The sequence below is a fragment of the Capricornis sumatraensis genome, chromosome 5 (genome assembly GCF_032405125.1).
Source record: "Capricornis sumatraensis isolate serow.1 chromosome 5, serow.2, whole genome shotgun sequence".
Classification (NCBI taxonomy): Eukaryota; Metazoa; Chordata; class Mammalia; order Artiodactyla; family Bovidae; genus Capricornis; species Capricornis sumatraensis.
In genome coordinates, this window is record NC_091073.1 from 5857463 (window position 1) to 6001641 (window position 144179).

Consider the following 144179-nt stretch of genomic DNA (forward strand, 5'->3'; position numbering starts at 1 on the left):
AAATTCTAGAGAACATCTCAGGATGGCATCAAACATTATTTATTAATAGTTCAAATCTTTTTAGTTTCTGTGTAAGAGGAAGTTAGTGTTAAGTACTGAATGTTTCAGGATCTTATTTTATTTGTCAATAAACTTCCATCACTTAGTTTAGCACACCAGAAATTCAGGTTACCAAGACCTAGAGAGACTGTTTTAGACAGATATTTCTAAAGTATAATTGTTCTTAATAGAGTTTATCTAAAAGCTCATATCTCATTTACATTTTTTGAATTTCTTCACTTGAGATAATTTTCTTGCTGATAAACTTGTAACAGATATAAAAATATAACAATGCTTAGCTTATAATAAACCTAGGCACAATGAAATACTATGCTTAATGACTCTTAGACATGTCTATATTAGATTAACAAGTAAACATTCATACTATATATTTAATATTGAATATTTCCCAGTCCACATGAATTTGAAATTCATTTAGGTTGATATTTTGTATGTAGAATTGTCTGATTTGTAAGTGCTCACTTTTCTTTAGGCCAATTAAATTAGAATTCATTTACAACTTCAGCAATATTATAAAAAAAAAAAAAAAGGCACACACTGAGGCATATATAAATCCGACAGACAGCCAGAAAAAAAAAAAAAAAAAAAGAATCTCATAGTTTTAATCTCATAGATTTAAAATGTCTCTTTGACACCCCACCCAACCTTTTTTTTTTTTTTTTGAAGTTCTAATTTGCCCAAAGGTGAGGTCTCAGGCAAATTGGGCTGTGGATTTCAAGGATATGAAAAGGGTTAACTTCAAGCTTTTCCCTAGGCAGGTCTTTTAACAAGCTAGTTGTTTTTAATTGCGTATGCAAAAATAACTGGTTTTGTAGTTTCAAAAAAAAAAATCATTTTAACCACTTTTCTCCCCAGAGTCTAAAGAATATCTTGGCTATCTTGTGTCAAAAAGTCATCTTTCCATCTGTAGTCATACTTTCATAGCTAAATATAGACCAAATAGTGCTCAAGTTGACTATGATATCAGGGGCAGATCAGCTGATAAAAATCTTGGATTGTCCTTCTGGTGGGAAGTGAGGTCTTTGTCCCATCAGAAGAATCTGAAGGGTTAAGGGGACTTTCAGGAGTGGGGGAAGCTTGGTCCTTTCCCACCCTGAGAAACAAGAGTAGTTATAGTGGATTCTTTAGAAGAATGTTAGGGGAGTTTTTGATCCTTCAGGCTTTTGAATATAGGAGAAAGACCTGGACCAAAGGGAACCTCAGAATCCTTTCCTAGAAATCACGTGGATATGAAAGGTCAAGTAGGGGTCCTCTACAAAATCTGATGGAGAGAGACAGAGTGAGACAGGTAATATGGAGGCAACAGAAAGACAGATGTGGCATGAGTCCCTCAAATGCAGATTCTGATTGAGGGCCCTGAAGGACTGAATGTAATGAAATTATGGCTCAGAGGCAACACACAGGCTCCTGTAAGTCAATCTGTACCAAAAGGGAAAGAAGTCAAAGTGACAGGGAAGAAGGCTGAAGAATCTGCCTTACAGTCCTATCAGGGAAGTGGTGGACAGGGGACAATTGTCTCTGTTTTGCTTCAATCACTATGTGCCTGATATGGTGCACAGAGGTTGTCTTTCTGGGGGTGGGTGCCCTTGTGGCCTGATCCATTCCATATCCCATTATCCTTATATGGGAATCTTCATGTTGCAGATGTGCTAATGGCTTTTAAGTGCCTTACCCATGCCTACACAATATTAGTTGGCCTAGTCCTCAGTTGGAAAGAAGACAAAGGAGAGACTGTCACCCGTTTGGGCAACGTCTACTGGGGCTCAGTGGGCAGTGGGGCCTTTGGAACACACCAGAGGGTAACCCTGGCCAGAATTCCCCAATTGCCTCCACAGCACTTGCCTCTTGGCAGAGGGTTCTTTTGAAAAAGGAGAAGAACGGAGGTGGGCCACCTAAGTTCTCTGTATGGGCCACCAAAAACGTCTTGGTCTGCACATGGGTTGGAAAAGAATTTCCAGATGTGAAACAGAATGAAAGAGAAATAAAGTTTATTAGAGTGGGAGATGCTGTTAGAACAGCAGGTCCCCTAAAGGGAGAACCGAGATTGAACAGGTGTCCTTAGTCCACTTTTATACCCAGGGTACAAGGAGTGGGATAGGGATCTTTTGGAGGTCATTTGCTTATTGGAAGAGGCACATATACTGGTGGAGGGGTTGGGAGAATAAGGCAAATATTTTCTCTCTGTGGTAAGATATAGAGGAGGACCTGAAATCCATTAATAGTTACAACATAGGGGAGGGAAGGGTGATAAGGGTCTAGTTTTTCTGTTCCTGCATTCCAAGACTCTCCTGGGTTTTATCTGCTTTTTTGTCCTTGGGTCACCACACTCTGTTATTTCACATCTCTTAAATATTTTTTTATGAGTTTTATTTTATTTTTTAAAGTTTCCACAATACATAGCAATATACAGGACAGTTTCAGTTCTTTATTGCTGCATTTCACCCACCCAGAAACACAAAGGCTGAAGGTAGGTGGTATCTCTCCTCCCTTTAGTGTTGGCTAAAGCTGCCATCATATGGAGGCTTGACTGGGTGGACATGTTTCAGGTGGCTCAGTTACATTGCTGGGAGTAGTTGCTGGCTTTCAGTTAAGAGCTCAGCTAGGCTTATTACCTGGGATACATCTGTTCTCCTGCATGTGGCATCTCCTGGCGGATTATCTTGTTGCAGAAATCAGTATTTGAAAATCCAAGCAGCACAATCAGAGAGTTGGAAAACTTAGATTTACTATGCTGGTGAGTCAAGAGGAGTTAATACTCCAAGCTCTGAGCCCCGAACAAAGGGCTTACAGAGTTTTTATAGACACACTGTAGTGGGCAACACTAACTGTTAATAGGCTGGTTTAAACTAAGGGGTTTTGCACATGTGGGAACAGTGGTCAAGGTGGGCAGAGGGATGCCTGACTTAGACAGTCATGATTAAGCAGGTTTGCGGGGACTGGGTGATTGCAAACAGCAGGACAAGGATGAATAGGATAAGCTCCAGTTACTAGTATTGCAAGTCCCCACTTTCTGAGACTATGTGACCTGTGTGATCCAGAGTTTGCAAGGGGCAAGGTGAGTTACAGAGACAGAAGGAGGTAAAATTTTAACTTTTCCTCTTCAACCTCAGCCCAGTCACTAGGTTCAGACTGAGCATTCCTAGTACCACAGGCAGATGTCACAGAAGATAAGCAGGGTCACCTGTGCCTCATGAAATGAAAGTTGCTCAGTTGTGTCTGGCTCTTTGTGACCCTACGGAATTCTCCAGGCCAGAATACTGGAGTGGGTAGACTTTCCCTTCTCCAGGGGATCTTCCCAACCCAGGGATTGAACTCAGGTCTCCCACATTGCAGGCAAGTTCTTTACCAGCTGAGCCACAAGGGAAGCTTGGTATGGGCTCTGCCTCATGGTATGGGCCAAAACAACTGTAGGGCCAGCCAAGATGAAGGGGAGTGGAAATAGACTCTATCTCTCAATAGGAGGAGTGGCAAAGCATTTATAGCAACTTTAATCCCCAGGTTAGTAATGTAAATTACTTACATTCCTCCTGCCTGCTTCCCTAGTGGTTCAGATAGTAAAGAATCTGCCTTACAATGTAGGAGACCCAGGTTCAACATCTGAGTTGGGAAGATCCCCTGGAGAAAAGAATGGCAACCCACTCCAGTATTCTTGCCTGGAGAAGTCCATGGACAATAGATCCTGGCAGATTATAGTCCATAGACTTACCAAGAGTTGGACATGACTGAGCAACTAACACTACATTACTACTCTTGAATGTGAAGTACAGGCACCCCTCTTAAAACTTCTCAATTCATCCTGTATGGATGAATTCTCATCACGCTTGGGCTTAAGGTACAGGATTTCATCTTCTACATCAGGTTCAATTGTAGATGAGGTTTTCTGCATGCATGTTTTTTTCAGGTGTGGGGATCTACCTGCCTTATCACAGCAGATATGAAATGGCCTGAAAGAAACAAAGTAACTGTAATAGACACTCCTGTGCAGAAAAGCAGGTGTTATGGTCTGAATTGTGTCCCAACCTCAATTCATATGTTGACTGTATTTGGAGATAAGTCTTTTAAAAAGAGATTGAGGTAAATTTGGGCCATCTGCCTGGGCCCTGATCCACCTATTAGTACAAAAGTAAAAGACAGGAGCCATATGATAGTCACTGTATTACAGTCTTCTGAATCAAGCCAAGCCCATGCTGCCCTCTCCCTCTGCTCCTGGAACAGAGAGTGGTCCTTGGTCAGGTATCAGTTCTGTTTAACAGGGATGCTTCCTCAGGGATTTTGGATCCACCATTTTGATCCTGTATTCCTGTTCCATAAGAAATTAGTAATTTTCTAAGCTTGCTTACTGAGCAAAGTAGTCTGGGGGCTCAAAGTCATCTTTGCATGTTGAACTGTTTCTGCCACTTTCAGTGCAAGTAAGATACCTCCTTTTAATAATGTGGATTAAATTATAGATCATGTCTGATGAGCTGAGGTGGATCTGATATAGTAATAATAGAAATAAAGTGTATAATAAATGCCATGTGCTTGAATCATCCTGAAACCATCCCCTCATTCCTGGTCCATGGAAAAAATGTCTTCTACAAAACTGCCCTGGTGCCAAAAATGTTGGGGACCACTGCCTGTGATTATCTATATTTGTACATTCTTACAGATGAGTCCCCCTCAACTTTGCGAAGTCCTCCATGGTGTTGTAGAACATTGTCCTCAGTATCTTAGAAGCCCTTTTTTAAGGGAAGGACTGTGGGGGGACATCCTAAAGCTTTCTGAGATTTTAATAAAGGGTCTGATAAGCCACATGCATGCTCAGTTGCTCAGTCATGTCTTACTCTTTGCAACCCCATGGCCTGCCAAGCTCTTCTGTCCGTGAAATTTTCCAGGCAAGAATTCTGGAGTGGGTTGCCATTTCCTCTTCCAGGGATCCTTGCAATCAATAAATTGTACTGAAGTCTTCTGAAAGTCTCCTACATTGCAGGTGGGATTCTTTACTGCTGAGCCACTGGGACCTAACTTAATCTTTACACTGGGTGCTCCCTGAACTTGGTTTTCATCCTAGAGTCATTTCCTACTTGGCCAAAATTTGGATCCTTGGAGAAACTAGAGGAATTGTTTTCTTTTTCAAGTGCAATGTTGGAAATTCCCTAAATTACCAGTTTTACAGACAGTTGCTTTAATTTCTTTAAGTCCCATAGTTTTATACAGTCAGTGAAAGGAAACCAGTTGGTATTTATTCTTCCTGGAAATTTATTTTAGATTCACACATTCATTTTATACATTTTCTTTCTTACGTCTTATTACATGGAACATTCAGCTAGCAACTATACTGTTTATACAATAGGATCCCTTTTCTGAAGTCTTGAATAGTAATTTTGTGAACAAATTTCTCACTCCCTTTCCAGACTTCACAAATAGCCTGCTTTAAACTTGAGGTTCTGCCTGGATCCAAAGCCAGACTCACAAATACCAACGTTTGATTCTGTGATATATTGATTCATAACAAAAGCCCCCAAAGTTAATTGTTTAAAGCATTTAATTTCTTTCACAATTCTCGAGTTGACTCACTGTAGGTTATTTACATTCTTCCCATGTAAAAGTGCACACAGCTGTTCTGACTTTCCCAGGTTGTCATCTCACTAAGCATTGGGTACAGGCTGTAGTTTATGTTTGGGACTGTTAACTCCTAAGGGTTGACTCACACTGCAGACAGGTGGTGCTTCTCTCCACTGGGGGCTCATGAAGGCCAGGGCACCTAGATTTCCATCCACATGCATAAGCTCTGCTGCTTGGTCTTCATTCTCATTTCATGACTGTTCCAAAAGGCAGCCATCTGAGAAATGAAGAAAGGACTTGTAGATCTAAATAAACAGACTTGGAAGCTACATAGCATCACTCTCATTGCTTTTTCCCTTCCAAAATAAGTCTCTGGACTGGCCCAGATTCAAGGGAAATGAAAGTAGTTTCTACCTATTGATTAAAGTAGCAGTAAAATTTATTTGCTACAAAATCTACAAAATTGGGTCTTGACTTAGTGTGTATTAAATAAATATTCTTTGAAAGAATGAAAGAATGTAAGACTGAATGTTCTCATCTAAGCTAATAGCACGTTTCATTCACACTCTGTCAGTTGAAAGGGCACTAATATTTCAAGATGTATTTTAATTATTCATTCTCTGTGACACCTTTTAAATTCATCTGATAATGGCTTTCTTTTCATTTTAGCTAAATCATAATGCTCTTCATGCTCAGCATAGCACTTACATAATATATTCACTTCTATCTTCACTAGCATGCAGACAAGTTGAAAGTTTGTGTGTTATTGATATATTTTCACCAAGCACCTATCAGTGTGTCTTTTATATTAGTCCTTAATAAATAATTTTGAATATTTGCTGTTTTACATTAATAACCTTTAACTATAACTTTACCACAGGCTTACAAAATTTTGTGAAAGAAATTCTATAAATAAGAATATATATTTTAAAATTTTTTATTGAAATCTACTTGATTTACAATATTGTGTTAGGACTACATATTTTTCAAACAAACATTTTATTTTAACATAATTTAAGATTTATATAAAAATGAAGATGATGCAGAGAATTCCAATATAACCCACACACATTTCACTTAATATTAACACCTTATATTAATATGGTACATATGTTGTAAGTATGAATCAATATTGATGCTTTGTTAATTAAAGTCTATACATTATTCAGATTATCCTAATTTTCACCCAAAGTGTTTTTTCTTTTTTTTCTGTTCCAGGATCCCAACCAAATTTCCATATTATATGAAGTGATGGAATGGGAAGTGATGGAATACAATGCGATGATGTTAGTTTCTTGAACGTTGAGTTAGTTTCTTAAATCTTGAATGTTTTAAGCTAGGTTTTTGACTCTCCTCTTTCACCTTCATCAAAAGGCTATTTAGTCCCTCTTCCATTTCTGCCATTAGGGTGGTGTCATCTGTACATCTGAGGTTATTGATATTTCTTTCCCAGCAATCTTGATTCCAGATTGTGCTTCATCCAGCCCAGCATTTCCCATGATGTACTTTGGATAAAAGTTTAAAGAACAGGGTAACAATCTACAGCCTTGATGTACTTCATTTCCAATTTTGAATCAGTCCCTTGTTCCATGCCCAGTTTTAGCCATTGCTTCTTGACCTGCATACAGATTTCTCAGAAGGCAAGTAAGGTAGTCTGATATTTCCATCTCTTTAAGAATTTTCCATAATTTGTTGTGATCCACACAGTCAAAGTCTTTAGCATAGTCAATGAAGCATAAGTAGAAGCTTTTTCTGGAATTCTCTTGCTTTTTCTATGATCCACTTGAGGTTGGGAATTTGATCACTGGTTCCTCTGCCTTTTCTAAATCCAGCTTGTACATCTGGAAGTTCTCAGTTCACATACTGTTGAAGCCTAGCTTGAAGGATTTTCAGTATTACCTTGCTATCATGTAAAATGAGTGCAATTGTGTGGTAGCTTGAACATTCTTTGGCATTGCCCTTCTTTGGAATAGGGATTAAAACTGACCTTTTCCTGTTTGTTACAAACTTGTATATAGCCTGACTTCCTCTCTTGCCTCCCTGGAGTTGTCACTAAGAACTAACTGAGGTGCTGTATCCTGGGCTGTAGTCCTCAGTTTGCTCAAATAAAAAACTTAACTTGCAACTCTCAAATTGGGCATATTTTTTTAGTCAACATAGACTATCAAGAGAATACAAAATTTAAATAAATCAGATAAATGGAAAGAAGAAAACATAGTTATCCATAACCCATCATTAGAGATATTTATGCAAAAAATTTATAAGATGTTCTTTTTACGTACATGCTTAGCTTTTTCTAAAAGTAACACACATGACATTTTTGCACTGCAAATCTTGTGTTGAGTCACATAACTCTAAATGCTTTTCACTAATAACAGGAAAACAACCACAAATCCCACTGTTACTGAGTTTAAGCTCACTGTGCTTGCTGCACAAGAGGCCAATAAATCCAAGGGATGGGGTGTTGAGATAAGGAATATAACTTTATTTGAAAAGCCAGTTGACAGACACCAACTCCCGGAGTCCACCTAAACCCATGTCCATTGAGTTGGTGATGCCATCCAACCATCTCACCCTCTGTCACCCCCTTCTCCTCCTGCCCTCAATCTTTCTCAGCATAAGGGTCTTTTCCAATGAGTCACCTCTTCGCATCAGGTGGCCAAAGTATTGGAGTTTCAGCTTTAACATCAGTCTTTCCAATGAACGCCCATGATTGATTTCCTTTAGGATAGACTGGTTGGATCCCCTTGTTTTCCAAGGGACTCTCAAGAGTCTTCTCCAACACTATGTTGTTGGAAGGTGGACCCCTTCCAGGGCCCGAAACTGGGCTCTTATCTAACAGTCGGAAATGAATTGTCTGAGGGGACACATGTGATGACAAAGCAAGAGATTTTATTGGGAAAGGGCACCAGGGTGGAGAGCAGTAGGGTAAGGAAACCCAGGAAAACTGCTCTGCCGAGTGGCTCACAATGTCAGGTTTTATGGTGATAGGATTAGTTTCTGGGTGGTCTTTTACCAATCATTGTGATTCAGTCTTTCCTGGTGGCACACGCATCACTCAGCCAAAATGGATGCTAGGGAGAGGGATTCTGGGAAGTGGAGGGGCATGCAGTGTCTCCTTTAGACCTTTGTCCAGTTGGCGGTGGCTTATTAGTTCTGTATTCCTTATCAGGATCTCCTGTCATAAAACAACTCATGCAAATAGTTACTATGGTACCTGTCCAGGGTGGGTGGTTTCAATCAGTGTATTTCCCCTAACAACTACAGTTCAAAAGCATCAATTCTTCTATGCTCAGCTTTCTCTATAGTCCAACTCTCACATCCATACATGACCACTGGAAAAACCATAGCCTTGACTAGATGGACCTTTGTTGGCAAAGTAATGCCTGTGCTTTTTAATATGCTGTCTAGGTTGGTCATAACTTTCCTTCCAAGGAGTAAGATGGCAGAGCAATGTCTCAAAATAACCATCTTGTCTGGGTCTGGATGCCAGGTTCTTTTACGTATCAGAGATGGGGTGGGAGGGGTGGGGGTGCGAGAGGGGGAGTGTGGAAATGAAGTAAAATGACCATTTGTTTCAAATATCTCCTAGAATGGCAAGCCTTAGGCAGGGGAATGTGGTAATTTATTATCATTCACAGGTGGCAATATCAGATATCAAATTGTCTCCCTGTGAGGTAAACAAAGGCACTTTGGTTTAAGGGTCAGGTAGAGGGGGTAGGTTCTCTGAGGTATGTCGTTATGTATGATTATAATAACAAAAGAGGCCAAAGACACAAGTCTAGAACACAGGAGTTAATATCGATTTCTCTGGGTTACATAAGTAATATCTGAGGGTTTGAGTCTCTCTTCAATTTAATCTGTATTACTCAGTCAGTTCTTAGAAAATGATTAGGTTTTTGTGTTTTGAGCTCTTGATGAAATGTGTGGTATGGTAACATTTTAGAATTTCCACTTATAAAATTATATCAAGATTGTGTTAAATTATAAATGTAAAATTTCCTCAAATTCCCCCCAAAATTGAATTATCTTTTCTGACATAATTTTAATAGGATTTAAATTTTCCAGTATTAGAATTTTTACATCAACACTGATCTTTTAAAATTATTCTTAATACTGGATTGCATAACATTTAGTTACAACAATGTGTACATTGTAGATTTTTTGGATACATTATAAGCAGTGGGATGGCTGAGAAAAACAAAGACTACATTAATAGTACATGAAAAAACTTAGAGTGTTACCTGTATGATACTCTTTAATGACTTCCTTCTAATAGTCAATTTTATGTAACATATTTCTAAATGTTGTTTGCTTTGGTGTATTTATGTCAATGTGCATATGTTGCTATTCTTAATTTCTTATAATTTGCTTCTTAATATACAAGCAAGATTTATTTTAACTTCTTTTTTTCGAAGAAAAACAAGCCAACAGTATTTGTGAAAGTTGAAGTAGTTAGAAATAATTTCAACTGAATAATGTTGTAGCTAGGCATTCCGGAAAACAAACTCACTCAGAAGGACAATGCAGATAGTGGAGTGCAGTTTATTATACCAGCGGGCCCAAGGCAGAGTCTCCTCTTAGCCAAAGACCCCAACCAGCATTTGTGAAAATCTTTTATACCCTATGTGTACATGTCTGAACCCACCACTCCAAATTCCTTGAGACTTACATAAACCAACGAAATACAATCCCAATAACCCCATCATTCACGTGCTATGTGCTCATGTGCTCAAACAAATAATTAGCAAATAATCAATAAACCCAAAGTTACACTCCGATTGATACAGAAAAATTTATGGCCTGTCTAGAGGAAGGAGTGATCAGGGTATATTTTCTCTTAGGCGATGAGTAACCTAGATACAATCTTCAAGGTTCCCCTGTCTGGAGGGGGTATTATCCTTCTGTTGTTGTTTTCATAGGGACTAAACACAGAGTTCAGAGTCCATTGGAAAGGTGGCCGAGCATGATCATCATGAACACGCCTAAGATGGAGTCCAGGCCCTATGAATTCCTTCTTCAATAACACTAAAGCTATCATTAAAGCAATAGAATGGCAAAAATTGATAATCTCATATTATCTTAGTTCAGTTAATTCATAGTTAACTTGGACCATAACCCTATGTAATCTTGTGTAGTTTATTTAGTCAGAGAAAGGAGCACTATATGAGAGAAAATAATAACTTCAAAATACTCTAACTTCCTTATCTTAAAATGATTGGATGGTGATACTGCAAAATAAAAAAGCAGTTCCAATTAAACACTGTAAGAAGACAAAGTTCCTTGTAAAATATAATTAAACAAATATGTCTATCCAAAATAAATAATTTGAATATAAGGCAATGAGATATATTAAAAAATCCAAATTTTCAAAGCTATTATATATTTTATACTTTAAATATTCTAAATATTCCTGGTGCCAATATGTTGAGAATTATTAACAAATTCAAATAATACTGTGTTTGTCTTCCCTGTTAGCTCAGTTGGTAAAGAATCCTCCTACAATACGGGAGACCTGGGTTCGATCCCTGAGTTGGGAAGATTCCCTGGAGAAGGGAAAGACTACCCATTCAAGTATTCTGGCCTGGAGAATTCCATAGTTAGTCCATGGGGTCACAAAGAGTTGGACACGACTTGTCTTATGACTTAAAAATATTGTTAATGCCAAGAGAAATGTATTGGTTGTACTTTGGAAATGACATATTTTATAATCTTCATTATCTTTATTAAAAATGTTCAATTCCATGAAAAGAATTTGATAACAGTGATAATATCTATTGAGTGAAGGAAAAGTTTAGAGTTGTTTGTAACACATCTGAATCACTGCTGAGTAGGCAAAGTTTGTATGCATTTCCTTTTAACATCCCTTTAGTATTATGATTCGTTTTCACTTAAAGCAATGTTTTAAAGTCATGATCTTTAGAGCAAATATCAGAATCATCTAATTCACTGGCAAAACATGCATTATACAAGACCAGTTACATCAAAAATGCAATGCATATATATGAGGGTTGTGTGAATCAAGTTACATTACTAAATCTGAATCTTTGGAAGATATGAGTGTTATTATTTTTAATCAGCTTATCTAAATCTTCTTTTTAAATATAAATTCCAACATTTTCTAAAGAGTTTATTTTTTCACTTATGTTAGAAAATAAGGTAATAAAATGTGACATATTAATAGTCAAATATCACACCCACACTCATATCACATGTTTACTTTGAAAATCTAAAAGTTAATCTCTACCATGGAAATCGGGACCCTCTGAAGAAGCTGTAAGAAATGCCAGGCAGGTCAGATCCCATAATGTGACAATCATCTGCTTGTTGGTGACATTTTCATTCTTCAATTTCAATAACAGTTGTAAGACTTTCTCCATGGAAAGATATCTTGTGCTTTTAACACAAGAGTCATAATAGAAGATGACTATGATTGTTATGAAGATGTAAAGAAGCTCCTTAAACTCATCAGAAAGAAGGTAAAGGGTGGAAATAATGATAAAAAGGAAGAACTTAATATAATGAAAAATAAACAGAATTAACAAAGTGAAATTTTAATTCTCTGAAATTATTTCCTTTTTTTTTTTACAAACCCTTTGTGAAAAAATGGGGCAAAATGTAAGTATAACTATATGATTGCCTTTGTTGATAAGCAGAACAATGAGAATTTATGAGCCAATCATTTGATCACATGGAAAATAAAGTAGCAAGAGGGAAGTCTGGTGTTTCAGCTGTTTTTCCCTTTTAAAAGGGTTTTCCAGGTAAGAATACTGGAGTGGGCTGTCATTTCCTTCTCCAGGGGATCTTCTCAACCCAGAGTTTGAATCTGTGTCTCCTGAGTCTCCAGCGCTGGCAGGTGGATTCTTTACCAGCTGAGCCACCAGGGAAGCCCTTTTAAAGGGATTACTGGTCCCCAAAGTTTAAATGGCATTTGAAATGATGAGGTAAATGGAACATTTTAGTAAGCTTATGGGGTTAGGATTCAAGACCTGCTGAAAATGAGAGACCCAATGAACCTCCCAGGTTTTCACTTGGGAACCCCAAGGGCTATTCAAAGAGCCAACCTGAGCAACCCACATCAGAATCACATCAGTCTCTGGATTATTAGGGTGATTCAATCCCAGACTATCTCCCCACTATTAGCAAAAATACATCATTTCTGAAATAGGATAGCATATAGGAAACTACATACCAGAACTACAAAAATTAACTGCTTAAAAATTAATCCAGTAAAATACTTTATAGAAGAAATAATAAAACATTATTAAAAGGAATATTTAAATTCCAAATAATTGGAAGGATATAACATGCTTATTAAGTGTAAACATCCATATTTTAAATATTCCAAATATTTTCTAAAATTTAGTGTAATCACCATGAAAATGTTTTACATGTTGCTTTGTGGAAATTCACAACCTGCTTTAAAAAAAAAAAAAAAACTGATTCATTTTAATTGGAGGCTAATTACTTTATAATATTGTGTTGGTTTTTGCCATACATTGGCATGAATCAGTCATGGGTGTACATGTGTCGCCCTGTCTGAACCCCTTTCCTACCTCCCTCCCATCACTCTGGGTTGTCCCAGTGTGAAATAGATGACCAGTCCAAGAGTGATGGATGAAGCAAGACATACAAACTGCTTTTAAAATAAGAATAATGAAGACAGTCATGAAAAGGATGAGAGGGAGGACTTTCATTACTATAAAATCAACACTCGGTATAAAATTAGCACTCACTATTTAGCTACAGTAATTAAACAGTGTTGCATTGACACCAAAATAGATATTCAACCAAAGAAACTGATGAAGAATCCAGAAATGAATCCAAAGTTTTATTGGGCAGAAAGAGTTTTGGTAGGAATGACTTCAGTTCAAGGAATTTAGAAGATCAGAAACATCTATAATGTATGCCCCAAACCTGAAGCACTTGTAAAAGCCCAAAGGGCATGTGTCTTTTAATTCTCACTTTCACAGATATGCATGTGAAGGAGTGGAAAAAATCTTCCTCCTTTTGAATCTCCACAAGGTGTTAAATGACTACACATATCTTACACTGTACACAAACATCTCTCCAGGGCTGGCTGAGGACATAAAGGTGGAAGGTAAAGCTTAGAAGAGATAACGTAATTGATCATACTGACTGTGGGGTAGGAGGAGATTTCTTCAAAGGATACAAAAGTCATTAAGCGTAAAGAGAAAGGCTGACAAACTGTATCACATTCAAACAAAGATCTTAAGATTTCATTATCAAGAAATTCAGAATTAAGCCACAGAGTGGGATAGATTATTTGTTATACATGTACCCAAAAAAGAAGTCATATACAGAATATACAGAGAAGAACAGCAACACGCAGATAATCATAAAGAAATGAATGTAAATTACTTACACAGTCACTTCATAAAAATGATAAAAATTCATTACTTTTCATCAGCAAAATACAAATTAAATCCTCAATAACATGTATATGACAAAATGGATAACTAATGATAACACCAGGGTTAGTGAGAATATGGAACATTGGAATGTCATAGATGGCTTGGATTTTTAGGTAAGGTAAAATTATTCAGAACTGTTCCTTCTCTTGTACTGTAAGTTGACTTTTTCATGATCATCTTACAAATCATTTTACCTAAGATTTTTACATATTTTGTGACTAAGCATATTAATTTAAATGTATCTAACATTTTTATATATTTAATAAGTTTTCTGGCTGCTGACCTCTAAGTTATGATCCAATGTGCTTGATGACACTATATTAAGGTAGATTTTGATTATTAGAAGCCAATTATAAGCAACCATGAAAAGCAACGTATGTGCATTGACATAAATGCACCACAAAACATAGATGTATCACAGAAAATCAACTGGTAGAATGAAGTGTGAGAAAATAACTATTTATAAATACAAATTAACGTCCCTCTCCCTTTTAATTCACATACTATTAATACAGACTCTATTTTTCTCAGTTATTCTATTTCACAAAACTTATCCAAAGAAATAAAACAACCTTTGTTGAATAGGAATTTTTAACAAAACAGTATTATTCACATTATATAAAACAGTAAACACTTTTATATGATGCAAATATTTTATAAATATGATACAAAAATATATGATAATTTTAACCAATTTTATAATTAAATAAAATTGTGCTATATGAGATTCCTTTTTGTAATTTTCTAATGGAAAAATTTTCATAATATATGGAAAAAAAATTAAATTTCCTTTTGGAAAGAGAGAGACATCAAAATTTAATCACTTTCCAGTCCCAAAGAAAGGCAGTGCCAAAGGATGATCAAACTACCACACGATTGCATTCATCTCACAAGCTAGCAAAGTAATGCTCAAAATTTTCCAAGCCAGGCTTCAACAATACGTGAATTGTGAAATTCCGGATGTTCAAGCTGGTTTTAGAAAAGACAGAGGAACCAGAGGTCAAATTGCCAACATCCGTTGGATCATTGAAAAAGGAAGAGAGTTACAGAAAATATATATATTTCTCCTTTATTAACTATACCAAAGCCTTTGACTGTGTGGATCACAACAAATTGTGGAAAATTATTCAAAAGATGAGAAAATCAGACCACTTTACCTGCCTCCTGAGAAATCTATATGCAGGTCAAGAAGCAAGTTAGAACTGGACATGGAAAAGCAGACTGGTTCCAAATCGGGGAAGGAGTATGTCAAGACTGTATATTGTCACCCTTCTTATTTAACAATATGCAGAGTACATCATGAGACGTGCTTGGCTGGATGAAGCACAAGCTCTAATCAAGATTTTCAGAAGAAATATCAATAACCTCAGATATGCAGATGACACCATCCTTACGGAAGAAAGCAAACAACTAAAGACCCTCTTGATGAAAATGAAAAAGGAGAGTGACAAAGTTGGCTTAAAACTCAGCATTCAGAAAACTAGGATCATGGCATCTGGTTCCATTACTTCATAGCAAATAGATGGAGAAACAATGGAAACTGTGTCTAAATTTATTTTTGGGGAACTCCAAAATCACTGCAGATGGTGATTGCAGCCATGAAACTGAAAGACGTTTGCTCCTTGGAGGAAAAGCTATGACCAACCTAGACAGCATATTAAAAAGGAAAGACATGACTTTGCAACAAAAGTCTGTCTAGTCAAAGATATGGTTTTTCCAGTAGTCATGTGTGAATGTGAGAGTTGGACTATAAAGAATGCTGAGCGCTGAAGAATGATGATGCTTTTGAACTGCGATGTTGGAGAAGACTCTTGAGAGTCTCTTGGAAAGCAAGGAAATCCAACCAGTCAATACTAAAGAAACTCAGTCCTGAATGTTCATTGGAAAGACTGATATTTAAGCTGAAACTTCAATACTTTGGCCACCTGACGAGAAGAGCTGACTTTTTTGAAATGATCCTGATGCTGGGAAAGATTGAAGGCAGGAGGAGAAGGGGATGTAAGAGGATGGGATGGTTGGATGGCATCACCGACTCAATGGACATGAGCTTGAGCAAGCTCGGGAAGTTGGTGATGGTCAGGGAGGCCTGGCAGGCTGCAGTCCATGGAGTCGTACACAACGGAGGGGCTGAACTGACTAACTGAATCACAGAATGAGCATCAGAGAAGAAAGTAAAAAGCCACTCTGGCCACAAAATATTAGTTATGCTAGTTTTTTTTTTTTATTTTCTCAGTTGTCATTGGTAAAACATTTTAAAGTTCTATTTGTTACTTTCAAATATGAGAAGAAATAACAAAATTCAGAATGCAGATATGTCATGTGTGTTCTTTAAAAAAAGAAAATGTTGGTAAAAATAAAGACTACAAGTAATCCATAAAAAATTAACTGTGATTATCTAAATGAAAAGACAGACATTTTTTTTCTTCTTTTTTCATTTGCAATTTCCAAATTTTCCACAATGAGTAGTTAAAAAAAACAAAACAAAACAATGATCCATGCTGTTAAAATAAATATTAAACTTAATTCTACTCACCAAAACTCTTCTTTTGTTAAATTTTAATCCCATATTTAATTTGTGTTGTAATTTAACATCATCAAGTATTCAACAATTATTTATTGAGAGTTAACAGATAGGGTTATAGTCACTTAGTAACACTTATGAATGAAATACTGTTCTTTTCTAAACTTGCTTAGTATGTCATGAAGAACTGAATACAAATCTCAAGTATGATTCCAGCATAAAAAATGAAAATACAATTAATATGAAATGAAAGTCATGATTTCTAACATGGGAATTAAAAAAAAAAAAATGTGTTCCTGAAGACTGTGCTGGACCTAACAGAAGCAGAAGATTAAGAAGAGGTGGCAAGAATACATGGAATAACTATACAAAAAAGATCTTTATGACCCAGATAATCATGATGATGTGATCACTAATCTAGAGCCAGACATCCTGGAATGTGAAGTCAAGTGGGACTTAGAAAGCATCACTACACACAAAACTAGTGGAAGTGATGGAATTCCAGTTGAGCTGTTTCAAATCCTGAAAGATGATGCTGTGAAAGTGCTGCATTCAATATGCCAGCAAGTTTGGAAAACTCAGCAGTGGCCACAGGACTGGAAAAGATCAGTTTGCATTCCAGTTCCAAAGAAAGGCAATGCCAAAGAATGCTCAAACTACCAGGCAGTTGCACTCATCTCACATGCTAGTAAAATAATGCTCAAAATTCTCCAAGCCAGACTTCAGCAATACGTGAACTGTGAACTCCCTGATGTTCAAGCTGGTTTTAGAAAAGGCAGAGGAACCAGAGATCAAATTGCCAACATCCGCTGGATCATGGAAAAAGCAAGAGAGTTCCAGAAAAACATGTATTTCTGCTTTATTGACTATGCCTAAGCCTTTGACTGTGTGGATCACAATAAACTGTGGAAAATTCTGAAAGAGATGAGAATACCAGACCACCTGACCACCTCTTGAGAAATCTGTATGCAGGTCAGGAAGCAACAGTTAGAACTGGACATAGAACAACAGACTGGTTCCAAATAGGAAAAGGAGTATGTCAAGGCTGTACATTGTCACCCTGCTTATTTAACTTATATGCAGAGTACATGATGAGAAACGCTGGACTGGAAAAAACACAAGCTGGAATCAAGATTGCCTGGAGAAATATCAATAACCTCAGATATGCAGATGACACCACCCTTATGGCAGAAAGTGAAGAGAAGCTAAAAAGCCTCTTAATGAAAGTGAAAGAGGAGAGTGAAAAAGTGGGCTTAAAGCTCAACAATCAGAAAACGAAGATCATGGCATCTGGTCCCATCACTTCATGGGAAATAGATGGAAAACAGTAGAAACAGTGTCAGACTTTATTTTCGGGGGCTCCCAAATCACTGCAGATGGTGACTGCAGCCATGAAATTAAAAGACGCTTACTCCTTGGAAGAAAACTTATGACCAATCTAGATAGTATATTCAAAAGCAGAGACATTACTTTGCCAACTAAGGTCTGTCTAGTCAAGGCTATGGTTTTTCCTGTGGTCATGTATGGATGTGAGAGTTGGACTGTGAAGAAGGCTGGGCGCCGAAGAATTGATGCTTTTGAACTGTGGTGTTGGAGAAGACTGTTGAGAGTCCCTTGGACTGTAAGGGGATCCAACCAGTCCTTTCTGAAGGAAATAAACCCTGGGATTTCTTTGGAAGGAAAGATGCTAAAGCTGAAGCTCCAGTACTTTGGCCACCTCATGCAAAGAGTTGACTCATTGGAAAAGACTCTGATGCTGGGAGGGATTGGGGTCAGGAGGAGAATGGGACGACCGAGGATGAGATTGCTGGATGGCATCACGGACTCGATGGACATGAGTTTGAGTGAACTCCGGGAGATGGTGATGGACAGGGAGGCCTGGCGTGCTGAAATTCATGGGGTCGCAAAGAGTCGGACACAACTGAGCGACTGAACTGAACTGAACTGAACTGAAGACTGTGCAGTAAACTAGAGCTTGAAATATGATTACGTTTTCCCTGACAGAGTGTAGATAAAAATGTATCTAGGCTGATATAAATGTGTTTTTTTTTTTCTCATTAATACAAATATTTTTTAAAAGATCTATTTAATGCACATTGTTGTTCAGTTGCTACCTCATGTCTGACATATCAATCCATCCCAGTTACATGGTCTTTGTGATAAAATAAAATTATAAAAATTAGGTAAAGTCTGGTGACATGCCCTCCCCTCGCCAAGTCCCCCCATCCTCCGGCTCCATTTTCACCAATAAAATGCAGCTGATGCCAGCTCGGAGCCTCTGTGAGATCTCAGGACCTGTATTCACTATTTGCAACTGATTCTTTGGCAATCTAGCTGCCTTATGATGAGCTAAGGCACATCAAAAGTCATGAGTAGTGACTTCCCTAGTGGACCAGTGGCTACAACTTCATGCTCCCAAAGCAGGAGGCCCAGGTATGATCCATGGTTAGGAAACTAGATCCCACATGCTGCAACTAAGTGTTTGTATAATGCAACCAAAACATCCTGTATGCCACAACTAAGAGAGAAACTAATGATTACTTACAATGTTGTATTCATGATGTCTGAAGAAGGGGACTTAGCTTCAGGATCAAGGAGCAGACTTGATCCCTCAGAGTCTTCCTGTGGCCGAAGTTTTATGGCAGAGAACGCTTCTGACATAGACATCAGAGGGGGATGGAAAGTGACCTCTCACTAGTCTTAGCAAGGGAGCTATATACTTTTTCAATTGTTTATTAACAACAGATCAAAAGAAAGTCTCAAGGTTGTAAAAATCTTACTAGACCCATTCCCACAATTTACATTTTAAGATGACTGGATTAGTCAGAATGTTCTTAAGGAGAAACATGTCCTTGAACAGGATACACTGTTGTTATGTAATCCTTGGTATAGAGTTCATGATGAGTTGTTTTGTCACGTAATCATTAGCTCTGGGCTTAAAGGAAAAAAAAAAAATATTGTATGTGACTAAGATGAAGGAATATAGAAAAAATAAGTTTGTCCTTTTCTCCTCCAGAGCCCCAGACTCCTTTTTCCTTCCTCCTTTTCTTCCTTCTCCTCCTCCTCCTCCTCTTCCTCCTACTCCTTCTCCTCCAGGACCCTGGACTTCTTATCAACCTAAGAACTAACTCTCTCAGTTATTAACATTGAAAGTATGTGGTATATTTGGGCATTTTACTTCAAACAATAGATATGACATTTTGTTTATTTTTTGTGTGTGTGATTATTTTCAAAGTTCCTTCAAGCCTAAGTCAGCTTATTGTGATAAATTATGAGATTTGCACAAACAGTGTTTCATACTTTGGTGGTAGAATTGTGAGCCCAAAGATGGGTGATGGTTAATTACAATGGGAGTGGAAGAGGTGAAGGAAAAGTGAGGCCAGGGCAGAATGGGATGTGCGTGTGTGTGGTGAGGTCACAGTACAGTTGTATGGAGTTGGACTGTGATAAAAGTGCACCAAAGCCAAGATTCACAACAAGAGTAAAACAATGACTTGATGGTTGAATGAGAAAATGCTACAGTATTTTTATTTTTATTTTATTTTAATTTTATTTTATTATTACTTTATTTTACTTTACATACTGTATTGGTTTTGGCATACACTGACATGAATCCGCCATGGGTGTACATGAGCTCCCAAACATGAATCCCCCTCCTACCTCCCACCCAACATCATCCCTCCGGATCATCCCTGGGCACCAGCCCCAAGCATCCTATATCCTGCATCAAACATAGACTGGCGATTCGTTCCGTACATGATAGTATACATGTTTCAATGCCATTCTCCCAAATCATCCCACCCTCTCCCACAGAGTCCAAAAGTCCACTCTACACAGCTGTGTCTCTTTTGCTGTCTCGTATACAGGGCCATCATTACCATCTTTCTAAATTCCATATACATGTGTTAGTATACTGTATTGGTGTTTTTCTTTTTGGCTTACTTCACTCGGTATAGTCGGCTCCAGTTTCATCCATCTCATTAGAACTGATTCAAATGTATTCTTTTTAATGGCTGAGAAATGCTCCATTATGTATATGTACCACAGCTTTCTTATCCATTCATCTGCTGATGGACATCTAGGTTGTTTCCATGTCCTGGCTATTATAAACAGTGCTGTGATGAACATTTGGGTACACGTGTTTCTTTCTATTCTAGTTTCCTCGGTGTCTATGCCCAGCAGTGGGATTGCCGGGTCATAAGGCAGTTCTATTTGCAATTGTTTAAGGAATCTCCACACTGGTTTCCATAGTGGCTGTACTAGTTTGCATTCCCACCAACAGTGCAAGAGGGTTCCCTTTTCTCCACACCCTCTCCAGCGTCTATTGCTTGCAGATTTTTGGATCGCTGCCATTCTGGCTGGTGTGAAGTGGTGCCTCGTTGTGGTCTTGATTTGCATTTCTCTAATAATGAGTGATGTTGAACATCTTTTCATGTGTTTGTTAGCCATCCGTATTTCTTCTTTGGAGAAATCTATTTAGTTCTTTGGCCATTTTTTGATTGGGTCGTTTATTTTTCTGGAATTGAGCTGCATAAGTTGCTTGTATATTTTTAAGATTTGTTGTTTGTCAGTTGCTTCATTTGCTATTATTTTCTCCCATTCTGAAGGCTGTCTTTTCACCTTGCTTATAGTTTCCTTTGTTGTGCAGAAGCTTTTAATTTTAATTAGATCCCATTTGTTTATTTTTGCTTTGATTTCCAGAAATCTGGGAGGTGGATCATAGAGGATCCTACTGTGATTTATGTTGGAGAGTGTTTTGCCTACGTTCTCCTCTAGGAGTTTTATGGTTTCTGGTCTTATGTTTAGATCTTTAACCCATTTTGAGTTTATTTTTGTGTGTGGTGTTAGAAAGTGATCTACTTTCATTCTTTTACAAGTGGCTGACCAGTTTTCCCAGCACCACTTGTTAAATAAATTCTTGGAAAAGTACAACTTTCCAAAACAGGGCCAGGAAGAAATAGAAAAATCTTAACAGACCCATCACAAACATGGAAATTGAAACTGTAATCAGAAATCTTCCAGCAAACAAAAGCCCAGGTCCAGATAGCTTCACAGCTAAATTCTACCAAAAATTTTGAGGAGAGCTAACACCTATCCTACTGAAAACTCTTCCAGAAAATTGCGGAGGAAGGTAAACTTCCAAACTCATTCTATGAGGCCATGCAGTATTTTTAAAATAACACAGTTTTTTGCCTTTTCTCACTTCTGAGGACTCTGTCTTCTCTTGTTACATCTCTCATTTATAACCACTAAGTCTTGTTCTCCTTCGTGGTTACTAGAAAGCCCACTCCTCTGTGACAGAGCTTTCCGTGGCACTGAGTTCCCTTTTTACCCCGTGCATTTGCATGTATGATGCACCTTGATCCATTCCCTACAAGTCAAACGTTGCCTCAAAGTAATAGTCGTGCTACTACCAAATAAATAAAACAACAGTGAATTACTTCTATAGAGAGAATGATTTAAAGGTTTTGAAACATGTTTATCATTCAAGACAATAGATTGCTTGCTTTTCACATAGAGTTTAGAAAGTAGAAAAAATGTTTTCATGATCATTATACACTGTTGGAAGATAAGAATGGATACAACCACCAAACTAAGCATTTTTGGGTATTTTAATAAGAAAGGAAGATATTATCAAACTGTTAAGAAAGCCAGAATCGAGTAAATAAAAACCTGAAGATTGAAAATGGGTGGGTGGCTGTACAAACAGTATTTTCTCCTCCATGAGACTCAGAGACATTAAAAATGCCTAGTAGACAGCAACAGGGATCGGCAGTTGGCCTTGGAAAAGCATCATGAATTTAGTGAAATGATTATCTGTGGAGCATCTGGGCCAATATGCCCCACATCTCTACTTGCTTAAAAGGATATACTGCCTACAGTTACTCGACCTCAGTAAAAAGTTAAGCATGTTGATTTGAAAATAAATTAAGCAAATGCTTGCAGCAAGTTTCTAATATGGGAGTGGTGTCTTTAGAGAAGAATAGAGCCTGGGACAAATCCAGAGATTATCAAAATCATGAAAAAGCAAAAAAACAAACAAACAAAAAAAGATATAACTGAGCTATTCTCAGAATTACTGTTCATGATTTAAAATATATTGATGGATGGGTGAAGACTTTCTGCATCTTTCCAATAAATAAATATGCTTGGGGCATCTGTGGGGTCTACAATTCCAGATGTCCCACCTGAAAAGAAAGCTTGGCTCCTTCACTGTTAGATAGGCTCAGATGAATAAAAATACTGGACCCAAGAGCTTTTTTGTTTATTTGTTTGTTGTGTTTTTTAGGAGACCAAATAAAGTCAGTGCAAATAATTTATAAAAAGGATAAAAGAAAACCTAAGCAGGTCAGATGGAGATACAAACTTCAAACCTTGAAGTCTTCATCAGAGGATAATCAGTAATGGATGATATTTTGAACAAGGTTCACATTTGAATTTCAGGATATTCCACTGTGTCCTTCTGGGAACAGCCTCACAGCCCTTGACTGGACCCATTTTGTAAATATGTTTGTCCTAAGATGTATTGATGGCTATTTCATGTGGCTCAGGTCAGGCCTGAACTTGGACCATTGGAGACAGTAGCTGTCTACAGGTACCTGTATTTGTCTACTACAGGTATATTGAATCACACAAAGAAGAAAACAGAGCATTTATTAACCCTCATCCTCTCCTGATAGAGTTAATTTTGTTATTATTTATGTTCTGAGCACCAGAATGGCAGGATGTGTTAAATGACCCTGACAGACCTAGGGATCTTCTAACCAGCCTTTAGACCAGTGAGAGAACTGATCCTGTAGCCTGCAGGACAAGGGAAAGATGGAGAACTGACCACACTATAGATTCAATCACTGATTTGAAACCTGGAATCAGTAGGTGGCAAGAAACTCTGAACCTTGAAAGATAAAATACAAATGAATGAACAGGAAAACTAACCTCGTAAGAAATAAATAATTCAGGAAACAAGCAATTGAAACAGTTTTCTACTCAGTACTATCAGATTCTGAAATATTATGTATCCCTATCAAAAGAATACAGAGTAATAAAATCAAAATAGAGAACTAGAAAAATATTTTTTGTAAATTAGAAGTATTTATACCAATATGTTTTTAAAGAAATTAAATGGGTTAAATAGGAGGAGTGATTTAAACAATGCTATTGTCAGAGAGGGGCTTCAGTTGTGGCTCAGGTGGTAGAAGAATCCACCTGCAATGAAGGAGACCTGGGTTCGATCCCTGGGCTGGGAAGATACCCTGTAAAACGGACCAGCTATGCTCTCCACTATTCTGGCCTGGAGAATTCCACAGACTGTACAGTCCATGGGGTGGCAAAGAGTCAGACAAGACTGAGCAACTTTCACTTTCATTGTCAGGGAGGAAGAAATTTTTTCTCTGCCTTTCTAGGTTCTTCTGGCTGGTCTAAGAATTAAATTGGCATGAGGTAGATTAATGGGGAAAATCAAACAGAAGTTTAATAACATAAATACATTAATACATGAGAGAGAAAGACAGAAAAATTGAGTAAAGTCACAATGGCTAAAACCCTCATCTTAAATAACATATTCAAGTAAAAACAGCAACAAAAAAGGATGTTGTGGGAAGTGGTTTGGTACTTCAAGGGGGAGAAAGGTAAGTTGTATGCTTATCTATGCTGACAGCTGCCTTTCTGGACCATGTCCACTACCTACATTCTTTAGGCAGTTTAGAGGTGAGGTCAAAGATGCTTCTTGAGTCTTTTGGGGCTTGATTGTTTTCCACTTCAAATAACCCACATGCATAAGAGATATTTTGGAGTGGCAAATTTTGTCCCTACTGCCCTTGGGAACACAGAATAAATTAATCAGGAGATGGGGATATGAACGCATATAATGAAGTGTAGAAGCTAGAAAATAAAATATTTGTCCACAGGAAGTCCAGAGAAGGAAAAAAAAAAAAAGAATAATGGAAACCATAATAATAATAATGATCTCAGGATACTACTGAGAGGGACAGTGAGCTTTCAAAATGAAAGGCCAAGGCAGGCAGAGCATAAAGAATGAAAAATAGTCCACAGGTACTGGTAAAATTTCAAATTTATAAGATTAGAAAGAGGGAGATGTAATTTTACTCAAAGACAGGGAAAGAAGAGTTTAAATAAATGAGAATCAAGTAAAAAGCCCAGAAAGACACACATATCATATTTGATACTGATTCACATCAGAGACAATGAAGAAAGGGAGAGTGGGGAATTTAAAATACATCCCATCCATGTGACAAGTACTCTGGAGCTTGTGCAAATCTATCTCCACCCTCAGAGTTCCCCAAAGCCTCCAGGTGTTAAGTTTCAAACCTCTGGCTTCTCTGGGGGTGCATGTTTATTATTATGCTTGATTATTTGATCTAATATTCATAAAATCTGTCTTAATTGCCTGGAAGACAGCATAAAGAATGGGTTGTTTGAATATCTGAAAGAAAATTAAAAATTGTTAGGTAAAGTGGCATAAAGCTGGTAAAGAAATGAGATTTTTTAAAAAATGAAGAAAAAGAGAAATCCAAAAACAGTAAAAGTAAGAAAAATTACAAAGATATGAAGAATGAGGAAGTGATTGTATTTTCAGTTACAAAGCAAGTGCTTTAAGCAAAACTGAGATGGAACAAGTCATCAAATGACAAACTATGAAAAGTATAGACATGTCTGGGATGGCAAAACATGACTGTCTCTTTTCCATAATGATTAATGTTTCTCTTGAGATTCTTGAAATTCTTGGAACATTAAGCTGTGAGCTGACAACCACAGCAAGTGAGTACTTCCTTGAAGATGGCACTGATATTAACACTTTTATCTGCTTTCTTGGTTAGGTGTTCTGGGAAGTAAATTTGTCAGGTGTAATAGTTGACATCATGGATTAATGGAATTGAGTTGGTATGCAAATATATTGTGCTCTAAGTATGTCCACATTTAAAAATGTCCTGTTAGCTTCAAAGCATTCAACAACCAATATATATATAATTCCTCAATGTGTCTGAACTGTCATTCCTGGTAACACTTACCCTTTGGACAGTTTAGTCAGTCAGTCGTGTCACACTGTTTGTGACCCCATGGACTACAGCCAAAGCCTGTCAGGCCTCCCTGGAGCTTGCTCAGACTCATGTCCATTGAGTCGGTGATGCCATCCCAACTATCTCATCCACTGTCGTCCCCTTCTCCTCCTGCCTTCAATCTTCCCCAGCACCAGGGTCTTTCCCAATAAGTCAGTTCTTTGCATCAGATGGCCAAAGGACTGGAGCTTCACTTTCAGATCAGTCTGTCCAACGAATATTCAGTGCTGATTTCCTTTAGGATTGACTGGTCTGATCTCCTTGCAGTCCCAGGGATTCTCAAGAGTTTTCTCCAACACCACACAGATTAAAAGCATCAGTTCTTCAGCTCTCAGCTTTCTTTTATTAAGGTCCAACTGTCACATCTATACATGACTACAGGAAAAACCAAAGCTTTGACTAGATGGACCTTTATCAGTAAAGTAATGTTTCTCTGCTTTTTAATATGCTGTCTATGTGGTCATAGCTTTTCATCTAATGAGCAAGCATATTTTAATTTCATGGCTGCAGTCACCATCTGCAGTGGTTTTTGGAGCCCAAGAAAGTAAAACCTGTCACTGGTTCCATTGTTTCACCATCTATTTGTCATGAAGTGATGGGATTAGATACCATGATATTAATTTTCTTTTTTTTTTAATTTTTATTTTTACTTTATTTTACTTTACAATACTGTATTGGTTTTGCCATACATTGACATGAATCCACCACGGGTGTACATGAGTTCCCAAACATGAACTCCCCTCCCACCTCCCACCCCATATCATCTCTCTGGATCATCCCCGTGCACCAGCCCCAAGCATCCTATATCCTGCATCAAACATAGACTGGCGATTCGTTCCGTACATGATAGTATACATGTTTCAATGTCATTCTCCCAAATCATCCCACCCTCTCCCACAGAGTCCAAAAGTCCGCTCTACACAGCTGTGTCTCTTTTGCTGTCTCGTATACAGGGCCATCATTACCATCTTTCTAAATTCCATATACATGTGTTAGTATACTGTATTGGTGTTTTTCTTTTTGGCTTACTTCACTCGGTATAATCGGCTCCAGTTTCATCCATCTCATTAGAACTGATTCAAATGTATTCTTTTTAATGGCTGAGAAATGCTCCATTATGTATATGTACCACAGCTTCCTTATCCATTCATCTGCTGATGGACATCTAGGTTGTTTCCATGTCCTGGCTATTATAAACAGTGCTGCGATGAACATTGGGGTACATGTGTCTCTTTCTATTCTAGATTCCTTGGTGTGTATGCCCAGCAGTGGGATTGCCGGGTCATAAGGCAGTTCTATTTGCAATTGTTTAAGGAATCTCCACACTGTTTTCCATAGTGGCTGTACTAGTTTGCATTCCCACCAACAGTGCAAGAGGGTTCCCTTTTCTCCACACCCTCTCCAGCTTTTATTGCTTGCAGACTTTTGGATCGCAGCCATTCTGACTGGTGTGAAGTGGTACCTCATTGTGGTCTTGATTTGCATGTCTCTAATAATGAGTGATGTTGAGCATCTTTTCATGTGTTTGTTAGCCATCCGTATTTCTTCTTTGGAGAAATGTCTATTTAGTTCTTTGGCCATTTTTTGATTGGGTCGTTTATTTTTCTGGAATTGAGCTGCATAAGTTGCTTGTATATTTTTGAGATTCGTTGTTTGTCAGTTGCTTCATTTGCTATTATTTTCTCCCATTCTGAAGGCTGTCTTTTCACCTTGCTTATATTTTAAGCCAGCTTTTTCACGTTCCTCTTTAACTTTCTTCAGGACACTCTCTAGTTCCTCTGTGCTTTCTGCCTTAAAGGTTGTGTCATCTGAATATGTGAGGTTATTGAAATTTCTCCCAGAAATCTTGATTCCAGATTGTGCTTCATCTAGCCTGGCATTTCACATGATGTACATGGCATATAAGTTAAATAAGCATGGTGACAATATATACTCTTTATATACCCCTTTCCCAATTTAAAATGTTCCCAATTTTCAAGTCTCTAGCACTGACAGGCAGGTTCTTAACCAGTATAATCACTTGTGAAGCCCCTCTGAAAGGTAACATATCTGTGTAAAAAATTTATATTTATATATATTCAATCTGGTTTTAGAAAAGGCAGGGGAACCGGGGCACAAATTGCCAACATCCGCTGGATCATCACAAAAGCAAGAGAGTTTCAGGAAAAAAAAAAAAAAAAAAACATCTATTTCTGCTTTATTGACTATGCCAAAGCCTTTGACTGTGTGGATCACAATAAACTGTGGCAAATTCTGAAAGAGATGGGAATACCAGACCACCTAACCTGCCTCTTGAGAAACCTATACGCAGGTCAGGAAGCAACAGTTGGAACTGAACATGGAACAACAGACTGGTTCCAAATAGGAAAAGGAGTATGCCAAGGCTGTATATTGTCACCCTGCTTACTTAACTTATATGCAGAGTACATCATGAGAAATGCTGGGCTGGAAGAAGCACAAGCTGGAATCAAGATTGCCGGGAGAAATATCAATAACCTCAGAAGAAGATGAGACCACCCTTATGGCAGAAAATGAAGATGAACTAAAAAGCCTTTTGATGAAAATGAAAGAGGAGAGTGAAAAAGTTGACTTAAAGCTCAACATTCAGAAAATGTAGATCATGGCATCTGGTCCCATCACTTCATGGGAAATAGATGGGGAAACAGTGGAAACAGTGTCAGACTTTATTTTTTGGGTGCTCCAAAATCACTGTAGATGGTGATTACAGCCATGAAATTAAAAGGTGCTTACTCATTGGAAGGAAAGTTGTGACCAACCTGGATAGCATATTAAAAACCAGAGATATTACTTTGCCAACAAAGGTCCATGTAGTCAAGGCTATTATTTTTCCTGTGGTCATGTATGGATGTGAGATTTGGACTATGAAGAAAGCTGAGCAGTGAAGAATTGATGCTTTTGAACTGTGATGTTGGAGAAGACTCTTGCGAGTCCCTTGGACTGCAAGGATATCCAACCAGCCAATCCTAAAGGAGACCAGTCCTGAGTGTTCATTGGAAGGACTGATGCTGAGGCTGAAACTCCAATACTTTGGCCACCTCATGTGAAGAGTTGATTCATTGGAAAAGACTCTGATGCTGGGAGGGATTGGGGGCAGGAAGAGAAAGGGATGACAGAGGATGAGATGGCTGGATGGCATCACCCTGGCGTGCTGTGATTCACGTGGTCGCAAAGAGTCGGATACGACTGAGCAACTGAACTGAACTGACTGAAGAAAAGATATTTTGATTTTGAAGTTCATAAGTTCAGACAACTGATACTGCCACATGAGTTGAAAACACTTCCAGTACAAAGGAAAAGATGGATTTTCCATAAATATATTTGCAGACTTTTGGTGACCGAGAGCCCTGTATTTTTTAAGAGGTGTGGAGGGCAGAAATAAGTTACAATAAGAAGTGCAATTTTAAGTCCCCATTTCCACATAAAACAACTACAATAGAAATCAAACTACTCCAACCTACAGGAATTTATATATAATGTATTATATGTATGTTACATTACTTTCTTAAGAAAAATGGTAAAGAATCATATTTGCATTATATTATAATATCCCATCGATTCACATGCATTGATTATTTTCATAGTTATGTTATTATTGTATTATTTTAATGACAAATTCTTATTAAATGACTTGAATTTTTCATATTTCTTTGAGCTATATAAGTAGTAGCTGAGACTTAGAGAACCAAATCAGGAAAACACAGATCCAAATAGATATAATAACACATTAAAAGTTCCATTAATGGTCATGAGATGTATAGTGCACCGCTGGAGCAGTTTTCCTTATCTGCTAGCTCAGAAGGTTTCTTTATACATAATTTTCTATAAAGACCTGGTGGAGGTAGTGGAATCTGCTTAGTACAAATAAATCTTGTACATCCTTCAGTCTCTTATCTCCTGAGTTTTTTTTTTTTTTTTTTTCCACTACAATGGTGGAAAATTAGAAAGACAGAAAAATGCTAGTGGACAGATATATAAATAGACACATCAGTAAGTGGACAAATAAAGTGATATTGGATATCTAGAGAGGTAAATGGTTAGATATGCACATAGATAATCAGTTCATGTATAACATATATAGTAAAGATAATTGCAAACTCTTTGAAGATTAGAACTGAGTGGTTGCAGAAAAGAGTTAAATCAAACCATCAGTTTGTTCCCTTTTTGTAAGAAAATATGTATGGCACCTTCACTTTTAAAGGTTAATTCAGTACAATATAGAATTGGATGTTGTTGTGTGCTTTTTTCTTTCAACATCAAATAATATTTCATTTTTCTTATTTGTTTGGTCTCTGATGTGTGGTATCATATATTTGTTATTCTTTTTCTTCTATAGTTAAGGTGTCTTTTTTTGTTGTTTTTTTAACCCTGGCTTTTTTTTTTTGTTTTTTTTTTTTAGATTTTCTTTATATTTTTAGTTCTATTTAAGCTATATGGGATATTCCTAAGTGTGTGTGTTTTGGTATTTATTCTGCTTGATGCTCTCTGAGCTTCTTGGATTTGTAATTTGGTGTCTATCATTGATTTAGAGATGCATTTGGACATTATTTCAAATATTTCTTCTGCTCTGTTCCACCTATTTATGATATTTCAATTTCGTGTATGATAAACCATTTGAAATTTCCCAATGGTTCTTGAATGTTTTGAATTTATGTGGATTTTTCCTCATGCTTTCTTCTCTTGGTATTTCTGTTTGAGAAGTTTCTATTAACATATCATCAAGTTCAATGACTTGTTTCCCTCATCCATGTCCTTTCTACTGATGAGTCTATCAAAGGCATGCTTTCTTTTATTTTTCTATCAATTAAATTCATTTATTTTTAATCAGAGGATAATTGCTTTACAGTATTTTGTTTGTTTCTGACAAACATCAACATGAATCTCTTTTAAATTAATGATTTTTATTTCTAGCATTTTTTTTTTTTATTTTTTTCTTAAAGTTACCTCATTGTATGTGTGTTTTTTTTCATACTGTTTACTTTTCCTAGTAGAGCCAATAGCCTGTTAATTCTAGTTATTTTGAATTTTGTGTTGATATCCAACGTTTGAGTTGGATTCTTAATAATAGCTTTCTCTCTTTTTTGCTTTATTTTGGCATTTGACGTACATTTTTTTTCTCTATTGGAAGTCAGACATGTTTTGTTAGGTAACAGGAACTGAGGTACATAGGCCTTTAGTATGGGGATTTATGTTTTTCCTGCTGGGATGCTTTTGAATTGTGGTGTTGGAGAAGACTCTTGAGAGCCCCTTGGACCACAAGGAGATCCAATCAATCCATCCTAAAGGAGACCAGTCCTGGGTGTTCACTGAAAGGACTGATGTTGAAGCTGAATCTCCAATACTTTGGCCATCTCATACAAAGAGTTGTCTCATTGGAAAATACTCTGATGCTGGGAGGGGTTGGGGGCAGGAGGAGAAGGGGATGACAGAGGATGAGATGGCTGAATGGCACTGACTTGATAGACATGAGTTTGAGTAAACTCCGGGAGATGGTGGTGATGGACAGGGAGGTCTGGTGTGCTGCAATTCATGGGGTCACAAAGAGTCAGATACGACTGAGTGACTGAACTGAACTGAACTGAAAGCTCATTATAGTTGAAGGTGGTAGAGGCTTCAGCGTCAGATTCTAAGTGGCTCTTTAAAATTTTCTCTGTTTGCTTAGGATTTCTTTAGGCGCTTTTCCCTGGAGGCAGCACCTTTCAGCCCTAACAACAATTCTCTATGGTCACATTGGAGCCTTGGTGGTGCTGCAGGACTTTGGGGTGGCGGTGGGGCATTCTATAATCTTCTGATTGATCTCAATGCCTTGTTTATACCTTAGTTTAGCTTCCCATCAATCACTCTTTCACTCCTAGTCCCTGCCAGGACTGCAGGTTTCCCAGTCTATTTCCTTGAAGACCTGATCTCTGTTAAATGAGACAGAGGCTAAAGCAGGCTGGACGGAAATGAATGTCCTATCCCCATGGCAGTTAAGGTTCTGGAAGTCTTCTTCCTGGAAATGCAGGTCTCTATTGTGGAGAAGCCCACTCCAGTACTCTTGCCTGGAAAATTCCACGGATGGAGGAGCCTGGAAGGCTGCAGTCCATGGGGTCACGAAGAGTCGGACACGACTGAAGCGACTTAGCAGCAGTAGCAGCAGCATTGTGGAGAAGACTCTGGACCTCTTTCACAGTGGTTGTTCCTTTCCATCTCTTTCCAGAGCCAAGAGAATACTGTCTTCACAGCCTCACTGTGGAAATCTGGTGGGATTCCTGGAGGTACAGATATCACTTTCTATGAGTTTCTTAGGCTCATGCTGTCCATACTCATCTCCAGCAATTCATCAAACTTGACACTTAAGTGCCCTTACCAGCTTCTGACTCCAGCAGCTTCTCTTCCAATATGCAGATATCAACTATCTCCCTGGTACACTTATCTAGCATATTTGGGTGTGCCATTTTATCTTGGGAACTTAGCTGTCTCCTGCAATCAAGGAAAACCATTGATTTTTATGCTGTCCAGCTTTTTCATTGTAAGAGTGGGAGTGAGATTACACACTCTGTATGAGTTTTTTGTTCAGTCATTACATCATATCTGACTCTTTGTGATGCCATGAGCTGCAATATGCCAGACTTCCCTTTCTTCACCATCTCCTGCAGTATGCTCAAACTCAAGTCCATTGAATCAGTGATACTATCTAACTATCTCATATCCTCTGTCACTCCTTTCTTTTGCCTTCAATCTTTCCCAGAATTAGGGTCTTTTCCAATGAGTCATCTCTTTGTATCAGGTGGCCAAAGTATTGCAGCTTCAGCTTCAGCAACAGTCCTTCCAAAGAATATCCAGGGTTGACTTCCTTCATTGACTGGTTTGATCTCCATGCTGTCCAAGGGGGCCACAACCATGGCAGGAGGGCTGGAGCTGGAGCAGAGTGTAGGTGAGAGTGTATGCTGGAGTCATTTGGCAGGTCAACTGGAGTGCAGGTTGCCTCTGCTCTGGGCCTGGAAGCGAGTAAGTTGTATATGTGTTTTTTAAGAGCAGAGTCTCAGTTTCTTAGACCACTCTGGTTTTTCAAGTCATAAGCCCTACTGTTTTTTAAAACCAGTTAAGGAGGCTGGATTTACCACTGCTGCACTCCAGAGCTGATGTGCCCTATGTGAGGCTTGAACTCATTGCTTCTTGGTGAGGACCTCCACACTTGTGATATCCCCTTCATCTTTTGGGCTGCCTACTGGGGATGTGGGTCCTGACTAGATTGAGTCTCTGCCCCTCCTACCTATTTCAATGTACATTTTTCTTTATGTCCTTAATTGTAGAAAAGGGAGGGCATTGGTCCAAAGACCTACTTCCCCTTCAACAGCCATCGGCAAGACCTTTTATAGATAGAGGGAGAAGGCTGCTTTCAGAAACAGCACATTCATCTCTGATAGTCATCTTGAAATTGTCATCAGTTATCTGACCAGAGTCAATGTAACTGTTAAAGGTATAGTTAATCTTTAATTCCAGGCTTTTTTTTTTTTTTTTTCCATTTCCTTGAGGTTGATTCAATTGTGGCAGATTATGTCATGGCTACAGTCTGGTCCTCTTGTGGCTAACTTCTTCCACCAGGTGGAGGTCTCAGTGTCTGTAAGACAGGTCACAGCATATGGCTCAGAATATTATCTATAGCCCTTGAGGAAGAACTAAAGTCCTTGACTTTTCTTAATGACTAAGCTATTATTACCCTGAAAGATGATGCTGTGAAAGTGCTGCACTCAATATGCCAGCAAGTTTGGAAAACTCAGCAGTGGCCACAGGACTGGAAAAGGTCAGTGTGCATCCCAATTCCAAAGAAAGGCAATGCCAAAGAATGCTCAAACTACCAGGCAGTTGCACTCATCTCACATGCTAGTAAAGTAATGCTCAAAATTCTCCAAGCCAGACTTCAGCAATACATGAACCGTGAACTCCCTGATGTTCAAGCTGGTTTTAGAAAAGGCAGAGGAACCAGAGATCAAATTGCCAACATCCACTGGATCATGGAAAAAGCAAGAGAGTTCCAGAAAAAACATATATTTCTGCTTTATTGACTATGCCAAAACCTTTGACTGTGTGGATCACAATAAACCGTGGAAAATTCTGAAGAGATGGGAATACCAGACCACCTGACCTGCCTCTTGAGAAATCTGTATGCAGGTCAGGAAGCAACAGTTAGAACTGGACATGGAACAACAGGCTGTTTACAAATAGGAAAAGGAGTACGTCAAGGCTGTATATTGTCACCCTGCTTATTTAACTAATATGCAGAGTACATCATAAGAAATGCTGGACTGGAGGAAACACAAGCTGGAATCAAGATTGCTGGGAGAAATATCAATAACCTCAGATATGCAAATAACATCACCCTTATGGCAGAAAGTGAAGAGGAACTAAGAAGCCTCTTGATGAAAGTGAAAGAGGAGAGTGCAAAAGTTGGCTTAAAGCTCAACAATCAGAAAGCGAAGATCATGGCATCTGGTCCCATCACTTCATGGGAAATAGATAGGGAAACAGTAGAAACAGTGTCAGACTTAATTTTTTGGGGCTCCAAAATCACTGCAGATGGTGACTGAAGCCATGAAATTAAAAGACGCTTACTCCTTGGAAGAAAAGTTATGACTAACCTAGATAGCATATTCAAAAGCAGAGACATTACTTTGCCAACTAAGGTCCGTCTAGTCAAGGCTATGGTTTTCCCTGTGGTCATGTATGGATGTGAGAGTTGGACTGTGAAGAAGGCTGAGCACTGAAGAATTGATGGTTTTGAACTGTGGTGTTGGAGAAGACTCTTGATGGTCCCTTGGACTTCAAGGAGATCCAACCAGTCCATTCTGAAGGAGATCAACCCTGGGATTTCTTTGCAAGGAATGATGCTAAAGCTGAAGTTCCAGTACTTTGGACACTTCATGTGAAGAGTTGACTCATTGGAAAAGACTCTGATGCTGGGAGAGTTTGGGGGCAGGAGGAGAATGGGACGACCGAGGATGAGATGGCTGGATGGCATCACGGACTCGATGGACATGAGTCTGAGTGAACTCCGGGAGATGGTGATGGACAGGGAGACCTGGCATGCTGTGATTTATGGGGCCGCAAAGAGTCAGACACGACTGAGCAACTGAACTGAACTGAACTGAAGTTATTATTATTTAGCTGTGTTAGACTGTTTTCCTTTGTTTCTGTATTTTTCTCACTCCCCTGATTAAAGTTATTCTTTGGCTAAAGTTATTCCACAAACAAAAGGCAGCAGAGATCATGGCAGAAGGCAAGGGAAATAGAGTCCTGTTGCATTTCAGTTGTAGTTTTGGTATGTCTGTAGGAGGATGTGAGCTCAAAGTATTCCTACTCCACTATATTGTTCTTGCTTCATTTATTTATTTATTTATTTATTTTTGATGGTGTGGATGGGATCATCCATCACCTTGGATAAGCAGAACACTTGGCAATAGACAGTCTGAACCATGTGCATCAATTTCTGGTATGTATAGCTGTCAGCAGGTGGAATCCTTGGAGCCCATGGGAAGCTGTGGCTCCTCAGGCTCAGGGTGAGAAGTCTCCCTGAGGCTATGCTTAAGCACATCCCTTCTAATGGGAACAAAGTTGGTTCCATTTTTAGCTGCCAGGCAAGCAAACCAAGATTAATCCTTGATGGATTTTTTGGGATAATTCTGATTGCTTATCTTCACATGTGAAAATTTGTTCTTTTATCTGATGTTTTTCTTACTTCCCCTCCTGAATCACAGTGGGAAATAAATCCTCTGTCTCTCAGCCTCCTTTGCAGCTCAGTCAACAGGGCTACATCCTGGTACTCTGCATTAGGACTAGTGACACCTGGGTGAGGACAGCCCAGTATCCTACTCCTCTTGGTGTTTTGAGTGGATTCTGGAGAAGTGAGCCTCCTGAAACACCAGTGGTAGCTAAATGGGAGACAGGAGCAGGGTGAGACCCACAGCATGGTGTCGCCATGGCAGTCATTCTCTCCACATACTACCTTAATCACCTAACTTGAGGCATTATTTCTCCTTGTGTAGCAGCCAACATGGTTGTCAAGGTGACTCTTTACAACAGTTGATATAGCTGTGAAATGATGAAAATGACTCCACATGAAACCAATAATTAAAAAAAAAATAACGTTTCTGAGCTCATATATTTATGACCTTTTCATATTTTCCATGGGATTCTGCAGGCAAGAATATTAACTCATTGGAAATGGCCCTTATGCTGGGAAAGATTGAGGACAAGGAGAAGGGGTGACATCACAAAGAGTCAGACATGACTTAGTGACTGAGCAACAGCAATGACAACAAATATTTATGGCAAAGAAGGACAAAAACCCTGGCCTACAGATTCCTAATCACCTGGGTTTCATTTACAACCTGTGGACTCTATTTTAATAATAGCAACATTTTTCTCCACATTCTTGTCAATGTTTTACCCATCTTTCAGTGTTTGCTTTGCTTTCTTCAAGAGTCAGAAAGAGCTTCTGAAGCACTTCAACCGTGTGGGAATAATATAATTTTCATTTTAAAAAAATGGAACATTTTCTGCCAAATATAAACTAAGATGGTTATGTGACTATATTTTGTCTTTAACAAATAAAGTAACAAAATGAAATGATGGTAAATAACATATATATATTATATATATCCCATGCTTGAAAATCTAATATCTAAAACTATGAACATTTCTCATCTTATAATTCACCACTTATAAAACAGAATGCCAACTTTTGAGCCTAACATAAATAAATATTTGTTTTACATATTTTTATTAAATTAAAAATAGTTAATTCAAAAATAAACTTATTTTAGGAATAAAAATATGTTGCACAAATCTTAGATTAAAATTATGACTGATATGATAAAATCTAATCATTTTACACAAGACTCAGGAAAAGCTTAACTATTTAAATTAACACAAAGTAACACAAAGAGCAAGTATGCTTTTATTTACTTATTTAAAAAAAATATATATTTTTTAAATTTTATTTGTACTTTATTTTACTTTACAATACTGTATTGGTTTTGCCATACATTGACATGAATCTGCCATGGGTGTATATGAGCTCCCAATCCTGAATCCCACTCCCACCTCCCACCCCATATCATCTCTCCGGATCATCCCCGTGCACCAGCCCCAAGCATCCTGTATCCTGTATCGAACATAGATTGGTGATTTGTTTCTACATGATACTATACATTTTTCGATGCCATTCTCCCGAATCATCCCACCCTCTCCCTCTCCCTCAGAGTCCAAAAGTCCGTTCTATACATCTGTGTCTCTTTTGCTCTCTCGCATACAGGGTCATCATTACCATCTTTCTAAATTCCATATATATGTGTCAGTATACTGTATTGGTGTTTTTCTTTCTGGTTTGCTTCACTCTGTATAATCGGCTCCAGTTTAAAAAAAAAAAAAGTCAGAAAAGTTCCAACTAACAGGGAAAAGGGATAATGATGTTATTAGACGTGGCCCACAAAGCTGTCTATGACATGGGCACAGTATTCTGGGTGTTTTGAAGTGACCCTGACCCTGGACTCTCTTCTTGGCCCTTAGGGAACAGAGAGCAAAGGTGGAGGAGGGCATCATTTTAGATGTGGACGGGTGGTGAAGAAGGAACCTCCACCAGGAAGGGTACCTGCACAGCAGCTGGGACAGGACGGAGAAGTGTGCTGTATACTTTTATGGCTCAGACTGAGTGAGGAGACCACAACTCCAGTTCAGGGGGTGGAACCTACTGCAGCAACTTCTGCTAAATCCATCCATGGAAAAGAATCATGTGTATAAACCAGGTTCTCACCTAAGAGGAACTCTACCCACAGTGCTAGTGATTAATGAACAGCTGTGAGAAATCCACATATTCTGAGGAAATCCAGTATTTGAATACTTATTCCAAATAAATATAATCAGATAAAAGATAATCTTGTGATTTATTTAAAAAAATACTGCAGAATAGGCAAAAAGAGTGATTTATCATTATTGAACAAAAGGCTATCTGTAAAAATAATTTAATCTCAGACATCATGAAATTATTTCAGCAAACCATTTACTCCCTTGAAATAAACTAGAAGGAGTCACAATCCCTTCAGATACTAAGGAAGGATAATTTCAGGTATAAAGAAAGTATAGTCCAACAAATGCAAATCAGATGGGAGGAACGATTAAAAGCTCAGGCCAACAGATCCAGTAAGAGGGCTACATGGAAGCAGGAAAATCAAGAAAAAGTTGAAAGTCCTCATGAGATGACACCATCTTATGGCAGAAAGTGAAGAACTAAAGAGCCTCTTGATGAAAGTGAAAGAGGAGAGTAAAAAAGTTGGCTTAAAACTCAACATTCAGAAAACTAATATCATGGCATCTGGCCCCATCACTTCATGGCAAATAGATGGGGAAACAGTGGCTGACTTTATTTTGGGGGCTCCAAAATCACTGCAGATGGTGAATGTGGCCATGAAATTAAAAGATCCTTGTTCCTTGGACAAAAAGTTATGACCAACCTAGACAGCATATTAAAAAGCAGAGTCATTACTTTGCCAACAAAGGTCAGTCTAGTCAAAGCTATGATTTTTTCCATAGTCATGTATGGATGTGAGAGTTGGACTGTGAAGAAAGCTGAGCACCAAAGAATTGATGGTTTTGAACTGTGGTGTTGGAGAAGACTCTTGAGAGTCCCTTGGACTGCAAGGAGATCCAACCAGATCATCCTAAAGAAAATCAGTCCTGAATATCCACTGGAAGGACTGATGCTGAACCTGAAACTCCAATACTTTGGCTACCTAGTGTGACGAACTGACTCATTTGAAAAAACTGTGATGCTGGGAAAAATTGAAGGCAGAAGGAGAAGGGGATGACAGAGAATGAGATGTTTGTGTGGCATCACCAACTCAATGGACAATAGTTTGAGTCAACTCTGGACTTTGGTAATGGACAGGGAGGCCTGGCGTGTTGCAGTCTATGGGGTCGCAAAGAGTGGGACATAACTGAGGACTGAACTGAACTGAATAGTAGTTTAATTGCTCAGTCACGTCTGACTCTTGCGACCCCACAAACTGTAGCCTGCCAGGCTCCTCTGTCCGTGGGATTCTCCAGGCAAGAATGCTGGAGTGGGTTGCCATTTCCTTCTCCAGGGAATAGAGCTTTATACATATCATGGTGTATTTCTTTGCCTATCTTCATTTGTACTCCAATTCCATGATTTTAATACCCATACATAGGTATTGCATCCCATACATAGGTATAAATTACTTTGGTTAAATGAAGAGTTAACGTTGGTGGTTTTCATTTTTTCAGTGTTTTTCCAGGGGTTGGATTCTATCACCATGTGACTTACTCTGAGGGTAGGGTGTCTTGTCTTTCCTGGACGTAGACTGTGATTCTCCCCTTGCTGCCCAGTTCCAATGATGAGTCCCTGTGTTCCAGGTCACTTTGTTCCTATCACTAATGCTCCTAGTTATCTCCCAACCCAAGTCTTCAACTTTCTTTGGTGCAACAAGGAACAACTTTTTGGTTCTTTCCCTTGCCTCCCATTCGCCACACACACCCAGCAGAAGAGCAGCTCAAGAATACTGCTCAGAATCTCTGCATGATTCTGCCCTTCCCAGTTACTGCAATAGTCTGTGAAAAAGTGCCTCCCTTTATCCTAGAGTCTCAAATGGGATGACATCTGAAAGCACCTCTGATTTCACATTTCTCTTCAGGGCAATCCTGCCCTGTGAGGGTCTTTGATACTGCCTTGTTTGCTTACCCTTCCTCCACAAAGCTTCCTCTCCCCCATCACCCCAGCACTTTGCTCTGTAGTCTCTTGTGTCCTGACTGGAACTGTCCACATTTCCTTCCCTTTTCCCTAAGGCTGTTCTAGCAGATGGGCTGAGGAGAGAGATAAAATGCCTTACTAATAAGGCAAATCAGGAGAATAAATGTTCTATTTATTGCACATTAAATAATTATTCAAATAAATGGTCACATTTTTCATAAATATTTTTAAACTTTCCAATACTTTTCTTTCCCAGGTGGCAGTAGTGGTAAAGAACCCACTTGCAATGAGATACAGGTTTGATCCCTGGGTTGGGAAGATCCCCTGGAGGAAGGCAGGGCAATTCACTCTAGTATTCTTGCCTGGATAATCCTATGGACAGAGAAGCCTGGTGGGCTACAGTCCATAGGGTTGCAAAGAGTTGGACATAACTGAAGCGACTTAACATGCATATCCCCCATGCTTTTCTTCATATCCCCCATGCTTTTCTTCAATTTCTCTGCAGTGAGTTCCAGGTGTCCAGACCAATTTCTTCATCCGTATCCCTAATTATTGTTATTCCAGTCATGATGAAGTATAATTCAGTCTCTATCTCCTCCTGATTGATTCTAGAAAAGACATAATCATCCCCTCCTTCCACAAGCAAATCAAGTAGGTTATAGTTTCTGAATTTGAGTGGATAAACTAGTGAAAAACATGGTGACAGACTTACTATCTGATCTTCTTTTTTTTTTTTTTTTGGTTTCTATCTATTCTGAATTCTCTGATAGGAGCTAGAAGCTACTGCTTATCCTAAAAGAGGCATTTCTCAAATCTTTCCCTGTTGACTTCAATTTTAGAAATCACCAAGGTCTAAAGATAGAATCAAAGGTGAAAAATGGGTAAATGGCATCTCCTTCCCTCTAAAAGGAGATTAGTGAAGCCACAGTAAGTAATCTTGGCTAGGATCCTTACATAAGATATCTCAGCTTTGGAAATTTTTCTTGCAATATTTCTCACTGAATTTTAAAGTAAAGTTAGGTCATTGTGTTTGTCTCCAAGTCATAGGAATTGAGTGACAAAATTATTTAAGTTCAGGACACAATTTAAACTTAAAAATACACTTGAGCAAAAAGTGGACCATTTACTTTCATATTAGTTATAAATATCCTCTGCATCAGCCCGAGAGTGATGAACACATTAATTAATGTTCTAGGCTTGTTGGGCTCTTGTCCTCTTCTCTGTGGTCTTGATCAAATGAAATACTTCCAGTTTGATTTTGCATAAAACTTTTAAATATAAAATGGCCTCAACTTTCAACTTACAGTATGTCCCCTACATACAAATGAGTACTTTTCTGAGTGTGTTCATAAATCCAACAAAGTTAACCTAGTTATCCAACCAACACAATTGGTTACACTATACCAACTATATCACTACTGCTTTTATGCTTCCTTTGAGACATTCTGAGCTTGAAATAAACATTGTCCACTGTATTCTATACAGTACTATACAGTAGAGTACACAAAAGCACAACCACTTGTAGAGGATGCATGCTAGACACGTGAACTGACTTACATGTTTGGGCAGTGCATATTTGTATCTTTGAAGTTCTCAACTTGAAGGTTCATATATAGGTGACTTACTAAGCTAGTTTTTGAATTTTTACATAGGATTTCAGTGTATGAGCACTTATTTGTATAATTTTTCTGCATAAACACTGATCAGTAAAACCCAGGAATTTGGAAGGTATATTCTGAAGGATGATGCTTAGTTATATATATATATCTGTGTATTATCATGTGTATTTGGGCTGTTTCCAAATGTGCTTTGTTCATGAAAACACTGAACTATAGCCAAAGACTTGAAAAAAAATCATATTCCTCAGCATTTTATTCTTGCTTAAGTTGATGGAATGAGGTAGGTGGAGAGAGAGAAAAATATAGTCAGGAGATCTAAGAATGCCTCAAAGATGAATTTATATATACATGATATACATATATACCACATGATTAAGTGAGGTTTTGTTTTCCAACTCTGGGGAAGATTTTCTGTGAGCTATGCTCACCACATTGAAATTCATCTTTGGAAGTGATCCTAGTTTTGGAGAAGCTGGACAGATGTGTCCTTTGACTCTTTCCCCACAATCAAACTGTACTTCAGGGTTTACCACCCAAATGTGCTGGCACACCACCCTGAGAAACAGCAGAATTTGTCACCCAGATCTGGTGCAAAATGGATCCAATTTCCTCCCACAGAACTTTCAGAAAAGAAGTTGCCTTTGTAAGAAGACCATGGGTACCAAGTACACCCTAGCAATCAAGGCCACATAAAAGAGAAACAGCAGACAAGGAGGTGTGCCCACATTTCCCTGGACATCCACCACCCTGACAAGAATGTCCTATGTCTGTTTTGGAGTAAAGAGTGCAGTGCATTCACATGTCTTCCCACAGAACCAAGTGGTGATACAGGACTTGACTATTAAAACTCTTTCTTCCTTTCATAAATGACTTTAAAAAGGTTGGACTCAGAGACTCAATGTAGATTTAGTCAAACTTATTTTATCCTTTGAGTCTTGCCCCTACCTACTTCTTAGGATAAACCAAGATTTGAGCATCCCAGGGTGTTTGGCTGCTGAGTCTGTGAAACAAACCTACTACTGACCTACCTCAAACGGTCTGAGTTGGAATCCCCTGTTCAATCCTGTATTTGGAAGCTGGTTACAATCTGCCATGTAGTTATTTCTGGTGGCTAAGTCTTGATTCACTTATTAAAATTTCTCTTTTAAAAGATGAAAAAGAAGTTTAGAAGTGACAACATTTAGAAGAGGCAACATTTGCTTAAAAGCAGCAGATCAGGAAAACCTTACATCAACAGTGTAGGTGGGATATCCTGGTATGCTTTCTCAGAAGGAAATTTAAGGGGCTGTATGCATTTGAGAAACATGATTACAGAAAAAAAAGGTAGAATCATGTGACTGAACATTACCTATTTCAGCACTTCTGTTTACAGAGATTTGCCAGTGGAATTGTGAAATTGATCCTTTCTGTGTTACCTTTGTTGTCTGCATAAAGAGGAGCAAATAAACAACCTCATGACACTATGCTATTCTCTACATAGCTTAGCAAAGCACTTATTTTCCTAAAACTATGACCTCCATTTTAAAAATACTAAAAAGCATTCAGTTTAGATCATTTCTTCTGTTATGTCCCCAAGGCTCAGGACTCAGGTTATGCGGCATTTCTGGGCAGGTCTGGACTAGCAGCTGGCCTCTGCTTTGGCAACCCAGTTTCTCTCTACTGCATAGGCCTCAAAAACTCTGGTCATGCTTTCCTTTTAGCCTGTAAGACCTTATGGCTTAATTGTAGATATTTGGGGAAAATAAAATCTTAATTTAGACATTATAAAAATCAATCTAACAAACTATAGGATGAAATGAAAAGATGATATGCTCTACAGTAAATACCTATTGAATGATTAAAAAAAAAAACTATCATGGACAAATTACATAAATATTATTAATTGATTTAAAAATGTGATTAATCTTTAATTTCAACACAAGTAACATTTCTACATTTTTAAAAGTAATGGTTAACATCAGATAAACTTATTATTTTTTCATTATATAAAAAGAAAGAAAAATCACATAATTAACAGGACAAATTAAGCAGAAGCCACGTAAGAAGAGAGGAAGTTGAGATTCTGTTATTCTAATCTGCACTTAGTGTTTTCAAAACATCTTTTTTCAATGTGAGTTGATTCCATTAAGAAGAATGACTCCAAATCAAAAACTATAGTAAGCCATACACTTTCTAAAATAGGGTTTTATTCATGGAATTCTGGCATCTCTGGTTGTAAATCCACTCTGTGCCAATCCAGATGACTGCTTTGCATGTCTCTTGAGAATAGTCCCAGATGCTGGGAGAAAGAAGAGAAAGATGCCCTGCTGGGGACTTGTCCTAGTTCTCAGGTCTGCAGACGCAGCTGAGAGCACCTGGATTTTTACTAGTTTGAAAACTTGAGATACTTGAAAACTAAAGGGTAGAGGGTCATGTAATTCAAAGTGAGGGGCCTCATGGGGAAGCCACAGTGTTTCTTGGTTTGTCACAGGCATGCTTAAGTACCATAATGTCAGGCTAAATGCCATGACTGATTCAAGACTGCCTTACAGAGATGCCTTTTCAGTTGGGAGAAAGCTAAAGAACCTGTGTCTTCTCAATTAAATGTTCATATTTGTCTTATTTTTCTATTAGCACATACAAGAAACAAACACTTCAATGGTAGTGGTGGACTCAAAATCAAAGGCCAACAAATGAAGGGACTATGAGCATGCTGAAAACACCTGGTGGTGTCATTACAGTGATGGCTCCAGCTCCACAAGAAAACTCAGGGCCTGATGTGGAAATCTGACACTTTTTTCTATACAGATGTTAAGGAAAAGAGGATCAGATTAAAGCTATATAAAGTCTTTAAAGCACAAATTCTCTTTGAATCAAAGTTACTGAACCTGACTCAAAGGCAAAATTGTTTTCTCAACGTGTTGTTTCAATATGCACACATGCAAAACTGTAAGGAAGAACAGATGGAAATTGAACATATATGACAGATAGTTGATTACCATATATATTATATTTGGATCATTACAGATCAATGAGGAAAAGATGAACACTAACATAAAAATAGTCAATGGACACAAATGCAAGTTTACCCCCAAATTACCCATTCTGTGAGAACCAGTAATTTTTTAAGCAAATTTTAAAGTCACTAAAACAATAAAATTTTAAGCTAATTATCAAATATAAAGTTAAAAATAGATGACCCTCCAATATGGTGGAGTAGAAGGACTTGCGCTCATCTTCTCCTATGAGAACTCCAAAATTACAACTCGCTGTTGAATAACCATCAACAGGAGAATGTTGAACCCCACCAAAAAAAATATACCCCATGTTCAAGGGGAAAGAAGAAGCCTTAGTAAAATGGAAGGAGGGGCAAAATCACTTTTAGAATCAAACTGCATACCCACCAGAGATGCTCAGAGGGCTCAAAAAAAATCTTGTGAAAATCAGGAGCCAGAGACCCCACAGAGACTGAACAAAATCTGCTTTTGAGTGTTTGAGTGTGTGAGTGATCCAGCAGAACTAGATCACAGTGTGTGGCATAAACCCTCTTGGAGGAGGTTGGCATTAGCCCCTTCATAGAGCCGCCGAGCAGAAGACCCACAAACTGCAGAACAATTATACCAAAGAAATTCGTGCACTGTTAAGAAATTTCTAGGACCCACAAGAGATTTCTGACCTGGGAATCTGGCAAAGGGACTGAGAAATCCCAGGGAATTTGACTTTGGAGCCCAGTGGGGTTTGATTGTAGAACTTACACAGGACTGGGGAAATAGAATCTTGGAAGGCACCAAAAAAACCTTGTGCACACCAGAATTTAGGAGAAAGGAGCAGTGACCCCGTAAGAGACTGACACAAACTTACTTGTGAGTGTCCAGGAGTCTCAGGCAGAGGCAAGGGTCAGCAGTGGCCTGCTGCAGGGTTGGGGGCACTGAGTGCAGCAGTGCATGCATGGGATATTTTGAAGTAGGTTGCCATTATCTTCTTTACCTGAACCATAGTTTGATCTCAGCTCAAACAACAGGGAGGGAGCACAACCCCTCTCATCAACAGAAAATTGGATTAAAGATTTACTGAGCATAATACCCATCAAACAAGATCCAGTTTCCCCCATAGTCAATCTCTCCCATCAGGAAGCTTTCATAAGCCTCTTATCCTTATCTGTCAGTGGGCAGATAGAATGAAAACCACAACCACAGAAAACTAATCAAACTGATCACATGGGCCACAGCCTTATCTAACTTAATGAAACTATGAGCCATGCTGTGTATGGCCACCCAAAATGGACAGGCCATGGTGGAGAGTCCTGAAAAAAACATGGTGCAAGGGAGAAGGGAATGGGAAACGACTTCAGTATTCTTGCCTTGAGAACCCCATGAACAGTATGAAAAGTCAAAAGGATATGTCACTGAGATGAATTCCCCAGGTAGATAGGTGCCTAATATGCTGCTGGAGAAATAACTCCAGAAAGAATGAAGAGGTGGAGGCAAAGAGAAAACAATGCCCAGTTGTGGATGTGACTGATGATGGAAGTAAGGACTGATGCTGTAAGAACAATATTGTTCAGACACCTGGAATGTTAGGTCCATGAAACAGGGTAAATTGAAAGTGGTCAAACATGAGATGGCAAGAGTGAGTGAACATCGACATTTTAGAAATCAGTGCATTAATATGGACTGGAATGGACAAATTTACTTCAGATTACCATTATATCTACTAGAGTGGGTAAGGATCCCTTAAAAGAAATGGAATAGCCCTCATAGTCAACAAAAGAGTCCTAAATTCAGTGCTTGAGTATAATCTCAAAAACGACAGAATGATCTCTGTTCACTTCCAGGGCAAGCCATTCAATATCACAGTAATATAAAAGTCTATCCCCCAACCTGTAATGCTGAAGAAGTTGAAGTTGAATGGTTCTATAAAGACCTACAAGACCTTCTAGAACTAACACCCAAAAAAGATGTCCCTTTCATCATAGGGGACTGGAATGCAAAAGTAAGAGGTCAAGAGATACCTGGAATAACAGGCAAATTTGACCTTAGAATACAAAATGAAGCAGGGCAAAGGCTAACACAGTTTTGCTAAGAAAACACACTGGTCATAGAAAACACCCTCTTCCAACTACACAAGAGAAAACTCTACACATGGACAACAGCAGGTGATCAATACAGAAATGGGATTGTTTATATTCTTTTCAGCCAAAGATGGAGAAGATCTATACAGTCAGCAAAAACAAGACCAATAGCTGACTGTGGCTCAGATCATGTACTCATTATTGCTAAATTCAGACTTAAATTGAAGAAAGTAGGGAAAACCTCTAGGCCATTAAGGTATGATGTAAACCAAATCCCTAATGATTATAGAATGGAAGTGACAAATATATTCAGGGGATTAGATCTGATAGACACAGTGCCTGAAAAAATTTGGATGGAGTTTCTTGACATTATACAGGTCCCCGAGAAAAAGAAATACAAAAAAGCAAAATGGTTGTCTGAGGAGGCCTCACAAACAGCTGAGAAAAGAAGAGAAGCTAAAGGCAAAGGAGAAAAGGAAAGCTATACCCATTTGAATGCAGAGTTCTAAAGGAAAACAAAGAGAGATAAGAAATCCTTCCTCAGTGATCAATGCAAATAGAGGAAAATAACAGAATGGGAAAGACTAGTAATCTATTCAAGAAAATTAGAGATACCAAGGGAGCATTTCATGTAAAGATGGGCACAATAAAGGACAGAAATGGTATGGATTTAATAGAACCAGAAGATATTAAGAAGTGGTGGCAAAATTACACAGAAGAACTGTACAAAAAGAGATCTTCATGACCCAGATAACGATGATGATGTGATCATTCATCTAGAGCCAGACATCCTGGAATATGAAGTAAAGTGGGCAAAGCATCACTGAAAGTAAAGCGAATGGAGGTGAAGCAATTTCAGTGGAAAGAAGAATAGAAAGTAGGGATTCCCTGGTGGCTCAGATGGTAAAGTACTGGGAGCCAGCATGAGAATCCCGCCCATGGCAAAGGTCACAAGGAAAAGGACCTGACAAATGCAAAGGCGGGATCAGGCCTCAGGGTCCCCCTAGACTTTCTCGAGCATCTACCCCCAAAACCAGAGTCTCCCTGCTTTACTGTGTTATGCTTTCCACCTACTCTTCTGACATTACAGGGAGGGCTGTCCTCCACCACCTTCCTCTAAAAGGAGTTAACTTGGAGCTCCAGTTAACAAGTCTCCTGGACATAACAAGAGTGTTTCAATCCAGAAACCCCTCTGATGGCTTTCTAGCCTGCCTGACAGGTTTATCCAGAATCTTATAGCTACACATGTGATTGTTTGCAGCCTCCCAACCATGAGAGGCACAGGAAGCTTAAAAAATTCTAAGAATGTAGGGCCTTCTGAGGAGTCAAAATCATTAGAATAGGATTGATTAAGGGTTTAATTGCTCAGCCAATACTTGCTGCCAAGTTTTCATATCTTTTATTTGTTGATATAGTTGGTACATAGAAAAAACAGGTAGTAGCCCTGGCATTAGCAACATTAGATCTTTGAGTTAAGTACTTTCTTTGTTATAACCCACTGCACCTTTGTTCTACAGGAATCTAACTTTATTTAGTACTTTGAGGGTGATGCAGATTAAAGAAAAAACACTTCAAGGGAAAATGAGTTTTCTGGTTAATAGATATTTATCTAGGAAAAGAGCCATAAAAATGTTAACAGGCCTCTTGGCCAGAAGATAATGTAAATCACCTGAGACCTTTTGTATACGGGAAGATATGCAAAAAGAAAGCCTGGTCTCAATAAGGGTTAGGATTATTGCCCCTGGATATCTCTGTATATTCCATTATTTCTTTATGTACAACTTGGGGTATATAAGCTGCTTTTGAAAATAAAGTTGTGGGTCTTGCACCGATGCTTGGCTCCCCCATGTCATTCTTTTCTTATTCTCCTTTTTCAGGTTGAATTCCCATCTGGAGCATAGAGGCTCACTGTGTCTAGTTATTTGTCTGGGCTTCTAAGACCCACGCAAGAGGGAGCCCAAGGTGGGGCACCCTCTGCTATTCAAGCAGGTGCCTGTGGCCTATGTAGACGGTGCAAGTTCCTTGTCTCGGAACTTTATTGGCTTTCTATGCAAACCAAGGAATTTCAGCCTCTTTTCTCCTCTATTTCCTCCTCTACACTATTCTTTCCTAATCTCTCTTTATATCTCTAAATAAATGTCTCTCCTTGCCGACGTCATTTCCCCTTCAAATTCCCTGGATCCATGGGAGCTGGACCGTAGCAGTAAAGCATCTGCAATGTGGGAGACCCAGGTTCAATCCCCGGGTTGGGAAGATTCTATGGAAAAGGAAATGGCAAACCACTCCAGTACTATTGCCTGGAAAATTCCACGATGGAGGAACCTGGTAGGCTACAGTCCAATTTCAGCTGAGATTTTTCAAATCCTAAAAGTTGATGCTGTGAAGTGCTGCACTCAGTATGCCAGCAAATTTGGAAAACTCAGCAGTGGCTACAGGACTGGAAAAAGGCAGTTTTCATTCTAATCCCAGAGAAAGACAATGCCAAAGAATGTTCAAACTGCTGCACAATTGCTTATCTCATAGGCTAGCAAGATAATGATCAAAATTCTTCAAGCCAGGCTTCAACAGTATATGAACCATGAACTCCCAGATGCTCAAGCTGGATTTAGAAAAGGCAGAGGAACCAGAGATCAAATTACCAGCATTCATCAGATCATAAAAAAAAAAAAAAAAAAACAAGATAGTTCAAGAAAAACATCTTCTTCTGCTTTATGGATTATGCCAAAGCCTTTGACTGTGAGGATCACAGCAAACTGTGGAAAATTCTTAAAGAGATGGGACTACTAGACCACCTTACCTGCCTCTTGAGAAATCTGTATGCAGGTCAAAAAGCAACAATTGAAACCGGAAATGGAGCAGATAGGTTCCAAATTGGGAAAAGAGTATGTCAAAGCTGTATATTTTCACCCTGCTTATATGCAGAGTACATCATGCAGAATGCCAGGCTGGATGAAGTAAATCTGGAATCATAATTGCCATGAGAAATATCAATAACCTCAGATATGCAGATGACACCACCCTTATGGCAGAAAGTGAAGAAGAACTGAAGACCCTCTTGATGAAAGTGAAAGAAGAAAGTGAAAAAGTTGGCTGAAACTCAACATTCAAAAGTTAAGATCTTGGCATCCCGACCCATCACTTCATGGCCAGTTGATGGGGAAACAATGGAAACCATAAAGACTTTATTTTGGGGGGGGGTTCCAAAATCACTGTTGGTGGTGACTGCAGCCATGAAATTAAAAGACCCTTGCTCCTTGGAAGTAAAGCTATGACCAACCTAGACAGCATATTAGAAAGCAGAGACGTTGCCAACAAAGGTCCACCTAGTCAAAGTTATGGTTTTTCCAGTAGTCATCTATGGATGTGAGTTGGACTATAAAAAAAGCTGAGTGTTGAAGAATTGATGCTTTTTAACTGTGGTGTTAGAGGAGACTTTTGAGAGGCCCTTGGACTGCAAGGAGATCCAACCAGTCAATCCTAAAGGAAATCAATCCAATCAGTTTACTAGAAGGATTGATGCTGAAGCTGAAACTCCAATACTTTGGCCACCTTATCTGAAGAGCTGAGTCATTGGAAAAGACCCTGATGCTGTGAAAGAAGAAGGTGGGAGGAGAAAGGGATGACAGAGGATGAGATGGTTGGATGGCATCACCACTCAACGGATATGCATTTGAGCAAGCTCCAGGACTTGGGGTCAGACTGGAAAGCCTGGTGTGTGGCAGTCTATGGGGTTGCAAAGAGTCGGACATGACTGAGTGACTGAACCAAACTATACTAGAAATTAATAATACCTCAGCTTATTAAAAAAAAAAAAAGCTCATCTATAATTCATGTGAAGAATGGCACATGATAGGATATTATTTTCAATGTATTTTGCTATAGTATTTGCAGAGGTTTTTTGACAAATCTACTTAAAATTCTGACTTACTAATATATTTGATGGGACAATTACACCACAGGGCTTTTTTGCAACTTTCACAAAGATTATCTTTAGGCAGATTCATGGAAATGTTCCTTATTTTTAACGAGAACAAATTATGCAAAAGCTAAATAACCAGTAATCTGTTATTGCAACTTACTTAAATCTTGCTATCACAGAAGTTACTGTTACAAAATACTCTGTAATTCTTATCATGTGATGATTTAAGATAATTTTACTTGATTTAAAATAATGATATGATACATTGAAAACAAAATGATTTTTAATAATATATAAATCCCATTTACTAAGTTTTTCTTTAATATGTTTCAGGACTATGTTTTGGGCACATATAATTTTATGATTATACAGCCTCGATTGCTGATTTTATAAGCTGTCAAAAATACTTCCATATAGTTTAGTTAAGGGAAGTAAAAAACAGTACAGTATTTGTGGTTTATTTCGTCTTTCTAAACCAGATCATCTAAGGAAAAGATGGATGTGATGGGAGCTACTGATATGTAACATATCAAATTTGATCCTCTTATACAACATCTCATAGTAAAAGCTGGATGATGTTGCCTTAAATGTTCAAACTTGATGTGAGTTAAAGCCCAACCATTATAAAAGCTCACAGTCCTAATAAGGACATTAAAGTACAGAAGCATAAGGGAAAACACACTGTGCTTTGAAGGAGTGATTTGAAGACAGAAACCTGCATACATTTTCAGGGTATTTATATATGTGTTTCAGGAAGCTTCCTTAAGTAACTTCCATATTCTACAAGAGGAGTGAAATGTTACTGATTAAGATAGGACATAAGATTAACATAGGACTAGAGCGGAGTCCATAAAGCCATGGGATGTGTATCTTAGAGAGCCATCTCTGAGGGCTCTGTCATTTGGAAAGAGTGTACACCTAATGAGATTGCTTCTATCACAAAACTTTCCTGGTGAGGACTACATCACTACTCAACCCTTCCTGTGCCCTGAAGTGCTTCTACCTCGATGTATCTGTTGGTCTAGCTTTCACAAAAAAAAAAAAAAAAAAAAAAGATGTAATGAAATTTGTTACTGCTGAATGAAAATTTGAAGCATCAACTGTGAACCCTATGTACTTAGTCCTATCTGTGCTATTTTCACCCCACAGTATGACTTATGCTGAAGACTTATCCAAATACTAAACTTCAGTGTTAGAGTGTTTTGTGTCTTCATGATTGAATACTTCAGTTATTCTACAATCAAGGAAGTAACTTTAACAAAATAATTTGAAATTTGGTGGAAAAAGCTTTTTGGGGAGTAAATTTTTCCCATGAGCCTACTTTCTTTATCAACTCTCTAAAATCATCTCTGATCACTTATATTATCTTTCCTCCTTTTAGTTCTCATCGGTTTTTTTTTTTTTTTCCTCAACTGTGCAATTCATTCTGATTCTATTCTGTGTGGTATCATTGATATTTTTCCTTTGCTTCTTACCAGTACCATGTATTATAACCACCAAAACCTCTTTGAAGGCAAGGACTCTGTCTAAGGGTAGTCTGTTTGCCCTGCTCTGGCAGCAGAAACACTTACATAATAGTCAGTGATGTTTGTTAATGTTGGGTGACAAATACTCAGGCTTCAAAGGTAGCAGCTTCCTTGGTGGCTCAGACGGTAAAGAATCTGTGAACCTGCCCGAATACAGGAGACCCAGGTTCAATCCCTGGGTTGGGAAGATCCCCTGGAGAAGGGAATGGCAACTCCTTCCAGTATTGTTGCCTGGAGAATTCCATGGACAGTGGAGCCTAGTGGGCTACAATGGGGTCGCAAACAGTCAGACATGACTGAGTGACTAACACAAAGAAAGGTGTATTTTCCTAACTTCAAATAAGTGTGAATAAGTTATAAATTCAGTCACTCTATATACTATACCTCAGAAACTGAAGTACTTTAAACTATACAGTGAATCCCTGGAAAAGGTTACAATTACAATGGGAAATTTTATGCAATTTCATTTTCAGGGGCCAGAGAATAATTTTATTTCATTGAAAACTCTGGATTTTATATTGCTGCTCCTGGTATTATAGTAAATAATCTAGCTACTATTAGAATTATCAGCAAGAATCTTATCAAGAAAATTATATAGGTTTGTCTTCAACAAGTGAAATTCCAGATACCTTAAGTGAAATAGTTCATGTTCATATAAGATACAAATTTCATCCTAGTGTAAGCCTGAGATAACATTTGTATGCTGAGCATACAGAGTCTAATTTCAATATTATTATTAAATTATTTTAATTTAACATTTTTCTAATAGGAAACTAGTAAAAACAATTTTATACATTTAGAGTATGTTTAATTTAATCACACCATATACTACTCTATAGACATTAATTGTATTTTAAATGATTAATGAAGTAGTTAATGAAGTAATAATGAATTAGATAATAAATATATTCTTAAAATGATAAGTAAAAATATAGACTTCAAAACAGACTACCTCTCTAGCTTTATGAGTGAGTGATTGTGTGTGAATGCATGTATAGAAATAGAATGCACTAAAATATTTGCAATGATGATTTTCAGTGTAGGAATTATCAGAATTATATTTCTTCCTTAAATTTTTCTATATTAAAAAAAAATTACCAAAAAAATACTGTCTTAGAACATTTAAAGTAGTTGTATGTATAAATATTTAAATTACTATACCACTCACAGCTAGCAAAAGCCACTAGAAGTTCTCATCTGTAGCAAATAGCCTATGGTTTTCTGAAAATGATTGAATTACATGCCTAAAGGGGGGCACCCTCAACTAGTAACTCTTGGTATGATAAATACTGCAGGAATTGTGTGCTACTGTGAATAGAATCAGCTTCAGCCACCAAAACAAATAAATCTACAACAGAAGCCAAACAACACACTTCTCTGTTTTGGCATATGAGTATTTATACCTGCAACTATTTAAATACGATGTGTTATGAAAATACGATTTTTACAAATTACATAAATTGTATTTACAATGATTTTCCCCAAAAACAGATGGTTTAGAGAAAGTACTGTCAAACAAAATTATGTGACTCTAACTTCAGTTACACAATAAAACGTTTAATTATCAATCTGTTAATATATAATTGAGTAAACAGGGACTCATTTAAATACCATTTTAAAATTTGGAAACAAAGTAGTCTGTAGGAAAAAAAAAATATCTTTCAGTATAGAATTCTTTTTCCAGATCATTTTGTAGTTTGTAGCCCAGTACATACATAAACACAGAAATACTTCATGTTGGATTACAAATATTGCTTTTATTAGGTTTTTTTTTCAATTCATTAGCATAACTTATTATGACATTCAAAAACAAAAGATAATATATAAATATATATAGTATTTAAATACTATAGTAGTATAGTATTTAAATAATAAGATAGTATATAAATAAATAAATTGGGTGAGACAATTACAATATCTTCAAGAGTGGAAGTTCTGATCATACTTTCTAATTTCAAATCTTACCTCTGCCACTTGTATGCCAGGTATGCTCTTTTAAAAATAAGATTAAAAACAATTGTTATTTAATATCATTTCTCATTGATCAAATGCATGCACATATATGAAGCTCTTATTAGAGTGCTTTGCTTGTTAAAAAAAAAAAAAAAAAAAGATAGCTGTTAGCTCTTAAAAATATTCACCAAAAGGACAAATTTGAATGTCATCTAAGGAACAGGTCTAATTTGAGAATCCAAGAAGTCTTGGTGCAGTTACTAAAACTTCTGATATCATCAATGTTTGATCATTATTACTCCTAAGAATCTCCAGTAAGGTCACTGACTGTAGGCCAGGTCTTTGAGGACAAGATATTCCTTCATGCAATTTATTTCATTCTTAAGTGTGTGTGTGTGTGTGTGTGTGTGTGTGTGTGTGTGTGTGTGTGTGTGTGTGTGTAATGAGGAGAAGGCAATGGCAACCCACTCCAGTACTCTTGCCTGGAAAATCCCATGGACAGAGGAGCCTGGTAGGCTGCAGTCCATGAAGTCACTAAGAGTCGGACACGACTGAGCAATTTCACTTTCACTTTTCACTTTCATGCATTAGAGAGAGAAATGGTAACCCCCTCCAGTGTTCTTGCCTGGAGAATCCCAGGGACAGCGGAGCTTGGTGGCCTGCTGTCTATGGGGTCGTACAGGGTTGGACACGTCTGAAGCGACTTAGCAGCAGCAGCAGCATATATATTGAACCCATACTGTATGCTAAATATTCTTTCAGGTTATAACCATTAAAATATCTAATAAACGTCTCTACCTCCTGCTGCTAAGGAGCTCTCAAGCCATTGCAAAATTAACATGCAAATTCTCAATTGCAAACAGAACATGAGGTTATTTGGATGTCAGGTATTCATAATCTGAAGACTCTGTCATTCAAACTCCTAATTCTTGTGCAAATTAGTATTCAATTTGTATTTATTTATTTTATTTTTTTATTTATTTATTTATTTTTTTACTTTACAATACTGTATTGGTTTTGCCATACATTGATATGAACCCACCACAAGTGTAGATGAGTTCCCAACCCTGAACCCCCCTCAACCTCCCTCCCCATATCATCTCTCTGGGTCATCCCAGTGCACTGGCCCCAAGTATCCTGTATCCTAGACTAATAATTCGTTTCTTACATGATAGTATACATGTTTCAATGCCATTCTCCCAAATCATCCCACCCTCTCCCTCTCCCACAGAGTCCAAAAGTCTGTCCTTTACATCTGTGTCTCTTTTTCTGTCTCGCATACAGGGTTAGCATTACCATCTTTCTAAAGTCAATATATATGTGTTAGTATACTGTATTGGTGTTTTTCTTTTGGTTACTTCAATCTGTATAATCGGCTCCAGTTTCATCCATCTCTTTAGAACTGATTCAAATGTATTCTTTTTAATGGCTGAGTAATACTCCATTGTGTATATGTACCACAGCTTTCTTAACCACTCACCTGCTGATGGACATCTAGGTTGCTTCCATGTCCTGGCTATTATAAACAGTGCTGCGATGAACATTGGGGTACACGTGTATCTTTCAATTCTGGTTTCCTTGGTGTGTATGCCCAGAAGTGGGATTGCTGGATCATAAGGCAGTTCTATTTGCTGTTTTGTAAGGAATCTCCACACTGTTCTCCATAGTGGCTGTACTAGTTTGCATTCCCACCAACAGTGCAAGAGGGTTCCCTTTTCTCCACACCCTCTCCAGCATTTATTGCTTGTAGATTTTTGGATCACAGCCATTCTGAGTGGCGTGAAATGGTACCTCATTGTGGTCTTGATTCACATTTCTCTGATAATGAGTGATGTTGAATATCTTTTCATGAGTCTGTTAGCCATCTGGATGTCTTCTTTGGAGAAATGTCTATTTAGTTCTTTGGCCTATTTTTTGATTAGGTCATTTATTTTTCTGGAATTGAGCTGCATAAGTTGCTTGTATATTTTTGAGATTAGTTGTTTATCAGTTGCCTCATTTGCTATTATTTTCTCCCATTCTGAAGGTTGTCTTTTCACCTTGCGTATAGTTTCCTTTGTTGTGCAGAAGCTTTTGATTTTAATTAGATCCCATTTGTTTATTTTTGCTTTGATTTCCAGAATTCTGGGAGGTGGATCATAGAGGATCCTGCTGTGATTTATGTCAGAGAGTGTTTTGCCTATGTTCTCCTCTAGGAGTTTTATAGTTTCTGGTCTTACATTTAGATCTTTAATCCATTTTGTGTTTATTTATGTGTATGGTGTTAGAAAGTGTTCTAGTTTCATTCTTTTACAAGTGGCTGACCAGTTTTCCCAGCACCACTTGTTAAAGAGATTGTCTTTACTCCATTGTATATTCTTGCCTCCTTTGTCAAAGATAAGGTGTCCATAGGTGTGTGGATTTATCTCTGGGCTTTCTATTTTGTTCCATTGATCTATATTTCTGTCTTTGTGCCAGTACCATACTGTCTTGATGACTGTGGCTTTGTAGTAGAGCCTGAAGTCAGGCAGGTTGATTCCTCCAGTTCCATTCTTCATTCTCAAGTTTGTTTTGGCTATTCGAGGTTTTTTGTATTTCCATACAAACTGTGCAATTATTTGTTCTAGTTATGTGAAAAACCGCTGATAGCTTGATAGGGATTGCATTGAATTTGTAGATTGCTTTGGGTAGTATATGTATTTTCACTATATTGATTCTTCTGATCCATGAACATGGTATATTCCTCCATCTATTAGTGTCCTCTTTGATTTCTTTCATCAGTGTTTTGTAGTTTTATATATATAGTTCTTTAGTTTCTTTAGGTAGATATATTCCCAAGTATTTTATGTTTTTCTTTGCAATGGTGAATGGAATTGTTTCCTTTATTTCTTTTTCTACTTTCTCATTATTAGTGTATAGGAATGCAAGGAATTTCTGTGTGTTGATTTTATATCCTGAAACTTTACTATATTCATTGATTAGCTCTAATAACTTTCTGGTGGAGTCTTTAGGGTTTTCTATGTAGAGGATCATGACATCTGCAAACAGTGAGAGTTTTACTCCTTCTTTTCCAATTTGGATTCCTTTTATTTCTTTTTCCACTCTGATTGCTGTGGCCAAATCTTCCAGAACTATGTTGACTAGTAGTCTTGAAAGTGGGCACCCTTGTCTTGTTCCTGACTTTAGGAGAAATACTTTCAATTTTTCACCATTGAGGGTAATGTTTGCTGTGGGTTTGTCATATATAGCTTTTATTATGTTGAGGTTTGATCCTTCTATTCCTGCCCTCTCGAGAGTTTTTATCATAAATGAATGTTGAATTTTGTCAAAGGCCTTCTCTGCATCTATTGAGATAATCATATGGCTTTTATTTTTCAATTTGTTAATGTGATATATTATATTGATTGAATTGCAGATATTGAAGAATCCTTGCATCCCTAGGATAAAGCCCACTTGGTAACGGTGTATGATCTTTTTAATGTGTTATTGGATTCAGATTACTAGAATTTTGTTGAGGATTTTTGCATCTATGTTCATCAGTGATATTGGCCTGTAGTTTTCTTTTTTTGTAGTATCTTTGTCAGGTTTTGGTATTAGGATGATGGTGGCCTAATAGAATGAGTTTGGAAGTTTACCTTCCTCTGCAATTTTCTGGAAGAGTTTGAGTAGGATAGGTGCTAGCTCTTCTCGAAATTTTTGGTAGAATTCAGCTGTGAAGCCATCTGGACCTGGGCTTTTGTTTGCTGGAAGATTTCTGATTACAGTTTCAATTTCCGTGCTTGTGATGGGTCTGTTAAGATTTTCTATTTCTTCCTGGTTGTTTTGGAAAGTTGTACTTTTCTAAGAATTTGTCCATTTCTTCCACGTTGTCCATTTTATTGGCACATAATTGCTGATAGTAGTCTCTTATGATCCTTTGTATTTCTGTGTTGTCTGTTGTGATCTCTCCATTTTCATTCTAATTTTATTGTTTAATTTTTCTCTCTTTGTTTCTTGATGAGTCTGGTAATGGTTTGTCAATTTTATTTATCCTTTCAAAGAACCAACTTTTGGCTTTGTTGATTTTTGCTATGGTCCCTTTGTTTCTTTTGCATTTATTTCTGCCCTAACTTTTAAGATTTCTTTCCTTTTACTAACTCTGGGGTTCTCCAATTCTTCCTTTTCTATTAGGTGTAGAGTTAGGTTATTTATTTGACTTTTTTCTTCTTTCTTGAGGTATGCCTGTGTTGCTATGAACTTTCCTCTTAGCACTGCTTTTATAGTGTCCCACAGGTTTTGGGTTGTTGTGTTTTCATTTTCATTAGTTTCTATGCATAATTTGATTTCTTTTTTGATTTCTTCTGTGATTTGTTGGTTATTCAGTAGCGTGTTGTTCCGTCTCCATATGTTGGAATTTTTAATATTTTTTCTCCTGTAATTGAGATCTAATCTTAATGCATTATGGTCAGAAAAGATGCTTGGAATGATTTTTATGTTTTTTGAATTTATCAAGGTTAGATTTATGGCCCAGGATGTGATCTATCCTGGTGAAGGTTCCGTGAGCACTTGAGAAAAAGGTGAAATTCATTGTTTTGGGGTGAAATGTCCTATAGATATCAATTAGGTCTAACTGGTCTATTGTATCATTTAAAGTTTGTGTTTCTTTGTTAATTTTCTGTTTAGTTGACCTGTCCAAAGGTGTGAGTGGGGTGTTAAAGTCTCCCACTATTATTGTGTTATTGTTAATTTCCCCTTTCATACTTGTTAGCATTTTTCTTACATATTGCGGTGCTCCTATGTTTGGTGCATATATATTTATAATTGTTGTATCTTCTTCTTGGATTGTCTCTTTTCACAGCCTTTGTTTTAAAGTCTATTTTATCGGATATGAGTATTCCCACTCCTGCTTTCTTTTGGTCTCTATTTGCGTGGAATATATTTTTTCAGCCCTTCACTTTCAGTCTGTATGCGTCCCTTGTTTTGAGGTGGGTCTCTTGTAAGCAGCATATAGAAGGGTCTTGCTTTTGTATCCATTCAGCCAGTCTTTGCCTTTTGGTTGGGGCATTCAACCCATTTACGTTTAAGGTAATTATTGATAAGCATGATGCCGTTACCGTTTACTTTATTGTTTTGGGTTCGGGTTTATACACCCTTTGTGTGTTTGCTGTCTAGAGAATATCCTTTAGGATTTGTTGGAGAGCTGGTTTGGTGTTGCTGAATTCTCTCACTTTTTGCTTGTCTGTAAAGCTTTTAATTTCTCCTTCATATTTGAATGAGATCCTTGCTGGGTACAGTAATCTGGGCTGTAGGTCATTTTCTTTCATCACTTTAAGGATGTCTTGCCATTCCCTCCTGGCCTGAAGAGTTTCTATTGAAAGATCAGCTGTTATCCTTGTGGGAATCCCCTTGTGTGTTATTTGTTGCTTTTCCCTTTCTCCTTTTATATTTGTTCTTTGTGTTTGATCTTTGTTAATTTGATTAATATGTGTCTTGGGGTGTTTCACCTTGGGTTTATCCTATTTGGCACTCTCTGTGTTTCTTGGATTTGGGTGATTATTTCCTTCCCCATTTTAGGGAAGTTTTAAACTATTATCTCCTCGAGGATTTTCTCATGGTCTTTCTTTTTGTTTTCTTCTTCTGGGACTCCTATAATTCAAATGTTGGAGCATTTCATATTGTCCTGGCGGTCTCTGAGATTGTCCTCATTTCTTTTAATTCATTTTTCTTGTTTCCTCTCTGATTTATTTATTTCTACCATTCTATCTTCTATTTCACTAATCCTATCTTCTGCCTCTGTTATTCTGCTATTTGTTGCCTCCAGAGTGTTTCTGATCTCATTTATTGCATTATTCATTATATATTGACTCTTTTTTATTTCTTCTAGGTTCTTGTTAAACCTTTCTTGCATCTTCTCAATCCTTGTCTCCAGGCTATTTATCTGTGAATCCATTTTGATTTCAAGATTTTGGATCATTTTCACTATCAATATTCGGAATTCTTTCTCAGGTAGATTCCCTGTCTTTTCCTCTTTTGTTTGATTTGGTAGGCATTTCTCCTGTTCCTTTACCTGCTGAATATTCCTCTGTCTCTTCATCTTGATTATATTGCTGCATTTGCCTTTCTATATTCTGGTAATTTGTGGAGTTCTCTTTATTATGGAGCTTCCTCACTGTGGGTGGGGTTGTATCAGTGGCTTGTCATGGTTTAATGGTTAGGGAGGCTTGTGTTGGAGTTCTGGTGGGTGGAGCTGGGTTTCTTCTCTCTGGAGTGCAGTGGAGTGACCAGTAATGGGTTATGAGACGTCAATGGTTTTGGACTAACTTTGAGCTGCCTGTATATTGAAGCTCAGGGTTGTGTTCCTGTGTTGCTGGAGAATTTGGGTGGTATGTCTTTCTCTGGAACTTGTTGGCCCTTGGATGGTGCTTGGCTTTAGTGTAGGTATGGAGCTGCTTGATGAACTCATATTAATTAATGTTCCCTGAATTCAGAAGTTCTCTGATGTTCTCAAGCTTTGGACTTAAGCCTCCTGCTTCTGGTTTTCAGTTTTATTTTTACAGTAGCCTCTAGACTTCTCCATCTATACAGCGCCAATGATAAAACATCTAGGTTTAAGATGAAAAGTTTCTCCACATTGAGGGACACCCAGAGAGGTTCACTAAGTTACATGGAGAAGACAAGAGGGAGGGGGTAGTTAAAGGTGACTGGAATGAGATGCAGTGAGATCAAAAGAGGAGAGAGCAAGCTAGCCAGTAATCACTTCCTTATGTGCGCTCCATAGTCTGGACACCTCAGAGGTATTCACGGAGTTATACAGGGAAGAGGAGAGGGAGGAAGTAGACAGAGGTGGCCAGGAGAATAAAAGAGGGAAATGAAAAGGAGAGAGACAAATCCTGCCAGTAACCAGTTCCTTAGGTGTTCACCATCTGGAACACACAGAGATTCACAGAGTTGTATAGAGAAGAGAAGGGGGAGGGAAGAGACAGAGGCCACCTGGTGGAGAAAAAGGAAAGTCCAAAGGAGGAGAGAGCGGTCAAGCCAGTAATCTCCCTCTCAGGTAAAATTGGGTAGCGAACTTTGGGTTTTTAAATGTACAAAATTGACAACAAAAACAAAAAAACAAAGTTTAAAAATCTAGAGTAGAGGTTGGATTTTCAAAAATACAATATTAAAGAAAAGAAGAAGAAGGAAAAAAAAACAAACAAGAAAACCAAATAAAAGAAAAAAAAAAGCCACAAGAATTATTTAAAACAGCAACAACAACCACACAAAGACTATATATGGTGTTTGCTTTAAAAAATAGTCTTTTTTTTTTTTTGAAAAGTAATAGTAGGTTTTGGAAATAAAAATTAGAGGAAAAATAGAAGACTTAACAATTTTAAAAAGTTAGAAAAAAAAAAAGAAGAAAAAGAAAAGAAGAAAAAACAACCCCACAACAGCGTCAACAACAACAACAACAAAAAACAACAAAAGAAAAAAAAAAAAAAAGGAATGATTATAAAAATAGTAAAGATATATCTGGCCCTTTCGCTGGTGTTGTGGGCCCTGTGGGGTCACTTCCAAGGTGGTTCCCTCTGTTTAACTTCTTCTGTTTGCTGGTCTCTTCAGTGTCTGATTTCTGTCCTGACACAGGGGGGGCGGTGGTAGACACTTCTTTTTTTTTTTTAGGCTCACTTGTTCAGTCGCGCTTTGGGGAGGGTGGGATGCTGCAAACAAATAGCACTGTCGTGTGCACACAGGGTCTCAGCCCTGCTGGGCCTGTCCCTGCTCGTGGCCCACAAACCGCTCCAGCTCTACGATGCTAAGCTGGGAACCGTCTGAGGCTGGCCCTAGGCTGTGTGCACCTCCCCGGTCTAAGCCGCTCAGGTTCGGTGCTCAGGTAGCCCTCAGAGGCAGAGATTCAGTTGGGACTGTGTTTTGTGCCCTTCCCAGGTCCAAATAGGTCAGGAGATTGGTGAGCGTGGTCGCTGAGAATTGTTGCCTTTCTTGTCTCTGCTGCTCAGTTTTCTGGGTGTACCGCTGGCACCCCTTGTGAGGCAGATGGTGGCTGTCCAGCACCCCCAGAAGTCTTATCAAAGAAGCCTGCTTGCAGTTTGATAGGTAAAGTCTCTCCGGGGATGCGATTGCCCCTTTCCAGCCCTTAATGGCTCTGACTGCCTGTCCCTGGTGGGGGATGGTTTGTAGCCAGCTATTTCTGTTACATCCTTTGTTCTGTGCACGGTCCTGGTGGTGTCTTATGTTCGAGCTTTTCGCGTGGTAGCTATCCCACAGTCTGGTTTGCTAGCCCAAGTTAGTTCATTCTGGTTATGCGTGGAGCGTTCCTGCCCGATTCTTACAAAGCACTACAGCCTGCACCTCCTGTGCCTCCCTGATCTGCCCCCACTTGTTAGTGGCGGATGCAGGCATCTGTGCTACTTTTCCACTGGGGGAGTTACTGTTGGGCTTGTAATCTGTTGGTTTTAATTATTTATTTATGTTTCCTTCCTGTTATGTTGCCCTCTGTACTTCCAAGGCTTGCCACAGACTCGGCAGGGAGAGTGTTTCCTAGTGTTTGGAAACCTCTCTTCTTAAAATTCCCTTCCTGGGACAGGCTTCCCTTCCCAGGACGGAGCTCCCTCCCCACCTCCTTTGTCTCTTTTTTCATCTTTTATATTTTTTCCTACCTGTTTTTGAAGACAATGATCTGCTTTTCTGGATGCCTGATGTCCTCTGCCAGCATTCAGAAGTTGTTTTGTGGAGTTTGCTCAGCATTGAAATCTTCTTTTGAGGAATTTGTGAGGGAGAAAGTGGTCTCCCCGACCTATTCCTCCACCATCTTAGGACCACCCTCATATTCAATTCTTTAAGTGGATTTCAGAGTTTATTTCAGTTGAAGTATTTCAAATCCTAAAAGATGATGCTGGTAAAGTGCTGCACTCAATTTGCCAATAAGTCTGGAAAACTCAGCAGTGGCCACAGGACTGAAAAAGTCAGTTTTCATTCCAATTCCAAAGAAGGGCAATGACAAGAATGTCCAAACTACTACACAATTACATTCATCCCACATGCTAGCAAGGTAATGCTCAAAGTCCTTGAAGCTAGGCTCCAACAATACACAAACTGAGACCATGCAACTGTATAAGTTGGATTTAGAAAAAGTATAGGAAATAGAGATCAAATTGCCAACATTTTTTGGATCAAAGAAAAAACAAGGAAATTCTAGAAAAACATCTACTTCTGCTTCATTGACTATGCCGATGCCTTTGACTGTGTGGATAATAGCAAATTGTGGAAAATACTTCAAGGAATTGTAATACCAGACCACCTCATCTGCCTCCTGAGATACCTGTAATTAGGTCATGAAAAAAACAGTTAGAATCAGATGTAGAATAACAGATTGTTTCAAAATTGGAAAAGGAGTATGTTAAGGCAGTATATGGTCACCCTGCTTATATAATTTCTATGCAGAGTACATCATGCTAAATGCTGGGTTGGATGATGCTCAAGCTGGAATAAAGACTGTTGGGAGAAATATCAATAGCCTCATATATGCAGATGGCACCACTGTAATGGAAGAAAGAAAAGAGGAACTAAAGAGCCTCTTGATGAAGATGAAAGAAGAGAGGGAAAAAGCTAGCTTAAAATTCAACATTCAAAATCTGAGATCATGGCATCTGGTCCCATTACTTCATGGCAAATAGATGGAGAAAAATGGAAACAGGGAGACTTTATTTTCTTGAGCTCCAAAATTAATGCAGATGGTGACTGCAGCCATGAAATGAAAAGACACTTGCTCCTTAGAAGAAAAGCTATGACAGACCTAGAGACACTATTTTACTGATAAAGGTCCATCTAGTCAAAACTATGTTTTTTCCCAGTAGTCATGTACAGGTGTGAGAGTTGGACCATAAAGAGGGCTGAGTGCCAAAAAAATTGATGCCTTTGAGCCATGGTGCTGGAGAATACCTTTGAGGGTCCCTTGGACTGCAAGGAGATGAAAACAGTCAACCATAAAGGAAATCAGCCCTGGATATTCATTAGAAGGACTGATGCTGAAGCTGAAGCACCTATACTTTGGTCACCTGATGTGAAGAGCCAACTCATTGGAAAAGACTCTCATGCTGGGAAAGATTGAAGGCATGAGAAGGGGAAGATGGAGGATGAGATCGTTGTACGGAATCACTGTTTCAAAGGACGTGAGTTTGAGCAAACTCTGGGAAATAGTGAAGGACAGGGAAGCCTGGCCTGCTGCAGTCCATGGGGTCACAAAGAGTCAGACACAACTGAGCTCTGAACAGCAAAATAATCTTTATTAGATCCTTAGTAATGTCTGTGGCTTCACAATAATGTAATAACTTCTATGCCAGATTTAAGTAGAAGATGCAGCTATGGCATCAGTGAGAAAAAAGGGGATGAACTCTGTTCTAATTGAACACAAGTGTCTTTCTAGTTAAGACAACCACAGAACTTAGCACTGAAAAGGAAATAAGATTTCACTTGAGAGACAATAGAAAATAAGTTCTGTTCCCAGATGTGTAGACACATCTGTATCTACAGATGTTAGTATGGTAGTATGGTAGAAGTTAGTATGGTAACCTAGGGTAATTGCAAGAAAATAAGAACTGCTGGAATGAAGAGTGAGTCCAGGGGAGCAGAGACATGGGGTTAGTGAATGAAGTAAATGTGACATCACAGAGTTGCTTCATGTCCAAAATATGCTAAAGTTATCCTAAGAGAAATGGTACAATTTCCTCAGGGACATAGCCTAATTCGTCTTTCTTTTAGAGATATTAATTCAATTCTGTAAAGAATGCTGAAAATGGTTTACAGTAAGATAGCATTCCAAATAAGCTTTATTTATGGAAGTGCTTTTGAGATAGAAGGGAAGCCTGAACCAAGTTGGTAGCACTGGCATATGAAAGAGGCTCATGAATGTGGAAAGTTTATTGATATTTTCACCTAAAGAATAAGAAGAAAATGAATTATGCATCCAGGATACCACCCAAAGTTCAGACTTTGTGACTAAGAGGATGATGAGGCCATTTTCTAAAAGGGGAATCAATTCTAGCTGCAGTGGACTCAGGTCAGAGTTTGCAGCTTGAGGATAAGAGAATGTACTCTGAGACAGAGTTTTGATCATGAGACATTTGACTTTAAATCCTGCGTCCAATTTTCTGAGTCCAATTTCACAATAGAAAATTAGGTAACTGAATTCAAAACTCAAGGGAAAAAATGCAATGTGTAAAGATAATTTTTCTCAACATGGAAATTCTGAAGGAAATAGTAACCAATAAATATGGGGCTTCTGTTTGTGTCATCCCACATCACTGGGTTGGGAGACATTTTTCCCTGGGTCTCTCACTTTATACACTCACACACTGTCATTATTTTGGACTATTTTAACTAATATTAATAGAGATGATAGAGATAGCATCTTCTCTAGAAAAACTAGGTCAGTCAGCCTCATCAAGAACCTGAATTCCTTTCATGTGATACAGTGTACATGAATACAGATGTCACCTGACCCTTCTGCTGTCACCCTGTGGGAACTGGAGGTCAGATTGCTGCTTATGCAATGCTGACATCTTATTTTGTCATAACAATGTCCTGGATCTAAAACCAAAGAGTCTCCTGTCTTCTGCCATAATCCATGAAACTGAGGCATGCTACATTTTTTAGTTTGCAAATTGAATAAAATCTCAGGGTTCTTACAATTCTTCATGCACTGTTTTTTTTGTTTTTCTTTTTTTTTTTTGCTTGTTTTTTTTTTTTTTTAATTGATCAAGAGAGTTTACTACAGAAACTAAGCAATAATCCACACTCAGATTTCTCCTTTCCAGGATACCAATCTTCATAAAATATTCACCCTTAAAGGACTGTGATTTCATATCAGGCCCTTTATCTAATCCTGATTCTTTGTTGGATTTCAAAATTGCAGAATGAGATTTAGTTTAAAAGGAAAATATAAACCTCTGCCATAAATTAAAAAAAATAACTTTAATAAATTAGAAACATTTTTATTTGAATAATTTCATAAAACATAATGTTCTCATTTGAAGCCATTTTCTCAGTAACATTGAAATTTTGTCATGCAGAAAATGTTTTAATCCTATGAAATCAAAGGGCAATTTTGTTTGAAATGACAAAAAACCACAAAGGAAACAAAAAATGGAAGATATGTTAGGATAATGCATTTTTGCAATATTAGTTTAGATACGAGTAGGAAAATATTCAATCTAGAATTTGAATAAACAATTTTCAATGATATGCTCTTTGAAATTACCTATTTTCTATGATCATTCATTACTTGAAATGGTCAATGACACCTTCAGACTCTTGTAACGAACAGCAGAATCATTGTAGTTTAGCACCTCAGAGGTTTCCAACATCTTGGGAAAACAAAATTGTAAAGAACAGGTAATTAAGACCATAGAGTTTAATAGAGTGAGCTAGTGACTGCATAGAAATCAGACTTTAGTTATTATTAGTGTTTTACATCAGAAAACTCCTAGGCCTCTTTCTCAGATCCTTTACTTATATTTTTATGTATTTTAAGTATATTTTAAAATAAATGTTAAATGTATTTTTACACTAAACTCTTACTGTCATCTAAATTTTAAAACTGTCATCTTGCTTTTCCAAAACCTATCTGCATCTTAAATTCTTATATTTGAGAAATAGGAAAAATATTATCAGGCTCAAAGACCCTTATCATTTTTTCCTCATTTAGTCTTCTAATCTAATAAATAGTTCTAGAAAAAGAGAAAGTGTTTTATAATTTGAGGAGTCCAATATTCTTGTTTTGTACACAGTGTGGCCCAGACATGTAAAAGTTGGTTGCCTATAAATAGTTCAGAAGGATCTGTTATTGTCTGAGCCTAGATTCCAGTCTTCTTACTAGACAGCAAGCTCTCCAGTGGGGACTGGTTACTGAGAGTGCTTGGATGGCTCTGTCTTTGTCTCAGTTTTCTGATCTCAAATATTGCTTACAAGCCTCATGTTGACTACATTAAGGTTTAATTCTTGAAAATATAAAAGAGTACAAAGATGAATTATCTGGATTGTATTTATGATATCTTTAACAACTTACTGGCAATAATGAGAAGATTGGGTCCCTCATTCAGAAAAAGGGTCATGAAAGAAAAATTTTTTTTAACTTTTCTTTCTTTTTTTATTTTTTAAATTATGAAAGTATGTGATACCTGTGATTTGAAAAATATAGAGCAAAGTTACATATTAGTTTCTCTATGAATAGATGAAACTGAAAGTATTAGTTGCTCAGTTGTGTCTGCTCTTTGTGATCCCATGACAATAGACTTCCAGACTCCTCTGTTCATGGAATTATCCAGCCAAGAATACAGGAGTTGGTTGCCATTCTCTTCTCCAGGGGATTTTCACAACCCAGGGATTGAATCAGTGTTTCCTACCTTTATCATCTGAGCCACCATGGAAGCCCAATTTCAATATATATTACAATTATTTATTGTTCAGTCACTAAGTAGTGTCTGACTCTTTGTGATCCGTGGACTGCAGCATGTCAGTCTTTATTGTCCTTCACCAACTCCTGGAGTTTTCTCAAACTCATGTTCATTAGTTTGATGATGCCATCCAACCATCTAGTCCTCTGTGGCCTCCTTCAGTCTTTCCCAGCATCAGGGTATTTTCCAAGGAGTTTGCTCTTCACACCAGGTAGTCAAAGTATTGGAGCTTCAGTTTCAGTATCAGTCCTTCAAATAAATATTCAGGGTTTATTTCCTTTGGATTGACTGATTTGATCTCCTTGGAGTCCAAAGGACTCTAAAGAGTCTTCTCCAGCACCAGAGTTGGAAAGTATCAATACTGTACTCAGACGTCTCTGTGGTCCAACTCTCACCATCATACATAGCTACTTGAAAAACCATAGTTGACTATATAGATCTTTGTCAGTAAAGTGATGCCTCTGCTTTTTAATATGCTGTCTAGGTTTTTTGTTTGTTTGTTTGTTTGTTTGCCAAGGAGCAAGCTTCTTTTAATTTCATGGCTGCAGTCACCATCCTCAGTGATTTTGGAGCCCAAGAAAATAGAATTTATCACTGTTTCCACTTTTACCCCATCTACTTGCCATCACATAATAGAACTGGATGCCATGATGATAGATTTTGATGTTGAGCTTAAGTTAGTTTTTACTCTTCACTTTCACCTTCATCAAGAGGCTCCTTGCTTTCTGCCATTAGGGTGGTATCATCTGCATATATGAGATTACTGATATTTATTGGCAATCTTGATTCCAGCCTGTGATTTATCCATCTTGGCATTTTGCATGATGTACTCTGCATATAAGTTAAATAAGCAAGGTGACAATACACAGCTTTGGTGTACTCCTTTCCCAATTTTGAACCAGTCTTTTTTTCCATGTCCAGTTCTAAGTGTTGCTTCTTGACCTACATACTGGAATCTCAGAAGGCAGATAAGGTGGTCTGGTATTCCAGATACGAATTTCAAGTATTTTCCACAGTTTGTTCTGATCCACACGAAAGGCTTAGCATCGTCAATGATGCAATAGACGTTTTTTTTTTTTTTTTTTTGTCGTTGTTGTTGTTTGTTTGTTTTTCAAACTAGTTTGCTTTTTGTATGATCCAATGGATGTTTGAAATTTGATATCTTGTTCCTGTGCCTGTTCTAAACCCAGAAGCCCTTATACAATTGGGAGTTCTCAGTTCACGTACTGTCGGAGCCTAGCTTGAAGGATTTTGAGCATTACCTTGCTAGCAGATGAAATGAATGCAATTGTGTGGTAGTTTGGACATTTTTTTGGCATAGCCTTTCTTTGGGATTGGAATGAAAATTGACCTTTTCCAGTCCTGTGACCACTGCTGAGTTTTCCAAATTTGCTGGCATATTGAGTGTAGCTTTTAACTCCATCATCTTTTGGGATTTGAAATAGCTCAGGCCGAATTCCATCACCTCACCAGTTTTGTTCATAGTGACCCTTCCTTAGTCCCACTTGACTTCACACTATAGGATGTCTGGCTCTAGGTGAGTGACCACACTATCACGGTAATACAGGTAATTAGACCTCTTTTGTACAGTTCTTATATGTATTATTGTCATCTCTTCTTAATATTTTCTGCTTGTCTTAGGTCCTTAGAATTTATTTCCTTTATTGTGCCCATCTTTGCATGAAATGTTCCCTTGGTATATCTAATTTTCTCAAAGAGATCTTTAGTCTTTTGCATCTTTTTTTTTTTTTTTTCTATTTTTTTGTATTGTTCCCTTAAGAAGGCTTTCTTATCTTTCCTTGCTATTCTTTGGAACTGTGCATTCAAATGGGTATATCTTTCCCTTTCCCCTTTGCCTTTCACGTCTCTTCTTTTCTCAGCTATTTGTAAGGCCTCCTCAGACAACCATTTTGCTTTGTTGCATTTCTTTTTCTTGGCATGGTTTTAGTCATGGCCTCCTGTACTATGTTATGAACCTCCATCCACAGTTCTTCAGTCACTCTGTCTATCAGATCTAGTTATTTCTTAAGTAGATAAATTAAGGTTTTTATTTGGACTTGAAAATATGAAACTCTCAAAAATCAATAGAATTAAAATATAGCAAAGCAGAAAAATGTAGTAGACTCAAAAATCACTTTGAACCAATTCAACATAATTAAGATTTATAGAGTTTTCAGACAACAGCAGGATACAAATTCTATTAAAGTTTCCATAGACTATAAGCCAGGAGAGAATAGAACATACCCAAAGATATAAAAGAAGGTATAAAAGTCTCATGGTCTAAAGGTATTGAAATCACACAGAGTCTGTTCTTTTGTCACTGTGGAATTATGTCAGAAATCAATATCAAAAGATATTTGGAAAATTTGAAAATGGCCCAAGTATTCTCAAGTGTCATGCATCAAGACAGATCTTTGACTTAGCCGTTGAAAGCCTCAATAAAGTTAAGACACTGAAAAAAAAAAAAAAAAAAAGGAAAGAAAAACACACAGAGGGTGATTGAAAGCATTTAGATGAGAAATTAATAGCAAAGACACTTTAAAAATCTCATGTATGTGGAAATTATATATCCACTTTTAAATGATGGGTGTATCTAAGAAAACATAGCAAGGTAGATTGGGAAATATTTGTAACAGAGTAAAACTGAAAAGACAATGTATCAGAATTTGTTGCATGCAGCTGAAGCTGCTCAGTATTACTAAATACAACACCGAATGTTAAATAGGTTTGAAAACAAATAATAGACACTAGCATTAAATTTTGTGAAATTTGAACAAAATTTGTACTTTAGTTAATAGTACGTATCATATGTTAATTTCATTTTTTACAGCATATTTTCTTCATATTCTTATAATTATATTAGAAGTTTGAAGCCTCATTCAAAAAAAATAGAAATAAGATTTCTAGACTTTTAGCAATAGGACTAGATGTCAGAAAAAATGGAATTATATCAAAATTTTGAGTGATAAACTAGATAAACTAGAAATATAGCATTGATTCCATGCTTAGTCAAATGAATGGAACCAAAATGTCATCAATTTGTTAGCTAAGCAAAAATTAATAAATTTTATAATATATATTATGCATACTGTACACAAACACACACATATATATGAATACATATAAATACACACACACTTATATAAGCTTTTCTACTACACTTGTTTAAGGTTTGAAGAAGAATAACTAAAAAAAAAAAAAGATGGAGAAACTGGAAATAGTAAATGAAATGAAATAGAAACACTCTAAATGAAATAGGAAAGGTGAAAAAAGCTAGATAAATTAAAATATCATTATGTAGTTCAGTTGTTTTTAAACATGGCTGCTGTTAAAACACATCTGAAGCTTTGGAGAAAAAGATAATACCTGGATATTTGTATTTTTAAAAAATTTCCAAGATAATTCTAATGTGTATCTGTATTTTAAAAAGTAGTTACAGGTCTTTTCATTAAATTGAAATTTTAGAAATATAGAATTCTATGCTTTTCATTGACCAATCAGGATACAATGGCACTAAAATGAGTATTACATAACCACAATAGTAAAAGATATTATCAGTTTTCACAATCAGTTGCTAGATGAAAAATAAAAGACAGTTATAACTGCAAGCCACAATTAAAACATGGTTAACCTAACAATATAAAATAATTACATACAATTTGGAGGAGGGGTTAAGTAGAGTGATGTGGTAAGTGGAAGTGTATCCTTGCACATGCTTTCATCCACCCAGTCAGTCTATGTCTTTTGGTTGGTGCATTTAATCCATCTATATTTAAGGTAATTATTGATTTGTATGATCCTATTACATTTTCTTAATTGTGTTGGGTTAAGTTTTTGTAATTCTTTTCCTTGTCTCTGTTTCCTTCTTTGAGTAGTTCCTTCAGCATTTCTCATAAAGCTGCTTCAGTGGTGCTGGATTCTCTTAACTTTTGCTTATCTGTAAAGTTTGTGATTTCTCCATCAAATCTGAATGAGAGTTTTGCAAGGTATAGTACTCTAAATTTTAGGTTCTTCCATTTTATCACTTTGAGTATAAATATATCATGCCATTCTCTTCAAACTTGTAGAACTTCTGTTGAAAATTCAGCTAATAACCTTTTGGGAGTTTCTTTGTATGTTATTTGTCATTTTTATTTTGTTGTTTTAAATATTTTGTCTTTGTCTTTAATTTTTGTCAGCTTGATTACTGTGTTTATCTTGGTGTGCTCCCCCTTGGTTTTTTCCCGGGACTTTGTGCTTCCTGGACTTGGTTGATTGTTTCCTCTCCCATGTTAGGGAAACTTTCAGCTATTATCTCTTCAAGTATTTTCTCAGGTCCTTTCTTGAATTAGTTGGCTAATGTGTGCCCAATTAGTGTCTCAGTCTTAAATATACCACTGTTTTTCCTCTAATTCCTAATTGTCTTTTGGGGGAAATACTTTGAAGCTATAAATTCCTTCTTACTCCTCTAATGTTCACTCACTGATTTTTGTATTGATTGCTGACTCTTGATGAGTCAGCAATGAGTCAATAATATATATATATATATATATATATATAATATTATTAATAATATAATATATATATCTAAAAATAATGTCAAGTTAAAAAACACATTAGGATTGCATTGATGCAGGCATAAGGAAATAGACCAAGGAAACAGAATAGAAGGTCCAGAAATAGTCCCAGGCCTATATAGTCACCTAATATATAACTAGGTAGATACTGAATGTTCTTTCTTTAAATAATCCTGGATCAACTGGATATCTACCCAGGAGAAAACTGATATATCTTATCTCAGACTATATTCAAATATCAATTCCATAGATATAGATCAAAATGGGAAAATAAACAACAAGGCATTAATTAATAAGGAAACATTGGAAGTTGTTTCACTTGTACTGAGTTAAGAAAGTATTTATTTTAAAAAGACCTTAGAAACATAAGGGGGGAAATAGCTCAATCAGACTTCTTGAATTAAGGCCTTCTGTTAACTGTCATCACAATAAAATATTGCAGTGTAAGTTCAAAGTGAAAGTGTTGATCTCTCCGTTGTGTCTGACTCTGCAAACCCATGGACTGTATAGCCCACCAGGTTCTTCTGTCATTGGGATTCTCCAGACAAATATACATAAGTGGGCTGCCATTCCCTTCTCCAGGGGATCTTCCTGACCCAAGGATCAAACTTGGGTCTCCTCCATTGCAGGCAGATTCTTTTCCATCTGAGCCACCCTTAGATGGTAAGTTCAAAGTAAGGGCTGCTCAATTTTACATTTGACTTCTACAAATCAGAGAATGATAAACAATCTGATAAATCAAAGGACAAAACAATTTGAGCACCCCCTTGACCAAAGAGGGTGAGCAAATAACCCAAATCATTTGAGGGATCCTCAGTTCAGTAGACATCAGATGGATATTAAAACCACAAAGTGATATCACTATATATCCATTTGAATGTCTAAATGAGGGACCCTGGCCTGATCATGTATTGATTGGTGAAGCAACTAGAACTGTTGCATACTGCTGCTAGGAGTGTAAATTGTCACAGATATTTTGAGAAAATACTTAACAGTTTCTACTAAAACTGAAAATCTGTATCTTTTAGCTGCATACCTAACAGAACTGCTATAAAAACATGTATGTACAAAAATGTTTGTAGTAGCTCAACTCATATTGGCTAAAAACTAGGAAAAATTCAAATGTGTCATGACAGTAGAGTGGACAAACTGTGGAATAAGCATACAATTGACTATTCTGTAGTAACAATAATATTCAGTATACTTCTGTATTAGGCAATATTAATAAATCTCACAAACATCATCAGCAAAAGGTTTAAGTCACACAGCCAGAGTCCCTTTACTGTGTTTTTCCATTTATGCTGCTGCTGCTGATAAGTCACTTCAGTCGTGTCCGACTCTGTGTGACCCCATAGAGGGCAGCCTACCAGGCTCTGCCGTCCCTGGGATTCTCCAAGTGAGAACACTGGAGTGGGTTGCCATTTCCTTCTCCAATGCATGAAAGTGAAAAGTGAAAGTGAAGTCGCTCAGTTGTGTCCGACTCTGCGACCCCATGGACTTCAGCGTACCAGACTCCTCCATCCATGGGGTTTTCCAGGCAAGAGTACTGGAGTGGGGTGCCATCACAACGAGTACCAAAAGAAGCAAATCTGATTCATGAAAACAGCAGAATCATGGTGACCTGAAGAAATGGAGGGAAGCAGGTATCAGGAGAATTTCTAGGGTGCTAAAATCTATTCTTTATCTGGTTACATGGGCATATTTACCTTGTGAAAACTCAGAGACAAGCATTTATCATGTATGTACTTTATGGTGTTTGTTTTGTACTTTGGTAAAATATAAAAAGTCCCCTACATATAAACAGCTTCTGTTCCATGAGTGTGTTTGTAAATCCAGTTTGTTCATAGGTCCTAGAAAGCTAACCTATGTACCCAAGTAACACAACTGACTATATAGTACTATACAGTAATAGGTTTTTAATACTTTTCACATAAATAATATATTAGAAAATATGAAAATAAAGCAAACATTTTTAATCCTACAGTACACTGCCTTGAAAAGTACTGTAGTATCAGTTATATCACCACTGCTTTTATGTTTGCTTCTGGACATCCTGAGCTTGGAATAATGATACTGAATTACTGTACTCTATACAGTGCTATACAGTAAAGTACAGAAAAGCACAACCACTTATAGAGGATGCATGTATGTGACACCTGATCTAACTTATGTGATTAGACAGGTGAACACATGTTCACATCTTTGAAAGTTCTCAACTTGAAGGTTTGTATGCAGGGGACTTAATGTAATACTTTAACATTATAAATAATTCCTCAAAATATTGTCCTGTTCCCTTCCAAAGAGAATAGTGACCCCTATGAGGGATTTATTTATCAATCTTACTTAAATTTACTTATCAGTCTTCAGGGACTGGGAAATTTTTTATCTTTCCCAACTTTTTTTTAGTATAACCTTTCAAATATTCTCTTGGATTCTACTTAGTGTTTTACTAAAGAATTATCATATTTTTCTTTTATGCCATTCACCAAAATCCTATCTCGTCTCCTCATAGTCAGAGTCAGGCACCAGGTCTAGTTTACCTAACCTGTTCCAACTGAGAAATTATTCTCAAGGATTCCCTTTTCTGCTTTCCTTTCTCTTCTATTTCAAACCCAGTGTCATTATACTCCACGTTCTATCCTCAGTGACAATTTTTGTGCTTTATTTTGCCTTTACAAAAGACCCCCTCCTAAGTCGGCAATGCTGACCCTCCATATCTGCCTCCTTTGATCGGAGTGGACTTGGCTGCCATGTTGAAATATGAAGCTCTATGGTACACAGAGCACTAGTGTATGAAAAAAATCCTCATTAAGGACAATGAATTATTTCAAATTATTTTTAATTATTTTGACACACTAAAGTTTGCAGAATTTACTTTTAAATTACTTCAAGCCTTACTAGGGATATAGCATGGTGGGGCCCTAGCCAAAAGAACACTATTGTATTGATTTTCTAGAGTGTTTAGGGCTATTAAAATTTATGATATGTGACATTTTAGTTTATCTCCTCTCGTAATAATGATTTTATATTTCTTTCTCCATATTCATATTTTTAGGCCTTTCATCTATCTGGCTATCAGAAGTGAGAAAAAAAAATCTTTGGAAGAAATAAAGGAAATGAATGATATAGAGCTGTGTGCCTCACACAGCAATTTTGTTTTTCAGCCAATGTTTACACTAGCTCCTTGGCAAGTCAAATATGTTTTTTCTCCACACTTGATTCCCCTGCTTATTTGTATGGACATGTTTAATACATTGCTTCATTTTTCTGATATTCTAAGGTTTGTTCTGCACACTCCACTGCAGATCTGATTGTTACTGAGTGCCTCAATGCCACAGTCAGGGCTGAGCAACAGAATGCTGTGTGCAATACTTTAGAACATGAGGGAAATAGATTTGCTGTAGATAATTCAGAACATAAGATAAAAAATAAAATAGGAACAAAAGATAAAGATAATATGTATTTCTGCCACTCCTGATAAATTTTTGGCATAAGTTTTTCTTGTTTTTATAAGACATGCACATGTTCAATTTATAAAATCAGATTTATTTTATTTTATTTTTAATATAAATTTAAAGATTTTATTTTATACATTTTAGTTTTAAAATGTTTTATAAAAACAGATTTCAAAATGATATTTTCATTATCATTGAACTGTGAACATTTTCATGCTCATAAATATACTTTCATCAAATAATTTCATTGTGCAGGTCCCTACTCCTCAGGCCATTTCTGAATTAAGAGGAAAGGTGAATAATCATATACTGAGACTTTCTTCAGAATTAGTTATTTAAGTTCCTTAGCATGAGCTACTTTTATTTATAAAAAGTATCTCTGATCCTGGTGCCATGTTTCACTGGACACAAGGTCGAGTGAATAAAAACAGTTTTGCTGTATTTTCTTGCAAACTTCAATCATCGACTTTTTTTTTTTTTTAGTATTTTTAAATGCCTTATACAAGGAATGCAGAATTCATTGCAATGAGCATATGGCTGTAAAAGAGTTAACTAAAGTGATCTAACTATATCTTTTTACCTTCCATGACCTTTATCATATAAATCATACAGAGTAAATTCAAATCCAAAATATTGTTTAGGTTATAGCAGAAGCTACCTTTGAACACTAGACAAAATTAAAGTGCTAAATTGAAAAGAACTGGGAACAGTTCCAATCTTTAGCTGTAACTCTGAGAATAAGAGCCCTGATTTTAAATTAAAAGATACAGTATGTAAAAGATACCGTATGACTTAAGGGAAATAAAAAATATATATATATATGATGCGTTGATTGGCTTTTCAGGCATCTAATGTTGTAAGCTGGCATCATGAAAAATATTATTTGGAAATAATTTTTCATTTTCCAGTCTCATATTTGAGGTAAATTGGTTTGCTTCCTCCAAATACAATCCTTATCCTATTATTTTACAGATAATCTCATCGATACATCATTATAATCTAATCACAATAATCCAAGACATACTTCAGGAGTCTCCTTTGTTCTAACTCTAGTTTACATTTCCGTGCATTTCTTTCTGTGCCTGAAAGGTCAGAGATGCAAAACGTTAACCCTTAAATTATTATGTCTCACTCAATTTTGGGTGGCTCCAAAATCACTGCAGATGGTGACTGCAGTCATGAAATTAAAAGACTCTTACTCCTGGGAAGAAAAGTTATGACCAACCTAGATAGCATATTGAAAAGCAGAGACATTACTTTGCCAACAAAGTTCCATCTAGTCAAGGTTATGGTTTTTCCAGTGGTCATGTATGGATGTGAGATTTGGACTGTGAAGAAAGTTAAGCACCGAAGAATTGATGCTTTTGAACTGTGATGTTGGAGAAGACTCTTGAGAGTCCCTTGGACTGCAAGGAGATCCAGCCAGTCCATTCTGAAGGAGATCAGCCCTGGGATTTCTTTGCAAGGAATGATGCTGAAACTGAAACTCCAGTACTTTGGCCACCACATGTGAAAAGCTGACTCATTGGAAAAGACTCTGATGCTGGGAGGGATTAGGGGCAGGAGGAGAAGGGGACGACAAAGGATGAGATGGCTGAATTGCATCACTGAGTCGATGGATGTGAGTCTGAGTGAACTCTGGGAGTTGGTGATGGACAGGGAGGCCTGGCATGCTGTGATTCATGGGGTTGCAAAGAGTCGGACATGACTGAGCAACGAACTGAACTCAATCAGTAGCTGTCTTAGCTATGTCCCATAGAAAACAGAGACCAAGGAAGAGATTAAAAACTATTGCCTTATCTAGAGGTGATTCCAGGGCCTGAGAAGAAGAGAAAGGCAATGAAAGGTGATATTTTAGCAAGGTGACCACTGCTCAGCAATAGGACACAGAGAGAGCACGGTTCTCTAGGACACACTCTAAACCATGCAGGACATCTCTAGGTGGACTGAGCAGAGAAACTATGCCTGAGAAAAGTCCTACAAGAGGAGGAAGGAGGAAAGGTTAATCCACTTGGCATGTTCTCTTCCATATTTGTACTGGTCAATATTGAGTGGTCCAATTGGAATATATTTTCTGCCTTAAAATAATTAAATGTTTGACTACTTGGCTGTTTCTCAATAAGTCATACCTTCATCCTCAACTCCCCACCTAGTAATGGGATGTATCATCTAAATATTGAAGTGATGGGTGAGACAGAACCTGAATGCATGCAGAAGGTCCTCTCCTTGCAAGGGCTCTTTCAGGCAAGGCGCTAAACAGAGATGATAAGGTGAGGGGGACAAGCAGTTGAACTTTGAGAGATGCAGGCAACAAGATAATCTAAGGATGATGTTTGGGTTTTGAATGGCACCCCACTCCAGTACTCTTACCTGGAAAATCCCATGGACGGAGGAGCCTGGTGGGCTGCAATCCGTGGGGTCACTTAGAGTCGGACATGACTGAGTGACTTCACTTTCACTTTTCACTTTCATGCATTGGGGAAGGAAATGACAACCCACTCCAGTGTTCTTGCCTGGAGAATTCCAGGGACCAGGGAGCCTGGTGGGCTGCTTTCTGTGGGGTCGCACAGAGTCGGACACGACTGAAGCAACTTAGCAGCAGCAGCAGCAGCAAGCATAATTGAAGTATACAGTGTATGTAATTCAAAACTTTACATACTTGTAATTATTCTCTGTGAAGTCAGTAGAGTAGAAAGTGGAGTGAGCTGGACAACTTTTATCAACTTTCTAACCTGGGCACTACTCTGTGGATTGATAGGCACATTTGACTTTTGTATATGCAAGTTAATAAAAATTCTCATCAGTAAACACTATTTACATGCAAATTGTTCACTTTTGCAGTAGATCTTCCAAGACACACACATTTCTAAAGATTGAAATGATACTGGCAGTCTCTCCCTTTTTAAATCATTTTATGAGATCACATTAGAGGCTGTCAAAATGGGTAACTCACATGACTTTTCAATTCAATATGCCATTAACTCTCTTAACATATCAGTTCAGTTCAGTCACTCAGTCGTGTCCGATTCCTTGCAACCCCATGAATCTCAGCACGCCAGGCCTCCCTGTACATCACCAACTACTGGAGTTCACTCAAACTCATGTCCATCGAGTCGGTGATGCCATCCACCATCTCATCCTCTGTCACACTTTCTCCTCCTGCCCCCAGTACCTCCCAGCATCAGGGTCTTTTCCAATGAGTCTTTGCATGAGATGGCCAAAGTATTGGAGTTTCAGCTTCAGCATCAATCCTTCCAATGAACAGCCAGGACTGGTTTCCTTTAGGATTGACTGGTTGGATCTCCTTGGAGTCCAAGGGACTCACAAGAGAGTTCTCCAACACCACAGTTTAAAAGCACAACTTTTTTGGCACTCAGCTTTCTTCACAGTTGAACTCTCACATCCATACATGACCACTGGAAAAACCATAGCCTTGACTAGACAGACCTTTGTTGGCAAAGTAATATCTCTGCTTTTCAATATACTATCAAGGTTGGTCCTAACTTTCCTTCAAAGGAGTAAGCATCTTTTAATTTCATGGCTGCAATAACCATATGAAGTGATTTTGGAGCCCCCAAAAATAAAGTCTGACACCGTTTCCAGTTTCCCCATCTATTTCCCAAAAAGTGATGGGACCAGATGCCATGATCTTCGTTTTCTGATTGTTGAGCTTTAAGCCAACTTTTTCACTCTTCTCTTTCACTCTCATCAAGAGGCTTTTTAGTTCCTCTTCACTTTTTGCCATAAGGGTGATGTCACCTGCATATATGAGGTCATTGATATTTCTCCCGACAATCTTGATTCCAGCTTGTGCTTTGTCCAGCCCAGTGTTTCTCATGATGTACTCTACACAGAAGTTAAATAAGCAAGGTGACAATATACAGCCTTGATGTACTCTGTTTCCTATTTGGAACAAGTCTGTTGTTCCATGTTCAGTTCTAACTGTTGCTTCCTGACCTGCATATAGGTTTCTCAAGAGGCAGGTCAGGTGGTCTGGTATTCCCATCTCCTTCAGAATTTTCCACAGTTAATTGTGATCCACAAAGTCGAAGATCTTGGCATAGTCAATAAAGCATAAATAGATGTTTTTCTGGAACTCTCTTGCTTTTTCAATGATCCAGTGGACGTCGGCAATTTGATCTCTGATTCCTCTGCCTTTTCTAAAACCAGCTTGAACATCTGGAAGTTCATGGTTCACTTACTGCTAAAGCCTGGCTTGGAGAATTTTGAGCATTATTTTACTAGCGTGTGAGATGAGTGCAACTGTGCAGTAGTTTGAGCATTCTTTGATATTGCCTTTCTTTGGGATTTGAATGAAAACTGACCTTTTCCAGTCCTGTGGCCACTGCTGAGTTTTCCAAATTTGCTGGCATATTGAGTGCAGCACTTTCACAGCATCATCTTTCAGGATTTGAGTAAGCTCAACTGGAATTCCATCACCTCCACTAGCTTTGTGTGTAGTGATGCTTTCTAAGTCCCACTTGACTTCACATTCCAGGATATCTGGCTCTAGGTGAGTGATCACACCATCGTGATTATCTGGGTCATGAAGCTTTTTGTGTACAGTTCTTCTGTGTATTCTTGCCACCTCTTCTTAATATCTTCTGATTCTATTAGGTCCATACCATTTCTGTCATTTATCGAGCCCATCTTTGCATGAAATGTTCCCTTGGCATCTCTAATTTTCTTTAAGAGATCTCTAGGCTTTCCCATTTTGTTCTTTTTCTCTATTTCTTTGCATTGATCACTGAAAAAGGCTTTCTTATGTCTTTTTGCTCTTCTTTGGAACTCTGCATTCAGATGCTTATATCGTTTTTTTTTTTTATTTTGGAGGGAGAGGCAAGAATACTGGAGTGGGTCACCTTTCCCTTCTCCAGGAGATCTTCCCAACCCAGAGATTAAACCCAGGCCTCCTGCATTGTAGGCAGACACTCTACCATCTGAGCCACCAGGGAAGTCTTTTTAACATATAGTAGCTGTCAAATGCAACAAATAGGAAACCATCTTGTCAGAAAACTCCATGCCAAACATCTTCTCTGGGAGTTTATAGGTTTCAGTATTTCTTCTTGTTGTTTTGTGCTGATTAAGAATGTTTTATTGATAACCTAAGCTTAATGATCTTTGAACAGCATCAAAATTCACAACAGTGCATTTTTCTTGAATGCAGAAGAACCAGACACTGTCCTGGATGCCTTTCCCTCCTGCCTCCTTTCCTTCTCCTGACAAAGTATTGCTTCCCTTGCCCAGTGTCACCCTCGTTTTTATCCTTTGACTTTTGTCCCTCTATGTTCTACCTCTTCTCCTTTACCTTCTTTTACATAGGAGGGGCATTGCTCTTCATAACTGCTATTTTTTTAAAAAAATGGTGCTTTTTCAAAGGTAATTTAATCTTGAAATGTTATTCTTTTCCTTTAAAGAAGAAAATTGAAATCAAATAAGAGTTTGTTTACAAATAATACATCTCAACACATTTACTAAAGTCAAAGTACAAAGCATATCCACCCCAAAGTCAAATATAGCTACCAAAAAAAAAAAAAAATTTCTGAGAATACACCATTCTTACCAAGTTGACCTGGTTGGAAAGAATGTTAGGGGTTAATACTAAGCTTTTGTACACCTGATATCATTAAAAAAAAAAAAAAACACACACAGAAAAATTCTTGAACAAAACTACACATAATATTGTAGATCACATCAAAATTGGACATTAAAGATCATCTAAGCAAACATCCTACCATCTGGGATGTTTTCTTGATCTTTCTCAACAGTATTAGAGTAAAAACAAATCACAAAAATGTAAATTGTTCAGTAGATAGACAATTACGAATTTCTGCCTCTTATGCAGGGATACTACATAATATATTTTAATATAAAAGTCACAGATATTCAGTTCTCAGATGAAAAGCCAAAATTAATAAGAAAGAACAAAATAAATAAATAAACTTAATAGGAAATTCAAACAGATAGAACAATGAAAATATACTCAATGGACTCAAAAGTAAGCAACAAAGAAAACAAATAAATAAGATAAAGGGAAAAACATAACTAATAAAACTATTCAGGAGTAGTTTCTTTGAGGAAAATACCTAAATTGTTATTTTGTTAGTTAAGTAAATCAAGAAAAAGAAGAAGGATGGTAAACATACAAAATAAGACATTAAATGTAGAAACAGTCAAATGTTTCAGGGGTGTTACAGATGACTTTGCTCAATTCGAAGGAGGAGAGTGAAAAAGTTGGCTTAAAGCTCAACATTCAGAAAACTAATATCATGGCATCTGGTCCCATCACTTCATGGGAAATATGTGGGGAAACAGTGGCTGACTTTATTTTTTGGGTTCCAAAATCACTGCAGATGGTGATTGCAGCCATGAAATTAAAAGACACTTACTCCTTGGAAGGAAAGTTATGACCAATCTAGATAGCATAGTAAAAAGCCTCAAATTAAAATAAATACATTTCTATTAAAAAAAAAAAAAAAATCAGAGACATTACTTTGACAACAAAGGTCCGTCTAGTCAAGGGTATGGTTTTTCCAGTGGTCATGTATGGATGTGAGAGTTTGACTATGAAGAAAGCTGAGTGCCAAAGATTTGATGTTTTTGAGCTGTGGTGTTGGAGAAGACTCTTGAGAGTTCCTTGGACTCCAAGAAGATCCAACCAGTCCATCCTGAAGGAGATCAGTCCTAGGTGTTTATTAGAAGGACTGATGCTGAAGCTGAAACTCCCAATACTTTGACCACCTCATGCGAAGATTTGACTCATTGAAAAAGACCCTAATGCTGGGAAAGATTGGGGGCAGGGGGAGAAAGGGACAACAGAGGATGAGATGGTTGGATGGACCGACTCGATGGACATGGGTTTGAGTGGACTCTGGGAGATGGTGATGGATAGGGAGGCCCAGCATGCTCCAATTCATGGGGTCGCAAAGAGTCAGACACGACTGAGCGACTGAACTGAACTGAAATGAAATGAAGGTCAAATTACAAAATACAATGTTGCAAATCATTCATCTTATCCATTTCAGGTTTATTAGCCTCAGTTCAGTTCAGTTCAGTCACTCAGTCATGTCCGACTCTTTGCAATCCCTTGAATGGAAGTATGCCAAGCCTCCCTGTCCATCACCATCGCCAGGAGTTTACTCAAACTGACGTCCATCGATTCAGTGCTGCCATCAAGCCATCTCATTCTCTGTTGTTCACTTTTCCTCCTGACCCCAATCCCTCCAGCATCAGCGTCTTTTCCAATGAGTCAGCTCTTCGCATGGTGTGACCAAAGTACTGAAGTTTCAGCTTTAGCATCATTCCTTCCAAAGAACACCCAGGGCTGATCTCCTTCAGAATGGATTGGTTGGATCTCCTTGAACTCCAAGGGACCATCAAGAGTCTTCTCCAACACCACGGTTCAAAAGCATCAGTTCTTCAGCAGTTAGCTTTCTTCACAGTCCAACTCTCACATCCATACATGACCACTGAAAAAACCATAGCCTTGACTAGACGGACCTGTATTGGCAAAGTCATGTCTCTGCTTTTCAATATGCTATCTAAGTTGGTGATGACTTTTCTTCCAAGGAGGAAGCATCTTTTGATTTCATGGCTGCAGTCACCATCTGCAGTGATTTTGGAGCCCCCAAAAACAAAGTCTGATACTGTTTCCACTGTTTAGCCATCTATTTCCCATGACTGAATATCTAAAAAGATCCCACTGCCACAGAACACATAAAGTTTATTAAAAATCATCTTACAAATAACAATATGGTAAGACAATGTCAAAACATAATTTTCAAAGACTAGAAAAGACAAATTCTCCTAATACTTTAAGAATTCTTCAAAATGTATAGAAGAAGGATTCAGGATGGGGAACCCATGTATACCCCTGGTGGATTCATGTTTATGTATGGCAAAACCAATACAATGTTGTAAAGTAATTAACCTCCAATTAAAATCAATAAATTTATATTAAAAATAATAATAAAATAATAAAATGGCAAAAAAGGAGTTTCTAAAATATTTCTGTGTTACTCTAAACTTGAAACTAAGTTCAAAGTTATTATAAAAACAAAAGCTATGTAATAATTTCTTTTATGAATATTTAATGTACAAATTCTTAATAAAGTGAAAGAAAGTCAAAGCATTAATCATTCAATCATGTCTGACTCTTTGCAGACCCCATGGACTTCAGGCTCCTCTGTCCATGGGTTTTTTCAGGCAAGAATATTGAAGTAGACTGTCATTTCTTTCTTCATGGGATCTCCCAACCCAGAGATCTAACCTGGGTCTCCTGCATTGCATGCTGATTCTTTACCATCTGAGCCACAAGGGAAGATATGTTCTCAGTAAAACATTATAAAACAAAAATAAAGTGCAACAGCATATTAAAATGATACTACTTCATGACATTTATTTCTATTTTATTGTTTTATTGAAAATATATTATTAGTTTTGATCTTTTAGAAACATATTTTTGATTTATAAATGTAACACATACTGTCCTATAGGTATATTAATATATCATCATTAATATATTTATGTGGACATTTAATTAATAGAGGAAATCATACTTTTCTGAACAATAAAAACATAAATTAAACCCAATTAAAATTGGGTTTAAATCCCATCCTTGGCAGTTACTTCTTAGTTGGGTAACTGGGTGAAGTGACACTGTCTCACAGGGTAGCAGTGTGATAAATGATAAAACACTTATTAGCCCGGGGCATCAGTAGGTCAGCTAACAGAATTAACTACCATTATGACTATCATTGATACAGGTATTTGATAATGGCAAATTGTTATAATTTCATATGTGTATGTTTGCATTCATCATCTGAAAATAGTGAAGAACTTTTTTGATAAAAATTCAAAAGACAGCTAATTTCTAGGGAACAGCAAAACAAAAAGAAAGATGAACCGTCGTGAAAATGACTTGGGTGTACTCAAAGTCTGAGTGCTTTTAACTAGCTACTTGTAAACAAGTGTGTAGAGCTGAGCTGTTGGATGAAGGTTTTGACAACATGGCCCCGAGTTCTTCCTGGTCCTAGAGTCCCAGTAGCAAATACCGAAGAAAACCTGCAGGCCTCACTCTTCATTTAGATATTGATTTAAAAAGAGCCACACATTCATCAAGTGATTTCCCCCCAATTTTTAGCATAGACAAATTCAATTGAACAAATATTTAGCGATATTTTTGATTTTGTATGAAATGCTGTGTAAACTTACTCTCACTTGAAGAGACTAATGAACAGTTTGTTTCACAGGTTAAAAATTCCACTGCAGTACTGTATACACAAAGCCATTGTCATACTTTACCTGACAATTAATTCTTATTGAACTATTCCCCAAATGGTACTCATTTTCCCTCTGTGACTCCTTACTTTAATGAGGAAATAACAAATATCCAACAGATTTAAAGTTATTTGACCATTCATCCACCTGGAGTTTTCTAATGATCAAACCAGTTCTTTATTCCAGGGTACTGAAGAAACAATAAAAGTGTAATTCCATTTATTTTATAGTTTCTGAAATGAATATTAAGAAACAGATTTAGACATACAGAAAAGTAAATTAAGGGCTATTTTAAACAAGCACACTCTCTGAATGGCATCTTTGCCCTCTGTGGTCAGCAACCACCAGAATTCCAGTGGTCCTGTTTGTGGAACCACATGCAGAACCATGCTCTGCCAGGCTTATCTTTTGCCTACATCATGTAAATTGAGATGTTTAGCCAGAATTTGGGAGTTCAGTCCATACCAGCAGTGAAGTATACCAATATATCCAAAGTTCAAAATGTTAAACTCACTTCACATTGCATATTTTTTCTCATTTCCTGAGTGAAGCAACTATGTAAATGTATTTAAAAAATTAGAAAAACAGAAAAAAAATTAGAGGTATTGAAAAAATAGAAATACAGAAAAATATAGAAACTGTAATGTTGAAATATTGAAATAAAAATTAAAATAATTGTGAAATAATCAAATGGCAAATATCTTTAAAGTTTGAAACTCTAAATTTATTCTGATCTAAGCATTTTAGAGAATGTAGGAACATAACCACAAATTGGGTTGCTTAAATCAACAAAAAATAAGGCCTTTCGTATGGATCATTTGAAAGTTGCCTATGAAGTCATTGAATAGTAAACTGTGCACAATGTAGATTATGCTGCATTATTCTGCATCCTGGTGCCCCTATCAGAGTACTCAACTCACACTTGCTCCATTGAGATTATTGAATGTAACTTATACCCATGCACTTAATTTAAAAGCTCATGAAACATAACTCAAACTTTGTACTTGTTTGTATTAATAATTTTTCACATTATATTAAACAGCTTTTTAAAGAAGCCCATGAGTAGAAAATTAAGGTTTTATTTTGAAAAATAATCTTTCAAGTTTGCAAAAATCCCTTCCATGTTAGTGATCTGGTGATTTATGAGTTAGAAATGTATTGGTTTCAAGTGACAGAAAGCCCTAAAGAGCAGTGGTCTAAATAAGATGAACATCAGCACATGCAGAACATAAATCCTCTCTGTTAAGAGTTCAGAGCAGGGAAGGATAAACATTCTAAAGCAGAAATTGTTTTATTCAAGGGGTTGGATTATCACCAAGTTAGTGGAGGGAAGAGAGCACTGTTACCAGGCTGGAAGCAACTCAGAGGTGGCCAAGCTGGAACGCTCTTGCCTCTGATACCCTCAGGAATCTTCTTGACCCACAGTATTCTCAGGACACATAGGGCTGGGACTGGCCACGATCTAAGGATTGGGAAGTCATGCAAAAAACTGGCCAAACCCACAATTGCTTCTGGTCTCCCAGAAACTGGAGAAAGAATCCTGGGACTTGCTGCAGGAATGCAACACCCTGCTGTCCCCTTGTTGACAGCAAATTCATGCCTAACTCCAGAAAGGACGTGAGTGTTGTAGGGTCGGGAATGAAGTGATGCCCAAACCTGTCGATAAGAAATTCAGCAAAGGATGGTACTTACTTTTCAAATTCTCTAAGCAGAAGACAAAGGTTTTTATCCACATCTTTACAAATGATCTAATTTCATTCCTTGTAGTGGCTTACTGACATTCCATTGCATATATGCACTACGTCTTTATGGACTCATCTGTCAATAGACACAAGCTGTTTCTGTGTCTTGGCTATTGTAAGTAGTGCTACAATAAACATTGGGGTACATGCGTCTTTTCCTATTATGATTTTTCTCAGTGTATATGTCCAATAGTAGGATTGTTGGGTCATTTGGTAGAGGGGAAAGGAGTTAGATGAGTTGGGAGATTAGGTTTGACCTATATAAATAATCATTCAAGCTAGGCTTCAATAGTATGTAAATTGAGAAATTCCAGATATACAAGCTGGATTTAGAAAAGGTAGAGGAACCAGAGGTCAAATTTCCAACATCCATTGGATCATAGAAAAAGCAGAGGAATATCTGAAAAACATACTTCTGCTTTACGGATTATGCTAAAGCCTTCAAATGTGGATCACAACAGACTGTGGAAAATTCTTAAAACTCCTATTTGGAACACCAGACTACCTTACCTGCCTCTTGAGAAACCTGTATGCAGGTCAAGAAGCAACAGTTAGAACAAGATATAAAGCAACAGACTTGTTCTAAATTGGGAAAGGAGTATGTCAAGGCTGTATATTGTTCCCCTACTTATTTAACTTATATGCAGAGAACTTCATGAAAAATGCCAGGCTGGATGAAGCACAAGAGAAATATCAATAAACTCAGATATGCAGATGACACCACCCTTATGGCAGAAAGTAAAGAGGAAGTAAAGAGCCTCTTGCTGAAATTGAAAAAGGAGAGTGAAAATGCTGGCTTAAAACTCAGCATTCTAAAAACAAAGATTATGACATCTGGTCCCATCACTTCATGGCAAATAGATGGGGAAAAAATGGAAACAGTGACAGACTTTATTTTCTTGGGCTTGAAAATCACTCCAGAGAGTGACCGCAGCCATAAAATTAAAAGATGCTTGCTCCTTGGAAGAAAAGTTATGACAAACCTAGATAGCATATTCAAAAGCAGAGACATCACTTTGCCAACAAAGGTGCATATAGTCAAAGCGATATTTTTTCCAGTAGTCATGTATGGATGTGAGAGTTGGACCATAAAGAAGGCTAAGTGCCAAGGAATTGGTGCTTTCAAACTCTGGTGGTGGAGAAGACTCTTGAGAGTCTCTTTTACAGCAAGGAGATCAAACCAGTCAATCCTAAAGAAAATCAATCCTAATGTTTTTTGGAAGGACTTTAACCATCTGATGCAGAGCCAACTCACTGGAAAAGAACCTGGTTATTGGAAAGACTTAGTGTAGAAGGAGAAGGGGACAACAGAGGATGAGATGGTTGGATGGCATCATTGATTCAATGGACATGAGTTTGAAGATACTCATGGGAGATAGTGAAGGACAGGGAAGCTTGGCATGTTGCAGTTTATGGGTCATAATGAGTTGGACATGACTGAATGACCAAACAACAACAATATACAGCATCATGTGTAAAATAGATAACTAGTGGGGAGCTGCTGTGTAGCACAGGGAGCTCAACTCAGTGCTCAATGATGATCTAGAGGAGGAGTGTGAGGGAGCCTCAAAAGGGAGGGGATATATGTGTATTTACAGCTGATTCACTTCATTGCAGAGCAGAAGCTAACACAACACAATGAAGCAATTATGCTCCACTAAACAAAAAAAGAAAACAGAAATTAAAATAAGAATATATTGCAAGTTGGGTGGGGGAATCTGGGAGTCTGGAAGTATGAAGTCATACTGATGGGGTTCCTCGAGGTCACCAAGTGTTCAGTTTCTTGGAGCACTGTGCCCTGTGATCCCTTGACCTGGCCTTTTTCCACATCTCCACATTCAGGGCAGCTATGAAGGCAGGGGCAGGAGGAAAAGGGCAGAGTGTGGGCCCTCTGTATGGTTAGGAGGTTTGTGGGAAGCTGCTACTCATTCTCATCTACATCTCATGATATGGCTTACAGGGGATCCCAGGTGACAGGGAAGGAGACACAGAGAATATGTGGTCTGTGTACAGGCCATCGTATACCCCACCGAGAGCCGGGCTTCTATTCCAAACAAAGAAGAAACAAATCATGTTCTACACAGTCATGGATTCCAGGGGGGATTAATTACTCTCTGTGGAGTAGCAGGTACACTGACATTTGTTGTTTGCTATCTGATTTAATTATCATAATTTTATCATATCAGTCTTTTAACACTTCTTGATGAATGGTGAAATTTGGGTAGGACAGGTTAAAGTTTTAGATTGGTCAAAAAAAAAAAAGCCTACTCCAATCCTAAAGCTTGTATACATTTTAAAATTAATAACTCATCATACTTGGATGTAGTACAAAAATTATAAAGAATACAGTCTTTGATAAAAGAAAAATAGCAAAAATTTGCTGTTCTTCATTTTGTTTTCCCAAGGTGAACCCACAGTTACAGGTATGCCTGGGCCTTTTTAAATGAGGTGCAGTCAGTGAAGCCAGAGGGTGGAGGGCAAGCTTAGCTTGCTGTGGGTTTCCTTAGCTCCCCTCTGCAGGCTTTACCACTAACACCCTTTCTTTAAAATAGAAAATTGACTATTTTTCAAGTTTATGTAAATTGTTTTAAAATTACAGCTTCAAGACAAATACTTCAGTTATATCTTCTAAGTTGATTCTGAATAAATCTTATTTTAGGAATTGTGAAGCTATGGCTTATTTCAACATGTTTAAACATAGTTTTATTGGATAGAGAAGAGAGTGTGCATGGAATAATACAGACATTGCTTTTCTTCTTCTTTTTTTTTTGGCATGTAGTTTCTTTTTCTCAAGTTTACATTGTGAGTTTTAACATATTGGTTAACATAACAAATATTATTTTTTCCCTAGTTGCTGAATTAAAATAGCATCCCATTGTTAAATCTATTACAGTTTACTCATTTATTTTGACACACATTGCATACTATAAATTTAGAATTATTATAAATGTGATATCATGGTTATCTTTATAGGTATTTTTGTTTTTAAATACATGCTGCATTTATTTCAGGCCATGCAGTATACTTTTATTTGTATTAGTTGTTACTGCCGAACACATTTCCACTTTGGTTACTACCTTTTATACTCCTATCAGCAGCACTAGAGGATTCCAATCTCTTTCCACACTCATCGGTGTTATATTATCTGTATTTCTCATTTGAATTATGTTTTCTATTCAACACTATTTTCATTATGTAAGTCTTGCCAAGACAAACTGTCTCCATTTCACATAAGAATAACTGGCCAATCAAAAATGTAAAATAAGAGACACAAACAAACTAGCTAGCAGTCTAATAGGAAAAAAGAGCCCTGACAGACTGATGTAGATGTGTGTCCTTTAGATGTAATCTTAACAAAAAGGGTTCCCTTGCATGTTGAATCCACTGTCAATTAAACAAGAGTATTTCAGGAATCGAACAAGATTTCAAACTGGGTTGCTGCTGCTGGTGCTGCTAAGTTGCTTCAGTCATTTCTGACTGACTCTGTGCAACTCCATAGATGGCAGCCCACTAGGGTCCTCTGTTCCTGGGATTCTCCAGGCAAGAATACTGGAGTGGGTTGCCATTTTCTTCTCCAATGCATGAAAGTGAAAAGTGAAGGTAAAGTCACTCAGTTGTGCCAGACTCTTAGTGACCCCATGGACTGCAGCCTACCAGGCTCGTCTGTCCATGGGATTTTCCAGGCAAGAGTACTGGAGTGGGTTGCCATTGCCTTATGCAGGGTTAGTTGGATCAAATAAAACGTCAAGTGATCTGTGATAACAGTATTATTCTTCAACTCATTGACACTTTATTTGATCAAATTAGTTTGATCAAATGAGTTTCAGATATTGTGGAAAAGTTTTAAGAGTGCTTTAACTGTTGCTGCTTAGAGTCAGCACACTTCTTCGGGGCTAACCTCCACTGCATTCCTGCTCTGTGCAGCTTATTCTGTGAATACCTGTGAAGGTGTGAGCCAGTCAAAGGAATTCATAACTTTGGGTTGTTCTCCTGATTGGCTGTAGTCAATCTGGTTGAAAAGGCACAAACCGAATGAAATAAAGTTCCTTCTTGGTATGTAAACTGACTAAAATCTTAAAATTGGCATAGTACAGACATGCAGAACACATCATGTGAAATGCAGGGCTGGATGAAACACAAGCTCTAATCAAGATTGCCAGGAGAAATATCAATAACCTCGGATATGCAGATGACACCACCCTAATGACAGAAAATGAAGAGGAATTAAAGAGCCTCTTGATGAAGTTGAAAGAGGAGTGAGAGAAACCTGGCTTAGAACTCAACTTTCAAAGTCTAAGATCCTGGCAACTGATCCCATTGCTTTATGGCAAATAGATGGGGAAACTAAGGAAACAGTGACATATTTTCTTTTCTTGGTCTCCAAAATCACTGCAGCCATAAAATGAAAAGACACTTGCTTCTTGGAAGAAAAGCTATGAGCAACCTAGACAGCATATTAAAAAGCTAAGACATTACTTTGTTCATGAAAGTCCGTATTGTCAAATCTATGTTTTTTCCAGTAGTCATGTATGGGTGTGAGAGTTGGATCATGAAGAAGGCTGAGTGCCAAAGAAGACTCTTGAGGTTCCCTTGGATAGCAAGGAGATCAAACCAGTCTGCCCAAAAGGAAATAAACCCTGAGGATTGATTGGAAGAACCGATGTTGAAGCTGGAGCTCCAATATTTTGGCTACCTGATTCAACGAGCTGACTCATTGGGAAAGACCCTAAAGCTGGGAAAGATTCAAGGCAAGAGAAGGGTACAACAGAGGACAAGATAGATTGTATCACTGACTCAATGGACGTTAGTTTCAGCAAGCTTCGGAAAATAGTGAAGGACAGGGTAGCCTGACATACCTGCAATCCATGGGGTCACAAAGAGTTGGACACTACTGACTGAACGAGAACAACAAAAGACAAATAGCAAAGATAAAATCAAAAGTTGAGGGGGGGTTCAGTACGGGAAACATGTGTACAATCGTGGCAGATTCATGTTGACATATGGCAAAACTAATACAATATTGCAAAGTAATTAGCCTCCAAAAAAAAAAAAAAAAGGAAAAAAATGATTGGGGGAAAAAAAGTCTACTATGGCCAGTGTAAGGACCCACATAGACCTGATCTCTGTCTGAAATAAAATTTCTGTTTCTTTTTGTCACCACCAAGCATTCATCTTTTTTTCTTTCTTTTAGCACACTCAAGCTTTTATTCTTCACTATGTTTTTTCACTTTACTATGCTTGTATCAGTTTCTAATTTTTTTAAATTTTATTGTGTTAAGCACATTTAACATGAGTTCTATCCTCTTAACTAATTTTTAGGTACACAACAAATGATTGTTGACTAAAGGTCCAAGGTTGTACCGCAGGCCTCTGGAGCTCACTCACATAGTTTGACTGAAACTTATAAATTTATAAAGAAATAAAGAACTGAAAGGTACTACTTTTATGTTATTGAATATTAGAATTTTAAAGTTATGGGTGTAGGAGTGGACATTGAAAATCACTGAGAATGTGAAAAACTCCATTGTGTAAAAATTACTTGGCAAGATTGCACAGATATTAAATCATGATCTTAACTATATTTCAAAGATCATACAAATAAATAAATATATAAGGCAAAAAGAAATACTGAAAAAATAATCATTTGTAAAAGTATTAAATTTTAAAACTACAAAAAAGAAAAATAATTTAAAATTAATCAAACTTTGAAAAATGTAAGGGATCTTTTAAAACTGTTATTTATTTTAATTGGAGGATAATTACTTTACAATATTGCAACATTTTTTGCCATATATCAATATGAATCAGCCAAAGGCATATATGTGTCCACTCCTTCGTGAATCCCCCTCTCACCTCCTTCTCCACATTGACTGATAACATGATGATGCAAAATATTATTTGTCTTGTCAATTTAAATATTTAAAGTTAAATACATAAATGTATATAGATTATTTAAATATATTCCTAATTAGATCATATGATATCAAGAACATGTTATCATCTAGTCTTTGACTAAAAATATAAATAAGTTAATATATTTCCTATCATAATTCCATAATGCCAGTGAAGTTATGATAAAAGTGGACAAATGTTAGTAAGTCCAAAGCATCACTGAAAAGAAGAGACTTTGAAGATTTCTTAGAAAATAAATGCTAATAAATTTGAGAGACTGGTTATGAAATGTCTAGAAGGTATGTGACACAGAACTCTGACTAACATGTTGTAGCAACCAGCTGTAAGGTAAACTACAATCTCCAGCGACTGATAAAGAACTAGTCAGAACGTGGTCAGTGACTGACAGCTGCCCTATATTTTGTCCTTGCTTATCTCAGAATCAACCAGCTAGAGCCAAATACATCACCGGACTAATCACAAATGTGACTTGTCTTTTGTTAGCTCACCTACAGCTTCCCCATACTAACAATGAATTTTGCTATAGTGTGTTCTAAAATTGAAATTACACTAACAATTAATGAAAATGCTTTTCCCACCACTCTTTGAAAACCAGTCATTTCCAATCTTTTATTTTTATCAATCTAGTGAGTGAAAATTGTGACCTCCCCCCCATTTAAGGCTGAAATTGTCTGACTCTTGGTGCAGTTACACTTTTTTCTATGATTTTATTAGTGAGTTTTAATTGATTATTAGTGAGCTTTTCCAGATATCTTTTGGCATATTTTCCCATTTCTCTATTCATTTGGAGGTGCTCTGTCTATATTTGTCCTTCCTGCAATATGCATTTTCTACTTGCCAATTATATATACTTTAATCATAGTATTTCTAGTAACACAGAAGTTATTGATTTTATATTCCAATAACTCAGCTTTTCTCCTGCTAAAGTATATATTTCTTTGTTAGCACACTATATTTTAGTAGTAGTAGTAGTGTTAGTCACTCAGTCATGTCCAACCCTTTGTGACCCCCTGGACTGTAGCTAGCCAGGCTCCATTGTCCATGGGATTCTCCAGGCAAGAGTACTGGAGTGGGTTGCCAATCCCTTCTCCAGGGGATCTTCCTGACCCAGGAATTGAACCCGGGTCTCCTCCATTACAGGCAGATTTTAGTAAGTTATTACCAAAAACTTCTTAAGCATCAAATACAATAATCATATGGTTTTCCTGTCCATTGGAGAAGGGAAAGGCAAACCACTTCAGTATTCTTGCTTTGAGAACCCCATGAACACTATGAAAAGGCAAAATGATAGGACACTGAAAGAGGAACTCCCCAGGTCAGTAGGTGACCAATATGCTACTGGAGCTCAGTGGAGAAATAACTCTAGAAAGAATGAAGGGATAGCGCCGAAGCAAAAACAATACCCAGCTGTGGATGTGACTGCTGACAGAAGCAAGGTCTGATGCTGTAAAGAGCAATATTGCATAGGAACCTAGAATGTCAGATCCATGAATCAAGGCAAATTGGAAGTGGTCAAACAAGAGATGGAAAGAGGGACCATAGAGATTCTAGGAATCAGCGAACTAAAATGGACTGGATTGAGTGAATTTAATTCAGATGATCAATATATTTACTATTGCAGGCAGGAATCCCTCAGAAGAAATGGAGTAGCCATCATAGTCAACAAAAGAGTCTGAAATGCAGTACTTGGATGCGATCTCAAAAATGACAGAGTGATCTCTGTTCATCTTTAAGGCAAACCATTCAATATCACGGTAATCCAAGTCTATGCACCAATTAGTAACACTGAAGAAGCTGAAGTTTAACAGTTCTATGAAGACCTACAAGACCTTTTAGAACTAACACCGAAAAAAGATGTCCTTTTCGTTATAGGGTACTAGAATGAAAAAGTAGGAAGTTAAAAAACACCTGGAGTGACAGGAAAATTTGGCCTTGGAATGCAGAATGAAGCAGGGTAAAGACTAATAGAGTTTTGCCAAGAATATGCACTGGTTATAGCAAACACCCTCTTCCAACAACACAACAGAAGACTCTACACATGGACATCACCAGATGGTCAACACTGAAATCAGATTGATTATATTCTTTGCAACCAAAGATGGAGAAGCTCTATACAATCAACAAAAACAAACCCAGGAGCTGACTGTGGCTCAGACCATGAACTCCTTATTATCAAATTCAGATTTAAATTGAAGAAAGTAGGGAATACCAGTAGACCATTCAGGTATGATCTAAATCAAATCCCTTATGATTATACAATGGAAGTGAGACATAGATTTAAGGGCCTAAATCTGATCGATAGAGTGCCTGATGAACTATGGAATGAGGTTCATGACATTGTACAGGAGACAGGGATCAAGACCATCCCCATGGAAAAGAAATGCAAAATAGAAAAATGGCTGTCTGAGGAGGCCTTACAAATAGATGTGAAAAGAAGAGAGGCAAAAAGCAAAGGAGAAAAGGAAAGATATAGCATTTGAATGCAGAGCTCCATAGTATAGCAAGAAGAGATAAGAAAGCCTTCTTCAGCAATCAAGGTAAAGAAATAGAGGAAAAGAACAAAAGGGGAAAGACTAGGGATTTCTTCAGGAAAATTAGAGATACCAAGGGAACATTTCATGCCAAGATGGGCTCAATAAAGGACAGAAATGGTATGGACCTAACAGAAGCAGATGATATTAAGAAGAGGTGGCAAGAATACACAGAAGAACTGTAGGGAAAAGATCTTCATGACCCAGATAATCACCATCGTGATCACGCATCTAGAGCCAGACATCCTGGAATTCGAAGTCCAGTGGGCCTTAGAAAGCATCACTGTGAACAAAACTAGTGGAAGTGATGGCATTCCAGTGGAATTATTTCAAATCCTGAAAGATGATACTGTCAAAATGCTGCACTCAATATGCAAACAAATTTGGAAAACTCAGCAGTGGCCAAAGGACTGGAAAACATCAGTTTTCATTCCAATACCAAAGAAAGGCAATGCCAAAGAATGCTCAAACTACCGCACAATTGCACTCATCTCACATGCTAGTAAAGTAATGCTCAAAATTCTCCAAGCCAGGCTTTAACAATAAGTGAACCGTGGACTTCCTGATGTTCAAGCTGGTTTTAGAAAAGGCAGAGGAACCAGAGATCAAATTGCCAACATCCACTGGATCATGGAAAAAGCAACAGAGTTCCAGAAAAACATTTATTTCTGCTTTATTTACTATGCCAAAGTCTTTGACTGTGTGGATCACAATAAACTGTGGAAAATTCTGAGAGAGATGGAAAAACCAGAGCATCTGACCTGCCTCTTGAGAAATCTGTATGCAGGTCTGGAAGCAACAGTTAGAACTGGAAATGGAACAACAGACTGGTTCCAAATAGGAATCGGAGTACATCAAGGCTGTATATTGTCACCCTGCTTATTTAACTTATATGCAGAGTACATCATGAGAAACGCTGGACTGGAAGAAACACAAGCTGGAAACAAGATTGCCAGGAGAAATATCAATAACCTCATATATGCAGATGACACCACCCTTATGGCAGAAAGTGAAGAGGAACTAAAAACCTCTTGATGAATGTGAAAGTGGAGAGTGAAAAACTTTAGTTAAAGCTCAGCATTCAGAAAACGAAGATCATGGCTTCCAGTCCCTTCACTTCATGGGCAATAGATGGGGAAACAGTGGAAACTGTGTCAGACATTAAATTTTTGGTTTCCACAATTGCTGCAGGTGGTGATTGCAGCCATGAAATTAAAAGACACTCCCTGGAAGAAAAGTTATAACCAACCTAGATAGTATATTCAAAAGCAGAGCCATTACTTTGCCGACTAAGGTCCGTCTAGTCAAGGCTATTGTTTTTTCCTGTGGTCATGTATGGATGTGAGAGTTGGACTGTGAAGAAGGCTGATCGCTGAGGAATTGATACTTTTGAACTGTGGTGTTGGAGAAGACTCTTGGGAGTCCCTTGGACTATAAGGAGTTCCAACCAGTCCATTCTGAAGGAGATAAACCCTGGGATTTCTTTGGAAGAAATGATGCTAAAGCTGAAACTCTAGTACTTTGGCCACCTCATGTGAAGAGATGACTCATTGGAAAAGACTCTGATGCTGGGAGGGATTGGGTGCAGGAAGAGAAGGGGATGACAGAGGATGAGATGGCTGGATGGCATCAGTGACTCGATGGATGTGAATCTTAGTGAACTCCGGCAGATGGTGATGGACAGGGAGGCCTGGCGTGCTGCGATTCATGGGGTTGCAAACAGTTGGACACGTGAGCAACTGAACTGAACTGAGTAAAGATGTGGGCTTCCCAGGTGGTGCTAGTGTTAAAGAACTCACCTGCCAGTGCCGGAGACATAAGTGACTAAGAATCAATCCTTGGATCAGGAAGATCCCCAGGATGAAGGCACAGCACCGAACACCAGTTTTGTTTTTTTTTTTTCCTGAAGAATCCCATGGATATAGGTGTTTTGTGGGCTACAGGCCATGGGGTCATAAAGAGTTGGATATGCCTGAAGCGACTTAGCATGAATGCATGCACAATAACGATGTACAGAAGCAAATTTCCTCATTTTGGAGACACTCACATCCTTGGATTAAATATTTTATTTGGTCAATAAAATTTGATTGCTAATGTAATATCTAGTAGCAATATTTTACTTGTGATAATTGGCTAGCAGCTAGTTTCCTTTTTGATGATATCTTTGTTAATTGTGTTTTGAGTTTGGGTTAGTCTCAAAAAATAAATTTAAAAACTTTCCATATTTCTGTGTGGAAGAGTTTACATATCATGAACATTACTTGATCTCTGAAGGTGTGGTGAAATCTGGTTGTTTAGTGGCTAAGTCATGTCTGACTATTTTCTGGACTGTAGCCAGCCAAGTTTCTCTCTCCATGGGATTTCCCCAACAAGAATACTTCAGTGGGTTACATTTCTTTCTCCAGGGACTCTTCCTAATACAGGGATCAAACTCATGTCTCCTGCATTAGCAGGCAGATTTTTTACCACTGAGCCACCAGGGAAGCTCTTGGTGAAATACTTCCATTAAAAAGTATTTGTTCTTAATGTTTGGTTCTGATTGTTTTTTCAGATACAGATATTTATTGTTTTAAAAAATTCTTCTATGCTAATTTTTCTTACTGTATTTTTCCATTTCTTAAATTAATTTCATAGATTTACATTTTCTGAAAAATAGCATATTTCATCTAAGTTTTCTGAGTTATTTATTACATTTCATGCAGATTTTCTTGTAAGTCATTCCTCATTTGTTGGGCTTTTCTTGTGGCTCTGCTAGTAAAATATCCGCCCACAATGTGGGAGACCTGGATTTGATCCCTGAGTTAGGAAGATCCCTGGAGAAAAGAAAGGCTACCTACTCCAGCATTCTGGCTTGGAGAATTCCATGGATTGTACAGACCATGGGGTCAAAAAGAGTCAGACATGACTGAGAGACTTTAATTAATTTATGCAAATTTTCTTGTAAGTCTTTCCTCATTTGTAGTCATTTTTTCCCAGTTTTACTGAAGTACAACAACTTCTGAAAAGAGTGAAGAACATACCTGAAGGCTCTCCCTCTCCCTTTTTTTAAACTATAAATATTGAAATCAATAAGCATTCACAAGTTAAGTAACATTCTCTGCCTGATGCAAAAGTATCTGCTGAATGCAAATGGTGGCTGACTCTCTCAGGTATGGAAACCAAACCTCTTTCATCAGGTATGGAAACCAAAGTGAATGTATAATAATCATGTGGTAAATTGAGTGGGAATCTCTTTAGCAATCAGTCTGTTCAGCTCTTCATCTTCAGCTTTCCTGTTTTGCAAAAGAATTTCTTCACTTTTTTCCCCCTAAAATCAACTAACAAACAAATGAAAATTAAAAAAATAAATAAATAAAAAGAATATTTTGAAAGAAGTGCTAATTAGAGTGCTGGCAATTGAGGGAGAAACAGAACAATGGTATATATTGTTTATATTGAGGTCAGTAAGCATCCACTAGTAACACTTTTAAAATAATAAAATAAATACAGGCTGTGACACAGATCATTCCTTGTTGGATTTTCTTTATTCCGAGAAAGTGAAAAGACTCACCAGATTGACTTCCATGGGGGCTTGGGGAGCCTAAATCTCTCTCCCTGCTTATCTTCTTTAAGGGAAGTTGGATGGTTGTGGTAACAATATCCAGTGGCATCCTTATTACTTAGAGTTTGACCTTATGGAAAGAAGCACCATATCCAGGGGAAACTGTGCCACCTATCTTAATCAAAATAGATTCTAATTTTCCTATATGAATGGACAATCAAAGATTAACAGATATTTGAGGAAAATGAAAAGGAAAAATAATGACTCAGGAACATGAATATGTTCAAGAAGAAAACATTAAAAATTCTATTATGTCCCCAGGACAAATCACAATGATATTATCTGTAAAAACATGGTAATAACTTAGTATGAAGAAGAGACAAAGAAAACAAATAAAATATTTCCTGTTGGCTCAGATAGTCTCTGCCTGCAATGTGGGAGATCTGGGTTCTATCCCTGGATCTGAAAGATCCCCTGGAGAAGGAAATGGCAACTCACTCCAGTATTCTTGCCTGGAGAATCTCATAGAGAATCATGGCGGTCTAGAGTCCATAGGGCTGCAAAGATTTGGACATGACTGAGCAACTAACACTTTCACTTTTGATCTTTAAAAAGCTTTATCATGTAAAAGAGAGAAAAAAAATCTAACTTTTTTTGGCTTTTGCAAAATATAGAACACAAAGTTTTTATTTGAAACTGAAACTTATTATACAGAGTGAAGTAAGCCAGAAAGAAAAACACCAATATAGTATACTAACATATATATATGGCATTTAGAAAGATGGTAATGATAACCCTGTATGTGAGACAGCAAAAGAGACATAGATGTATAGAACAGTCTTTTGGACTCTGTGGGAGAGGGTGAGGGTGGGATTATTTGGGAGAATGGTATTCAAACATGTATAATATCACATATGAAACGAGTCGCCAGTCCAGGTTCAATGAATGATACTGGATGCTTGGGGCTGGTGAACTGAGACGACCCAGAGGGATAGTACAGGGAGGGAGGCAGAAGGGGGGTTCAGGATGGGAAACACATGTATACCTGTGGTGGATACATGTTGATGTATGGCAAAACCAATAAAATATTGTAAAGTAATTAACCTCCAACTAAAATAAATAAATATATATTTTTTAAAAAGAAAAAAAAAAGTTGGGGAAAATAAAATAGAAATGAAAGATGCTGTTTTAGTAGAATATGTATTTTTGCAATAAAACAACACACATATTACCAGGAGGCTCACATCAATATACACAGCACACGTGCACACGCACACACACACACACATACACACACACACACACAAACACACACCTCTAAAGATAACCTGGTAAAATCTCACAAAACCAAGAACAAAATAGAAATCTGAAAAGCTTCCAGGGACTAACATGTAAAAGTATCAAGTAATTGCAAGGAAAATTGTTGTCAAATTAATCAGTATCAACCTCACAGTAATGAAACAACAGAATAATATACTTTGCAACTTGAGGGAAATGATTCTGAAGATATATTTCTTTATTCAATCAAGTTCAAAATCAAGTGAAGAAATCAATACATTTTCAGTCATACAAGAACAGAATCTGTAATTCTATATTTTTGTAACATATTTTCTGAAAATATGTGGCATTTTTTCTAGCAAAAGCAGAAATAAACTTATGAAAGGAGTAAAAGTGGGATTTAAAGAATACTGAAAATATTCCAGCCCACTCCAGTACTCTTGCCTGGAAAATCCCATGGATGGAGAAGCCTGGTGGGCTGCAGTCCATGGGGTCGCTAAGAGTCGGACACGACTGAGCGACTTCACTTTCATTTTTACTTTCATGCACTGGAGAAGGAAATGGCAACCCACTCCAGTGTTCTTGCCTGGAGAATCCCAGGGACAGGGGAGCCTGGTGGGCTGCCGTCTATGGGGTCGCACAAAGTCGGACACGACTGAAGCGACTTAGCAGCAGCAGCAGCAGAAAATATTCCAGAGGGGAAAATAGAAAGAAAGCACAAATTGACATGAATATTTATGGCTTGGAAGAAATCTACTTAATTAGGAAGGGGAATCTTGAAGAGTCTCAGATTATCTTTCTGAAAAATAGATGTTCACACACAACATCAAACTTGCGGACCTGTAGACATTAAAATGAAATAACACTAGATTTTAAAGATAACAGAATTTTTAAGGGATATCAGGAAGACAGTAAACATTATCTGGGAAAACTAGTCAAAATCAGTATTTAAAAAGGAGAATAAGATCCCAGTGAAAACTAAAAATTATCAATTGTAGTATCAATTTTATCAATTATCAATACAGAAAATGACACCTCAGGAGCAAGGACAAATTAGAAACGAATGTAGATTTGCCGAAATTGCTAGACATAGGAAGTCTGGAAGGTTACTGATTGAACTAAGATGATGTGACCCCAGTCTATCTGCCTAGAAAAGTAAAAGGGTAAGCATTATTTACTAGGAGAGAGTACTTTCAGGGTTTCTGCAAGTTTCTTTCAGAACACACTGAGAAATAAGCAAGCATGACATGAGACAACAAGTAACAGAAAATTCAACAAGTAAAGCAAATAGTGGACGTCCCTTATGGCTCATCTGGTAAAGAATCTCGCCTGGAATGCCTAGGACCTGAGTTCAGTCCCTGGATTGTGAAGACTCATTCGAGAAGGGAAAGGTTACCCAACCCAGTACTCTGGCCAGAGAATTCCATGGACTATATAGTCTATGGGGTTGCAAAGAGGTGGACACGACTGAGCAACTTTCACTGGCACTTTCAAAGCAAATGATATAAATAGATACAAAGGTAACTTAGATAATGAGTTACCAGTAAAGACTTTTACATGATAATGATAAATAGGTTCAAAAGTTAGAAGAAAGAGAGAAAAATTAGAAATAGATAAGGAATTTCAGCTATAATTTTGAATCTATAAAATCAAACTGAAATAAATGCTAGTTTATTTATTAACATAGACCAATAAATGCTAATTAAAAATTGAAAAATTATCAAGTAGGTCTAAGTCAAACAGACATAGCAAACAATCATGTTAGTAAGCTAGAAAACAATTTTAAAAAAATGTACAAATAGCCAATATGAACACAAAGAGATGATCAGCTTCATATATCATCAGAGAAATGCAAATTGGCATTATAAAGATGTAATTCCTACCTCTTAGCATGGTTATTATAAAAAGCACAAGAGATAAACATTGATGAGGGTGTGGAGAAAAGGTAATCTTTGAACATTGTTGGTGGGAATGTAAATTGATACAACCATGTGTAAAGAAGTGAAGACCATCCTCAAAAAAATTAAAAACAGAAATAACTTCGGTCAGTTCAGTCACTCAGTTGTGTCTGACTCTTTGTGACCTAATGAACCCCAGCATGCCAGGCCTCCCTGTCCATCATCAACTCCCAGAGTTCACTCAAACCCATGTCCATTGAGTTCGTGATGCCATCCAACCATCTCATCCTCTGTCGTCTCCTTCTCCTACTGCCCTCAAACTTTCCCAGCATCAGGGTCTTTTCAAATGAGTCAGTTCTTCACATCAAATAGCCAAAGTATTGGAGATTCAGCTTCAGCATCAGTTTTTCCAATGAATATTTGGGACTGATTTCCTTTAGGATGGACTGGCTAAATCACCTTGCAGTCCAAGGGACTCTCAAGAGCCTTCTCCATCACCACAGTTCAAAAGCATCAATTTTTTGGTGCTCAACTTTCTTTGTAGTCCAACTCTCACATCCACACATGACTACTGGAAAAAAACATAGCCTTAATTAGATGGACTTTTGTTGACAAAGTAATGTCTCTGCTTTTTAATATGCTTTCTAGGTTGGTCATAACTTTCCTTCCAAGGAGTAAGCGTCTTTTAATTTCATGGCTGCAATCACCATCTGCAATGATTTTAGAACCCCCCAAAAAATAAAGTCTGACATTGTTTACACTGTTTTCCCATCTATTTTTCATGAAGTAATGGGACTGGATGCCATGATCTTAGCTTTCTGAATCCTGAGCTATAAGCCAACTTTTTCACTATCCTCTTTCACCTTCAATTAGAGGCTCTTTAGCTCTTCCTCACTTTCTACCATAAGGTTGGTCTCATCTGCATATCTGAGGTTATTGATATTTTTCCTGGCAATCTTGCTTTCAGCCTGTGCTCCCTCCAGCCCAGCATTTCTCATGATGAACTCTGCATATAAGTTAAATAAGCAGGGTGACAGTATACAGCCTTGACATACTCCTTTTTGGATTTGGAAACAGTCTGTTGTTCCATGTCCAGTTCTAACTGTTGCTTCCCGACCTGCCTACAGGTTTCTCAAGAGGCAGGTCAGGTGATTGGATATTCCCATCTCTTTCAGAATTTTCCACAGTTTATTATGATCCACACAGTCAACGATTTTGGCATAGTCAATAAAGCAGAAATAGATGTTTTTATGGAACTCTTTTGCTTTTTCGATGATCCAGTGGATGTTGGCAATTTGATCTCTTGTTCCTCTGCTTTTTCTAAAATCAGCTTGAATATCTGGAAGTTCACAGTTCATGTATTGGTGAGGCTTGGCTTGGAGAATTTAAATCATCACTTTTTTAGTGTGTGAGATGAATGCAGTTGTGTGGTAGTTTGAGCATTTTTTGGCACTTTATTTCTTTTGCATTAGAGTGAAAACTGAGTTTTCCAGTCCCGTGGTTACTGCTGAGTTTTCCAAATTTACTAGCATATTGAGCGCAGCACTTTCACAGCATCATCTTTCAGGATTTGAAATAGGTCAATGGGAATTCCATCACCTACCCTAGCTTTTTTCATAGTGATGCTTCCTAAGGCCCATTTGACTTCACATTCTAGTATGTCTGGCTCTAGGTGAGTGATCACACCATCGTGATTATCTGTGTTGTGAAGACCTCATTTGTATAGTACTTCTGTGTATTCTTGCCACCTCTTCTTAATATCTTTTGTTTCTGTTAGGTCCCTACCATTTGTCCTTTATTGAGCCCATCTTTGCATGAAATGTTCCCTTGGTATCTCTAATTTTCTTGAAGAGATCTCTAGTCTTTCCCATGCTGTTGTTTTCCTCTATTTATTTGCTTTGACCACTGAGGAAGGCTTTCTTTTCTCTCCTTGCTATTCTTTGGAACTCTGCATTCAAATGGTTATATCTTTCCCTTTCTCCTATGCTTTTCACTTCCCTCCTTTTCACAGCTATTTGTAAGGCCTCCTCAGATAGCCATTTTGCTTTTTTTTGCATTTCTTTTCCATGGGGATGGTATTGATCCCTGTCTTCTGTACAATGTCACGGACATCCGTCCATAGCTTATCAGGCACTCTGTCTATCAGATCTAGTCCCTTAAATCTATTTCTCACTTCCACTGTATAGTCATAAGGGGTTTGACTTAGGTCATACCTGAATGGTCTGGTGGTTTTCTCCACTTTCTTCAATTTAAGTCTGAATTTGGCAATAAGGAGTTCATGATCCAAACCACAATCAGCTTCTGGTCTTGTTTTTGCTGACTGTATAGATCTTCTCCATGTTTGGCTGCAAATAATATAATCAATCTTATTTTGTTGTCGACCATCTGGTGATGTCCATGTGTAGAGTCTTCTCTTGTGTTGTTGGAAGAGGGTGTTTTCTATGACCAGTGCATTATCTTGGCAGAACTCTATTAGCCTTTGCCCTGCTTCATTTTGTATTCCAAGGACAAATTTGCCTGCTACTTCAGGTGTTTCTTGACTTCCTACTTTTGCATTCCAGTCCCCATTAATGAAAATGACATCTTTTGGGGGTTTTAGTTTTAAAAGGTCTTTAGGTCTTCATAGAACCGTTCAGCTTCTTCAGCATTAGTGGTCAGGACATAGACTTGGATTACTGTGATATTGAATTGTTTGCCTTGGAAATTAACAGAGATCATTCTGTCATTTTTGAGAGTGCATCCAAGTACTGCATTTTGGAATATTTCGTTTACTCTGATGACTACTTCAATTCTTCTCAGGGATTCCTGCCCACACTAATAGATACAATGGTCATCTGAGTTAAATTCACCCATTCCCATCCATCTTAGTTTGCTGATTATTAGAATGTCGATGTTCACTCTTCTTATCTCCTGTTTGAGCACTTCCAATTTGCCTTGATTCATGGACCTAAATTCCAGGTTCTTATGTAATAATACCCTTCACAGCATCGAGCCTCGCTTCTATTACTAGTTCCATCCACAACTGGGTGTTGTTTTTGCTTTGACTCCATCCCTTCATCTTTTCTGAAGCTATTTCTCCACTGATTTGGGCACCTAACGACCTGGGGAGTTCATCTTTCAGTGTCCTATCTTTTTACCTTTTCTTACGATTCATGGGGTTCTCAACTCAAGAATACTGAAGTGGTTTGCTATTCCCTTCTCCAGTGGACCACATTATATCAGACCTCTCCATCATGACCTGTCTGTTGGGGTGGCCCCACATGACATAGCTTAGTTTCATTGAGTTAGACAAGGCTGTGGTCTGCGTGATCAGATTGGCTAGTTGTCTGTGATTGTGGTTTCAGTCTCTCTGCCCTCTGATGCCCTCTCTCAGTGCTTATGCCTTACTTTGGTTTCTCTTACCTTGGACATGTGGTATCTCTTCATGGCTGCTTCAACAAAGCGGAGCTGCTGCCCCTGCCTTGGAGGTGGGGTAGCTCCTCTTGGGTGCGCTTCTGCACCACTGTTGCAGCCGCCACACTTCCTTATGATTCAGCATTTCAGAAGTACCTTATGATTCAAGAATTCTCTTTTGGCTTTATGTCCAGAAGGATATATAAGGATATCCTTTAATAAGAATATCAAAGCAATATCTGCTTTGTTCATTTCATCACTACTCAAAATACCTGGCAACCTAAATGTACACCCTTGGAGGAATGGATAAAAAATATACAATCTGTCTATAATAGACTGAAGTAGTCTATAATAATCGTCTTTTCTAAATCTGCATTTTAAATATGTATTTTTCATATTTTATAAACATATATAAAATGCAGATTTGAGAGAGAAGACTCTATCATTTGCAGAAACATGGATGAACCATGCTCACGGGCCCATTCTGCTAAGTGAAATAAGCCAGATACAGAAAGACAAATACTGTATGATCTCACATATATGTGGGATCAAAAAATACCAAACTCATAGAAGCAGAGATTAGAACAGTAGGTCCAGGTTCTGAGGGTTAAAGAAAATGGTGTATGTTGATCAAGGGGTACAGAGTTTCAGATGCATAGGATGAATAAGTTCTGGAGATTTAATTTATAGCTATATGATAATAGTTAATATTATTTTGTATTATTAAAGTTTGATGAGAAGATAAATTTTAATTGTTCTCAACACACAAAAAAAAAAGAATAAGAGAGAGGGAAGGAAAAAAAAAAACGAAAAGGTGTGAGGTGATGAATATGGTGAATAGTTTGTAATGAATGTTAAACAATGCACACATATGAAGTCATCAGGTTGTACATATTGGTTGTTATTGTTTAGTTGCTAAGTCATGTCTGACTCTTTGACCCATGAACTATAGCTCACCAGGCTCCTCTGTCCATGGGATTTCCTGGGAAAGAACACTGGAGTTGATTGCTATGTCCTCTTCCAGGGATCTTCATGATCCAGGGATATAACCCATGTGTCCTGCATTGGTGGGTAGATTCCTTACCACCAAGCCCCCATTAAATCCAGTGCCTAAATAAGTCTTTGCCAGTGAGGGCAAATCACCTACATCTGAAAATAGCAAATCCTTATTGTCCAAATCTAAACGGAAAAACATATATAATATTAATTAAAATTACATGGCAATACAAAACCCAAAAACAGCCAAGGTAAAAATGAAAAAGAATACTATTTGAACAAATACTGAGAAATAGAAAAATGCAACAAATAAATGTGGCCATAAGACTGAGTTCTAGTCAATGGCACAGGAGTAGAAATAGTAGTTGCCATTTGCAGGCCTGGCCTCTCTATTTTCCTAAAATAGTCTGACAAAATTTCTCATCTCTCATTTGTCATCTGGGTTCAGAACAATAAAGTCATTTAAGGACAAGAGAGTGATTGAGTCACTGTTATAAAGATCCAGGGTTTAGAGGTGAATAGGTGGAGAAGACTCTTGTAAGCATCAGTCTTCTTCCTATTTGATATAAGAACAAATTGAAACTTTGTTATTTTCATGTGCTATAATTTAGTAATTATTTCTTCTAGTAGCTTGTGTGCCCTGACAAACTCTCAGATTTATTCATAGATGAGGCTGAGGCTGCACGCTCCTCTGTTTCATTCACCCGGGTTTCCAGGTGACACAAGTGGTAATCAACCCACCTGTCAAATGCAGGAGACATAAGAGATGCGGGTTTGATAACTGAGTCAGAAAGCTTCTCTGGAGAAAGAAATGACAGCCCAGACCAGTATTCTTGCCTGGAGAACCCTATGGACAGAGAAGCCTGGTGGGTTACATACATACAGTCCATAGGGTCACAAAGAGCTGGGCACGCCTGAAGTGACTTAGCACACATTCATGGAGCTGCTGCCACATGCTCCTCTGTCTCGTTTGGGGGATTCATTTCCACAGCTGCATACATTAGATGCTGTAATTTCTTAGTCCTCAATAGAACTGCATTTTACTGGCTTCTGTTCTCTGATTTGAGTCCTATAATTGCTGTTAGGTTGCTCTGTTGTCTATTAGGTTTACATATGTAATTGTCTTGTTATTCAGTCTTGCATAGAAGTATTTTATACAAATACATGAACTATTGATATGTATGAAGATTTTGGAGGATCTCATCATTATGCCAAAGTCTTGATAATTTACAAGTCATTCATAAGTTATGCCCAAAGTTATTTTGTAACATAGTGCCCAAGGAAAATTTATTTCATTAAAAAATATGTTCTTTTTCTTGTTGTTGTTGTTTGGTCACTAAGTTGTATCTGATTCTTGTCATCCTATGGACTGCAGCATGCCAGCCTCCTCTGCCCTCCCAGAGTTTGCTCAAATTCATGTCCATTGAGTTGCTGATGCAATCTAATCATCTAATCGTCTGCCATCTTATCCTTTTACTTTCAATTTTTCCCAGCATCAGGGTCTTTCCCAATTAATCATCTCTTCGAAGAAGGTGACCAAAGTATTGGAGCTTCTGCTTTAGCATCAGTCCTTCTAATGAATATTCAGGGGTGATTTTCTTTAGAATTGACTGGTTTAATCTCCTTGTAGTCCAAGGGACTCTCAAGAGTCTTCTCCAGAACCACAATTTGAAAGCATCATGTTTTCAGTGCTCAGCCTTCTTTATGGTCCAACTCTCATATCTGATTATGACTACTGGAAAAACCATAGATTTGACTATATGGAATGTTGTTGAAAAAATGATGTTTATGCTTTTTAATATGTGAAGTTTGTCATAATTAAACTGTAAAGGGATTTTAACATAGTTAAACAAATAGTGGTTATAAGGTAAGTTACAGAATTATAGAGAAAGCCAATTAGAAGACCTGAGTTTAAGATTTTAGTTACAATGCAACCCAGGTCACACACACAGACATGTGCAGCTGGGCATAAAATGCCAGAAAATTATGTCTGTTGCAATTGTTCTCATACCAGGAGATCTCCATTAAGAGTCTGGCTTTGGAAACAGGTAAAATCCCAGGGTATCAGCTGCCAGAACTGAAAGCCAGTTTCAAACAGAATTTTCATTATGTGTTCACATTCAAATAATCACTGTGCCTGCAGGTAACATGTTGGTAGGACGTAGGTCACATCTGTGTACTTACTGTGATGGGGAATGGGAAATGTAATTGAGCAACTGATATTCCAAGGAAAAAGGTGCTGAGTGCTTAAAGTATTGCCTTCTCCTTCAATTTACCTAAAATATATATTAAAATGCATTTGTTTGCTTGTTGTTTTTAGCTTGAAAAGTTAAGTAAACCTCAGAAATTCTTATTTTACTTTCTGCATTTGCATTTACTGTGCTGTTATCATCACCATCAACATCATTATTAATTCAGGTGTCCAGGAGTCTCCAAAGCGGAGATAAGCTAGGTTTGTGTTCTGATTGTTGACATCTATTGTCATCATTTAGGCTTCTGAGTAGTCTCAAATAATCTATCATAGTTGATGATATTATTATCATTTTGTGGCTCCCTTGAGTTCACAACTGATGAGTTGGAGTATCTTTAATGGTGTGAATCCTGCAGTCAGTGAAAGATAAAAATCACATATCTATGGCCACATTTGATCATGTTTTATGATCTCTTGCAGAGGCCCAGGGTTGGCAATGGCCTGTCATGGGGACAGGAGCACTGGAAGCAGCAGTCCTGAAAGGTGCATGTTGCATAAGTCATTTTTGGAGGTTGCATGTAACCCTACCATAGAATCTGTTGACTCCAAGACTGAGTCACTTTAGACCAAACAGCTAACTAGAAGGGAGCAAAGTCCCACTCATCAGCAGACAATTGTATTAAAGATTTACTGAGCATGGCTCTGCCCACAAAAACAAGACCCAGTTTACCCTAAAGCCAGTCCCTCCCATCAGAAAGCAAGAACTATAATATCCAGCCTCCATAAAAAAAAAAAAAAAAATCAGTCACAGGAAGCTACCTAAAATGATCACATGGATCACAGCCTTGTGCAACTCAAGGAAGCTATGAGCCATATCATGCAGGGCCACACAAGATGGACGGGTCATGCTGCAAAGTTCTGACCAAACATAGCTTACTGGAGAAGGGAATGGCAAGCCCCTTCATTGCCTCAAGAAACCCATGAACAGTATGAAAAGGCAAAAAGATATGACACCAGAAGATGAGTCCCCCAGGGCAGTAGATGTCCAATATGCCACTGAGGAAGAGTGGAAAAACAGTTTCAAAAAGAATGGAGAAGGTGGACCAATGCAAAAATGTCACTCAGTTGTGGTGTATGTCTAGTGGTGAAAGTAAAATCCAATGCTGTAAAGAACAGTCATGCATAGGAACCTAGAATATTAGGTCCATGAATTAGTGTAAATTGGGCTTGGTCAAGCATAAGATGCCAAGAGTGATTATCAACATTTTAGGAATCAGTGAACTAAAATGTATGGGAATGGGTGAATTTAATTCAGATGATCATTATATCTACTACTGTGGGCAAAATGTCCCTTAGAAGAAATGAAGTGGCCCTCATGAAAAGAAACTGAAAGTGAAAGTTGCTTTTTCCCTTCTCCAGGGTATCTTCCTAACTCAGAGATCAAATCCAGGTCTCCCTCATTGCTAGCAGATTGTTTACCAGCTAAGCCACTCGGGAAGTGGTCCTCATAGTCAACAAAACAGTCTGAAATGTGGTACTTGGGTTCAATCTCAAAAATGACAAAATGATTTCAGTTAATTTCAAAGGCAAACCATTCAACATCACAATAATCCAAGTCTATACCCCAACCACTGATGCAGAAGAAGCTGAAGTTGACTATTTCTATAAAGACCTACAAGACCTTCTAGAACACACACACACACACAAAAAGAAGTCCCTTTCAATCTTGGAGGATTGAAATGCAAAAGTAGGAAGTCAAGAGATATCTGAAGTAACAGGCAAATTTTGTCTTGGAGTTATGAAATGAAGCAGGGTAAAGGAGTTTTGCCAAGAGAATGCACTGGTTATAGAAACATTCTTTTAACAACACAAGAGATGACTCTACAGATGGACATAAAGATAGTCCATAGTGAAATTAGACTGATTATATTCTTTGGAGCTAAAGATGGAGAAGCTCTATAGAGTCAGCAAAAACAAGACCTGGAACTGACTGTGGTTCCGATTATGAGTTCCATATTGCAACATTAAGGCTTAAGTTGAAGACAGTAGGGAAAACTAGGCCATTCAGATATGACTTAAATAAAATCCATATGAATATACAGTGGAGGTCCTGAATAAATTGAATGGATTAGGTCTGGTAGAGAGAATGAGCAAAGAACTATGGATGAAGGTTTATAACATTGTACAGGAGGCAGTGGCCACAAATAACCCCAAGAAAAAGAAATGAAAGAAAGCGAAATGGTAGTCTGGAAAGGCCTTACAAATAGCTGAGAAAAGGAGAGAAGTAAAAGGCAAAGGAGAAAGGAAAATATATACCCATCTGAATGTAGAGTTCCAGAAAATAGCAAGGAGAGATAAGAAAGCCTTCTTAAGTGAACAATGAAAATAAATAGAGGAAAAAATAAAATGGGAAAGACTAGAGATCTCTTCAAGAAAATTGGAGATATCATGGAAATATTTCATGCAAAGATGGGCACCATAAAGGACAAAAACAGCCTGGATTTAACAGATGCTGAGGGGATTAACAAGAGGTGGCAAGAAGACACAGAAAAAACTATACAGAAAATGTCCTAATGTCCTGGATAACTACAATGGTGTGGTCACTCAGCTAGAGCCAGACATTCTGGAGTATGAAGTCAAGTGGTCCTTAGGAAGTGTTATTATGAGCCTTGCTAGTCTAGGTGATGGAATTCCAGCTGAGCTATTTCAAATCCTAAAAGATGATGCTGACAAATTGCTGCACTCAATATGCCAGCAAACTGTTAGGAAATATGCCAAGAAATGCAATATGCAATATGCCAGGAAAACTCAGCAGTGGCCACAGGACTGGAAAAGGTCAGTCTTCATTCCAGTCCCAAAGAAGGGCAATTCTAAAGAATGTTCAAACTATCGTGCAATTTTGCTCAATCCACATGCTATCGAGGTAATGCACAAAATCCTTCAAACAAGGCTTCAGCAGTATTTGAACTGAGAACTTCTAGATGTACATGCTGGGTTTAGAAAAGGCAGAGGAAGCAGTAATCAAAATGCCAACATCCATTGGATCATAGAAAAAACAAGGCAATTCCAAAAAGTCTACTTCTGCTTCACTGACTATGCTAAGGCCTTTGACTGTGTGTATCAAAACAAATTGGAAAATTTTTCAAGAGATAGGAATACCAGACCATCTTACTTGTCTCCTGAGGTAAGGTAAGCAGGACAAGAAACAAAAGCTAGAACTGGAGCACACTGCTTATCTCACTTATATGCAAAGTACCTCATGCAAACTGTTGGGCTGGATGACTCAAGCTGGAATCAAGATTGCTGGGAGAAATATCAGCAAGCTCAGATATGCAGGTGATACCAGTTTAATGGCAGAAAGTGAAGAGGAACTAAAGAGCCTCTTGATGAGGGTGAAAGATGAGAGTGAAAAAGCTAGTTTGAAACAGCATTTGAAAAACTAAGATCATGGCGTCTGTTCCCATCACTTCATGGCAAATAGTTGGACAAAAATTGGAAACAGAGACAGAGTTTATTTATTTATTTATTGGTCTTCAAAATCACTGTGGACATTGACTGCAGCCATGAAATTAAATGACACTTGCAAGTTGGAAGGAAAGCTATGACAAACCTGGAGACACTAAAAAGCAGAGGCAACACTTTGCTGACAAAGGTTCATATAGTCAAAGCTATAGAACTAACACACAAAAAAGATATGCTTTTCATTATAGGGGACTGGAATGCAGAAGTTGGAAGTCAAGAGATACCTGGAGTAACAGGCAAATTTGTCCTTGGAGTACAAAATGAAGCAGGGCAAAGGCTAACAGAGTTTTGCCAAGAGATCTCACTGATTATAGTAAACACCCTCTTCCAAAAATCCAAGAGAAGACTCAACACATGGATATCATCAAATGGTCAATAGCAAAATCAGATTGATTATATTCTTTGCAGCCAAAGAAGGAGAAACACTACACACTCAGCAAAAACAAGATCTGGAGCTGACTGTGGCTCAGATGATGAACTCCTTATTGACAAATTCAGACTTAAATTGAAGAAAGTAGGGAAACCACTAGACTATTCACGTATTATCTAAATCAAATCCCTTACAATTATACAGTGAAAGTGACAAAAAAAAAAAAATCATGGGATTAGATCTGATAGACTGAGTGCCTGAAGAACTATGGACAGAGTTTCATAACATTGTACAGGAGGCAGTGATCAAGACCATCCCCAAGAAAAGAGAATCAAAAAGGCAAAATGGTTGTCTGATAAGGCCTTATAAATAGCTGAGAAAATAAGTGAAAGACAAAGGAGAGAAGGAAAGATATACCCATTTGAATGCAGCATTCTAAAGAATAGCAAGGAGAGATAAGGAAGTCTTCCTCCATGATCAGTGCAAAGAAATAGAGGAAAACAATATAATGGGAAGGACTAGAGATCTCTTGAAGAAAATTAGAGATACCAGGGGAACATTTCATGCAAAGATGGGCACAATAAAGGACAGAAATGGTATGGACTTAGAAGCAGAAGATATTAAGAAGAGGTAGCAACAATACACAAAAGAAATATACCCAAAAAAAAAAAAAAACCTTAATAACCCAGATAACCATGATGGTGTGATCACTCACCTAGAGCCAGCCATCCTGGAATGTGAAATCAAGTGGGTCTTATGAAGTATCACTATGAACAAAACTAATGGAGGTGATGCAATTCCAGCTGAGCCAATTCAAGTCCTAAAAGATGATGCTGTGAAAGTGATGCACTCAACATGTCAGGGATTTGGAAACCTCAGCAGTGGCCACAGGATGAGAAAAGGTCAGTTTTCATTCCAGTCCTAAAGAAAGGCAATGCAAAAGAATCTTCAAACTACCGGAGAGTTGCACTCATCTCACACACTAGAAAAGTAGTGCTTAAAATTCTCCAAGCCAGGTTTCAACAGTATGTTAACTGTGAAATTCCAGATGTTCAAGCTGAATTTAGGAAAGGCAGGGGGACAAGAGTTGTTCTATGCCAACATCCGTTGGATCATAGAAAGAACAAGAGAGTTGCAGAAAAACATCTGCTGCTGCTTTATTGACTATACCAAAGCCTTTGATTGTGTGGATCGCAACAAACTGAAAAATTCTTCAAGAGATGGGAACACCAGACCATCTTAGCCTCCTGAGAAATCTGTATGTAGATTAAGAAGCAACAGTTAGAACTGGACATGACAAAACAGACTGGTTCCAAGTTGGGAAAGGAGTACATAAAGGCTATATATTGTCAACCTGCTGATTCAACTTATATGCAGAGTACATCATGCAAAATGCCAGTCTGGATAAAGCATAAGCTGGAATTAAGATTACAAGGATAAATATCAATAACCTCAGTTATGCAGATGACACCACCCTTATGTCAGAAAGCAAAGAAGAACTAAAGAGACTCTTGATGAACGTGAAAGAGAAGAGTGAAAAAGTTGGCTTAAAACTCTACATTCAGAAAACTAGTATCATGGCATCTGGTCCCATCATTTCATGGCAAATAGATGGGGAAACAATGGAGTAAGTGAGAAACTTTTTTTTTTTTTTTTGAGAGGATGCTCCAAAATCACTGCAGATGGTGATTGCAGCCTTGAAATTAAAAGATACTTGCTCCTTGGAAGAAAAGTTATGACCAACCTAGACAGCATAATAAAAAGGAAAGACATTACTTTGCCAAAAATGTCTGTCTACTCAAAGCTACGGTTTTTCCAATAGTCTTATTTGGATGTAAGAGTTGGACTATAAAGAAAGCTGAGCACCAAATAATTGATGCTCTTGGACTGTGGTGTTGGAGAAAACTCTTGAGAGTCCCTTGGACTGAAAAGAGATCAAACCAGTCCATCCTAAAGGAAATCAGCCCTGGGTATTCATTGGAAGGACTGATGCTGAAGCTGAACCTCCAGTACTTTGTCCAACTGATGCGAAGAACTAACTCACTGGAAAAGACCCTGATGCTGGGAAATATTGAAGACATGAGGAGAAAGGTACAACAGAGGATGAGATGGTTGGATGGCATTACCAACTCAATGGAAATGAATTTGAGTAAGCTCTGTGAGTTGGTGATGGACAGCGAAGCCTGTTGTGGTGCAGTCTATGGGGGCGCACAGAATCAGATCTAACTAAGCGATTCAACTGAACTGATTTTTTTTTTTTTCCAATAGTCATGTATGATTGAGAGCTGGACCACAAAAAATGCTGAGTACTGAAAAACCCACTATGTATATTCATTTGAAGAACTGATTCTGAAGCTGAAGATCCAATCCTTTGGCCACCTGATGTTAAGGTCTGGCTCACTGGAAAAATACTCTAATGCTGGAATGATTGAGGGAAGAAGGGCAAGGGAGGGGGCCAGTGTAAGAGATGGGTGGATGGCATCTCTGACTCAATGGACATGAGTTTGAGATAACTCAGGGAGATAAGGAAGAAGAGAAAAGTCTGCTGTGCTGCAGTTCATAAGGTCACAAAGATTCAGGCATTCTTTGTTTGACTGAACAATAACAATAGCCCCATAGATGTGTCCTTTCCCAGCATAAAGTGTAGGGATATTTATCTGACAAGTTTATTTCCCTTCTGAAAGGCGGATAGGCCAACTTAAGCAGATTCAACCTTGATCTTGGGTGCCAGGATTACAGACTAACATGACTGCCAAATTCCTTCTGAGAATGGTTAGATCCTGTGCCCTATTCTCCTATATTCTTCTGAGTGCCCCTAGGTATCCATGGGGAAGTGGACACACTCTCCTTTACAGGCTCCTGAACAACTGATTTAGACAAAAGCCTGGGGATGCCATCTGGAGCTAATGATCATCATTTCAAAGTCTTTTTGAGCCCTGTTATTGGTGACCTACCAGGACTTTATGCATTTTAGGAGATAATTTGACAATATAACTCAAAATTCATATTTTTATGAAAATTCACTTCTAAAATTACATCTTAAGAAAAATATTACACTACTATGTAAGAAGAAGGTTTTATATGTTCATTGAGGTTTTCCTAACTAAAGGTACTGAAAATAATCACAAATAATGTTTTCTATTTTTTTAATTTTTATGTTTACTTTATTTTACTTTACAATACTGTATTGGTTTTGCCATACATTGACATGAATCCGCCATGGGTGTACATAAGTTAGCAATCATGAACCCCCCTCCCACTTCCCACCCCATATCATCTCTCTGGATCATCCCCGTGCACCAGCCCCAAGCATCCTGTATCCTGTATCGAACATAGACTGGCGATTCCTTTCTTACATGATAGTATACATGTTTCAATGCCATTCTCCCAAATCATCCCACCCTCTCCCTCTCCCTCAGAGTCCAAAAGTCCACTCTACACATCTGTGTCTCTTTTGCTGTCTCGCATACAGGGTCATCATTACCATCTTTCTAAATTCCATATATATGTGTTAGTATACTGTATTGGTGTTTTTCTTTCTGGCTTACTTCACTCTGTATAATCAGCTCCAGTTTCACCCATCTCATTAGAACTGATTCAAATGTGTACTTTTTAATGACTGAGTAATACTCCATTGTGTATATGTACCACTGGTGGGCATACACACTGAGGAAACCAGAATTGAAAGAGACATGTGTACCCCAATGTTCATCACATCACTGTTTATAATAGCCAGGACATGGAAGCAACCTAGGTGTCCATCAGCAGATGAATGGATAAGAAAGCTGTGGTACATAAGTTTTCTTATTTAAAGAAAGTCTAATATAACCCCATTAAATCTAAAATTATGTGCAAGGAAAATATTTTGTATTTTTAAGAAATCTTATGTTATAACTTTAACTATAAAGTCAAATGAAAACCAGTGGTTACACTGTCTTTGAACAGAAGCAGCCATAATTTTTTCCTACTTGAAATGCATCTTCCTTGTCTTCTGTGATGTATTGTCTTCTGATTTCCCTCCCATCTCAGGTCTACAAGTCCTCTCTCCTTGCTGAGCCATCTCTCCTGTCTCTGATCTTGAAGTGTGGGCTCTCTGTGGAGCTCAGCACTTGCTACACTCCCTCCCTAAGTATAGACAAAATCAGCACAGCCTGTTTTAAAGAAGAGGAAACTTTAAATAAATTCATGCATATCACTTTAAAGAGCTGAGTAACAGGAAACTCTGAACTGGCCCTTGTAGCAGTTTGGGACACTTAGGGAAACCAGTGCTTAAGTGATAGGTCATAAAACTTTCATTACAGGGTTTTGCCATTACTATTATACAGTGGGGAGCAGGCAAAGATGGTTGTGGAAAGCTGCTGTTTCTGCTTTTGTTGATAAGTCTGGTGTCATGGGGACCAGCAGTAAGAAAAGGAAGAAAAGATTAGTGTAGAGACAGAGAGTAAGCACAGCCTGGAAAATTGAGGACAAACTATACTCATGCCTGTTGCAGTCAGTGCCAGTCTCAGTCATGTACAGAGCCTACAGGATTACCTGTTGAAGGCTACAGAAAAGCAAAAACAGAACAAGAGACACAGACTATGTGCTGGGTCTGCAGAGACAATTAGTGTTGTCAAATTCAAGTGTGTATGCCAGACACACAGTGAGGCCAACCTGAAATACCAGAGTTTAAAGCAGAGGAAGGTCCATTGCAGGGCCAAGCAAAAAGAACAGTCAGTTCAAAAACCCTGAACACCTCAATGTTTCATAGGAGAAAAGTTTTTACAGGCAAAATTTGGGGTGAAGGTGGCAGAGTATGTGATTTTCTTCTGATAGGTTAGTGGTGAGGTAACAGGGTGGTGCTTCAGGAATTTTGTGTTCAGTCTGAAGTCATCCTCCACATGGGTGGGATCTTAGTTCTTGCAAAAAAAAAAAAAAACAATAACTATGAGATATTTTTATGTAGTCCCTTGAGATCTCTAGTCTTTCCCATTCTACTAAAGAACCTCTTGATAAAAGTGAAAGAGGAGAGTGAAAAAGTTGGCTTATAATTCAACATTCAGAAAACTAATATCATGACATCTAGTCCCATCACTTCTTGGGAAATAGATGGGGAAACAGTGGAAGCAGTGTCAGACTTTATTTTTGGGGGCTCCAAAATCACTGCAGATGGTGATTGCAGCCATGAAATTAAAAGATGCTTATTCCTTGGAAGGAAAGTTGTGACCAACTTAGACAGCATATTAAAAAGGAGAGACATTACTTTTCCAACAAAAGTCTGCATAGTCAAAGCTATGGTTTTCCCAGTAATCATGTATGGATGTGAGAGTTGGACTACAAAGAAAGCTGAGAGCTGAAGAATTGATGCTTTTGAATTGTGGTGTTGGAGGAGATTCTTGAGAGTCCCGTGGACTGCAAAGAGATCCAAACAGTCCATCCTAAAGGAAATCAATCCTGAATGTTCATTGGAAGGATTGATACAAAAGCTGAAACTCCAATATGCTGGCCAACTGATGAGAAGAACTGACTCATTTGAAATGACCCTGATACTGAGAAATATTGAAGTTGGGAGGAGAGGTGGATGACAGAGATAGTTGTGTCATCACCGACCTGATGGACATGAGTTTGAGTAAACTCCTGGAATTGGTGATGGACAGGGAAACCTGACATGCTGCAGTCCATCGGGTTGCGAAGAGTTGGAAATGACTGAGTGACTGAACTGAAATGAAATGAATCCCTTGAGAAGGAGGCAGGACACTGCTTTATTGCTGAACAATTTTTTCTTGTCCACTTCTCCTTTCTTTCTGCACTCTCTTCCTTAATTAGTAACTGCTTGAGCCTGCTCTTTGAAACTCAGGGAAGGTCTAGGAGAGTGAAACCTTTTTCTTACAAGCAAGAAACAGGGAACACAGAAAATATTTGTACCCAGGAGAGCCTAACAGTATCCTTCTGTTTCCACAGCAGTTCTGAGCAAAAGTACCTGAGCTACAGTGGCCCTGGTGCTCTGTAAACCTGAACATTAGAAACAGGCAGGGAAGGGGTTCTGGGCAGCATGGCCCTCACTCAGTTCAGTCCACATAGGCTAAACCATCTCAGTGTTCAAACATTGTGTAAGACTATGATAGAAATCATATGTATAAATAAGAAAGTGTAAAAAAAATGGACTATTTCAAACCAGAAAGTTAAACAATTAATTCATTTACTGACGGAGCAAAATAAGATAAAATCAGATTAAAATACGACTAGGTCTTCTCTTTGTCATCAGTGATGATTTTCTCTGTTGCGTTTCCTGATTCTGTATACAAAGAGATAAGGAGTCTGGGCTTGTCAGACTGTGGGGCTGCCCCTCTCCTTCTAAAATAAAACACAGATTTCTTTGCTTGGAATAATGTCTAAATTGTAAAATATGTTATACATCATTGTTCAGTTTAGTTCAGTTCAGTTGCTCAGTCGTGTCTGACTCTTTGCAACCCCATGAATCGCAGCACGCCAGGCCTCCCTGTCAATCACCAACTCCCGGAGTTCACTCAGACTAACATCCATCGAGTCAGTGATGACATCCAGCCATCTCATTCTCTGTCACCCCTTCTCCTCCTGTCCCAAATCCCTACCAGCATCAGAGTGTTTTCCAGTGAGTCAACTCTTTGCATGAGGTGGCCAAAGTACTGGAATTTCAGCTTTAGCATCATTCCCTCCAAAGAAATCCCAGGGCTGATCTCCTTCAGAATGGACTGGTTGGATCTCCTTGCAGTCCAAGGGACTCTCAAGAGTCTTCTCCAATACCACAGTTCAAAAGCATCAATTCTTTGGTGCTCAGCTTTATTCACAGTCCAACTCTCACATCCATACATGACCACAGGAAAAACCATAGCCTTGACTAGAGGGACCTTTGTTGGCAAAATAATGTCTCTTCTTTTCAGTATGCTATCTAGTTTGGTCATAACTTTCCTTAAAAGGAGTAAGCGTCTTTTAATTCCATGGCTGCAGTCACCATCTGCAGTCATTTTGGAGCCCCCCAAAATAAAATCTGACACTGTTTCCACTGTTTCCCCATCTATTTCCCATGAAGTGATGGGACCAGATGCCATGATCTTCGTTTTCTGAATGTTGAGCTTACACCAACTTTTTCACTCTCCACTTTCACTTTCATCAAGAGGCTTTTTAGTTCCTCTTCACTTTCTGCCCTAAGGGTGGTGTCGTTGTAGCAAGTCCTAAAACACAGCTGTCTGATGACTCTTGTAAGTTGTCCATATGGCATCACTCTAGTTCAAGTGGGCTACCAGTGGACTCGACATCATTTATCTTCCTCCTTTTCTATATTGACTGATGCTTACAGTCTTCCTCCTCTGTCAAATTGCCTAAGTTTCAATCCTTGCTTTACCACATTCTTGGCTATGTAACCTGGAACAATTTCATAACATCAAAAATCATAATACAAATAGCATGTTATATAACAAAGATCACTTTGCTGTGAGGATGGAAAGTGATAAAGATGTAAACAAGCTGAAGAAAGCGATCCTGATACACAGGATGTTCTCACTAAGTGATAGATTTTAATTCTCCAGCTTGAACTGAACCTTCTTTTCCTCTCACATTAGAGATCAAGAGAGTTTCTGGTGTCTGGCAAAGTTATAAATCACAGTCTCTATGTTCTGGTACATTTTTAGGGACACTGTATTAAAAATGCTTTGCTAGATAAAGTGGTAGATATGTTTAACTTGTTATAGTACTGCCTAACTATTTTACAAAAGGATGGTGCTATTTTAAATTCCTACTCCTATATAATCTACTCCCATGGATTCACCCAAGAAAAAAGAAAATATATGTGCATACAATGACCTATATGTGAAACTTCATGGCAGTTTTATTTGTAATAGTCCCCAAAATAGTACAATACAGTTGTCTGTCAGCAGGCAAAGGGGTCATTTTGAAATATATATACATGTACATCAAATCATTATATCAGACACATTAAACTTACACAGTGTTGTATATTAAACATATCTCAGTGATATCAGTAAAAAAAAAAAAAAAAGGAAAAAAGACCACAGGTGAGGGGATAAACAATTTAAGATACAGTCATAAAATTGAAAACTACTCAGCAATAAAAAGTTCTGAGTATTAATACATACAGCAGCACTGATGAAACTCAAAATAATTGTGTTCATTGGAAGAAGATGAAAAGTTTATCCACTGTATGATCCCATTGATATAAGACTAAAAAATGTAAACTAATCTATTGTGAGATAAAGCAGGTCTATAGTTGCTAGGTAAGTTCACATCCATTTCATGGGTATTGCACATGTTAAAACTTGTAAGATTGAATACTTCAAATATATAGTCAATTACATCTCAGTAAAACTGGTAAAATCAATCAATTTTTTTTTTTTTCAGGCAGCTGTGAACCAATTTGTAGTTGTGTGTATCTTTGACTTTAGGCAGTCTCCTCCAATCTTATGGTTTAATTACTATAAACATTCTGAACATTCCCTAATGTCCTTTTCTGGACATTTTCAATAGTTCATCAATAAAATAGTCTCAGTTTTATCCCATCCTAAAAATTAAAATTTCCTCTAAATCTTCTAACGGTTCTATATCTGTCTACACCTTGGCAATTTCAGTTGTGGTAATTCTATTCAACATAAAAAGTTTCATGCTCCTCACATATTCTTATCATTAATCAAATCTCAGTTTGTATCTCGTTTCCTCTGAAATACTAAAATAGTTCTTTTCAAAACTGTATATACTTGTTTTCAAAATCAACAACAACTTGTATTTTGTTTTTTTACTTTTTATTTTATGTTGGAGTATGGCTGATTAACAATGTTATGATAGTTTCAAATAGAGAGCAAAGGGACTCTGTCAGCCTGCTGCACATATGTACCACATCTTCTTTATTCATTTCTCTATTGATGGACACTTAGGTTGTTTTCATCTCTTGGCTATTGTGAATAGTCCATTAGGGTGCATATATCCTTTCAGACCATATTTTTATCTACAACTTACTTGTATTTAATGTCAAGGTACACTTCAAAAGTATGTAAACTGAGAACTTACAGATGTACCAACTGGATTTCAAAGAGGCAGAAGAACCAGAGGTCAAATTGCCAGCACACTGGATCATGGACAAAGCAAGGGAATTCAAGAATAACATTTTCTTCTGCTTCATTGACTATGCTAAAGCCTTTGACTCTGGATCACAACAAACTGTGGAAAATTCTTAAAGAGATAAGGCTGTTAAGCCTTCTTATCTGTCTCCTGAGAAACCCATATTCAAGTCAATAAGCAAAAATTAGAACTGTACATGGAACAACTGGATGGTTCCAAATCGTGAAAGGAGTATCACAAGGGTATATATTGTCATCCTTCTTATGAAATTTCTCTGCAGAGTACATCCTGCAAAATGCCATGCTTAATGAATCACAAGCTGGAATCTAGATTTACAGGAGTTATATCAACAACCTCAAACGTGCAGATGATACTAATCTACTGGCAGAAAGTGAAGAAAAACTAAAGGGCCTCTTAATGAGGGTGAAAGAGGAGACTGAAAAGTTGACTTGAAACTCAACATTAAAAAACAAACAAACTAAGATCATGACATCAGGTCCCATCACTTGATGTCAAATACAAGGGATAAAAGTGGCAATAGTGACAGGTTTTATTTACTTGAGCTCCAAAATCACTGTGGACAGTGACTGAAACCATGAAATTAAAAAAAAAGCTTGTTCCTATGAAGGAAAGCTAAGAGAAACCTAGACAGTGCATTTAAAAGCAGAGACATCACTTTGCTGACAAAGTGATGCTTTTTCCAGTAGTTATGTACAGATGTGAGAGTTGGATCATAAAGAAAGCTAAGCGCTGAAGAATTGATGATTTTGGATTGTGGTGCTGAAGACTCTAGAGTCTCTTGGATTGTAAGAAGATCAAATCAGTCAGTCCCAAAGGAAATCAACCAGGAATGTTTATTGGAAGACTGACACTGAAGCTGAAGCTCCAATACTTTGGCCACCTGAGAGGAAGGACCAGTTCATTGGAAAAGACCATGATTCTGGGAAAGATTGAAGGCCAAAGGAATAGGGGGTGGCAGAGGATGAGCTCGCTAGACAGGATCATCAAATCAATGGACATTAAATTGAGCAAACTCTGGGCAATAGTGGAAAACAGAGGAGCCTGATGTGTTGCAGTCCATGAGGTCATAAAGTAAGACCTGACTAAGAGACTGAACAATAGCAACAAATTTCAACTGATGATTTTTCAGTTCCTTCCTAATTGATGTCTTACCAGTAGGTGAGGTTGCTGACTGCACTCTCCTTCTTGGAAAGCATCTTTTTAATAGTTTGTTTGTTTGTTTGACTTTACTTTCGCATTGTCTTCCCCATCTCACTGGATTCATATTTTCCCCCAACCTTCATGTCAGGCTCTTCTTCATGCAACTTAAATTTGAATGTTTCTCAAGTTCTTGACTAGGTCCTATTCTTGATTTGGCAAACCCATTATCTACCTCATTCATTCCTGTGTACAAATGTTCAGTCATGAATATGCTTATGAATAACAAATTTATATCCAAGAAAATTTTTGAGTTTGGACATACAGTGCATTTTTGTCCTGGGCAGCTCTCCTGAGGTATTTCATTCTGAACCAAACTTGAGTCCTCTTACCTGTACATAGTAAAGCTAATCTAATGACATGTGGTTGTGGTGAAGGAAAGTGCAGCATCCATTGCAGGTGCCAAGAAAGGTGTCCAGGGCAGCTAGTGCTCAAAAGATTCAAACTTGCAAATGAGTTTCAGGATAAAAATAGATATATATATATATATTGTTAAAGCCCAGGTCATGTATGGATGTGAGAACTGGACCATAAAGAAAGCTGAGCATCAAAGAATCAATGTTTCAGAACTGTGGTGTTGGAGAAGACTCTTGAGAGGCCCTTGGACTGTAAGGTGATTCAACCAATCTATCCTAAGGGAAATCAGTCCTGAATATTCATTGGAAGGACTGATGCTGAAGCTCTAATACTTTGAGCACCTGATGCAAAGAAATGACTCATTAGAAAGGAGCTTGATGTTAGGAAAGATTGAAGGCAGGAGAATAAGGGGATGGCAGAGGATGAGATGGTTGGAAGGCATCAACAACTCAATGGACATTTGTTTGAGCAAACTCCAGGAGTGGATGGACTGGGAAGCCTGGCATGCTGTGCTCCATGGGGTTTCAGAGTTGTACACAATTGAGCAACTGAACCAAAATGAAAGGCCAGGTGAAGGAGAAGGTCACAGAATGTGATCACCTTGTATACTGTTTTCTGATTGGTTGGTGGTGAGGTAACAGGGCAGTGTCACATTATCAATCTTCAGCCTCCAATAGACCTGTGGACTATGTGGTCACAGTCATCAGGTTAATTTCTTCCATTTCATGGTTGTTTTAACATCTGTAAAATAACTCAGGAAATGTACATCAGATATTATTATCTAGGTTCTTCGTAGAGTAGCTAAAATAGTAGATGTTAGATTGTTCTGCCCTGGGATGGCACCATGTAACTCTGCTCAGTTACAAGTCATACTTTGAAGTCAGTAAGTCTATTAACCTACTCATCCCTCCTTGCTTCCTAAAAGTGTTTCCTTTACAATGGACAGTTCCACCATCTGACCTTTCTGCGTCCTCTTCCATAACCCAACAATCACCAAATTCTGCCATTTTCAGTTCAGTTCAGTTCAGTTGCTCGCTCCTGTCCTACTCTGCAACCCCTGGACTGCAGCATGCCTGACCTCCCTGTCCATCACCAACTCCCAGAGCTCACCCAAACTCATGTCCATTGAGTCAGGTGATGCCATCCAACCATCCCATCCTCTGTGGTCCCATTCTCCTCTTGCTTTCAATCTTTCCCAGAATCAGGGTCTTTTTAAATGGGTCAGCTCTTCACATCAGGTGGCCAAAGTGTTGGAGTTTCAGCTTCAAAATCAGTCTTTCCAATGAACACTCAGGACTGATCTCCTTTAGGATGGACTGATTGGATCTCCTTGCAGCCCAAGGGACTCTCAAGAGTCTTCTCCAACACCACAGTTCAAAAGCATCAAATCTTCAGTGCTCAGCTTTTTTCACAGTCCAACTCTCACATCCATACATGACCACTGGAAAAACCATAGCCTTGATTAGATGGACCTTTGTTGGCAAAGTAATGACTCTGTTTTTTAATATGCTGTCTAGGTTGTTCATAGCTTTTCTTCCAAGGAGCAAGTGTCTTTTAATTTCATGGCTGCAGTCACCATCTACAGTGATTTTGGAGCCCTCAAAACATAAAGTCAGCAACTGTTTCCACCGTTTCCCCATCTACTTGCCATGAAGGAATGGGACAAGATGCCATGATCTAACTTTTCTGAATCTTGAGCTTTACATCAACTTTTTCACTCTCCTCTTTCACTTTCATCAAGAGACTCTTTAGTTCTTCTTCACTTTCTGCCATAAGAGTTGTGTTATCTGCATATTTGAGGATATTGATATTTCTCCCAGCAATCTTGATTCCAGCTTGTGCTTCATCCAGCCCAACATTTCTCATGATGCACTCTGTACATAAGTTAAATAAGCAGGATGACAATATACAGCCTTGATGTATTCTTTTTCGTATTTGGAACCAGTCTGTTGTTCCATGTCCAGTTCTAAATATTGCTTCCTGACCTGCATACAGATTTCTCAAGAGGCAGGTCAGGTGGTCTGGAATTCCCATCTCTTTGAAAAGTCTCCACAGTTTATTGTGATCCACACAGTCAAAGGCTTTGGCATAGTCAATAAAGCAGAAATAGATGTTTCCAGCTGACCAGTTGAGTTATTTCTCAAATCTGATTTTTTCCCTCTTTATATCTGTATCTGCAACTCAAGTTTGGCCTACCACAATCTTCTTATTTATTGCAAAGTCTTCATCATCAGAGTTTTACCTCTGTTTTTTCCCTTTCCAGTAGGTAATCCATATGGTACTCAAAGTGATTCTTTAAAATGCAACCACATTTAACATTGCCATCCCTTTCCTGAAAACATTCAGCTCCTTTCCATTTGTCGTTAGGTTAAAAGGAAGTCACATTCACTGCAAGGTTCTTATGGAGGATTCTTCTATTCAATTAATACAACTCATAATGTACTGTCCTCAAAAGATTCTGTCCTGCTGTGGGGCTCATCATACCCTTGTCTTCCCTGGGAAAACCATTTCTATGTACTGTCTAGCTTATGGTTGGTTTGGTTTTCCACCTACTGTCACTTGCTGTGGCAGGTTTTCTCCAACTCTCTAGGAAGAGATTCTGTATCAGTATTAACTCTTACACTGAAGCTTGAACTTTCCCTTACATAGTACAGTGTAAGATTTAATATCAATCCTGTTAAATTATTAATCTATTCTAAGAAATTCTATGAGTGAGGAGGGTCCAGATCGCATATCTCTTTCTCATTCTTGAATCTACACTGCTGGGCCCAGAACTTGCATTTAGTATCATTCAGTCGTGTCTGACTCTTTGCAACTGCATGGACTGCAGCCCACCAGTCTCCTTCATCCATGGAATTTTTCAGGCAAGAATACTCGAGTGGGTTGTCATTTCCTTCTCCAGGGGATCTTTCCAACCCAGGAATCGAACCTGGGTCTCCTGCATTATAGGCAGATGCTTTACAATCTGAGCCACCAGGCAAGTCCAGTAGAGGCTTAAATACTGTTAATTAAATTAACAAATTACTACCTTTTAATTTTTTTTTTTTTAGTTTTCTCATTTCATTGCCTTAAAAATCTATTAAGAATAATACATATATAATAATCATAGTGGGAGTCAGAGCATAAAATTTTGGCATTTAAAACATTAGGAATATGTAGTCCCATTGATGACAGCATTCTGAAGCTGAGTTGAACTGAAAAAATGATACATCATTGATAAATGTGATGAAAAGCCAGGATATTTTCACTGGAAAGTGAGAGTAAATTGTCACAGTATTTTAATGGGTAGCTTTACATTATATGTGAATTTATAAAATGGACCTAGCCTTAAATTAATTTCATACAAGTAAATATTTTCATATATTTCAAAGATATAATTTAAAGGATTTTGTTAACAATATTTGAAATTTTGAAAAAAGATAAAAATATAGTTTTATTAAAAGCATATTACATTCATACAATGAATAATGTGACACTATGAAAAGTGTAGAACCATATGCTTTCATAAGAAAAGATATCTACAAAATTTTATTAAGTACGAAAGCAATTTTCAGTACATGGGATTTTGCTATGAGACTGATTCGCAAATAAATTATAGATAATAATGAAACTTGTCACCATGTCTCTCATCTCTACTCTTACCAGTAAGTGCTCAAAGTGTAAAAATATCTTATCTTGTCACCTCCCCTCTTACAATGCTGAAATGACTTCTCCTTTTCCAGATAATGAAGATAATACTTGTCATAATCTGCACTTCCCTATGTGATCTGGCTCCCACCCAGCCTTCCCGATTCATTACAAAACGGAACTCTTCTTTTGTCTGCACTTTGACAGTCCAAACTGTTCTTTCTATCTGCCTTGTCTCTACTACCCTACTGCTATCCCAAACAGGGATCAGAATCTACCCTTTACTCCCAGGGCTCAGGCAAGTTTCCATCTTCAACATGCAAGTAAGTAAATAATGAAAAGCCTGATTCCTCAGATTACATTGCATCACCACCTTCACACGTTCATAGAGTACTAATATCTTGCTATAGTTTTTATGACCATGTTGTATGGTAACCTATAACGGAAAAGCATCTGAATATATATATACCTGAATCACTTTACTGTGCAGTTGAAACTAGCATAACATTGCAAATCAACTATTTTTCAATTAAAAGAAAATGAAAAAGCAAAACAAAACAAAACAAAAACAATCAAACAAGCAGAAAACAGTGTGTAATTACTTGATAGTATCTGGCAGCTCCATAGGACTATAAACATTCTGAGGAGAAAATCTCATGCCTGTCACTGTCCATCATTTATCACTAAAACCAGAGAACAGGGTCTGGCACATTCACAATAAGGAAAAAATTAATATTCGTTTGAGCGAGAGATGTATATGTTTGATGATTTATTTACCAATCATATGAGTGTTTTTCTTTGAAGGATCAGTTTGTGGAGGTTCTTACTTTTTTTGTCTGTAGTACAGTACACATTTTGACTTTTTACAATGGACTTGTATTTACTCTTACTATTAGAAAATTAAAAATACAAGAAAGACTTGGTTTTCATATAAATTTCCTGACAAACTGCAGACTCCATGATTGTAAGGATTTCTTCTTCTATTAGGAATGGAGTGTCTCTCAGAGAGGTGCAGCTGGGATAAATGAACTGGGCTCACTATGCCTTTCCTGTGTGTTCTGTAATATAGTATTTCAGCCAACAGATGAGGGATGTTTGACTTATATTTCTTCAGCAAATCTAGGATAAATTCTAGCAGCTTACTGCCAATATGTATAGTTACAGCAATCTTCATGGCGAACCAAAAATGATAAAATTAGAATATAAGCTTATCTCACCTCTCGATTTCTCTATTTAATTCATTGATTTAATGGTATCCTTTTTATACGTGTATGTAATATTATGTTTCTGTTTCTCATTGAAAATAACCAACCTGTATTTTCTATTTTTCTGAATATAGCTTATAAAGTTGTGTCTCAAAAGGATATGGTAAGGCAAATGTTAGGAACTGTTGCTTAGGGCAATTTAAAATTATTGGCATGCAACTGATTTGCAAATAAGTCTTTAAAGTGTTCATCCAAAATCTCAGTGGCTTGATGTAGTTCTCTCTAAATTGCCTATTTGCAGCAGATAAACATTGAAAATTGAAAGAGAGGCACACTTAGGTCGTGTAGATACACCCCTGGGATGCTTGCAGTCTCATAGAGATGATTGAACAAAGGAAGATGTAGTATGCAGACTTTACAATTGCTGAAACACTAAAGCTAATTTCAAAGCATTTATGTTTGCAAGGAGGCCATCCTTGCAGTCATTTTAAACGTCTACACTTGAATAAGTTTAAATTACTAAAATCTCATTTACCACTAAAGAGAAGCAAAAAGGTGGTTAAGTTCTGGTTCAAATTATGTGTCAGTTGCTTAAACATTCCTGACTCATATTGATTCCTGACTTGCACTGATGCCATATTAATCTGGTGTGTGTGTGTGTGTAAAATGACTGATGTACAGTTTACATAACGAACTGTTCTCTCAGTTGTGTTCGATTCTTTGGGACCCCATGGACTGCAGCCCACCAGGCTCCTCCGTCCATGAGATTCTCCAGGCAAGAATACTGGAGTGGGTTGCCATTTCCTTCTCCAGGGGATCCTCTCGACCCAGGGATCGAACCCAGGTCTCCCGCATTGCAGGCATATGCTTTAACTTCTAAGTCACCAGGGAAGCCATAGGATCTAAAGAGCATTACTAAATACCATAAGAGAAAGAAACATGGGCTGTCATTCAGAGAAAGATGCATGCGTTTAAGGATGGAGGGGAGGAAACAGATCTTAGGAAGACAGAAGAAGGAGGGAAAGTTCTGAGTAATCTGGACAGGAGTGGGAGGGGGGCTGCGTTGTTTCCAGACAAACCATCTCAGGAGACTTGCAGCAGAAGCTTTCAGGACAAAATTAAAAGCTCCAAACATAGGCTTACCAATTCAGAATAAAACATAAAACAGACAGAGGAAAAGAAAAGAGGAATATTTCGAGATTTGGGGGCCAGTGAGGTGGAAGGGCAATAGCATCTGACTCTGGCGTTCCTCTGGAGGAAAGCTGAACAGTTAGTTAATTCCTGGTTAAATTTTTTCTCAGTTGTTTATAAAGGCAAGTAACTATAATTTTAGAGATGCCTCGTGTAACCTTATAACATATTGTTGGTATGTATAAGCATTGATAGGTTTCCCAGATAGTTCCAGTAGTAAAGAACTTGACTGCCAAGGCAGGAAACATAAGAGACACAGTTTTGACCCTTGGATCAAGAAGATCCTCTGGAGAAGGAAATGACAACCACTCCAGTATTCTTGCCTGGAGAATCCCATGGACAGAGGAGCCTGCAGACTGCAGTCCATGGTAGTGGGGGTGGGGTGGGGTGGGATGTGGCAGGTGGAGGGTGTGTGTGTAATAAAGAGTTGGACATGACTGAAGAAACTTAGCATGCAAGTACACATAATCACTGATGGCCTGCTTTCCTCTTGGCTGCATTGGCCTTTTCCAGGAACTAAACCCAACATATCCTTGCTGTAATGAAGGGATCCAGGTGTGAGAGCATCTGGCTGCAGTTGTCGCCAAAATCTGAACCCTTGCATTCAGCTGTGACTTTCATATGCATGTCTTGTGACATATATGTAATCACACTGGGGACAATTCTGAGGATGACTGTGCATGATGGGATTTATGGAAGCAATGCTTGTTATAAGTAGTTGGTGCCTCAGAAATATGTGCTACTTGGCTGTCCCCCTCATCCACCTTCCTGTATATTTTTAGGTCACATGTGCACTTCTCAATTTGTCTCTAACATGTTTCATAAACTAGATGCTCATCTACTCTCCATAGATTTCATATTTTGTGGGTTTTATCCATCCCTCTTTATTCACTTTTTCTTTATAAGTGAAGTGATTAGTCTTAAATGACATATTAAATACATAATACAGGTGACACTGTGAATTAAAAAAGAAGAATGTGAGTAGAAAATGATCCAGGAGAGAAAGGATATTCTGCACACCCACGTCTGTATGCTTATGGATGCTTCTGAACAGAGAATCTGCAGTGCAGCCAACAGCTGTGGCCAGAATTAAATGGACTGTGGGGAGCACTTGAACAAGCACACACATCCATGGGGTGGTCAGTGCCCTGTGAGATGAAATGTGGAACTGATATAAAAACTCTGTCAGCTGGAGTGTTCACTCTTTGGGTTGAATTAATTTAATTGAGTTTAAATTTGAGACTTATAAAGACCCAGAAAAACAGCTTAGAGATTGTTTAGAGATCAACATGTCACTAAAAAAATTGCATGAGGTGTATATAACCATGAAAAAAATAAGAACAAAAATGCATTTTTCCATCCTCAGTAAGGACAGGAGAGAGTAAAAGAAGTAGAAAGTATAGACAGGGAAAGTTGTTAAGAGTAAAGAGTGCAGAGGATAAGAACCACTGTAGAGAAGAAAGAAATTAACAATGAAAGCAAGGTGCACCTCCTAACCTGAGCGGATGCTGTATTTTGAATACTAGTTCTTTTAGTGGTCTCTTTCTGTGTTGTCAGTGTTATTTTTTGTGGTCTGTTGTGTTTTATTATTATTATTATTATTTTGATGTAAATAGATTTTTAGTTCAGGCAGAGCGACAACATAGAGATACTCTTTTTCGTAAAAGAGTTCTTTGAAGAGCTGTCCTTTCTTGAGCAAAAAATTAAGACAAAGAGAGTTCTATTATCCCAGTCTAGACTGTAGTAAGACTACTTTATGAAGCTGAATTAGCAAAGGTGCTTCTTCCCTTGGAAATCAGTGTGGAGCACTAGGAAGTCAGAGACTTGTGAACCTCAAACTCCAAATAGGCGTTTATCAAGAGATCAAGGCTAGCAAACTTGTGTTCAAGCTATGGGGTGGGAGTTCAGGATTTATATACATGTAACTAATGCTGAGGCTCCTCCAGATCTGCCAGTGATGGAAAGATGGTTGTATTTGGGAAGAGTTAGGGACAAAGGATATTAATCAAAGAGCATCCATGTGGAGGGGGAGGAAGCAGTGGATGCTATGGGATCCAGTGCTGGATAGCACTGCTGCTTGGGCAGGTGTCAGGACCAGAAAGAGTACCTAGTGGTAAATAAAATTTAAGTCACAAAGGATCAATCTTCAAAAAATATCAACAAGCAGCAGTAGTTTTGAATCACCAAAACAAACTTTTACCTTTTGGCTTTTGATGACTGTCATCTTCCTTGCTGCTGCTAAGTCGTTTCAGTCGTGTCCGACTCTGTGCATCTTCCTTGAGAATGAGTCAATTCTTAGGATCGTTGGATAATTTGTAGGACATGTATCACTACTAAAGTATCGGGCTTCCTGCTAGTATATTATATATAAAGGCTAAAGCAATTAAATGAAGGCATAAAATAAATGAAATAAAATTCCCATGCTAAATTCATGAAGCAAATCATAACACTTTCACTTCTAATAAGTGCTAATCATCTGTGATAATATGAACTTATCTAAAAGTAATGCCTTGAATCTGGAAGACGCCATCACAGGCGATGAAGATACAGATAGCATGGATGGCACAAATCTCAAAGAATGAAATAGTGGTGAGATGGGAGCCTGAGGTCTGAAAGAAGGGGAATGGGGAGAAGGATGGAACACCCACTAAAATATGACCATTTGCCTTTACAGTGGTCTGTGGTCCCTGGCACTAGGATCCCTGCAAGCTCTGAGGAACACTTGTCTGTAGTCATTCTTTCCACTAAAACAAAGACTTCAGTGCCAACTGTGTGGGTCAGTACTCCTTTCGATGGTTTCATGATTCTCAGGAGGGATATTCATTAGAGAGACAATCCTTTATTTCCCCCCTCTTCCTCTCCCCCACATTCCCTCCAGGAGGAAGAATTTGTCTTTTCCCTTCAGTCCCTTCTCCTTTGGAAGAAGAAACGCAGTTTTGTTTTCAAAGGTTGTCCATTTCAATGTCTTGTCAATCCAGGGTGATGTTAAGGCTTGGGACATCAGGATGAACACTTAGAAGAAAAATTGGACTGTCATCAATTTACCATTTCAACATTTGCCCTGCCACCATGGATAGAATTCTGTAAGCATCACCCCTTTACGATGAACATAATGCTAATTCTGGGAGCAGAGGATACTCTGCTGTTTGAGGTCAGAGTGTTGGGAGAAGGCCAGTGGACCCAGAATGCTTAGTGAATTTTAAGCCTCCACCTGGCCTGATAAGTTTTCCCTGCTGGCTCAGACAGTAAAACGTCTATCTGCAATGTGGGAAACCTGGGTTCAATCCCTGGGTCAGGAAGATTTCTTGGAGAAAAAATGGCAATCCACTCCATTACTATTGCCTGGAAAATTCCATGGACAGAGGAGCCTGGTAGGTTACAGTCCATGGGGTCGCAAAGAGTCAGACACGACTGAGCAACTTCACTTCACCTAACCTGACAATGACCTTCCTGCAACCTCACTACATGGAATCCAGGACCCTGAATGTCTCTGACTGCATTGCTACATCCCAGCTGCTGTGTCCTGTATGGCTCAAGTCTCCAAGCCCATATCATGGCCTGCCAGTGACCTGGGTGTGGGCCCTGTACTCTGAGGGTTGCATTTCCACTGCTCAGTGACTTGCAGACCAGGTCCAGTCTGGGCAAATCTGCATACTCCCTGCTGCCCAGGAGCTCAGCATACTTTCTCCAATAAACCTTGGGATATGTCTTCTCCCCAGGTTTGTCCTACCTAGCTAGTCACCTTCAGCCCTAGAGAACACATGGTTCCCTTATACCCTATCATCATTTTTGTATTATTATCAGCCTTTAACAGTTCTTTACATTAATTGTCTCCTATCCAGTATGTGGACAAGACCAATACAAAGTCGGATTGGAATTCCTTAAGAAAAGTAGTTGTTGATTGGCACTATAGGCCAGGAAAGACTAGGAGGGCATCTGTTCTGTGTGGGACTCTGACTTTGAAACTTTAGGGCTCTTGTGCTTTTGGTATCAGCAGGTCCTTCAGTTCATGGCAGCTTTGTCGAAATGTGAGTGGCAGGGGTGTGGGGCTGAGGATCCCTTTGTCAGAAGACAGTGGCTCTAGGACACAGATGGCTGCAAGCTGAACTTGAACCATGGAAGGGCAGCCTGGCTTCACACTGCAAGCAAGTATGAGATAGGATATTATGTAGAGCTCTTTAGACATCAATGCATAAAGCAACATTTTATGTTTTTACAATCCAATGCCACTGGATTTTCCATCCACTGCACAGTAATCTTAGGTTGTACCTTCAGCCTATTACAGCAGTGGTCCCTAAATTTTTTGGTATCAGGGACCGGTTTACTGGCAGAAAATTGTTCCATGGACTGGAGGTGAGGGGATGGTTTGTGGTGATTCAAGCACATTACATTTATTATACAATTTAGCTCTATTATTATTATTATATAAGCTCCACCTCCAGTTCTACCTATCAGATCCTGAAGGTTGGGGACCCCTGTATTACAGCATAGAAACAGGTAAGTGTCCCCAGACAAGCCATATTCAGAGTTAAGAGAGAAAGGAAGAGGGCTCACCTGTATTCCTTTAGATGCTATTTTATTTATTTATTGAGATAATTTTTAAATGTTTTCTCTAGTATAAGCAGGATATTAAAATGCTTGTATGTATCATACAAATTCAAAATATCATGTAAATAAAATTTCACATGACACATGAAATTACTACCAACATTTAGTATGGTGAACAATCATATGGATTTCCCTAATACCAATTTCTGAGAATCAAGAATGTCAGAGCTTTAAGAATACTGAAATGTTACCTAATCAATACCCTTTGCTTGACAGAAAAAGAGAGGAGACTCTAATGAGAAAATATTTATTAGAGAAAAAATATTATAAAGTGTCATTTTCCCTCCCAGGCATACAAGTTTCAATGAACCACAGTAACATATATATACATATATATCTTGATTTGAAATGTTGTGTTTCATTTTTGTTATACGGCAAAGTTGTTCAGATGCTGTTTAGCTGTGACAGTGGTCTGTGGCAGCCCCAGGGATGGTGTTCAGAGAACAGATCCTGCTCTCGGCTCCCACTTTAGGAACGGGTGCTGATGCATTTCCCAGTGTGGGTGTGTGAGGTCAATGTTGTGAATACTTTTAACTCTAGAATCTAAGAAGTGGGTCTCATTGACAAATGTGTAAACTCTATGCTTTAAAATAACATTTTTTAAGGGGGATTTATTTTTTTTTTATTTCCAAGTTTGATTTTGACGTCTTTAACACAAGGAATAAACTGCAAACTAATTTATAGACAGATTTGAAAGCAAGGATGTCAAAGATTTTCCTTTTTTGAAAAAAAAAATTCTTATATTAAATTTAACTAGATATTTTATTTGGATTCACTAGTTTTCCACTTTCTTTTTTCTTTTTTCCTATTTAGCACCCTATCCAGGAGTGACCCCATCTCCTCCCTCTCTGCGAGGTAGTGATAGTCTCTGAACATTCCATTACCCACAGATTCGAGAAGTCTGCTGAAATATTTTGTAGAATGTTCCTTAACTGGAATTTGCATGATGGTTTCCAAGATTAGACTAAAGCTATGTTTTTTGAGGGGAAGAATTCTGCTAAGGCATGTGCCCTTCTTACCCCATCTTATCTGGTCTACAGGGCATTAACTTTTTTTTTTTTCCTTTTTTTTTTTTATTAAATTTTAAAATCTTTAATTCTTACATGTGTTCCCAAACATGAAACCCCCTCCCACCTCCCTCCCCATAACATCTCTGTGGGTGATCCCCATGCACCAGCCCCAAGCATTCTGTATCCTGCGTCAGACATAGACTGGCGATTCAATTCTTACATGATAGTATACATTATAGAATGCCATTCTCCCAAATCATCCCGCCCTCTCCCTCTCTCTCTGAGTCCAAAAGTCCGTTATACACAGCTGTGTCTTTTTTCCTGTCTTGCATACAGGGTCGTCATTGCCATCTTTCTAAATTCCATATATATGTGTTAGTATACTGTATTGGTGTTTTTCTTTCTGGCTTACTTCACTCTGTATAATCGGCTCCAGTTTCATCCATCTCATCAGAACTGATTCAAATGAATTCTTTTTAACGGCTGAGTAATACTCCATTGTGTACATGTACCAAAGCTTTCTTATCCATTCATCTGCTGATGGACATCTAGGTTGTTTCCATGTCCTGGCTATTATAAACAGTGCTCCGATGAACATTGGGGTACATGTGTCTCTTTCAATTCTGGTTTCCTCGGTGTGTATACCCAGCAGTGGGATTGCTGGGTCATAAGGTAGTTCTATTTGCAATTTTTTAAGGAATCTCCACACTGTTCTCCATAGTGGCTGTACTAGTTTGCATTCCCACCAACAGTGTAGGAGGGTTCCCTTTTCTCCACACCCTCTCCAGCATTTATTGCTTGCAGATTTTTGGATCGCAGCCATTCTGACTGGTGTGAAGTGGTACCTCATTGTGGTTTTGATTTGCATTTCCCTGATAATGAGTGATGTTGAGCATCTTTTCATGTGTTTGTTAGCCATCAGTATGTCTTCTTTGGAGAAATGTCTATTTAGTTATTTGGCCCATTTTTTGATTGGGTCGTTTATTTTTCTGGAATTGAGCTGCATAAGTTGCTTGTATATTTTTGAGATTAGTTGTTTGTCAGTTGCTTCATTTGCTATTATTTTCTCCCATTCAGAAGGCTGTCTTTTCACCTTGCGTATATTTTCCTTTGTTGTGCAGAAGCTTTTAATTTTAATTAGATCCCATTTGTTTAACTTTTATCCCATGGTTAAGGTGGAGTCTTTTAGATTTCTCCACTGTAAAGTAACTATTTATTCTCATTCTACATTCTTTTAGATGTAAATCACTAAGTCTTTCACTTAAGGAATTTATGACAATATAATATTTATATATTATACATATATATATATATATATATTATATTTCTTCTAGGATATGAAAATATTCTGTTTCTCTTTAAAATGTTGTTCTTTGTTTTGGCATTCATTCATGGATCTGGCCTGCAAAAATTATTGCTATGCAGTTACAATGGTGATTTTTCCATTCCCCTTACTTTTTTAAATTGATTACTTGGAATTTTCAGTAAGAATTTTGTTCCTAAGTTCCATTTATTCATATATTTAATCATTTATTTATATTAATATGGAGTCAAGGATACTTCTTTTATCCTCTGGTACATAAAACCTATCATTCTTTCTTTTTGGGACAGTTGTTGCAGCTTTGGTCATTGGAAGCTCTTTCACATGGGCTCCTGTGACCTTTTGACAAGCCCCCATCTTCTCACTATTTTCAAAGCATTTCATTATTTTCTGACACTTCAAGATGATCTACTTCATCCTGTGGTCTTCCCTTGTGGCTCAGCTGGCAAAGAATCTGCCTGCAATGTGGAAGACATGGGGTCAATCCCTGGGTTGGGAAGATCCGCTGGCAAAGGGAAAGGCTACCCACTCCAGTATTCTGGCTTGGAGAATTCCATGGACTACAGTCCAGGGTGCTGCAAAGATTGGACCAGCTTTTGCTTTCACTTTTTCATCAATCATTTATGAAGGGAGCTCTGGTTTCTTTGGTTAGAGGGATTCAATCAATACAGGCTCTGGTTGTGCTCCTTGCTGATGTAAGGCATTGTTTCTAGGTCCTCCTAGTAGAAGACCTAGCAATTATTCCTGTAAGCTAAAGTAAGCACACACAACACACAGGACTCTAATATCTTGTCTAGCTATCTACTTACCTACCTACTTTCTTATCATCTGTCTACCTACATGTCTGCATTTTAACTCTCTGTCTCTCCATTAAAATGAAATGAATTTATAGTGATGGGATTCTCAGGTGGCTTAATGTTAAAGAATCTGTCTGCCAATGGAGGAAATGCAAGAGATGCAGGTTTATTCAATCAGTTGGAAAGATCCTCTGGAGGAAGAAATGGCAACCCACTTCAGTATTCTTGCCTGAAAAATCCCATGAATAGAGAAGTCTTGTGGGCTGCAGTCTATAAGGTCACAAAGTGTTGGACACAGCTGAACATGCACACACTCTCCTATACTGATATCTCCTGCTCTAATCTAGCATCACAAGGCTTGCCCTACCTGCACTCTTGTTTCTTTGACAGTGAGAAAACTGGTTTTCCATTAACCATGATCTATTTACTTATTTGTATAACCCTTAAATATAGATAGAGTAGTTTCAGGGCTGCTTACTGATGTCTTTGAGAAAAACACATCTGCCAGTTAGGGTAAGGCCATCTTTGGCCTTCAAGCATTCAACTGAAACACTGCTTTCTAGAGTTATTTAGATAACTCCTTTTCTTCCACTACCTTCAGTGAAGTTCTGTCCTACATTTGTAATATACTTGACTTATCTGTCAGGGTCTGTTTTATATCCTGGAATCCCCAAGTTTCTGATAGATGAGTTAAATTTGCCTACAATCAAGTTCACTCTTTGTCAAACTCGTGCATGGAAAAACCGATGTATAAATCAACAAAACCGTATGGGAGAGTTTCTTCAACATAAATATCTCTAACAATAAATACTGGAGATACCATCAGTTCAACTCAGTTCAGTCCCTCAGTCATGTCTGACTCTTTGTGACCTCATGGACTGCAGCATGTCAGACTTCCTTGTCCATCACCAACTCCTGAAGCTTGCTCAGACTCATGTCTGTTGAGTCATTGATGCCATCCAACCATCTTATCCTCTGTCATCACCTTCTCTTCTTGCCTTCAATCTTTGCCAACATCAGGGTCTTTTCTAATGAGTCAGTTCTTCACATCATGTGGCACAGTACTGGAGCTTCAGCTTCAGCATCAGTCCTTCCAATGCATATTCAGGACTGATTTCCTTTATGATGGACTGGTTTGATCTCCTGGCAGTCCAAGTGACTCACAAGAGTCTTCTCCAACACCACAAATCAAAAGCATCAGTTCTTTGGCACTCAGCTTTCTTCATAGTCCAACTCTCACATCTATACATGACTACTGGAAAATCCATAGCTTTGACTAGGTAGACCCTTGTCTACAAAGTAATGTCTCTGCTTTGGAGATACCATACACCAGCCTTCTGGGAAACAGCCCAAGAGACAGTTGTGGGAGGAACCCTACCTCTACCATGAATTATTTGTTTGGCTAGGAATGAGATTAAGCAATTGAGGATGACTCAATATCCAAATCAGAGAAGGCAATGGCACCCCACTCCAGTACTCTTGCCTGGAAAATCCCATGGATGGAGGAGCCTGGCAGGCTGCAATCTGTGGGGTCGCTAAGAGTTAGACATGGCTGAGTGACTTCACTTTCACCTTTCCCATTCATGCACTGGAGAAGGCAATGGCAACCCACTCCAGTGTTCTTGCCTGGAGAATCCCACGGACGTGGGAGCCTGGTGGGCTGCTATCTATGGGGTCGCACCGAGTTGGACACGACTGAAGTGACTTAGCAGCAGCAGCAGCAATATCCTAATAACCCATATAGACAGGTATTGACTCTGGTTCTTGTTATTTTTTTTATAGACAGGTCATATGGTATTGACTCTAGTTATTATTATTTTTTTAATCTTTGGACTTCAACCTAATTTAAAGGACACAGTTTTAAACTTTAAAATTGATAAAAGGAGTGTGTTTAAATTTAGGCTATCTCAATGTAGTTAGCATTTTTTATTGGGTTAAATTTATATTATCATGCAATATGATTGCTGAATTTCTGATACCACACAATATAGCTGACCATAGTTGGGATGGGAAATAGAAAAGCAAGGAACCTTCAGACTTGGAGGTTAATTTAGCCACTGTGCAGCTCATGAGCTTTGTGAAATGCTCCTCAACAGAACAATATTTGGACTTTATGTTTTGAGATGCTTGAGATTTCATTCCTTGAGATCCATTAGAGTTATATTTTCTATTTTGAGATCCATTAGAGTTGCATTTTCTAATCTTTTTTCCCCCTTGCAAGGTTAAGTTTAGGTGTCAATTTAACTGGCCAAGGGGTGCCTAGATCAACCCTTATTTCTGAGTGCATTTGTGAGGATGGTTTGGGGTTAGATTAGCATTTGAAGTGGTAGATTGCCCTCCTCAGGTGGGTGGACACCATCCCATCCTCAAGGGCTTGACGAGAAGGAAAGGCAGAAGAAGGTGAATCTGCCACCTTTTCTCCTGCCTCCCTGTTTGAGCTGGAACATGTCTTCTCACTTTTTCTGCCCTCAGATTGAAATCTACATCATCAGCTGCCCTACCTCTCAGGCCTTCAGACTCAGACTATCTTGTATCATCTGCATTCCTGGGCCTCCAATCTACAAGTGAACAGTACTCTGCAGGACCTCTCAGCCTCAGTAGTCATAGGAACTCCCTCCCTCTCTCACTCTCTCCCTCTCTCTTTCTCTCTCTCTCCCTCTCTCACTTTCTCTCTTCTTCTCTCCCTCTCCCTATGGTTCTCTGAACAACCCTGACTTACATCTCTCTTGGTTTGTTTTTTTTTTTTTTTTTTATCATTTTTCCCCTTGGGAGGCATCAAGTTTTTACAGATTAAGAAGAACTGGGAAGATATACCATTGTCCCACTCTTTCCCCTCATTATTCCACACTTAGAATCACTAAGCTCAACCCCCGAATTGAAGGACTTCTGTTTTTCAGTGTTGTCAGTAGGTTAGTGGAGCTAATTTCAGGTTCCTATTTTGAAAACCATTTTTAGCTACAGGCTTAAACCATGTTACAGCACCTCTAACACTAATAGAGATCACATTTAACCTCCATCATTTGGACTTCTTTGTCCTTTTTATTATGTTTTTATCTTTGGCACAAAAACAACTATGTCTAACAGAAAGCCTAATAAGGATGTTGTAAGGATGAGGGGAAGTGGTGTTTATTAAAATCCTGTTTGGTATCAAGCGCTGTGCTGCACAGTTTATATGAGCTCGGTTTATTTGATCCTCACAAATTATATGTTTACTCTCTGGAACTTTATTAGTTGTTATTTATGCTTTTCCCTGTTCAGGTCCTGAGACAGAATTTAAGTGTAGTAGTTGATTTGGGAAGGGACCCAGGAAGTTCTCTAAAGACATGGGGAAGAAAGATGGGAATCTGGCCAGGCATGTGGCGCTGAGTAATGTGTCACTTCCAAGGGCACTTGGGACCGAGCTTGTTGGGGCCGCCGTGCTGAGGGCAAGTGGGGCAGGCTCAGAGCTGTGAATGGTGAGAGTTAGCCGTTCACCTTTCAGTTACCACCTCAGGTTGCTGGAGAACTGGTTCCTCAGCGCTCTTAGCCGGACCTGCCCAAGATGAAGCAGATCTGCTTCCTGGATGTCCTCTGATGGATAAAACAGGAAGCCTGAGGCATCTATGTACATGGAGATGGCCTTGGGTAGGATATTTACAGGGTCTAATATTAGTACTATTTGCACTATTTGCTTTTCACAGTTGAGGAAACAGCCCCAAATATTTAAAATCACAGGACTAATAAGAGGCTAAATTTTTAAGCCTAGATCTGGTTGAGACTCATCCCCACTTTTTTCTGCTGTACGTGAAGCTGATAGCTGAATGGTGTTGGATTTGCGATCTTGAAATAATATTTAGCTTCAGGATCAGGGATCAGGCTTGATTACTCAGAGATTTTGCATGGCAGACCATTTACTACAGTGAAAATTATCAGAGAAAGCTTCTGACATAGACATCAGAAGCGGGGTGGAGAGTGCTCCACACTCTAGTCTTAGCAAGGCCTTATATACTTTTAGGAGACCCACTCCCACAAGGTATATCCTAAATTAACAAGATTAGAACTAACAATAGAAAGGTCTTACCAGAATGCTTACAACAAGTCTTACAACATTGGTCTTAACATTACTAGTTTAGTCAGGAGGTTCCTATTAAGAAGGAGAAATATGTTCTCAAGCAAGATACATTGTTGTCTTATAATCAGTTCAGGGCTTAAGGAAAAATACCCTTTAGCCATTACCTCTGGGCTTAAAGAAAAAAAAAAAAATATATATATATGTGTGTGTGTGTGTGTGTGTGTGTGTGTGTGTGTGTGTGTGTGTGTGTGAGACTAATACTAAGGAATGTAGCACAAAAATATTGTCCTTTTATTATCCTGGAAAGCCCCAGACCCCTTTCTCCTCTTTGGGTACCTGGGACTTTTTATGAATCTATCTAAAAATTAACTCTCTCAAAGCCTTTCCATACATTTGTTTTATTTCTTGCTGCTAGACTCTGCAAAGAGTAGCTGTGGCAGGGTCGCCAAGAAAGGGCAAATGCCAAGAAATACTATATGGTGACATGAAAATCAAGAACCATAGGAAACTGTATGCAGCCTGAATATTGGCATATAGAATTCAGCTCTGCCTGTGCCAGGTGAGCACCTGAGAGAAACTTAATTGAGCTCTGATTATGTCTCCTAACTCCACTTAACACTGAGGAGTATTAGTGGAGGCAACTGAAATCAATGATCTGATGACTTTGGACATTTTTGTGGATTCTAAGCCCACTCCTGCATAGTCTTCAACCTTTTAGTGTCCAGCTGGGAGCTGCAGAAGGTGAGGAACAGACTCCAATCACAGCTGCTATAGAAAGCCAGAGTGATGAGGAAAACGTCCATTTCAGCTGGGCTGTCATGCCTGACTCGAGAAGGATGCATAATATTCCAAGGAAAAGAGCATCTCTCTTAAGGAACTGAGCCCCCAAAACTCTGCTCTCACTATTCATTTTCAAGGGTTGTTTCTAATGATTGGTAGTATGAAGTCAGCTTGAAAAAAATGTAAACTTGCATTTTTCTCTTGTGATGTATCTTGTAAATGATATTCCTTTTCGTATTGGTGCCCAAAATCAATGTGTGCCCAGTGATTGTCTTTCCTTTGTCAAAACCACCTGAGGACTGTGGTATGAAAATGGTGGAGTCTAGATGAATGGGAAGCTGATCTCCCTCCAGTTGAAGAGGACTTGAGTTCAATTAATTATCAAAGGTCATAAGGAAATATTTCTTTGTGAATCTCACTTAGGATTGAAAACTTACTTTTTTTTTAACCAAATAGTAGGCACATATTGCTATATATATTAATATATGTGTATATATACACATCTATATTAGGAAATAAACATATGTGTAATCTTTATAATCGAGATCAGAATTTGTATGCTTTATAATATTTTATCATTGAATTATGCATGTTTCCTTCCTTAATGTTGCATTAGACACACTTATATTCTCTTATGTTACTTGTTGACAGGTATTGGGACTATGTCTTTAGTAGGTGAGCTTCTGTTTTCTGATAGCAAAGTTTATATATTCTGATACAAATATATTTCTTTAATTTTTTTTCTGAATTTTACTTGGTTCTTTCTTGTATCTCTTGCGATGGTTGAATGCAGAACATGCCTTAACTGATTATATCCTGAAGATCAGACTTTCTAACTTCAGGCTTTGTAAAATCACACATGCAGAAATCTTTCTTCAGAAAACAGCTGGGGAGCAAGTGTGAAGGTGCAGAACCAGCTTTGACTTCCTAAGGTGCATGTCCCACCTGTTGTAGGACCTTCTTCTGACTTTCTCAGTCACCTGATTTATGCAAATATTATAGGTTTCTTATCTATTTTTATTCATTAGTTATCTATTATTGTTAACTTTGCATGGTCCAAGCTTATACAATAACTTCTGAAATGGTAGAATGATCATTGCACATCACATACTTACAGTGGTTTCAGCCTCCAGACATGTCTTGGGAGGAGCATGTTTCAGGCTCCTTCCTCGTGTGGGTGCCCTCTGCATGTAAAACAGAGCCTTGTCAGACATCTCCAAGACAAGAGACCTGCACACAAGACCATTCACCTGTCTGCCTTTTTCCAATGATTTGAATTTATTATGTTGTGGCTTTATTCTACTAGCTCTTTGTAACCTCTTGTTTCTCCTCAGTTATTAGCATATAGAAGGTAATGGTATCTATTATATTTGCATGTATAAAATGCAAATTTAATTTGCTTTTACTGTCTTCTTTATTTCTGGCACAAAATTTAAAAATTCATTTACAAACATAACCAGCATTTAAATCTAAATTTTAATATTGTTATTTTTTATTAATATTTTATTTTGACATCTACCTCTCTGAAAGAATACTAAATATTCACTTAGTTTTAACCTTCTGTAGTTAATGTACTTCATGACTGAGTACATCTTTCGTATTTGTAAGTTCCTATCTGATCCACCTACCTGTCAGCTAACTTTAAGTGCAGATATGTAAACATGTGAGTATATGAGAAGAATTTTTCTATGAGCATTAGATATATAGTTTCCTTTCTTACTCTTCTTACTATTAGCAACTTACCTATAAAAATATTTGATAACAGCCTACTCTATATAAGGCTTTGTGTATACTTAATTATATTTATCATTTAATGCAAACTGAATGTTTGCATAACTGAATGTTTGCATAAATAACTGAACGTTGTTTATCATTTAAAAAAAAACTGAAAATTATTTTAACATATATTTGTTTATTTATACCTAAGTATTTACTGGACTTCTTTTTCCATTAAGGTTGAAATTCAATAGTTTTGGGTTTTACTCACAGATTGTGGAATTATTAGGTGAATTAATTTTCAAGTCTAGAGTATGAGGCCTTCAGAGACACACATATATGTTCTTATTTATCTCACTAGTTTATTCTTCTACTGATCTATTGCTTACTCAGATAATTCCCATGATGAAGAGCTTCAATCTTTATTTTCTAAGATTTATATTTTTTACTCTCATAGTTTACATTTATTACAGAGGTAATATATTTTATTTCATTTATTTGATTTTGGCAGAAGTTTATGCGCTTTTCTTTTCCTTATTTCTACATTTTAAGTTGGACATAGTGTTTTTTACCCCATGGAGTGTATTTGAGCCTCAGAATATTACTTTCTTATAAATTCGTAGAAATCTTTCTGTTTGTTTTGTTTATATTTTTGCCCATTTATTTCTAGAAAGAAAACAGAAATTTACCCAGATTTTGTGCTTGCTAGGTTTACCTTTATCCTTGAAAAGCTTAACTTTTGTACTTTGTTTTTAGGCATGGCATCTATGCCACCATCCTGTCTGCTCTCTGAACAAAGGAGACAGATCTCTCTCTGTGATTTTGGTATCCCCAGCCTCTATAACAATACATGACAAATAATATCATTTTCAACAAATGTTAGTTTATGAAAAGCTAACTGCTCATTTTGCAGTGTGATGTATACACACACAAGTGGGTATAGACCAAACGTTCATATCAAGTGAACACATGGATGCACAAAGGGCAATAGCTCAAGTTTAGGGAACATACGAAGAATGTCTAAAATAGCAAGCAGAGGGTCCTGAAAAAAACAGTTGAGATAGTGACTTCTGAATAATCATTCTTTCTGCTAATCACCATGTTTCTCTTTGGTGTTTGGTGCTTTCCAACAGACCAAACTGTAGTTTTAAATTTCAATGTATAAAAGGCACAAACAAATTCTAGAAAATACCAAGTGCTAATATCTCAAATGGATTTTCAGAGGTACATTAGATACTAATAGAGTCATGTAGAAAAATGAAATTTTACAACTCAGTATTGTTGACCGAAAAATAAAAAGGAGAAATGAGACAATATAAGTTTTATTCAAAATATCAGTTATCTATAAGTGATATGGCAAAAACTAACGGGCTATTTCAAAGTTTTTATGAGACTTATAAATCAGATTTATGAAAATGTTATTACTTCCAGCTTATCTTTAATCTTAATATATTTTTCTCCCTGAATAGTCTGATAAGAAGCACAAAAGCAATATAAGTTCTTGAAAGAGCAAATGTTTGAGGGGATTATTAGTATTAAATAAAGCAAATTTCCCAAGTATGTCATCAAAATGAAATCTACAGAATAACGTTAGATTTAATATCCCTTCTTGGGCTTCACAAGCATTATTGATCAAATCCCTATCTCTATGTGGGTCTTAGAATT